At 35.5% G+C, this 144,179-nt stretch overlaps 1 protein-coding gene and 1 non-coding gene across 2 annotated transcripts; both read left to right on the top strand.

The window, feature by feature from the left end:
- Positions 1-9,236: 9,236 nt before the first annotated feature.
- TRNAY-GUA (transfer RNA tyrosine (anticodon GUA)) lies at positions 9,237-9,308 on the top strand. The gene has a single exon. It is a non-coding gene; the product is annotated as a tRNA-Tyr (tRNA).
- A 35,940-nt stretch (positions 9,309-45,248) lies between these two features.
- Positions 45,249-110,050, top strand: LOC138713645 (uncharacterized). Its single transcript, XM_069845900.1, has 9 exons — positions 45,249-45,776; positions 81,317-81,347; positions 83,318-83,583; positions 83,855-83,991; positions 86,817-87,004; positions 93,083-93,173; positions 97,151-97,328; positions 102,775-103,012; positions 107,256-110,050. The coding sequence occupies exons 1-9, from the start codon at positions 45,729-45,731 to the stop codon at positions 107,519-107,521; spliced, it is 1,443 nt and encodes a 480-aa protein (XP_069702001.1). The 5' UTR covers positions 45,249-45,728; the 3' UTR covers positions 107,522-110,050.
- Positions 110,051-144,179: the final 34,129 nt, after the last annotated feature.

The following is a 144,179-nucleotide window of genomic DNA, read 5'->3' as shown; positions in this document are numbered from 1 at the left end:
AGTTCAGACTGGATTTTAAAGGCCACGAATTAGTATGGTTTTGTCTGGAAAACAAGTAAGACAGCACGTCCCGTGTCGTAGATTTAAGAAAATAAAAATAACGTTGATCATGATAGAAGACACCCGCCAAAATTTGTCAGTTACTTTTCGCCCACAATGAGTTTTGACGTTGGATAAGTTCTGCAGCTGAAATTTCGCTAAATAAACTCCTACTCCTACACCTACCAAATGAATAAAATAATAATAATAATAATAATAATAATAATAATAATAATAATAATAATAATAATAATAATAATAATAATAATAATAATAATTTTATTTAACCTGGCAGAATTAAGGCCGTAGGGCAGCGGTGACCAAAGCGGGTGTCGTGACTACATCGTGTAATCACAGACATTCAAACGGGTACGAGGAGTTTCCTGTACATTGCTGTGTGTTTCATTCACGTACTGAAGGCAAGCAGTGGCGGTATCATGTCGCTCTACAAACTCTGTTTCTACAAGCAGTCAGTGGCGTATACTGGTTAAAGGTTTTGGGCTACCACTGACCCTATTATTACACAAAATATATTTTAAAAACCCTATAATAAAATTCCTTACTTATTTATGTGAATTCCAGACGTCTTGATTGGGACGAAAATACGTTGATGACTTCGTCCTTGAAATTACAGTTGGGCCACTTGCAAAGTTTCTGTAGAAATTACTTTTCAATGGATATTAGTGCCAAGCCGGATAAACGTTCTTGTGTATGAGTTGATCTACAGTAGGATTTTATTCTCTTCAACGCAGAAAATGTTCCTTCTACCGATGCTGACGTAGCTGGTATTGTCACAATTAATGTTGCCAATTTAAGGACTTCAGGAATAACTTGGTTCAGCTGGTTTTCATATATGGCAGATAATATTTCATGGATAGGTTTGTTCGAAAAATCAAAGACTTCTGCTGAATATATTACACTTAATTCATTTTTCAAACGTACTTGATCAAAGTGACTGTTATAGGACTGAAATAATTTGTTTAGTGCCTCATTCGGGAAGTTTTCTCTATAAGCAGAAAATTTTTGAGAATCTAGAAGATGTGTGAACTGAAGCTTTCCATAATCAGAAAATCTGTCAGTAATTTCCATGTGCATACGATCTAGTATGCTGTAGTACAGCTGCCTGTAATTCAATTCATCATCTCCTTTTCTTCGCTTTAATGGTGGTTCCATTGTATTGGCTGAAGAATTTTCATTTTCCATATTACTCATATGGACGGAAACCCACTACGTCTGAACTCGGATATAGTATTTTTTTTTAATTTGATACCTCTTGCAAATAGTATGCTATGTCTAGACTTTTTGTCTGAAGAATATTGTAGAGCACATCTGTATGTGCGAACACTCTAGCATAGACTTCAAGAAGAAATATATTCTGAAACTGTGTGAAAAAATTCAAATATCTTTGAGCCTGCACATTTACAGCATCATCCCAGTTTTCTTCAGAGTCATTACAAATGATATTTTTAAAGAAAGCAGTCCGTTTTTCTCTGTATTCCTTTACTGTATTCACAATTTATTTCTTTTATTTTAGTTGGTTATTTAACGACGCTGTATCAACTACTAGGTTATTTAGCGTCGATGAGATTGGTGATAGCGAGATGATATTTGGCGAGATGAGGCCGAGGATTCGCCATAGACTACCTTGCATTTACATTACGGTTGGGGAAAACCTCGGAAAACACCCAACCAGGTGATCAGCCCAAGCGGGGATCGAACCCGCGCCCGAACGCAACTTCAGACCGGCAGGCAAGCGCCTTAACCGACTGAGCCACGCCGGTGGCTCTGTATTTACAAGCCGAGATGTAAAATTCAATCTAGTTGGTGCTACTTTTGGGAGTTTCTTGTTCATAAATTCCTTGAGTTTTCTGATCTTTTAGGAGATGATGAGAAAAATGCAGTTAAACCCGACAGTGTTTTGAAAAAAATGCGGCATTCTGGAATGGATGAAGTAGTTTGTTGCAAAACTAAATTGAGAACATGGCTGTAACAATGGACAAATAATGCTTGAGGATACTTTTCTTGAACTTTTGTTTTTAAGCCATTAATATTTCCCGCCATAACTGAAGCACCATCGTATATCTGTGCAATTAACTTATTGCCGACATTGTATTCTGCTATAACACCTTCCACATGCTGAAACCAAGCAGCAGCAGTTTTGTCCGAACTGACATTTGTGAATCCTATAAACCGTTCTTGAACATTGGCAGTACTGTCGACGTATCTTAAAACAGTGGACAATTGACTCTGATTAGAGCAGTAACTTGTTTCATCAACAACAATAGCCACAAAAGGTTTTATGTTCTTTATCATAATCCCACTTATAGCAAATATTAAGTCATTCTGAGTTGCGGGAGAAGTACCACGAAATACTGTTGAACTCTCAAGATGATTGGCCAGTAAATGGTCAAATTCACTTAAGGAACTTAAATATTCAATATAATTTCCTATATTGCCTGATTCCACACTCTCGTTATGACCCCGAAAAGCCAATTCTTGTTTTCCTATAAAGCAGACTGCGTTAATAAGATGCAGTAAAATCTCCCGATTTTTTTTTACAAGAGCATTGTGTTGGTTGATGTGTAGAGCTTTTCGCTTATCTAGCTGTAAATCAATTCTTGTCTTCCCAAAGTTTGCAAAGTTCATGCTACTACAAATATGAGCTTTTGATTTGTCGTATTCTAGAACTGCCGTTCGAAGGGAGTTCATATTAGAAAACCCCTCTTTTGACCACACATTAGTTTCGCGGCTAAATAACAAACATGGCCAGCAAAATAGTTTAGACAGTTTAGAAGTACCACACAACCAATTCCACTTACCATATGATGTTGAAGTGAAATGGCGTGTGTACTCTCGCTGTTTTTCTTTTACGTCCATGGACAAATTTAACTCAGGAGTTGGTCTTTCCATTTTCACAATTTCAACTTTCTCGTTGTTATGTACGACGGTTAAAAGGCACTTTTAATAAACCTTCTATTACACAGTAATTTTCAACACAAACCTCTCCAGAAACTTGTTCTGCCATATTTTTCACAATATCACTTAATTGGGAAATTAAAAACTTAATAATTCACAATTAATATAACTCTTAGACACTCGAACAAATCACAGATTTAAAATAATGCACTGCAAGAACACAATCACATTCAATTGCTAGCGTACTAGGCGTATTGCTGCTTCGCGCTGCGAAGAAACCGATCACGAGAGCGGCAACTCGCCCGGCCTCCAGTGCACGATGGAAACATAAGGGAGCGGGGGGGGGGGGACGGGCAGTTGTGCGAAGGACAGCGTGAGCGAAACGGTCACAGGCTACCTCACGTAGCAAGCGGTTTCTCCAGCGATGCCGCCTTGACAACTTGTTTCTTTTCGAGAGCAGAGAGCGCATATAAATCTAACAATTACTTTAATTACTATGGTAAAACTAATAATACAAAATTATTACATTATGTTATATTATAAACTTTTTCTTTTGTAATTTCCTTGGGCTACCGCCGCACAGTGGTCAATTTCTCGATTTTAGGAGGACAAAATTATTTTTTGTTCTCTACTGGCAATAGCATCGGTTTTTTTTACTTTCCTGTTAGTAAATGACACTCTTAAGATTACAAGACGTAAAATTTAATAATAATAATAATAATAATAATAATAATAATAATAATAATAATAATAATAATAATACTATCAAAATACATGCGATACAACTAGAAGTTAACTTAACTAAATATCAACTTCATGTTGATAATGATAATGAAAATATAATATTTATTATTATTATTATTATTATTTATAATTTTTACGAACATGCCCTACTGTTACAAGATATTTAGATACAACTAATTTATAAACATTGTTAACTTCTACAAATATTATATAAATTACCCGATATTATTGTAAAATGAAGACGGTATTCTTTCCCATCAATCACAGGAAGAGACGGCCTTAATCACTATCCTCTTCTGAACTCCCATCCGTTGAACCATGGGCAATGCTGTCCAGTCTCGGTGTTTCCAACAAACCTAACACTTCACTGCCAAGGGAACTTTTCTTTCTTGGTAATTTCCTTTTGCTTGAAATAAGCGGGTCAGAAGAAATTAGAAGCATGTGCAAAAGGTCCTTGTTACAATTTATTCTTGAGATTTTTCGAGTGTTGTGTTCTCGGAAAAATCTATACTCTTTATGTCTGGCTTCTTGGGCATCTTCTGATAACTGTCCAATAGGCAATATCATGTTGTTCATAACATCTGCACCATGTATAAGTATTTTATGGACAGTGGCAGGCATGTAGTACCATCCATACAATTTCACATAGAGATCAACAGTGTCTAAGGCATACTTTTTTAATGCACCAATGTTCAGGCTATATCCACTTGACATAACGTCCAAAATTACGGAGAAACGATGGATAAGAGCTTCATCAACGCCAGTTATTTCAGACGATTTCTTTGAATTCTCGAAAAATCGGCGAGAAGTGTTGCCATCGTTCGTGGTACCACTACCTGGTTTCACAACATCAACTAAAAGGCCCATTTCAGTTCTAAATTTGTTAATAATTTCTTCTTTCCTTGCCTCATAAGCTACTTTCTTCCTTTGATCCCCGCGTACCTGCCACTTCTTTATTTCTATTCTGTACCCAATATGAAGCAAACACTCAAAAAATCTAATTCTTGCATGCAGTGTCGAAAGTCCAAATTCAAATGCACTTTTATTTATAGGTAATGACTGTATTTTTTTCAAATCATTCATGTCTTTCGGCTTAGCACTACATATGTAACACACTTGGGCTGAAGGATTATCCATGAGAGCGTTCGTATTTTGCCGTCGACCATAGTTGGATTTTGCCAGAGAACCGTTTTTCGCCCAGACTCTTCATCTTCGCCCAGGAGTTGTAAAGGCACTATTGAAGACAAAAGTATTTCAGAATCTGTAGCTCCTTCATACCCCGAAATATTTTGTTTGTAAAGGGAATGGCCTGAGCTCCCGTCACACCCCCATTTGTAAGTCATTTGAATTTTGTGAATTCAGTTTTCTTCGTTTTGAAAGGAATGTTCAAGAACTTCTTTTTGAACAATAGATAAACGCTCAACAGTGTGGTCAAGTAAACATTGTAATTTTACTTCTGCCAGTGAATCTGTAATTATTAGCGCTTCCTGACTGGGATAGCATTCTGATTTTGCATTTAGCAGTCTATAATATGGCGGGTAGATGTTTGCGCTTCTTTCTTTCGCACTTTTTTGTAATGCTACATATTGATGTTTTGTTAATTTTAAATCAACAAGCAAAGCTAGTGCCTCCTCTGTTGTATATGTATTACAATTAGGCTCAGTGGCTGGCTGTTGGCAAATTGTTTTTATTTTCCGGACTGATCTCGGACTTTTCGACACAGATTCTTGAATAATTGTTGCCACATTTCTTTTACCTTCATACGTAAGAGACATCTGTGTTGCCAGGGCAAGTTCTTGTGACGAACAAGATTTTGAAAGATTTTCCACTTTTCTTTTCTTTGTTTTTACACTACTCGAAGAAAACAGTTTCCTTGGGCGCCCTCTAATTGCACCCGAGGCTTCTCCTTGGCAAGATTCCTCAGTAGGTATTGGAACTGACAATTCTACATCAAGCCATTCTGAATATTTCTCTAAAAATCGCGACATTGTCCTATTACATGACCTCCACCTTCGTAACAGGTTACATGAAAAAATTCTAATTTTTTTTAAAAGTTCTGACTTAAGGTTTTCATCACAACCTTCAAATTTCAATTTTGACAATGCATATGAAAGTAACTGTTGTAACACTTGTGATGACCTTGCTTTCATTACACAGTTTGTGCTTTGGAGAAAAGTGAATAGATCGCGGCGCGTAACTGCAGTGGCACAATCTGCAAGAAAGTAGATATTTTGAAAAAACGGGCAAACCTCGGCAAATAAAATATATGCAGGCTTAGAGATTAAGGTCTAAGGAAATTGACTGCTAAGATTTTATCGTGACCCATCGTGAACCAATTTTTATATTCCAAGAGCAAGTTGCGAAATATATTTAAAATTATAATATTTTACGCGCGTAAGTGTTAAGCATGTACACCCAAACTATTAATGTTATAGACTTGGAATAAAATGTAAAACATACCTTCAACATTCTTCTCCATTCCTGCACAACAGATTTAACGAAACACTTCACCAGTAACACAGAACCACACAAGAAATGCGATCGCTCCACACTGCAGATAACGCACGACTGAGGGATATGCAAGAACCCATAACTTTGACCCTCTCTCAAGTTTAATACAAACATCGAAGCCATAAACTATATTCAGTTTAGAAAGCTTTGGTTCTTTGTTATCGCATTCCCATACAACAAAACATCATCAGGGAAACTCGAAATTTCGACTTTTGTCCTCCTAATATCGCGATATTGACCACTGTGCGCCGGTAGCCCCGGTAGTCCGCAAAATACGCCCCTGCAAGCAGTAAAGAATGAGAAAGAGAACTTCTTTGTTGTTCTGTCGGACAAAATTTAATATGTTCACTTTGTTCAATTAGGAGTATATAGAAATATTAATTGCCATGCTGAATAATGTATTATTATTATTATTATTATTATTATTATTATTGACCATTAAGTATGTGTTTCTATAATGCTTCTGTACGTGCATGAATATTGATATTTTTATATCTTCTCCCTAGAAGGATATAATTATTAGATTTTATCTAAATTTTAATCTTCTTAATCTTTAGAATAGGGTAACTATTTATTAGTTATTCATTTAATAATAATATTGTAGAAAAACTGATTCAATATTATGTGCCAACGAACTGTTAAACGCCAGGAATTAACATGTCTTAAATCATAGCCAGGAAGTGAAAGATGACATAAATAAATGTAAGGAAGTCAGCTACCTAATAAGGTTTGAAATATCTCGTGCTCTAAAGCCTTTTAATAGATCAGAATTCTCAAAAGAGTAATGATTAAAATAGCTTAAATAACTTGTCTATAAGAAGTTTTTAATTTTGAAAAACTACGAATTTCTCGACCATGTATCGAGAGAAGAATTTAGAAAATTCCTGAAAATTCAAGAGAAAGGTTGAAAAAAAGAAGCAAGAAAAATCGTATGTTATTCACTGGCTCTTGATGACAGCAGTGGCGTTACTGATGCAGCAAAGCTTGAGATTTTTATCCGCGGGATTGCTCAAGATGTTAGTACAGGAACCACCACTGGTTATAGTTTTCATGCCAAGTACCTTTCCTCCGTCTCCTTACTTCATAGGCTGTCTGTTGCATGTAATCACTGCAGTTCGAGTTTTGGTCACCGCTGCCGTATAGCTTTCTCTTACACTCAACCAGGATTACATAGTTCAACACACACTGAATCGGATTTAAGTAATTATATACAGATACAACTTATATAATGATATCAAAAGAGGCAGTTAAATAAAAATTTACCTAATGAAATAAAAATAAACACAGTAGAATACATAAATCCACAACAAATTACAATTAATAAGTTTTTTCAATTTATTATAAGGAAGATCTCTATTTCTATTCTTACACTTCTTATTTAAATGTACCGGTAACACAATTTTCACTACAGCAATTATTCAGAGTAAGTGTATTTGTTGCATGTGATTGATTTCGAATAAGATGGTGATTGAGAAATAGGCAGTTATAATGTATTTTCAGACACTATTCCGTATCTAACCCCGAAAGTAAAAAATGTGGAGTTTTGACTAGTCTGCTACTTTGCTGTCCATTTGACAAATAAGGTGTTTGTGAGAGGCATCAAATAACAATTCTTAGAGTAATGCAGTGAATTAAAAATGTAAATTTCTGAAATTGGTATGACATAGTTACTTTTTCAATCTGGTGGTTATAGCACCTAAATTTATGCCAGTTTAAATTGTAAAATTAGCAAAACAGCACTAACTCTACATCTTTCGGTTGATTTTTGTTCTAAGAAAGAAATTAAAACTACCATAATAGTGATTTAAAATTGTCTATTCCTTTTAATATTCGGTAAAATAAATCCAGCTAAATGCCAGCTAAAATATATCATTATCATTATCATTATTATTATTATTAAACCATAACTGTTTCCAAGAAATAATTTTCTTTTCATAAGACTTATTACATTCGGCTTTTATACTCCCACAACATAATGTTTTGGTGAAGATTTCACCATAAAAAACTTACGGAAATAAGCCAAGAGACATTTCGTGAATAACGGATTGAAGCTTCTAAGCATTGAAGAGGACAGAGTGTTGTTGGCACTTACAGATGCTGCTTTCTCATGACTCCTGCTTTGCAAATTCTATAAGTATTTTACCCTAAATTTACTCATGTGACTTGTTGCACATGGTATCAATTGTGTTGGTGAGAAAATCAGGCAAGGATTCCCCAAAGTTAACAAATTTATATAGACAATTAAGAAAGTGCTCATCAAGCATTGAAGAGGGCAGAGTGTTGTTGGCACTTACAGATGCTACTTTCTCACGACTCCTGCTTTGCAATTTCTATAAGTATTTTACCCTAAACTTATTGATGTGACTTGCTTTGCTCATGGTATCAATTGTGTTGATGAGAAAATCAGGCAAGGATTCCCCAAAATTAACAAATTTATATAGACAATTAAGAAAGTACTCATCAAGGCTCCAACCAGAGTTCAAACATTTCACTAGAAACTTCCAGAAATTCTTTTGCTTCCAGAACCGACGCCGACGCTTCAATACGTCTTTAAACGGCTGTATGCTATTGCGGCTATTGTATTATCGATATAAAGACATCAAACCGAACCTTTTCCGCCTCGGCTGTATCTTCATCCCTCAGAAACCTCATAACATGCTCAAAAATAAATTATCAAATAATCCCCACGAGACAGCCTGGTGACACGCGTACACGATTGAGTTTCCACTCACACAGAGTTAAGAAATTGCTCACACACTTGCGAAACACGCTTCTTCGTCTCATCAATCGCGGTCTCCTCATTTCTTTCTTGGCGTGCGGTTAAAACTGTACGCTTCTAACCTCTGGAACATAACTTTATCCCTGCTATATGATGAAGGATGGGTGGAGCGGAGAAAAATTTTCTCCGACACCGGGACTCGAACCCGTTTTCAGCTCTACATGCTGACGCTTTATCCATTAAGCTACACCGGATTCCAGTTCCGATTGAAACTGAGAAGTGGAACTTGAACTGAGAGGAATTGAAATCCGGTGTGGCTTAGTGGATAGAGCGTCAGCATGTAGAGCTGAAAACCCGGGTTCGAGTCCCGGTGCCGGAGAGAATTTTTCTATGTTCTATCCACCCTTCATCATATGGTAACGCAGAATTCCTGCACGGAAATATCATATGTACTTGGGTACATCACAATAATATTTATCCCTAATAGTTATCAGTGATTTAGTTGGAAAAAATTATTTACAGGAACTCACATTATCAATTTATTAATGCCAAACGGCGTTCGGGTGCGTTCCGATCCAACTAAACCGTTGCTAGTTGTAGATATTTTCAATTTATTACCACATGAATCCCAGTTTATTCTTCGATGAAAACACTGCTAAAATCAGCATGACAAAATTGCATTATCTTAGCATGATTCGGGAGAATAATGAGAAAGTAGCAATTTAATATTTACGACAAAATTGTTAACCGAAAACTAAGTGACATCAAAACTTGAACTTGTTTCCATGCGGCGTAAAGAATATCGTTCGTTGTCTTTACACTGGCCCGTATACACAATTTTAAATTGAGGGAAAGGTTTCTGGTATATCATAGGCTAGTTAAACTGAATTATGCTTTTTATTATTAATTTCCAGATAATACAATTTATTGGCCTACCATTTGGTTAATAATATATTGTGTAAACACTTAAACAACATTATGCATTTTTGCTCCATCTCTTTTACCTCAACTCCTCTCCTCATATGCGCGGCCTTGAGCAGACGTGTCTACGTTCAGTTTCATTTGTCCACATAAATATTTTGGGAAAACAATTTATTAACAGTAATCTCGCTAGAGGTTTTGATTTATCTAGAGAAAATCAAATCTCGAGTGGGATTTAATTGACTATTACACGATTAGAAGAAAGTATACAAAGATTAGAAGAAATAAAGCACTCCAATAGACTACAATATAATATTAATTGACTTACTGAAATTGTACGTATTTCACTGATGTTAGTTTCACCAAAAGGTTTGAACGGAGGCGCTATTTTCAGTTGACTATGCTGTAAACAAATGAAGATCGCAAAGCATGTTTTATAGTGCCGTAATGAATTTGCAGTTTGAAATGTTGGCAAACAAAGAAACAAATGATAGTGAGGTGATAAAAACAGAAGAAAGTGTATATAAAGATTAGAAGAAATAAAGTACTCTAATACAATAAAATAGATATTAACTGACTTGCTAAAATTCTATTTCACTAATGTTACATTCACCAAAATGTATGAACTCAGCCGCCATTTTCAATCGACTATCTATGCGGGAAACAAATTAAAATCGCAAAGCATGCTTTATAGTACCGTAAAGAATTTGCAGTTTGAAATGTTGGCAAACAAAGAAACAAATGCTAGAGTAGTGATAAAAACAAACAACTACTAGAGAAGCGATAAAATTAAACAAATGCTAGGGAAGCGATAAAATTGTGCGATAAGCAGCCATGATTGGTTGAAAGACGTCCTTTCGTACCGTTTTATTGGTCAAAAGTAGTATGACGTAGTAAAAGTTTAATAGTCGACATAATACTTCACTATTTGTTTGTATGCTAATACAAAAATACTGACAAAGAAATAAAGATCTGTGTACTTATTTCATGATAACACAGCACGATGACTGTGGATTCCGCTCATAATTCGAATAATTTAATTTGTCTCTGTTCTAACCAAAACTAATTCGTTAAATAAAGATTGATGCCGCCTGAAGAAAGCAACTCGAACTAGCCTATTTCTTATTAATATTACATATTAGCGATAGGCAGCTATTAGGGAAAACACGGGAATTTTACTTGAAGCAAGTAAAGAGATAGGTTTGGAAGTAAATCCCGAAAAGACAAAGTATATGATTATATCTCGTGACCAGAATATTGTATGAAATGGAAACATAAAAATTGGAGATTTATCCTTCGAAGAGGTGGAAAAATTCAAATATCTTGGAGCAACAACAACAAATGTAAATGACACTCGGGAGGAAATTAAACGCAGAATAAGTATGGAAAATACCTGTTATTATTCGGTTGAGAAAATTTTGTAATCTACTCTGCTGTCAAAAAATCTTAAAGTTAGAATTTATAAAACAGTTATATTACCGGTTGTTTTGTATGGTTGTGAAACTTGGACTCTCACTTTCAGAGAGGAACAGAGATTAAAGGGTTTGAGAATAAGGTGCTAAGAAAAATATTTGGGGCTAAGAGGGATGAAGTTACAGGAGAATGGAGAAAGTTACACAACGCAGAACTGCATGCATTGAATTATTCACCTGACATAATTAGGAACATTAAATCCAGGAGTTTGAGATGGGCAGGGCATGTAGCACGTATGGGCAAATCCAGAAATGCATATAGGGTGTTAGTTGAGAGGCAGGAGGGAATAAGACCTTTGCAGAGGCCGAGACGTAGATGGGAGGATAATATTAAAATGGATTTGAGAGAGGTGGGATATCATGCTAGGGACTGGCTTAATCTTGCTCGGGACAGGGACCGATGGCGGGCTTATGTGAGGGCGGCAATGAACCTCCGGTTTCCTTAAAAGTAATAAATAAGTAAGTAAACGATAGGCATGACTTCTATCACTGTTTCTAACATTTCTTTACGTTTGTAACAACTAATTAGACACGCATGTCTCTATAACTGAACTAAACGCTAGTAGGCACCAAACTCAAATTACTTATTTTTATGATCCACACAAAGGGAAGCTCAAATTAGTTGGTCGGAACGAATATTCCTCTGACTACAATTTTACATTGCAGTTCATTAAAATCATTACGACCTGTGCTTTATACAACAGCAGCGAAGTAAGCATACGTTCTGGCAGAACGGTAAAACAGTTACCTTACTGTTTCATATTACGAAACTTGTTAGGAAAGGCTTGAAATTAATGATCATGACGTCCCTGCGCTTCATATTGCCGTTGTATTTTCTTGCTTATGACAGTAATATAAACTGCCGCCTACTACCAACACTAAACACTTCCACTTTAGCGAACATCTGTCCTGTTGACCGCGGAAACATAACGCATCATTTGAGACAGGGTTGCCCACCTGGATATGAAATGCTAGTCAGCTATGTACGAAGTAAGCATGACGGAGTTCAGTTCCATCTGGCTAAACACTAGTGGAGTGCAAGACCCGTTACTCATTTCTGAATACTTCAAGATAGTGAAGAGCAATGTAATATTGAGAATGAACAAATATAGGTAAAATAATAGAGGAAGAGAAAGAGACAAATAGCTAAAAACATGCAAGGAGAAACATAGGAAGAAATAAAGAAAAACATTATTTAAAAGAAAAAAGGAGAAAAAATTCATTCACTCATTCAATCATTTAGTGTACTGCCCAAGGATAGGTCTTTCACTACAAACCAGCTTTCTCCAGTCTTTCCTATTTTCTACCTTCTTCTTTCGTCATATGATCCATATATCTTAATGTCGTCTATCTTCTGATATCTTCTTCTGCCGTGAACTCTTCTCCCGTTCACCATTCTTCTAGTGCATTCTTCAGTAGGCAGTTTCTTCTCAGCCAGTGACCCAACCAATTCCTTTTCCTCTTCCTAATCAGTTTCAGCATCATTCTTTCTTCACCCATTCTTTCCGATACAGCTTCATTTCTTATTCTGTCTTCCACTTCACAAGTTCCATTCTTCTCCATATCCACATTTCAAATGCTTCTATTCGCGTCTCTTCACTTCGTCGCAATGTCCATGTTTCTGCCCCATACAATGCCACACTCCATACAGAGCACTTCACTGGTCTCTTCCTTAGTTCTTTTTCCAGAGGTCCGCAGAAAATGCTCCTTTTTCTATTAAAAGCTTCCTTGGGCATTGCTATCCTCCTTTTGACCTCCTGGCAGCAGCTCATGTTACTGCTTATACTACACCTACACTCCAAATATTTGAAGCTGCCCACTTGCTCTACATCCTCATTTAGAATTCGCAAGATTATCTTCTGTATTTTTCTTCCAATGACCACAGCTGTGATTTAGCTTCAGTAGCATATCCTATAGTATCATTTGCTCTTCAAAGAAAGAATAAGTCGAAGAAAATTGAATACAAAGGAAGAAAAAAAAGAAAAGGAGAATGACATAATAAAGAGAAAGAGGAAGAAAGATGGTATAAGTAAACAAGTGAGAAAAGTATAATGAAGAGAGACAGAAAATGTGAATGAAAGTGAAAAATGAAAGTAAAAAGGGACAAAAAGAAAGGACAGAAGAAATAAGAATAGAAAGAAGGAAATAAAGAAAGAATTAAGGAAGAAACCGAAGGAAAAAATGAAAGAAAATACAAGAAAAATATGAGAAAAAGAATTAGTTAATTTAGAGAAAGGAAGATGAAAGAAAAAGAAAAGAACTCATAAGGAGGCCAATGGATGGTGAGAAAGACAATAGAAGAAAAATAAAGCGAGAGAGGGGAAAAAACAATAAAAATAGAAGAAAAAAGGTAAAATAAAATAGTAGGTAAGAAAGATGTTATTAGAAAGTCAGGAAAAAGAAACTTTGAATGTAGGTTTTCACGGCTGGCGTTATAGGGATCGATGTTATCAGGGCTAAAAGGGCCGTGGTCTGTTGAAGTGTTGCTACCATACGTTTCATCTGACTACTCTTGAAGACATCATCAGTGGTGTGGCACCCAGTCGTTCCCGGCACGCTAAGGAGATCTTTGCTCTTCCGTGTTCCACACCACTAATGATGTCTGCAGGAGTAGCAGACGAAAAGTATGGTAGCAACAGCTCCAACATACCACGGCCCTTTAGCCCGGATAACATCAATCCTCAGGAAAAAGAGTTAGAGGGAACAAGATAAGATGAAACAAAATCTATTAGAACATTAGATATTACCAAATTTAGGTTTTATGTTTCGAAGGTTGTATGCAACGTTCGTAATCACTTTATATAAAATGTTCAATTTGTTACAAGCTCTTTCTCTGAATAGTTTTGCTCAACAGAAATTCAAGCTGTAATCATTAACTCAGTGGTAATTCGTGTAGAAAATAATATAAGGACTATTTTGAAGTTTTTCTCGTTTATGGGAATTTTAAACATTACATACTACTGCTTTGTAAAATGACACTTGTAACAAACCATTTCCACTTCTTCTTTTTCTTCTGCTTCTTCTTCTTACTATTAAACCCCTCCTTTTACCGACTTACAGTCCAATGCAGTGTAGGGAAAGATGTCTCTGGACTAATACCAGGCTGTCTTACAACGCAAGCCTTCCTGAACGTGTGGCCATCACAGTTTACAAGACATCTGCGAAGTCGTCACAGTATAAGTAGAAGATTATTCCTTATCTTGTCCCGTGAATGGAGATAAATCTCCACTCAGCCTGGAATCGAACCACTGACCTCTTTGTTGGGAAGTGTAGGCCCTACGCGCTGTTCATTAAGCCATAGCGGTAGTCAACATCTTAAAATACCGGTGAAACACCACATTAACACACAGTACTCACATATTAATATTATAATTTGGATTCTGACTTAGCAGCTTCAGAATTTGTGCATCCTTGGTACGAGATTCGGCCGTCCACTGCGTCTTTCCTGCTGGCAGTGATAGATGTTATACACTCAGTGACAAACAAATAGAGACATGACATGACATTTTTGCTGCGTTCTCTCTCTGTGTGCCTAATCACATGCTTGTACTGGTACTATATTCTGTTAACACTCAAGACTGGTCCACAATAAAACGGGAACGAAAACGACATTGACAACGGAAAAATTGTTAAAGTACAGTTATTTAAATGTGAGTATTCACAATTAACGAGAACCTTGCCGGAGCCCGAGAATGGGAAAGTGAGAGTTGTCCAAATTTTAACTTTGCCGTTCTCGTTATCGATCACAGCCTACTAGATTCATTCTGTTGTCATCAAAAAGGCTATTTGATCGTATAATTTGTAGCAAGGAGGCCGTGACTTAATTTCTTCTTCATCTATTGCTTGTAACCCAGAAATTCAGTAGAATCACTTCCAATATATGCCACGAGTACATGTGCCCAGATTATCACGTGGATTGAAAGCTTAAATATAAGTCATGAATTTTGAAGTTGCTTTATGTTGGCTGGCTTGTACTCATGAGGGAAACCCATTGGTCAGTTATACACAAATAGCAACAGAATGCGTAATATCGACTTTATATTATAGGCTATCGTTACTAACATACATATCGATATGCATACCGTTTCCATTCTCGGTTTATTGTGAATCAAAAATTTTCACCTTCACGTCCTCTGCTTTCCGTTCTCGTTCTGATTTTCGTTCCCGGTTTATTGTGGACCAGACTTTATTAATTATAGGGTCTAAAAATCTAATCGAAAATCATTTTCTCTACACTGAATTAAGATGCAAGTTGTTTACCCAGACTACAAAATGCAAATTTCAGAATTATAGTTACATTGTTAGTAAAGAACACTGGTTCTCAATCATTTCTTGTTCACGGCACACTATCCAATGTAGAGTTTCCGCGGCACACTAACGTACTAGTTGGCAACAATGCAAAGCCTCGGTATAGCGCGCTCACAGCTTTCCTTCACAAGTGAGTTGTTTGTAGATTTGCAGTCGTAAAGCTATTTTGTCCATATTCTGGCATATTTTGTGGTTGATTTTTGATTTCACGGGTGTTATTTGCGTTATTTTGTTAATCTAACTTCAGTGTGGATAAGTTTTGATTAAAAGGAGAAAAGTTGAAGAAGAGTCAGAAGAGCAAGCGAGACTATTCTCTCTCAACGTTAGGAATTTTCAAGATATAGACTATCTTTATATGCTCTAGTACTGAAAAGGATCTCTCAACAGAGACACTAAACGCTAGGATCTGATTACCTCAGGAAGTATGTCTGCTAAGGCTGAGTTTATCAAGGACCTGTGCAATTCAACGATACTTCCTTTGTGCATATCTTGTTTCCTAAACATCACAGATAGCTCACTTTTCAACATAGGAAATTACTAGAAGTTACCATTACTCTCTATCAAATTTGGAAGTTCCCCTTCCGAAAGTTTTTTTGAAAATCTGAAAATGTCTGACATCTGAAAGGCGGAGGAATTGTAGCTCAAATATTTCACTGAATCTGTGGTTAATGTAGGCCTACTCAAGCGGACAGCGCCATTTTTAAAATGTGTTATAAACTCTCCAACACTGTAAATTAGGATGCAAAATTGAACTGCAAATAATTAAATCGGTGGAAGTAGTGTGATTTTTAATAATTGTTGTGATAAGTGCGTAAGAATAATGTTATTTTCTAGTTAAAAATAGAAAAAGATGTCTGTACGAAGCAACTAAGAAGTTTACAGCACATTTTTAGCTCATAATACTTGCCAATTAAGGAAATGATACTTCTGAGTGGTTCATTCTCTATTTGTATTATTTCTTTACCTTCAAACTAAAGAAAAAAACGTATTTACAAACAACTTTAAATTAGTGTAACTCTGAAAATATTGAGAATAGGAACTATGTTTATATGACATTTTTTGCTCAAAATGTCTTCAGAAATAAGCTCCGTAAAGGACGGTAAATTCTCGTGAATCACCCTGTATAATGATTTCCTATCTTCGCTTAAAACAATTTCTAGTTTTATTCTCTTTTTAGGAAGCAAGTCGTTTTCCGTATAACAGACGGCAATTTCAGTTTTACTTAAAATGGAATCGAAGTCTTCCCTGAGTCATGTAAGATGAACAGGGAAATTTTCGATGTTATGCATACAGAAGGTAGAGTAATATCAACAACTTTCTCTGAAGAGCTTAAAAGAGCGCATCGGAGTGGAAGAAAATTAAAGAGAATAGATATAAAACGGAAATTGAAATCGAAGTCCTACAATTTTGAAAGTAGGCCTAGATCTGCAATGACCCACTTGTCGGCAATTTAAGTCATGAACTTAAATTACTGTGTAGCCTGTTTCCTTTTTCTATTCACAACGTTTCAGGAGCCTGCTGTTACAGTTTCATCTTGTGGAAGCTAAACTGGGATATCGTTTTATCTAGTATTTCTGCCCTCTTTGTAAATTTGAAAAATAATGACCCAAAGTCTGTAAGAATGATAATGCTTTCTGCACTGCTTGATGTAACTGACAGATTATTGTAGAACCAAGTTCAATGCGTGGGCGTAGGAATGCACAAAAATTGCTCGGGGATATTTTCGCGCACCTGAACTTGAAGCTCGGTATGTTGTACTGCCATAATGGCTGCTGCCCCATCATAATTCTGTGCAACTAACTTTTTCTCACAATTAAACTCCACCAAGGCATTAAAAACATGCTGAGCTAGGGAATTCGCGGTACGGTCCTCACATAATGTCCCTAAAACCCCCGAATCTTTCCTCAATACAGTAGGCCTACTACCGTCGTCGTTCACATACCGATAAGTACGATCGACAGATGTGATTTTGTAGCAACACTGTCGTTTCATCTAAAATAATAGCAATATTTAAGTCCATATATTTAAAATTAACTGAAATTTATGTATTTAAAATTAGTTTTAAGGTCCATTCATCCCAAATAAGGTGAGAAATAATTAGAATTACTTTGCTTCCGTTATTAAGGGCTCTCTCAAACAACGGAGACCGGCCACTAGGCCTATTTTTTATTATGGAGGGAGTCGAAGGCCTGCACCGTAGACTGAGATTTACTGTGCTTACTTTCTTTGATAGGAATGATTGAAGCCTTTGAACTCCTTTCCGTCCTCCTGAGAGTTCTACAACCTTCTCTGATCGATGCTATCTGTATGCAAGACACGGTGCTACATTCTGCTGCATCCTATATTGACCTGAAGACCGCATTCCCGTACGTATCGTGATTCACTATTTGGTGTCATCAATCGATTCAGCTACGCTACACATCACCCAGTTCCGACGGAGTCCGCTACGAAAGTCCTTCCGTTCCTCTGGGACTTCTGCAGCTTCCTCAGATAGATACCATCTGTAGGCAAGTCACGATACATCTTGTTGAAATTAATGAAGGCGAAATCAGTCCAAGGTTCAACGCAGAAAGTTACCCAGCTTGATTGCGGAAAAAACCTCGGAAAAACGCCATCGAGGTAACTTGCCCACACAGAATTTGTATCAGAGTCCATTCGTTTTACAATCAGACATGCAACCCTTGTTCCAGAGCAGTGGACTACTAGGTCTATTTCTTGAATAATGATGGAAGTTTCTAAATGAGTAACGGCTACAATCCGTGTAATCACGTATGCTGTTACTGCACGCACTGACCTGCAGTTGCACAATGCACATAGCCATTACCCTTTGTACAAACGATTAGGGTAGCTTAGTTTAGGTTAGACCCTAGTTCAGTAGCAATGTTAGAGGTTTTAATGAGGCGATAGTTATCTCTTGTATGAACGATTAGATTAGCTGGACTTAGATTTGTCCCTAGTTCAGAGGATTTAATGAAGCGATATTATCCCTTGTACAAACGATTAGGTTATCTTGATTCAGCAGTCCCTAGTTCAGGGACAAGGTTACAGGACTTAGTTATTCCTTGTATAAACTATTAGATTAGCTTGGCTTGTCTTAGCTTAATTCCTAGTTCAGCGACAAGATTAAAAAGTTTAATGTGATTTGATTCATGGAATTAAAGGTATGGCTAGTAGATACTTATTTTAGGAAAGATTAGGTTAGCTTACAAGCAAACATTCTGATGGGGACAGATAAAGTTTCTTTTTCTTTCACCATGTTAATAATGTCAAAAGAAGTGCTTATACAAATTTGGCCACTCGACCGCAATTACGAGGGCAGTAAAAAATAAATTCTCCAGGGACCGTTAACAGAAAGAAAACACAATTTCATTGGAAAAATGTATTGGAAGGGACACAGCAATTGTTGAGCTATTTTTCAACATATTCCTCCACCGGAATTGAGACATTTATCATATCATGTGATCGACAGAGAGGTGCAGACGGCTGTCAAACGCTGGTTCCAATCCCAGTCGGCTGACTTCTAAGACACAAGGATACAAAAATTGATTCCATGGTATGACAAATGTCTCAATTCCAGTGGGGGATATGCTGACAAACAGCGCAACAATTGCTGTATCTGTTTCAATAAATCTTTCCATGAAATGGTGTTTTTTTCTGTAAACTGCCCCAGGGAAAATCACTTTCTGGACGGCTTCGTAATTGCGGCCGAGTGGCCAAAATTTATATAATCACTTCTTTTGACATTATTAACATGGTGGAAGGGACAAATTTAATTTTATCTTCCCCCATTAGAATGTGATAGGGTGGGATAAGTTATCCTTCAAATGCAAGAAGTTTGAATATAATAGTGGAAACATCTTTCATAAATGTTAAGTATCTGACTGTTGTACATATCATGAGTCATATTGGTTGAGTTAGACCAGATACCCTTTCAGATACTTCATCATTTCACGTAAGGGTTAAGACCATCTTCGACACAACAGTATCACATATTATATCCATCATTACGTCTCACCTAGGAAATAAGGTCATGGTAGCTGAACAATCTGAGCAACATTACGATTTGGAGATGAGACCTCAGTCTTGTAATCATTTAATTACATTTCTATGACAATACAACTAACCTTAATATGCACCAGTAATATCTTGTTTCTGCTGCAACTGCTGCAAGAAGCAGTCATTGTAGGTATTTGTCCTGTGTTCAATGTGTCATAAGCGACCACTTACTGTAGGGATATAATTGGTATGATTGTAATTCGTATGATTATACTTAATGTTTAGAGTGACACTATTAATACTGTAAATCTAAAATGTATTCCATCCTCGTAACTCGTGCAGACTTGACCTAGAGATTATAGTTTGACTCATTTATACTGGGGTTAATCATTAAAAGATTATCTGTCAAAGTCCAACGGCAGGTCATCGCACTGGCCACGGCGTGGGTACGCCATCGAATAGACGCGAATCACGAGGAATTCAAAGGTCATCGTAGAGTCATTGACGCGAGCCTATAAAACGGCGCGGCGATCGCTGGAGGATCATTATTATCATTATTATTATAATGTAGCTCTGCAGTCAGCAGAATTGTTGGGAGGGCGACGAGTAGCCCACGTGGCGACGAGTAATCATCATCATCATCATCATCATTTCATTTCATCACTTGTACTACGCCTTGTATTTCAAGATTGATTAATAAACTTAAGTATTGGCAGCCCTTGGTTGTTTAAAGGACTTAAATATTTTACCAACCCACCTACAATGCACTCCAATATAAGTTATTCCAACAAACTTAATCACAAATGCATGATGAGTCGTTTGTAACCACAAATCACACACAGAGTTTGTAACTGATATTTTCTCTCCTCTAATTTTTCTATTTTTAGCCAATAACAGCTTGACATGTCATCATTTTAACCTCCTACGTTAGCTATGACGTAATATAACTAATATAAGACAGTTCAGAGAGAATATGTGCACAGTCTAGTATGTACAGTAGTGGCAAAAAAAACCGGACCGACCCTTGAAGCTGATTTCAGAGCCTTGTTCACTCCAGAGCACGATAGACTGGTAACTAAGACTTTCGTGGTTCGAATCCTACCTGGGAATGAAACTCTTTTTTGTTCCTTATTCAAATTTATTTCCAATATTTTTCGATTGCTGGTAAAATTCATGTTCTGGGAATAATAATTTAATTAAGTAGTAAAATATCGCTGGTAACTAAGACTTTCGTGGTTCGAATCCTACCTGGGAATTAAACTCTTTTTTGTTCCTTATTCAAATTTATTTCCAATATTTTTCGATTACTGGTAAAATTCATGTTCTGGGAATAATAATTTAATTAAGTAGTAAAATATCGCTGCAATAGAAAAGTATTGGAAATAAATTTGAATATGGAACAAAAAAAAGTTCCTTCCCAGACAAAATTCGAACCACGAAAGTCTTAGTTACCAGTCTATCGTGCTCTGAGTGAACAAGGCTCTGAAATCAGCTACAAGAGTCGGTCCGGTTTTTTTTTGCCACTACTCTACATACACTCACGAAGCTTGGGGTGATTTTTTACATTTCTCGCGATACAATGCTCCAAGCGGTTAGCAACTGAGAGTACTAGAAACAATAGTCTGTGCGATAGTAGCGATCCTAATGACTAGCAATTAAAGTTCAACAGTCATTGGATGCATATTCCCTACGTACTGAGCTTCGTGACTGTATGTACTAGACTGTTATATGTGAATTTTATTTCTTGAACTGCTCTTGTAGCGGAGACAGCGTCTTGTTCTTATAAAGGAATACGTTATTTTTCATATAAGTAAACACGTCACTGAAAACGGATGTGGTTTATTTGTAAAAGTGACTAATGTAATAATAATATTTGTCATTCAATGCAATGTACACTGTCAACCTATGAAACACGTATTATTATTTTAATAGGTCTATTTTACGACGATTTCGATGGTTATCTAGCGTCTTAGTTAAATGAAGGTGATAATGCCAGCGAAATTTGTCCAAGGTTTAGCGCTGAAAGTTACCCAGCATTTGCTCATAATGGGTTGAGGGAAACCCACGGAAAAAACATCAGGTAACTTAGTAATTCTTCTTCATTAAACATTCCATATTCATCCTCTTTTACCATCTCAATTCCCCGAAAATGCAATGCTCTGCTCTTTCTCAGAAGATTAGGGCTTTGCCAGACAATAACTACTTTCAGGCACAGACAGTGATTTCGTACTGACGTAGTCAAATTGAAGTTATAATTATAATCATGATTGAGTTTAATCATTTCATTATATTTTAGTTATTATTATTATTATTATTATTATTATTATTATTAATATACTTTTTACTTGAAGCAAGTAAAGAAATAGAAGTAACTCACGAAAAGACAAAGCATATGATTATGTCTAGTGACGAGAATACTGTACGAAATGGAAATATAAAAATTAGAAATTTATCCTTTGAAGGGGTGGAAAAATTCAAATACCTGGGCGCAACAATAACAAATATAAATGATATTCGGGAGGAAATTAAATACAGAATAAATGCGGGAAATGCCTGTTATTATTCGGTTGAGAAGCTTTTATCATCTAGTCTGTTGTCAAAAAATCTGGAAGTTAGAATTCATAAATCAGGTATATTACCGGTTGTTCTATATGGTTGTGAAACTTTGACTCTCACTTTGAGAGAGGAACATAGGTTAAGGGTGTTTGAGAATAAGGTGCTTAGGAAAATATTTGGGGCTAAGTGGGATGAAGTTACAGGAGAATGGAGAAAGTTACACAACACAGAACTGCACGCATTGTATTCTTCACCTGACATAATTAGGAACATTAAATCCCGACGTTTGAGATGGGCAGGGCATGTAGCACGTATGAGCGAATCCAGAAATGCATATAGAGTGTTAGTTGGGAGGCCGAGAAGTAGATGGGAAGAAAATATTAAAATGGATTTGAGGGAGGTGGGATATGTTGATAGAGATTGGATTAATCTTCCACAGGATAGGGACCGATGGCGGGCTTATGTGAGGGCGGCAATGAACCTCCGGGTTCCTTAAAAGCCAGTAAGTAAGTATTCTACTTATGGCTTTTAAGGAATCCGAAGGTCATTGCCTCCCTCACGTAAGCCCACCATCGGTCTCTATCCTCAGCAAGATTAATCAAGTCTCTACCATCATATCCAACCTTCCCCAAATTTATTTTAATAATATCCTCCCATCTACGACTCGGCTTCCCCAAAGGTGTTTTTCCCTTCGGCTTCCCAACTAACACTCTATATGCATTCCTGGATTCTTGCTACTGTTATTATTATCTTCATCTTAATTATAACAATAACCATCATCATCAGCAACGCCATAAAAATTGCAAGACTTTCAAGTTAATAAAGATTCCTTTTTTTGCTGAATGAACTTATTAAAACTTTATCTATTGCTAGACAAGTGAAGAGAGACTAGTCAAGTAGTTGACATGGCGATCGAAAGAATGAACTACACATAAATAAGTACAAGAAAAGGAACATAGCCTACACTGTGCACAGAGTTAATATCAAAGGGAGAATTTTTTTTTCTTTCTGCCAGTTATCAAAGTTGATTCCACTGTAGTTATAGACGGAAATGCTATCACAGCGAGAACAGAATGTGATATAAAAGTAAAAATTTGAGAGCCCTATATGTGTTACATTTATCTAACAATATTAATGAGTTAATTTTAAAGCAATTCATTTTTTTACCTAACAATTATTTTAAGCCATTATTAAGAAATTTGTTTATAACACATTGTAAAATATGTTCAATATAACGTTTCCTCAATGCATTGTTGCACAAATAGCTTAATGAATGAAACTATTGCCCTCATGTTTAAGAAAGGAGCGGAGATATTCGATTATTGCTTAGGTAATACGACCTTCTTATCAAGAGATAAAAGTCTTTCATGGGAGAATACGTGTTACTTCCAAGAAACCCAAAAATTTTAGGAAAATAAACTTGAAACACAGACGTTTCTCGTTTCGTAATATTTACTAGTAATCGCACAAATATGAACCACATGTTCATGTGTCAAAAACCACAGAATTGTCGCTGTCGGTGGTCGAGCGGAACTCACACGTTCGACACGCCGACCACACGCCAACCACTCGCCGCCGACACCGTACCCTTGGAAACGACAGACGCTTTTACACAGTATCCTTGGAAACGATAGACGCTTTCTTGGCAAATAGCAAGCTTGCGGTGCGGTTGTCTGTTCGATATGGATTTCAAGCGACCACAAAAAAGAAGTCCGCGTGTGGTCGGTTCCGCCGACAGCACAACCACACACAAACTGCAACATAATCGCAAAGTTGTCGGCCGAGTGAGTTGAGTCTATCTACCAGGAAATAATGCTCAGTTCCATTAACACGTCAATACGTTGCTAATGCTGTCATAAAGGTGCGTTTTCATTGTACGAACCGAAGATGAGATTTTTTCTTTCTTCCTTTCTTAACTGTATGTTAGGTGTCTAATCTTCACTGTGGCATAAAATCGTTATGCTGATAAGCGTAATTATAGCATACGGTATGGACTTAAGTACAATGAGTAATCGCCAAGTAACGGAGTAATAACGCTAGTCAAGTCAGAGCCGAAGAAACTTTTATAATTATGACAGTGTTGGTATGTACTTTGTAATATATAAACTATAATTATTATTACAATTAGATTCTTGGGTATTCCATTGTGTCCTGGAACTTAACTTCTCCAACGTTTCGTTAACTACATACAAGTTCCATCATCATGGCAGATAGGCAAGACCAGAGAGGGTCGCCTATTCTACAGAGTGTAAGGGGTATAAGTGCCATTATTTTAACTGATGATTATTCATGTCATAAGGAAGAAAAAATGCCCTTACAATTTTTTCTAATTGCAATATTTAACCAATTATTAAAGTTTACAATATTAGACATTTTGCAACGTTGCTGGATGGGGAGGAGTGGGTTTATAAGTACACAGTACAGCTCAAGCGGATACAGACATACCGGTACAGATTCTCTGTTCTAATGCAGGAGTGGACCATGATAATACTATTGTTTACATAAAACGAGCAGCAAATACAAACTTTCAATCTCATTAGTTACAGGGGTTCCCAACCGGTGTGTCTCGGAGCCCTGTGGAATGTGTCGCGAAATTTTGGAATTTTATTGAAAAATACATTTTATGCCATACAGAAAGTCTCTTTACAACGCATTTTTTTTATTTACAACGAAGTCCTTGATATGATACATTTTATTTTGAGACTGACTTTACCAATGAAATGTGAACACCTACAACAATGCTCAGTTTAATTTTTCTACCTGGTGATAAGTCCAATGAAAATGAACACCTGCAACAATGCTTAGTAATTCGTTTAATCCTTCCACTTAGTAAGAAACAGAATTTAGAATCGTCAGAACGTATTGGTCAGTTTCGGTATAATATATACGTGTAAGCGTGGTGGGAATATAATGGTGTAGCAGACCTTTGACTCAAACTCGTTTTCTACTGCGCATGTCGTCACTTGGGAAGCAGCAGCGGCGCGCTAACTCGCGCCGCAGTGCTCGAGGAACAAAACAAACAGCTGTTGTGTGTACGTGCACGGTGTTAATTCTTTGTTTATATATATTATATTGAATGTTATTCTTGTATCAGTACTGCTATTAATGTGACACATGCTATTAGTATGCCTGGATGTGCAGTATCTGGTTGTTTTGAGTTACAATCGAAAAACAAAAGGAACTGACGTAAAATATTATAGGCTTCCGAAGAATGAAGACTTGGCAAGACAATGGTTGCATGCTTGTAGAAGGGAGGATGAAGTCAATTTACAGTACGATGAGTTTTCTCTCATGTTACTAAATTTTATTTGCTTCGCAACTCATTTGCAAAATATATTTTCATGTTAAACTCATTGTTTGACTTATTCCATAGATTGCTTTGAGGGAAAAGAAAGGGGGTAAAAATCTGAAGACTTAATGTTGTTTCAGCTCGAATATGTTCACTTCATTTTGAGGAGTCAAGTTACGAAGTACCTTTAAAGCAGAAACTCCTAAATTATGAACCAAAAAGCAGTCGTAATCTGAAAGTAGACGCGTACCCACAAAAGCTCTGGCGCAGTCTTGAAACGAAAATCAACAGATAATCTGAGATTGGACAGATGTGAAAAACGGAGAAGGAGAAAAGAAATTCATGACATTATTGCCAATAGTTCATGTACTCTTCAGGCCACTTCAAAACCAATTCAGACGAACATGTATCAGAGGATAGTGCATTAGACTTAAATAACGAAACGTGAGTAATTGCAGCATTATAATAACTATTAACTGGTATGTTCCTGTGTATCATATTGTTAACATTTTTCACATATGAGTCGCTCCGCAGAAGGGAATAATTTTCTCATAGTTCTTCAAAACTTTCCAAGCTAAAAGGACTTCATTACATGTCTCATAAAATGTTAAAGCTTTAGTATCTTTTAACAACTTCCAGATAGAAAAGGCTTCATTAAATGGAAGGATTCAATTGTCTCGAATGTCAATAGAGGAGCAAAAAAAGGCGTCAATCATTGGGCATAAAATAATTATTTTCTCGCTTAACCCTAGCATTATCACGGTTTGGAAAAAATTGCCCACCCTTTTTATTTTCTAATTTTTTTTTTAATTAATGAAATCTGACAGCTTTCACCTTTACTCTATTTGTCTCTAACATGATAAGTATGCACACATGTGTACTGTTTTAGATTTAAAATATAGCAGACTAATAATTTGAAGTATTTGTTAGTGGACTGATTTTACCCACCCTTGGCATTTCATATGACCTACACTTTTATAAACATTTCCTAGTTTGAATTCTGTGATTTTTGTCCATTGTTGTAACTGTTTGTAATGCCGTTAAAGTCGTTTACTGTTTCAATTCTCCACTTTACCATTTACTTGCAGTGTAGAAACTTGAGTTGGTAAATTTGTTCTTTCTTTATTGGTGTTTATTCAAATCTAGTTGTATTCAGGGATACAGAACATAGACATGAGTTGTTTTGTGGATAATAGCAGTCTTAATATTTTGGATGAAAGTGATATTTAATAATAATAATAATAATAATAATAATAATAATAATAATAATAATAATAATAGGTAATAATAATGTTTTATTCTCGCTGGCAGAGTTAAGGCCATAAGGCCTTCTCTCCCACTCAACCAGCCTTAATCAATACAATACATATTTAAATTACAAATATTTACACTACATTTAAAAATATTCTCCAGCAATATTCTTCAGTTTTAACGACTAGTAGACTTATAGTGCTATTGGAAATTGATTTACCGGCGGGGTTGAAGAAAGAAAGTGGTAGTGAGGAAGATAATACAGAAGTGGTTGGTAAGGGTGAATTAAGGTCTATTTCAAGTACTAGCTGCTAACAGGAAAGCCGTTCACATTACGAAAATTAATGTCAGATGTGGAAATTGTGGACTTCATTTGTGTAAAAAATATTCAGATATTAAAATTGTGTGCAGGAGCATTTTACTAAAAGAAATATGCAGAATCACTGGAATGAAAAACTGATGTGTGTTTTTTTAAGTAATGTAAAACTGTTGACGATGAAACTTTATTGAACGTATTTGAGGAGCTCGGAATCAAAACGCGTTAAGTCCACATTTGATCGAGAATGCGTTTTTTTTTTTTCGAATTTGCCTTCTTTTAGGGACACTTCATCATGCTACACTTGACATTTATTGCAATTCACATTTTCAGCCTCTTTAAAGCCAGCCTGAAATCGAAGGTCTGATTCAGAACGTATTCTGTCCATCACCCTGGATGGATCAAACCGAGTTGAGTCCATGAACTTAAGATATCTTCTAACGAAAGCAGTACACCAGAATGAACGTAATTAATTCGATACCTGCTTTTAACAAATGTTCATTATTGACTCTTTCCTAAAGTTTGCTTGTTGCTACCTTTAAGTTCATGCAGTAAGATTTAAAAGGACGGGTTTATTGCCTGGAATCTCTATTTAAATCTCCACGCGCAGACAGTGAATTGGTGGTGTGCGGTAAGTGGCATTTAAAGGCAGGTGGAGGTCGTTTGCAATAAACATGGGTCTTTTACTACAAATTGTGATATTATACTCATAATTTGGTTACAGTTTGAACAGTATGTTAAGTTTCGAAAGACTCCAGTACAAAACATTGTTTGCACTCCCACGTTGTTTCACTTCTTTCTTGTGAGATTTACAAACTTTGCAGGTTCTCGCTGGCATCTTTTTCTGTGGGTGGTAGGTATATGACGGGAGGGGGGGAAATAAGCCCAACAGCTTGTTTGTAATATTGTCGTCTAACTCCAGCATCCCCTCCCCTTTCACTAATATTTCAGTTAGACAATGTTAACCCTCTATAAAATGCCTGGTTCCAGGTCAAGTGTCCACACCTGTGGAGTAACGGTCAGCGCGTCTGGCTGCGAAACCAGGTGGCCCGGGTTCGAACCAGGTGGCAAGTTACCTGGTTGAGGTTTTTTCCGGGGTTTTCCCTCAACCCAATAGGAGCAAATGCTGGGTAACTTTCGGTGCTGGACCCCGGACTCATTTCACCGGCATTATCACCTTCATATCATTCAGACGCTAGATAACCTAGATGTTGATACAGCGTCGTAAAATAACCCAATAAAATAAATCCAGGTCAAGTCGAAGATTTGTACAGATCCTTTCATTCCTGGGTTTGTTCCCTTCACGGTCCTACATGCAATTACGCAGACATTGAAAAGCTCAAAAGTACCATAAAATTATATTGAAGAAACATTTCTGTAGTTTTTTTTACGTATTTTCCCATAATGGAGAAGGGATATAAGACTTCATTCTGACGCTGACCTGACAGTCAACCCACAACATAACGTTAATGTACTCTATTACGCCCTTCAGTTTCACCAGTGTTTATTCCCCTTCATTGTTACCCTTTTTCTTTTATGTTGACCATGTGAATGTTGTGCTTCGTAGACAGACCTTTTCTGTCATGTCACTTTATTGCCAATAACTCTTACAAGACCTCGATTCTGACTCCCTTTCTTAAACTTTGTCCATTCCACTTGGAATGCAGGGCAGAACTTCAATGCACTTTTATTCAAACAGTTAGAATTCTGGAAAACCGTTCGCGTATATTTAGAGGAAAATAACTCCTCTTCTTCACGAAAGATCGTTTTACAACATACAACAACCCTCTAAATAGACAGCTTGAAAAAACTGCATTTGATATCTTGAATGAAAACTGTCAATAAAAGTCGCAGGGTCACAAAGACGTCATGTCTAGACGGCTATGCTTTGGGAGCGCATCACGTTCCTGACAAGACGTTAGTAGGGAAGGGATTAGTTAATACAGCTTCTTGGTATTTATCATCAATTAACCTACCCCACTTCCAAAACCTTACGGAGCTGAGCTGAGCTGAGCTAAGCTAGCAAGCTGCGAGAGAGTCTGCAATGCTTCCCGCGTGACGTCATCACGTAGTAGCAGAACGGGCGAGGCTGCGCACTGCTTCACCATTATATTCCCACCACGCGTGTAAGCGGGTGATAGTGCGACTATTTTATCAAAAGTGATTTATTTAGATTATACTTACTTACTTAATGGCTTTTAAGGAACCCGGAGGTTCATTGCCGCCCTCACATAAGCCCGCCATTGGTCCCTATCCTGAGCAAGATTAATCCATTCTCTATCATCATATCCCATCTCCCTCAAATCCATTTTAATATTATCTTCCCATCTACGTCTCGGCCTTCCCAAAGGTCTTTTCCCATCTGGCCTCCCAACTAACACTCTATATGCATTTCTGGATTCGCCCATACGTGCTACATCCCCTGCCCATCTCAAACGTCTGGATTTAATGTTCCTAATCATGTCAGGTGAAGGATACAATTCGTGCAGCTCTGCGTTGTGTAACTTTCTCCATTCTCCTGTAACTTCATCCCTTTTAGCCCCAAATATTTTCCTAAGAACTTTATTCTCAAAAACCCTCAATCTCTGTTCCTCTCTCAAAGTGAGAGTCCAAGTTTCACAGCCATACAGAACAACCGGTAATATAACTGTTTTATAAATTCTAACTTTCAGATTTTTTGACAGCAGACTAGATGACAATAGCTTCTCAACCGAATAATAACACGCATTTCTCATATTTATTCTGCGTTTAATTTCCTCCCGAGTATCATTTATATTTGTTACTGTTGTTCCAAGATATTTGAATTTTTCTATCTCTTCGAAGTATAAATCTCCAACTTTTAAAGTTTTTAGATTAGTTAGTTATTTAGATTTTATCATGGACAAATGTTTAATTCGAGAAAGACAATCTGAATCAAGTTCTGGGTTAGATTACGGCAGTACTAATTCAAATAATGTGAGCGAAAATTCCCTTCAGGGTTCACAAAAATGTACTGCATTTCGTAAATATAGTGATGAATACTTGCAATATAGTTTTACGTGGCGTGGAGATGAATATAAACATAAATACCGAGTGCCTTTATATGCGGAAATGTTTTGTCAAATCAGTCGATGGTGCCGAATAAGACATATAGAACTGCCGTTTTCAACGTCATACTTTTGTGAATCAGCATTTCTTCCATGAAAATAGTGAAATCTAAACTAAAGAACAGACTGCTGCATCTTGAACATGAACCCAAGCGCTGACTCCACATTCATTTAAATAGGTGAATTTTCAAAAACTATAATAAAAATCCGTTATCGGACATCCAGCATAGATAGGTTTGGATTTTTGACACATCCCTTTCTTTTTTTCTAATTCCACTCGAGTTGCTGTTTGTTTGTTTTTTTTTTTTCGATTGCGTGTTAACATGAACCTATCTACAACACTAGATATCCGACACTACACAGAAGTTGTTACCAGTACTTTTTTCTGGCGGAACGCGCTGGGACAGCGTTCCGGCACATTTTTGTTGCATTTTTCATCATGGAACCAAATTTGTGTGAATAACACTATGTTTTTAATACCTTGAAAGTCTACGTAAAGGAGATTAAAAACTGCATAATTCCCGTGCAGTGAACAGTAATCACCCCCCCCCCCCGTCCTCTATAAAATATTCTACACAGAGTTCCACCACCTTTTTCTCCAGAAGAAAAGCGTATATTATTATTATTATTATTATTATTATTATTATTATTAAAAACAAGTGTTTCACGATAACGTGGGCGTTAAGTAAAGTGTGTCGCCAGTCAAAAAAGGTTGGGAACCACTGCATTAATAGAACATTATGGTAAATTTACATTTTATGTAACAATATTGCTCCATTTTTATTGTATGTCTAAAAAATAAACAATAATGATTTTCTGCACAAAATCACACGAATTTTTTTTCTAGTGCAAAATTTTTATCTCTTCCGCTTCCGTAAAGCAGTATCATTTTTATACAAATTTCTGGTTGTGAGGTTTTCGAAACGGAGTAAGAGACTCCTAGTTTCTAAAAATCGTCGAGAAACTACTACAAAAGTTCGCCGATTAGGTAACCTTCTTTAAGGAAAACATTGACGGTACATCTTTCTTGTCTCACTTTAATTACGACGACTTTCTCCATAAATTACTAATATATGATATTCCTAAACTGTAAGCTGTTCATCGAATACCCTGTACTGAACTGTCATCCGCTCGGCAGTAGACCTATGGACAGGGAGCTTGAACTCAACTGACTCGTACTTACGTCTGTGGAGAGTACTGCCTGCTGAACATGTTGCCACGTCTCTCACGCCAGAATATTAACAAATTTAAGCATGCATTTTTATTTAATTTCACGAAAACATAATAGAACACACAAATATTTATTTAAACTAATATTAACTCTTTGCTAGATATACCTACTGATGTAATTGTTTTTGTACTTTTACTAACGTTATAAGCAGTATAACGCAAATAAAGTAAGAAAATAAATATTTTTTCTGGGAAAACTATCTAGTTTTGACCCTATGTTGTATGGACATTTTTTAATCCTTTAGACGTCCCCGACGACTGTGAAAAGAACGGCACTTATACCCCTTGCACCCTGTAAGTGTTACCCCCTCACTTCATGTGATGTAGAAAGAACGTTTTCTATGCACAAGTTTATTTTTACGACAGAAGAAACAATTTGTATCCTGAAAACATGGCAAAGATTGTTACAAATAGGGAACGGATATTTAGTTCCGTACCTAATTTGTTTGTTACGTCCTAGATAATGTTATTCAGATATCTCTACGTTTCATGTACATAGAATCTCCCTATTAAAATTCTATAGGACCTAAAACGCCTAAATGGACTATAACCTCCTATATATGCCTAAAAACTAAGTTTGTGCCTGAAAAGCGCCTTTTTGATATCTTGCTTATATTTAAAATAAAAACACCGGTACTAAAATGCATAAATATAAACATATGTTATTTAAAATGTAAATATATATATATATTTTTTTTTTTTTTTTCAGACAAACACTGGTCTGGCAAGTTCGTTCCATATTGGCCTTAGAAAGGGAGGGAAGAAGGTTAACCTTTTTTTTTTCCTGGAACCGAGATTAATTTGGAAAAGTCCATCCTATCATAATAGGGGTGGCAGGTTGTTAAAGTTAGGCGAGAGCTTACAAATTGGTTTTCGCGTCAGTGCACCCTCGTTATGCGAAATGAAACTGACCAATCAACAATCAGTCTCTTTCACGGATCTAATTTGAGTCTTGATTTCAGCAGCACTCATTGTCAGCACCAGTTCTTTGTACATAAATTCTACTTAAAATAGAATATTTAATTAAAGTAAAATTATTAATTGTTAAATTTTATAAACCCCTAAAAGTCTTAAATTGCACTTTAAAAAACTCCTAAATATCTCTTTTTAGTACCTGTAAATCCGTTCCCTAGTCACAACGTTTTATAAAGGCACGAAAGAAAATGAATTGCCTACATCAAATTGGTTTTCATGAAATTAGTAATAGCCAATAAGGCACTAAACCAGACGTCTCCAAAAGCGTACTCGCGAGTAAGCCCCTGAACGGAACCGAAGCCAGTACGTAATGAGCGCGCTCCGCCTCACCCATCCCCACCTGTACTGTACTCAATGTTTATGCGCAAACGAAGAGCAGAGCTGGATTTAGAAAACAAAAATCGACAGAGAATGCTGCTTTTAGTTTGGTGGATGAAATACTAAATTCATTAAATTCGAAACTACATGTAGGTGGGATTTTTTGTGACTTGGCTAAAGCATTTGATTGAAGTTTTATGGTATTAAATATGAGATGTTGGGTTGGTTTACTTATCAAATAGAAAACAAAAAGTAGAAATAAATGTACCAAATAGTCATAAAGTTACTTATTCAGAATTTAGAAATATTAAACATGGTGTTCCGCAGGGGTCAGTTTTAGGTCCATTGTTGTTTCTAGTTTATATTAATGATTTAGCCTTGACCATAAACAATTCATCCCATGTAATTTTATTTGCAGATGATACAAGTGTAATTATTTCAAGCAAACAATACGATCATTTTATAAACACTTCTAATACAGTGATGAATCTAATGAATGAATGGTGCCATGCAAATAAACTAGCACTTAATGTTGATAAAACTAGTGCAGTCAAATTTAGTACACACAATAGTGCTCAGGTTTCCTACAGTATTCGATTAAATGGAACTCATCTCAAAGAATCTATAAGCACAAAGTTTCTTGGTTTAGAATTGGATAATCACTTGAACTGGAAAACGCATATAGAATGTATTACTCGTAAATTGAGCTCTGCCTGTTATGCATTAAGATCCTTATCTACTATTGGTGATATAAACTTACTTAAAATGTCATACTTTGCATATTTTCACTCTGTAATGAAATATTGATTAATATTCTGGGGTAACTCGTCTGAAGCTAAACACGTTTTTGTTTTACAAAAGAAAGCTCTAAGAATAATGGCCGGTGTGCATAAAAGGACCTCATGTAAAAATATTTTCCGAAACTTAGAAATCTTGACTTTACCTTGTGAATACATTCTTTCCCTAATGATGCTGTATATTAAGAACCAAGATAAATTCACTACTAATCAAGACATTCATCATTTTAATACAAGACATAAATCAGATCTTCATCTACCCTCTGTTAGTCTAAGCTGTTTTAAAAAAGGAGTTCGCTATTCATGTATAACAGTCTTCAATGCACTGCCTAATTATCTTAAAGATTTGAAGAACAACGAGAAAAGGTTCAGAAAAGAATTAACCAAATTTCTACATACTCATACCTTCTACACAATTGATGAATTGTTTATGCTTGTGAATTGAATTATTCTACTTAATTGACTTGTACAATTTTATATAGCTCAACTAAAATATGTTTTTATATTGACTTAATCTGTTTACTATGTATTGTATTTTTTGTTCAGCATAACTGATGAATTGTATGTACTGTAAATAGAATAGTATACTGTATAGGTCGACTGATGAATTGTTTAAGCTTATAAATTGAATTAATCTACTTCATATGAATTGTATAGCTTAACGAAAATAAGTTTGTAAATTGAACTAATTTGATTGTATATGTTTGTATAGTTTGGCTGATGAATTGTATATGTTCTTAAAATGATTATTAGTCTGTGTAGCTCTACTGATGAATTGTATATAGACCTACTGTAAATTGAATGGTAATATGTATAGCTCAACTGATGAATTGTATATGATTATAAATTGAATTAATCTACTTGATATTAATTGCACAAATTTGTATAGCTTAATGAAAGTATGCTACTTTGTATTGTATATATTTGTATAGTTTTGGCCGATGAAATGTATATGCTTTAAATTGAATAGTAATCTATATAGCTCTACTGATAAATTGTTTGTGTTTGTAATTTGAAGTAGTTTGCATGATATGTATTATCAATTTCTGTATATCACAACTGGTTGAATTGTTTATGCCTTAAATTTAATTAAATTGTTTTGTATTATAATATAGCTCAACTTATGAATGATCGTTTGCGTTTGTAAATTTAATAATCTGATTGGCTATGTATTGTATACTTTTAGTAGAGCCATCGATGTAGCTCAGTCGGCAGACTCGCTGGGCTGCTGATCCGGAGCTGCGTTCGGGCTTGGGTTGGATCCCCCCTTTGGACTTTGGTTTCCCCAGCCGTGGGACTGAAGCCGGATGGTCTATGGCGAGTCCTTGGCATCAACCCCTTTGATTTGATTACCCCCTTTGATTTGATTACCTGGTTGGGTTTTTCCGAGGTTTCCCCCACCGAAAAGGCAAATGCCGGGTAATATTTTGGCGAATCCTCGGACCTCATCTCATCTCACTACATCTCGCCAAAATGTAAAAAAATTGTACAAAATTGTAAAAATTGTAGAAAATTACTAAATTGTAAAACTATAAAAATTTGTAAAAACTGTAACTGTAATATTGTAAAATGTTGACATGTTCCACATCTTAAAGCTTCATTGCTCATGTAAGATCTATGGAATAAAATGAATGAATGAATGAATGAATGAATGAATGAATGAATGAATGAATGAATGAATGAATGAATGAATGAATGAATGGACGGCCATTATCATTGTGTTGGTCGGAGTGTTCCACCTTTTCACAATGTCTTCTAATCATGAACGTAGTATAGAAGCCACGTTCAATTAGTAGGCTAGCGGTGTCAAAGAGGACGGAAGCTTTGTAGTTTCAATAATATGTCGCGCTGTCCATTGTCGTCGTCAAGTCTTTTGAAGGCCGCTCCATTGTCGTCGTCAAGTCTTTTGAAGGCCGCTCCAATACTCCACGCGGAGTGTATAAACCAGAGTTGCAAATTTTAGCAAATCTTGCAAATCTTGTTCTAGTTCACAGTGAAAATTAATTATATTACAGTTCAGTGTATAATAAAAATGTGGAGGCCGTGGGAAGCGAGTGAAGTGTCGGAACCGATACCCATGAACGTCGATAACGACGATGGTAATAATAATAATAATAATAATAATAATAATAATATATCAGAGTTAAATAACAATTCAAATTCAAAAGCTAGACCAAAATTATGTAAGCAGTGTCAAACGTTTGTGTGCAATGCTCACACGTATGTTCTGAAAAACAATTTAAGTCAAGGAAATATTTCGAAGACATCTAAAATTCTTAAATTAAATAGAAATACTGTAAGTAAAATTGTAAAAAAAGGGACCTAAGACACCTAAAAATCGTGGACACAAAGTCACAAAATTTAATAAAGTAGATGGTTTTACGTGTGATTACATTCGCCGCGAAATATATAGTTCTTACAATAAGGGCCAATCCTTAACAATAAAAGAATTATTACAAAAAGTCAAACTTTCCGGTTTTCCTTATGGAGAAACAACCTTAATAGAATTGTTTTAAAAACTTGGATTTCGTTTTCGTATCCTGAAAAGGAAACAAGCTATTATGGAATCCGCAAGAATTGTGGCATGGCGTTATAATTATTTGCAACGCCTAAATAAATTGCGGTCTGAAGGATCCCAAATTGTATTTCTTGATGAAACATGGTACGATACGCACGATGTTGTTCGGAAAGGATGGGATGATGACACATGCAATTGTATTTTGAAATCTTCATCTTCAAGAGGGAAGCGTATCATGGTGCTTCATGCTGGGGGAAGAGAGGGATGGGTTCCCAATTGTCTTTATTTATCTGCAACAAACATACAAGATTCTAAAGCGGATAGTCACGATGAAATGACAGGTGAAGTTTTCGAAAATTTGTTCAAAACTAGATTACTCCAAAATTTACGAAGAGACAAAAAATGTGTTATTGTTATGGATAATGCGAGTTATCACTCCAGGCAAGCTATCAAATTTCCCACTCTTAGATCATCTGTAAAAGACATCATAATTTTATGCAATATCACAAAATTCCAGTGCCTCATCCCATTCCTATTAAAGCAGCCATGATGAAACAATTAGGAAAGCCAATATTAATAAAACATACATAGTTGACGAATTAGCTACCTCTTATGGACATGAAGTTCATCGTCTCCCCCCTTATCGTTGTGTTCTTAACCCGATGGAGCTAGTATGGGCTCGCCTTAAGTCCCATGTGAGGAAAAACAATACAACCCCAACCCTCAGTGCTAGTGTGTGTGAGCATTTCAGAGAAGGAGTTGAAAACATAAATTCTAACCTCTGGTCGTCCTGTGTTGACCACACAATCAAGGTCGGAGAGCGGTACTGGATACAAGACACAACAGGAGATGGGGAACGTTTCATTGTGGATTTAAGAGAAAGTGACACGGATGATGAATAGATATTAAAAAGTAAGTACGCCTATTTCAATTAATTAATTTTAATTAATTATTTACATTTAAAATCAAATTACATAATTTTTACTTATATTACTTTATTTTATTATTCATTTATTCTATTTAATTATTTCTTTAAATAATTCATTTAAAATAAATAATCTAAATAATATAAATAATCTTCAAATTAACTCATGCTTTGAGCAATTAAGCCTAGCCCACATCCATGTTATATTAATATAAAGCAGCAACAAACAAGACGTGATAACGTCGCATTTTCATTTTATTATCGGTGCATGCAATAAAGACCTACAAATCTTAAAAGGAATGCCGCTGCCTAATAATTAAACGAGGCAACTTTACATCCAAGGATGAATAGGAAGAGATATTTTTTTGAGTTAGTGGGGAGAATGTGAAATGCTTAATTTGTTCGAAAATTCTTAAGGCTGTGTTAAAATTCAACATGCGACGACACTACTCGACTCTTCACAAAGAATATCATGCAACTACAGGCATGTTGGACATGTGAAACTAATTTATTTTGGAGCTATCTGTATAACTGTTGGTTGTACATAATAATCAGTATATTACAAAACGTTTACACTCAGTTCCGCATGACAAACATATAGTTTTTCGTTTAATTTTAGGCGAAATGCGTAGACCTACAAATATTTTGGTAAATATAAAACAAGAAAATACAAACACAAATCACACACGTGTCCTCAGTCTTAAACAAAAAAAAAAGCTTTCTGCTGGCTATGTTTTAGCTTGGAATATTGGAAAATCAATGAAGCCCTTTATAGAAGCATCATTTGTAAAATCGTGCATACAGGACGTTACTAAAATACTGTGTCTAGAACAGTCAAAGTTTAAGAAAATTAAAATGTTTCCAATTACAGTTCAGAGAAGGAATTTCAAGATTGCAAATGTAATTGAATCTGAAGTCGAAACCAGAATTAACCAGTTTTTAGCTTATTCACTTGCATTAGCCGAAAGCACAGATACAAATGACAAAGCTCACCTAGCCATATTCATCCGAGGAGTTAATGAACATTTTACTGTGTCTGAATGTCTTCTAGATGGAATTACAAAATACAAATGGAGAAGATATTTTCCAGGCATTGAAAGGCACCATAGAACAGAAGAGGTTGAATTTGCAATGGCTTGTGCCCATAGCAACAGACGGGGCTCCAGCTTCATAGTATGTCAAAATAATATACAAACGTATGATATTTCTTATTCTTTTGATATTATTTGTAAACTTAAGCAGATCGTTGCCGCGATCCCCCACTGACCGCTCCCATCTGTTGAGGTACGAGCCTCTTCCCCTTCTCTAGCCTTACAGCACACTGTGTTCGGCGGGCAGCATCGAGAGAACGAATGACGATACGCTTTTTGGAGACCTCTGCACTAAACTAAGAAACTAAAGTGGCTGCTTTTTCTCTTCATTCTCAATAATTTCAATATTGTATATCCCATTATATTGTTAATGTTTTGTTTTTCGTAGGATCCTATACTTCGGTTAGTCTGTCGACTCTTCAGCTTCCAGTACATAGGCCTATATTTCGTCGTTGTTCCTGCAGTAACTCCTATGTAACATAATATTTACCGATTTTAAGACTTTTGCTCTAGTAAATAACTTAGATAGTGATACAGCAAATAAAATCTCCGATATGTAATTATATTTCTTTCCTTCGAAAATATAAGAATTCACAGTCTCCTATGTACGGCTGCCATAGGATGAATAAATGGGTTTTTTTTCTTCCTACTGAAAATTGTTATAGTTTGCACATAGGAGTTACTGGAGGAACAACGACAATTTGCATGCATATTTTAGGGTTTTAGTACATTTAATTCTAAATACTATTTATTAATGACCAATTGGTCATTTTGTTTCGTCATTATGTCTTATTTTTCAGTCGAATCAAGTATAAATCGGATAATACTTCTTTAATTTATGTATTCACTGTTCTACTTACTAATGAAGTTATAGTGTTAAGTTCAAAGGTAATAATTATTGTTTGTTTTGTAAGAAAGAAAAGCGTCCGGAAAACATGACAAAAGGACAACTTATTTATATGTGATCAATGTAAATGCACGCCATCCATAACTACAAAATAGGAACGATTGAATTGTTAATAATTAATGAACCGCTCCAGATAAATTTACACCCATCGTAATTCTTGATTAGAGTCAGTTAGATATTACGGTACATTGAACATAATGGCGATGAAGTTCACAACCAATGTTAACTGCACTCCAATACGAATGTAAGACGTTTACGAATGACAAAAACGCTCGCCGATTTTAAAATATCGTTCAAACGTTAGCAAGTAGACAAATTTCTTAAACATTACATTCTTAATCGTAATACATCTGTGTTTTTCTGGTATGATTCAGAGTTTAAAATCTGAATTCTAGATAAAAATAGTTGTAAAAATATTTTCCAAAATGTAGAAATCTTGACCTTACCTTATGAATACATTCTTTCCCTAAGGATGCTGTATATTAAGAACCAGATAAATTCAGTACTAATCAAGACATTCATCATTTTAATACAAGACATAAATCAGATCTTCATCTACCCTCTGTTAGTCTAAGCTGTTATAAAAAAGGAGTTCGCTATTCAAGTATTACAGTCTTCAATGCACTGCCTAATAATCTTAAAGATTTGAAGAATCATGAGAAAAGGTTTAGAAAAGAATTAACCATATTTCTACATACTCATACCTTCTACACAACTGAAGAATTGTTTATGTTTGTGAATTGAATTATTCTACTCGTGTACAATTTTATATAGCTCAACTAAAATATGTTTTTATATTGCCTTAATCTGTTTACTATGCATTGTATATTTTTGTTTAGCATAGCTGATGAATTGTATGTGCTGTAAATTGAATAGTAGACTGTATAGATCAACTGATGAATTGTTTAAGCTTATAAATTAAATTAATCTACTTCATATGAATTATACAATTTGAATTGTATATGCTTTTAAAATGAATAGTAGTCTGTAAAGCTCTACTGATGAATTGTATATGCTGTAAATTGAATAGTAGTCTGTATAGCTCAACTGATGAATTCTTTATGATTATAAATTGAATTAATATACTTGATATTAATTGTACTAATTTGTATAGCTTAATGAAAGTATGCTTGTAAATTGAATTAATCTGCATACTTTGTATTGTATATGTTTGTATAGTTTTGACTGATGAATCGTATATGCTTTAAATTGAATAGTAATCTGTATAGCTCTATTGATGAATTGTTTGTGTTTGTAATTTGAAGTAGTTTTCATGATATGTATTATCAGTTTCTGTATATCACAACTGATTGAATTGTTTATGCCTTAAATTGAAATGGCAAATGTCAGGTAATCTTTTGGCGAATCCTCAGACCTCACCTTATCTACTACATCTCGCCAAAATATTGTAAAAAATTGCAGAAAATTGTAAGAAATTGTAAAATACCGTAAAAATTGTAAAATACTGTAACAATTGTAATTATAATATTGTAAAATGTTGATTAGTTCCACATCTTAAAGTTTCATTGCTCATGTAAGATCTATGGAATGTAACAAATGAAATTAAAAATGAAATGAAATGTGTGTATAAGCTAATATGGATGGTGATAACTCTCAGGGAATCGTTTTCTTTTGATACAAAGTACACTGTCATTCGTCTCTTTATCCAAGTAATGCAGAAAATCACAAAGAAAAATCATTTGATATTTCTTGCAGTTGTTCGCCACAGTGCGTATTTTTATTTCAAATAAAAGCTCATTAATATTTTACTACAATTATTATATTTCATGTACACTACTCCTGATACCTACTTGAATATGAGAAAAATCCGCTCAGTAGTTCAGGAGCAATCGCTCTATTCAGACAGATGGCAAGCTTCAAAACACTTTTTCAGTTTGAGAGGTGTTGAAAATTTGTGTTTCCGTGAAAGTCTCCAAGTAGGCTATATTTCTCTTTACTTCTTATATTATAAGAAAGTACAATTATGCAGACATTGTTGTTTTTCAGATAAGTTACTAATAAATTAATTATGTTGGGTTATTGTTCAGTCTAAACTTATCACTTTTATACAATGAATGTATATCATTGAATGTAAATATATTTTATTTTATTATATGACGAGCGCTTTCGCCTTACGCCATCATCAGGTCTCATGAACATTATAAAACATCTGGTTAACAACATACAATATGCATGAATTATAACATTGCGATGAAGACTAGAAACTCTGGTAGCTTGGTAAAATTTCTGTCGGGTCATGCATATTCTGTACAGCTCAGTCGTAATTTTGCAGAGGTGAACGAACAACATATTAAGTAACTTTATATTAACTTTAACATTTAACAACTTTGAAATCAGTAAAAGTAAAGTTAAAACACATATTTCGTTTGCATTCAACTAAAGTAAAACTAAAACAATATATCTCGTTTCATACAATTCTATGCATCCTAACGATCTCCAACAAATATTACGACCACGTTATTACCCACCTGTATCTATCATTCCTGGACACAATTACAAAATACATATTCACTAGATCTCTGATAACGGATAGACCCTAACAATTTTCAGCATATATCACAGATGTAATTTTAACAACTAATCACAATTAATTTTTACTGCACGCATTGTATTCTTCACCTGACATAATTAGGAACATTAAATCCAGACGTTTGAGATGGGCAGGGCATGTAGCGCATATGGGCGAATCCAGAATTGCATATAGTGTTACTCGTAGTTGGGAGGCCGGAGGGAAAAAGACCTTTAGGGAGGCCGAGACGTAGATGGGAGGATAATATTAAAATGGATTTGAGGGAGGTGGGATATGATGATAGAGAATGGATTAATCTTGCTCAGGATAGGGACCAATGGCGGGCTTATGTGAAGGCGGCAATGAACCTCCGGGTTCCTTAAAAGCTAGTAAGTAAGTAAGTAAGTAAGTAACCACAATTAATTTATTCGACATATTGTTTTCCAACTGCTTTAATTGTGCAAATCTGGCTTTCAGGTAATAACTCTCTGTGAAGCAGACTTGAATAATTTCAAGGTAAAAATTGTTGCAGGGCCGGATCATACCTATTGTGCATAGTCTTGTATATTTCTGGTTCTTCTATATCGAACAATAATGTGCAAATACCTCATAAATCACATATGCATTCTGACATGCTCCTAAAAATCCACCAGAGTTTCTAGTCTTCATCGCATTGTTAGCCTATAATTCATGCATATTATATGTTGTTTACCAAATGTTTTATAATGTTATGCTCATGAGACCTGATGATGCCGTAAGGCAGTCATGTCAACTGATGCCCATAGGCGCAAGCGCGCGCTTTAGAGCTGAGGAGAGCCTGAGCGCTTTATAGCGGAAAGGAAAGAGACAGACGAGTGAGGTAGTATATACAGGGATGGCCACTACTGATTCAATGGATAAAGGGAAATGAACTCATTAAAACTGTATCCATGTTAATTTTTAGATTTGACTGAGAAGTATAAATGCATTATAAGAATGTAAGTTTTAATTTTAATTCTATTTTTTCAAAAGTTTGCTTTTTATTCAAACGGAATATTTTCTCAACTTTTTTTTTTACAGAAAAGTGAAATTTTCATATATGTTTATTTATTAGCCTTACAGGTACTAAAACAATGTTTACGTAAATCTATATCTGGTGTTGTGGAAGAGAAGGCCTGATGGCCTTAACTACACCAGAATAAATAAATAAATAAATAAATATCTCGTAAATACGTATTACTGAAGATAGTGTATTGAAAATTTTGAAAATATTCGCATGGAAAATGTTTGTAAAGAAATGAATTAACTAAGCAACTACTGTTACATCATAAGCAGAAGATATGTGGCCATGTGTTGGTAGAACGTCAACTCTATAGCTTCAGCAGAATTCGAGAAAATAATTTAATATTCTGATGATAGGAAGTTGCTCATCAATATCATCTTAAAAGCATAATGCGATGAGTTTTATTATGTAATATTAGTTACAGTTAAAACATATACCTAGATAACTTTGCTTTGTACTATAATATTGTTTTGATTAGTTTATTGAGTACTTTTATCAGGCTAAATATAATATCAAGATCAATTCCAACTTATCATGTCATACTCAATCTCTTTCTTTGGGATATCACTTTCTTTATGAGTGAAGTGTTTCATTCACTTAGTACAGTATAGTTGTACTACTATGGAATTTATGTGAATATTCCTTCTTAACTCTGTTATGTTATGAACATTTAAATCACAACTGCAATATTAAGAAATTGGTGTTAGTACTTTTGTTTTACAGACAATATATAATCTCAGACAGAAAGAAGCCTTATAAAAATAACGACATAACATTTCACGTTCCGTTTGAAGTTTGTACACCACTGTTTTCTTAATCCGGGCTGCTTATTCATATACGTAATCCTTCCTAGCGCCTGATGTCCGCGCAAACCTCAAGATCAGAAAAATGCGCTTGCTTTGACGTCACTGCCGTAAGGCGAAAGAGCTCGTCATATAATAAAATAAAATATAGTTACATTAAATGATATAATTCATTGTGTAAAAGTGGTAAGTTTAGGCTGAACAACAGTTCTGCTCATCGGAGTGACTACAACCGCGGAGGAATCGGAGATTACGAATAAAGCTCTCCACCGGTGATCTCCGATACTACCGTAGGTGGAACAGGGTACATACGGAGGGATGCGGGGGTTCGGAGCGAAGCGACAGTTAGCTCAAGGACGACCGGCGAGCACGGACTGACGGTAGTTGTGAATGGAATAAAATGGCACTAAATCGGATATCCGTCGCATGGAAATTCTTGAATTTAGTTGAAGGTAATAATAAAGTCGCACACTGTAAACTTTGTGGGCGAATTTACTCTAAGGGTGGTGGAACTTCCAATTTGTTAGACCATTTGAAGCGATCGCACAATCGCGAACTTGATGAAAACAATTACGCATAACATTTGATAAGATTTCTTTTTAAATTGTTTTAGTGCTATTGTTTCCAAAGGCTCACAGTCTATGAAAAAGTCTTGAAATTTCTCTAAAACATAACTTTCGAGGCAATAAAAAACAAATGAAATATTTACAAGAAGACTTGAGTTATATTTTACTGTTTAGACAACTTGAGTTATATTTTACTGTTTGGATTAAAATATTTCTGAATGAAACTAAAGAAACATCTGGTAATAATATAATTACAATTATCCTTAAGTGATATCAACTTATACTTTTATTGCAGAGCAAGAGTGGCGTGTTTTAGAAGAGGCAGTTCAAATAATGACACCCTTTAACACAATAATCACAATCCTGTCCGGTGAAGAATCTGAATAAATTATGTTGGACAGTAAACTTTATCCCATTGATAGCCCACGTTTCTTTTGTTTCATTCTGAAGCTCCCTTAATATATTTTACGTTAACTAAACCGATTAGAATAATAATTGACAAACCCTGTTTGCGATTAAATGAGAGTTTCTAGGAGAATTAAAGTATAAATGTTTACCATTAGCTACTGAAAAGCTTTACTTCTGCGTTAGTTTTGCAGTTAGATTGAATGTTATTAATTTGATCAATGACATAAAACTAATACGCCTTTCCACATATACTATGAATTTCAAAACTAGAAAAAAAAATCTGTCAGCTAACGTAGCACTTTAAGCAACACAAAAAAAAAGCCGAAGAAAGAGAGAGAGAGATTAACATAAAAGAGAGATTAAACAACAAAAAATTAGAACTTATTTTAAAAGATACGCGGACGTCAGCGGACTCGAATCACTACCTGATCCGATTGAAGGAATGCTCAGCGGAAAGTGTGTGTCTGCGCCACAGCACATATACAACCTGCGCGGCATCAATCGGAGGTAACCGGAGGTCTCCGATTGAAAGCGCACAAACAACCGCTCCGGAGAAAACCTAATCATAAGCAGCACTACTGAACAATAACCCAACATAATTAAAATTATGCAGGCTTATCGGAAACTGAACGAAGCCTTCGTCTAACCACAAAACAGAAGGACCTCCAGAGGTTGACATTACTTTATCAACGCCGATGTACTGCACGTAGTATTATTACCTCGCTCTAGCCTATGCAAACATTGATGTACACGTATAATCAATCAGCTAGCTGCTAGAATCTAGATGAATCGTATAAATACTATAAACGCAGAGAAATCTTTCGAATACAAGTAGAACTGTTATTAAGCATTAGAAGATGCAATTGCCAACAGATGTTTGCCTGATAAAAGTGCTTGCAATTTGTCACCCATTACTATCGAATTCACGATCATTAGCCTGAGCAGCGGGCTGGAGTAACAGTACCGGTATTAGCGGCAGAAGAAGCCTAGCGCGACGGCCCATGACGCCAGCCGTCCAGTGCCAGATCTCCTCACTCCTTCGTCAGCAACCGTGAGTGCGTACTTCCGCGAGCTGCGAAACAATCACAGCAGTGCACGGGCCCCATCAGCTGCCGGACCGAAACGTCTTGATGGACAGCGCTGAGACTCCACACATTCCATAGACTTTTATAAAGTGAATATCGTTTTAATAGTGCTGTGAATTAAGTGAAATTTAATGTGATATCCGCATAATTTCGACTTGCATTTATAATAAAATTATTGAATTTGATAGGAGTGAAAACTGTAACTGAACTAAACATCGTGTAGTTGAACTTTTGGATTTCACATGACTGAAAAGTGAACATAAATGTCTTAAATAATAAACTAAATATGTATATTTTTTTACTTTATCAACTGAAAATTTTAAACGAAGTGTGGAGAAATTTTAGCGTGATCGTGAATTCACGATAAATTTGTAAAATTAAGAACAATTTACCTACCTGCCGAAACAATATGTTCGCCAAGATAAGTGCAACTATCTTTGTCTACGCCTCGATTCAGGTAAGCTTTAATGTAGGCCTAGTTCAGTTTCTTTTTCTATGTGGTAAGAGCTTCAAACAGAAAGTAGAAAAAACCCCGTCCCCATGAGCCACTAATATAGGTCCATTGTGTTACCTCCAAATTTTTATGTGGGAAAGATATGGGCGGTAAATTTTTTTCTGGAGTCCTCTCATTCTAGTGCAGGATTCTTTTTTTTTTTTTTTTTGTAAACCTCCTACACTGTTACTTCTCTTCCGAAGGTAGCCATGCTAAAGATGTTTATCGTTCTCGGCCGGGTTTGAACCTTCGAATCTCGGATTAATGACAAACTGTTCGTTTATAACTGAAAACAGTCGAAATTAAAAGCCTAAAATTTCGTGCATCTTCTAATAACGCACAGTGTTAGTCTATTTTATTTTATAAATGAAGACTTTTTCTTTTTTGTTTAGTCAACTATCCGAAGACAGCTCTGAACCTCACAAGTGATACCAACAAGGCATCACTTATGAGGAAACTAGGCCAGGAGATAATGGTGTAGGGTGGCCAATTCTTTTCATATTTTCTAAATTCCAAGACCATGAAACAAGAGGAGTCCGAACTGTAGTGTCCAAGGCAAAACATTCTTTGTGGAAGCTGTAAGACGTTTGTAGAAAGATATGATACTATACCAGTTAATAAGATTGGTGGAACAAAAAGTAATCATCACCACCATTATTATTACTTCCATTGTCATCAGCATCATCTATTTGCACTACAATCACCACCATTACCAACTGCTTCAAATATTAACTCTGATGGTCTTTTCCATCCTACTTATTTGGTAACCATGAATCAAAAACAGATCCCTACGTGTAAAGTGACTTCTTGGTTATATGGTCTCCTATCTACCATGTGGAGTAACGGTTAGCATGCCTGAGCGGTCCTGGGTTCAAATCCTGGTTGAGGCATTTCCGGAGTTTTCCCTCAACCCATTAAGAGCAAATGCTGGGTAACTTACGGCGTTGTACCCTGGGCTCAATTCGTTGGAATTATCACTTTCATTTCTTTCACAAGCTAGACAATAATAACAGTTGATACAGCGTCGTAAAATAACCAATTAATACAATAATATTTATGTGATTCCCATGATGCAAAACCAAAGCTGAAAAATTACAACAAAAAGACAAGGTTCCCATATTGTCCCTTAAAGGAAGAAAGGAAAAACATTCACTTCCTTGCTGAGAATCAAATCCGGGCTCTGAGAGTGACACTATCCTCATACAATATTTCTTTTCACCAGAAGTGATAGACAGTCTATCGGAGATCGAATCCTCGCCTCTTTTATGGAAAATGTCAGCTAACTGGACTGCTCTGAGGATATACAAATAATGTTTCATTTTACTACTTGAGGTGATGATCAGTGAGGAAAATTCCAGTCTTAAAATTGTCACAAATGTCCATTTTGGTGTGTACACGATTGTGTATTCTCTCTCCGAGGTATGGAAGTACACCGCCGTTGCTGACCTCATGGTAGATTTTTTACTGGGTTATTTTACGACGCTTTATCTACATCTTAGGTTATTTAGCTTCTGAATGAGATGAAGGTGATAATCCCAGTGAAATGAGTCCGGAGTCCAGCACCGAAAGTTACCCAGCATTTGCTCATATTGGGTTGAGGGAAAACCCCGAGAAAAAAAACCTCAACCAGGTAACGTGCCCCTACCGGAAATCGAACCCGGGCCACCTGGTTTCGCGGCCAGACGCGCTAACCGTTACTCTATAGGTGTCGACCTCATGGTAGAAGACTGCAGGTGACCTCAGCAAGTTTTCTTAGTGTCATCTGTTAAATATGTGTTTAATGCATGTATGTTTTTTATTTTGCACTGTTCCATGAAGAAATTTTATTTTGGATTGATTCCCTACTATTCTCTACACGAAATCATCTGTTTGATAGAAATATTTCATAGTTAGAAATAATTTCGTGTTCTAACAATACGTTAAAATGAGGCAATGGTCTTATATTTAATACTAGCAGTACCCGTGCGCTCCGCTGCACCTGTTAGAAATAAATATAAAGTAATTACATAATTAAAATAGGACGTCTGATCCAGGGAACATTCGTATTTGATAGAAGGATAAATCGTTTAATATGTTACTTTATTTAAATTGTATTAAATAATTAAAGTGCGGTCATTTTTGTCCAGAGATCAATCATTTGGTGCAATGATAATTCCTTAAACATGTTTCGTAATTGTTATTACATTAACTTAATTTATATTATAATTTTCATATAAATCGGTTCAGCCATTATCGCGTGAAAAGGTAACAAACATCCAGGCAGACAGACAGACAAAAATTTCAAAAAAACTATTTTTGGTTTCAGGATGGTTAATTATACATGTGAACACCAATTATTTTTGGAAAATCGAAAATTACCAGAAAAAAATTTGGCTACAGATTTATTATTAGTATAGATATATAATTTAGTAAATTTTATTCTACGCATTACGTACTCAGTCAGTGTTACAAAATCCATTATGATTTTGAAAACCTGCTGATAAGCCGTGTTTTCTCAATATGGGCATATATAAACAAAATCACGTAAAATTATTATAGCAATGAGCAAATCACATTCAAATATCAAGTCAGCATACCGAATCGATTTATTATAGACTGTCGGAATGAGAGCAACTGAGCTATTTCCATTATTTCATGAGAGGACAGTCAGTGAATAATTGTGAAAGATCATTGTGGTATAGAAATCTACTTCCGTGTGAATTGGCTATAAAATGACGAAACGACAAGTAATTTACAATTTTAATAAACTGAGTGAGAAGAAAGATATTGTTTCATTCAATATATAAACAACACTACATGTTTGCGATATTATGGCGAAATGATCACTACATACGTTCTCCAATAACAGCCAATATCAATACCAACAATGGACGAAATCGTGGCTGGGATATCAATATAAATTCTCCCAGAACCACCGAGATTATAATATTAAATTTAAAGTTTACCGTATTCATAGACATTTTTAGCGCGGGCTTTCGGTGGATTATCAGCTTTTTTCGTATTCATAAACCAGTGTCAGCGATAGGATATGATTTGAATTCTGTACTAGTAACCAGTGGATAGCCGGGGCTAGCTTAGTACGCTCGTAGCGCGTGCTGCGAAATGTCTATGAATACGGCCCGTAAAGTTTTATATGGATCACACTGTACAAAGTGAAAGATGCTGAATTAAAAATTACAATTCATGGAAAATAGTTATTTATTATGTAAGTTCATAAAGGTTCTCTTTTTGGCACGGAGTGTAAAGTTTGTGAAACCAGGCGATGCCGAGTTTCATAAACACACGAGGGCCAAAATGATGACTTCACGAATGTGTATCATACAGTGTTTTCTCTACCGATAGCACAAATTTACATTAAATAAATGCTGGTATTTCAAGCTGAAGACGTTAATAAGCTCACGATGTCATGGCCGTCTAAATTTAGAACCATTAAGAAATAAGTGTCGATGGAATGAAAGCCTGTTTTATTCATGATCACGATTTCAAGGCCGTCCAAACCGGTCATAATCAACAAAGCTATTAGAAAAAGTTGACTTCAACATCTTTTAGCAATGAGTACTACATAATATGTAACTTCTGAATAATATGGGCTAAAATGTAGATAGTATGAATGTTAAAATTGTTACTTATTTGTGTTAAATGTAATATTTAAGTCATGAAGGATCGAGGTAATGCATTCATTTCTTACTGAATGAAGTTTGTATATTGAATATTGCATTTTCTTTGGCAGTGCATAAAGTTATTACTTTTTTTTAAGTACTTGTGTTTTAAATGCTCACGTTACACACTGATAACTAGAGAGCTGAATTTAGGCAAAAACCTATTTTTTTTCTTGATACATATACTGTAGGCTTGAGATTTAATATTTACATTTTTCATGGAAATATAGGTATAAAATGCCTATTTCGACGTTAGAGCCTATTTTTAAGTTTTTTAAAATTCTTGCATCATTTTTCGTAACTGTTTACTGTTTTTCTTAACATCCTGTACCGTTTACATTCCAAGACGGATAACAACAACTCCTTCCTAGCAGTGAACAACACAATAGAGAAGTACCTCCGGGCCACCTCTTCTCATTCTTACAATCTATCAATCCTAAAATTCAAACTTTCAGTCGGCCTGGGTAACATAGTTGGTATAGCGCTGGCCTTCTGTGCTCGAGATTGCGGGTTCGAGCCCGGCACAGGTCAATGGCATTTAAGTGTGCTTACTCATGTCAGTAGATTTACTGGCATGTAAAAGAACTCCTGCGGGAAAAATTATTATTATTATTATTATTATTATTATTATTATTATTATTATTATTATCATTATATCTTCCTCTGTCTGTCAGCAATTTAACACAAACTCGCTGGGTTGTACCCGAATAAGCATTGTCTTACATTCCAAGACAGATACCTAACATCTTCCTTTTTTCTCACCATTTGTAAGTACAGCACAATAGCCACAATAGGCGCTGATCATCTACTGTGAAGCAAACTATGGCAATATGATTGGTGAATGAAAAACAATAACTTAAAGACAAAATGTCTTCATTTTGTGTATGCATGTGTACCCTTGTAAAATGTGAAATGTGTGTAAGTTCCTTTAATCCTAGAATTTTGCATTAAATAAAACTATTTTTTATTTTATAGAGCCTAAATAAAGGAGTTTAAGAGCCTATTTTAGAAGCCGAAAATATCACTTTTTAGGGCCTAAAATTCCGCTCTCTACTGATAACAGTGGGTAAAATGCAACTTTACGTACTAACGTAGAAAAATACTTTTTCTTTTAATTCTACTTCAAAGGTATCAATAAAATTATATTTCTGTAAATTGGTGGACTGGAATAAAAATTAATTGCTTGGAAATGATTATCTGAAATTGTATGCGTATTTCGGTTCTAATAATCTTAATGAAACTTTATAATATATGAAAATGACTGAAAATATGCTGCGATAATGTCGTCCCCGACTGCCCAGCTCTAGCGGTTACCATGATGACAGTTGGCTCTGAGGCTTGGAAGGCAATAAACCCTTAGCGTGCATTCTTCTGGGAGGAAAGTAAATCTGGAAGATCGTTGTCGTGAATTTACAGTGTGTAAAATAATTCAGTGCCTAATCGAAGATTCCAGGCAAAATTCGTCTGCCATTTCAGTCCCAAGTTGAATTTTGACGCTGAAGAATCTCTGAATTGAAAGTGTCATTACATAAAATATTACCAATACTACTGCTGCTACTACCACTATTATTGTTAAGACATAACGTGTCTTACAGACACACATCTGGACAACAAATTAAGAGTATTCTTTCCCAGCTACACATACAATTTCTTCCAATTTGCTGCGGAAACGAAGTGTTAAATTATCACAGAAAGTCTGGAAGTAAATTCTAGAGCTTTCTAATACATTTCTGTTATAAGCTGATTTAATCGGCGCATTATTTAAGTACCATTCTGTGATTTAGAGAGATAAGTAAATGTTATAATATCGATACCACTACCACTACCACTACCACCACCACCACCACCACCACCACCACTACTACTACTACTACTAATAATAATAATAATAATAATAATAATAATAATAATAATAATAATAATAATAATAATATAGAACAGTGATAGGCAGGATCAGTGCTCTGTGACATCATACCTCAGAGCATTCGTGCTCTCTTTTAAGAGCATCGGCATCCAGAGCTCTGCAGCGACGTCCTAAACATCTGACTTAGCGCAAATGATTCGTACAGTACATTACCAGTAGTGCTGATAGCATGATAAGTTAAGATAGATATTTTAATTCTTCAGAATTATTAGATTATTAGATTATTATTATTATTATTATTATTATTATTATTATTATTATTATTATTATTATTATTATTATTATTGCTATGGACACAAAATGAAATTACTGTAGCAACTGCAATGCAGAGAAATACTCAACAAGTTGTCTTTCAATAATTTTATTACACCTGCCGATCATCTCCTTCACATTTTTGTCATATTCGTAGGCAGGATATTCTCAATAATGAAGCTTTAACTTTTTTACATTCTGGGGTACCTTACAACAAATTAAATAAATTTGTCATTGTCCCTATACTCCACAAATATAAATAAATGTTCAGATACTGATAATCTTCATAGAGGGTGAAAAGTAATCAAACCGACAAACTCCGGGAGGTTGTATGAGACACCAATACAAACATTTTTCTTTAATGTCATATTGTGCTGTGAGGCACTATTTCGCGAGGACACCAGATCTTAATGTAACACAAACCACTGTCATGATTTGATCCGTTCAGAGCAAAAGTGGTGTAAGTCAAAAATGGGTAATGGGAGTTAAAGTAAACATTCTGTAAAATACAGCGCAAAGCAGCAATTAATATTCAATTTATTTAAACTATTAGTAGTCAGTGGATAACAAGAAGGCCATATTAATTGCTACTTTGTGCTGTATTTTACAGAATTTTTACTTTAAACCTCATTACCCAACTTTGACTCACCACTTTTGCTCTGTACGGCTCATTTAATGCTCGAGTCTCTTATAAAATATTTACACATCAAAATCACTGCAAAAGATTTTCAAAAACATTAACACACCAAAATCACTGCAAAAGATGTTCAAAAATACCTCCATTGACATCTACACAAATATTACATCGGCGAGACATGGATTGTCTAACGCGGTGAAAGACTTCAGAATTATTATATTTTATTTCCCCCGCTGCAGCAAGTATCCGAGCAACCAGACCGGTTTAATAAAGCACTGCACTGAGTCATACGTAAAGCAAAATGTGAATTTATAGTCATGAACTGAAGAATGCATACGCCCTCTACCGGTTTAATAAAGCCTCTGAGGAAAATATGACATTAGAGAACACAGTTTGTTTTGGTGTTCCATACAACCTCCCGGAGTTTGTCGGTTTAATTACTTTTCATCCTGTATGTTAACGATTTTTCACTAGTACTTTCTTCTCCAAATTGTTTACACTGACTTCAATATGTAGAAAATTACCAGGTATAAATAAAATCAAAACTTAAACAATTCCTCCGTACTGCCTATTATACAACGCTGTATATTGGAGGTAAAGGCACTATGTCAAAAATATTGAATTTTACAGGAGAGCTAAATGAAAGTGATCTTTACCTCCATACCATATGGCACATAGGACAATTTTTAACTGACTTACTTACTTGCTTGCTTTTAAGGAACCCAGAGGTTCATTGCCGCCCTCACATAAGCCCGCCATTGGTCCCTATCCTGAGCAAGATTAATCCATTCTCTATCATCATATCCCACCTCCCTCAAATCCATTTTAATATCTTCCCATCTACGTCTCGGCCTCCCTAAAGGTCTTTTTCCCTCTGGCCTCCCAACTAATACTCTATATGCATTTCTGGATTTGCCCATACGTGCTATATGCCCTGCCCATCTCAAACGTCTGGATTTAATGTTCCTAATTATAATCAGGTGAAGAATACAATGCGTGCAGTTCTGTGTTGTGTAACTTTCTCCATTCTCCTGTAACTTCATCCCTCTTAGCCCCAAATATTTTCCTAAGCACCTTATTATCAAACACCCTTAATCTCTGTTCCTCTCTCAAAGTGAGAGTCCAAGTTTCACAACCATACAGAACAACCGGTAATATAACTGTTTTATAAATTCTAACTTTCAGATTTTTCGACAGCAGACTGGATGATAGAAGTTTCTCAACCGAATAATAACAGGCATTTCCCATATTTATTCTGTGTTTAATTTCCTCCCGAGTATCATTTATATTTGTTACTGTTGCTCCCAGATATTTGAACTTCTTCACCTCTTCAAAAGATAAATTTCCAATTTTTATATTTCCATTTCAATATGTAGAAAACTACCAGGTATAAATAAAATCAAAACTTAAACAATTCTTCCAAACTGCCTATTACCTTTTCAACTGTCTACATCGCGTATTATTACGCGTAGGAGTTACTGCTTTGTACCACTGAAAATAGCGCGAAAAATAAAATAAAAATACACAAACACTTCAATTTCGTAAAAAAAAAAAAAAAAATGGACTCTGTGTTCTTTACCTTCGATATAAGAACTCTACTAGCTTGTTGCTGCGCGATTGCTGTGCTCCTCTGGTCTGATCTTGTTCCGACGTCATAAATACACAACCTGTCGACTACTGATATAGAAGAAGAAACTTAAGAAATGAAACTCAATTTAAGTTCTGTGAGGTTATGGCGGTTCCCATGATAATGAAAACTGGACTCTAGAACGCATAAGAGGAAGTAGAAGCATCAGAGATGAGATTCCTGAAACCAACTGCGGGCCACACTCTTATGAATCAGAAAAGTAGTACAGAGATAAGAGAACAATAATTATTAAATATTTTCAAATTGATTAACAAAATAGAAATACAGAGACAAAATTGGTGAGAACATTTACTGAGAGTGACATGATAGAATTCCCAGCATACGTTTTAACTTTACACAAATAAGATCTAGACAAGGAAGACTAGTTAGTAGATTGAAGGAACAATTCTCTTTAAGTCAAAAGAGACCTGAGAGGTCTAACTTTAACTCAGACGATGGTGATGATGATGATGATGATGATGATGATGATGATGATGATGATGATGATGATGATGTGCTCTTAGCATTGGTATCATACCTTACATTCACCACAACATCTTAAAAGATTGGACAGCACTTAGGTACATACAAAAAGTAGAATGTACACATTACTATGACAGAGTATATTAGACCACAATGCCAATTCCATTGCAATTAATTATTACATTGTATCATGAATGAACAAAATCTATCTTTTCAAACTAGAAACAACAGTGAACATGTCAAGCTTGTTAATTGCTCATAATTTCATTTTTATTCTGCGAACCATTCATTATTCCTTCATGAGTGACGTCAAGGTTAGTCTAGCTTTTGTCTAGAAATGACGAAGAATGGACACCGGTAGGAGTAAATACATTACAATTAAGACAAATTATTATGCTAATTATCATTCATTCATTATAAAGTTTATAGCGTATTATTGGACAATTGATATGTCAAGTCGGTAAACAACTTAATTAAATTAAGAATATGGCACAATTAGATATTATTACAGCTTAACGTTTTTTGATATCGATTATGGAGAAAAATATAAGACTCGGGACATGAATTATAAAAATGTGTTACTGAAATATGAAATACACAGGTTATAAACAATATAAACTGCTAAAATTATATAGATAGTACATATCGATCTTACTTACTCACAAATGGCTTTTAAGGAACCCGCAGGTTCATTGCCGCCCTCACATAAATGAATAAAAGTCCATTAAGAGAAAGAAAATAACTAATATGAGTAATACTCAAAATCATTTATTTACTGTTATAGTAGGTAACATTTAGAAAGAATTAATGATAAAAATTACACTGCCATTATACAGAGTGTTCGCTTACATAATGTACGTCGACCGGGCGGCGCGCGACCGGCACGAAGGCCATGCAACACGCGGCAAACCGTCTCCCGCACGCTTGGCAGTCCAGTTCAGTTTCTTTGTAGGAGTGGTTATGTTGACGTTAAATTGCGTGTTATTCTTCTGGTTGTGTTAGTGAAGGGTTTAGATTTAACAGTGGTTGTGTTGACATTAGATTTCGCATCAAATGTTTGTTTACCTCAATAGTTTTTTTTATTTGGAATTCAGTATAACAACAGCGATGTCAAGGACGCATACACGTTGCTGTAGTACAGATGTTACTACGGTGACATGCCACCAGACTCATCGCTTCTGCTAGAAAGTTACTGTACTGCCTGTACCTACTATTCCTCTGGTAGAGTTGAAGTGGCCCTATCAGGGCTGCGAACTTCGGTACACTTCGTGACAAAACATAACGGAGGTCATAAATACTTATCCCTGCACTATTTTTGTAAGCTTTTCCACTCTGGGCGACAGCCCCTTCTTATAACACTCATACACTGTAGGTCGTAGTAAATAGCGAGTGAAATCATCTATGAGGGTGTAATGGAGAGGTTCCGTTAACGACTATACCTCAGCAATGAAGTACAGTATTTCAGTCTTGAGTAGAGAGAATTATTTCTATGTCACAATTTTGGAACTCTCGCAAAATGTTTGTTATACCAACAACTGCAACAGGGTTTGAAGCTTAAATCAAGCTAAACAATATAACACCACTGCGGTGGCTGAATGGCCAGACCTCCAGTCTGTCACGCAGACGGTCCGGGTTCGAGTTACGGTCAACCCTGGAATTTTTCATTGAAAAATCCATAGTGACACTTGTGACGAATGTTTCTCTCGGGGTTCTCCCGTTTCCCCATATTAGGCATCTACATCATTTCGTCAACATTTTTCCAATTCGTCATCATTCCATAACATTCCCCGAACACCGACTGGCGACGCACGCAAGGGGCTGACCTAGTGACGAGTGGAGTTGCCTGCTCGAAACCTGGGTACTCAGCGAACCCTATTTAGTCAGCCGGTGTGGGTTTGGGAATGCGCCTAGTTTGAGGGTTAACGCAATAGATCGTTAAAGAGCGCAGTGCTGGGTCATGGTGCACCCCTCCCGAAAATTCCATTCCATAAAGACTATAACAATAAACATAATACGGACTATGAAATCACTATTGTACTAGGACAATACTGAGGGTCGAAAGTTCCAACGTATAGAGAGTGAACCGTATGTAATGTCATCAGTTTCAGGGAGTTATTATTTGAGATATTTCAAACTAAAAAGTTTAATAATATTTTGTTCGTTTTTGCCTTCTTTTCGAGATAAAAATTGTTTTATGTGAAATATTTCATACCGTGTTTTGGGAAAGCAATTGATTTAATTCCCAATATGCTCAAACAATTTAAGAGAGCAGTATATTATGATAATAATTGATTGAAATAATTTTAGTTTTGTCCTTCAAATGTGCAGAAGTTTGATCTCAATAAATGTAACTTTTCGTTCTGAAAAGGAATGTCAAAATGTTACTTTTGTTAGGATCAAAATTCTGCACATTTGAAGGACAAAACTAAAATTCTTTCAAATCATTTATTATCATACTACACAGGTTTTTTAACTGACTGAGAATATTGGGAATTAAATCAATGGCTTTCCCAAAACACGCTATGAAATGTTTCACATAAAACATTTTTACTCGAAAACGAAGAAAAAAAAAAAAAAAGCAAAAATTTATCAAACTTTTTGTTTCAAATAACTCAAAGAATAACTCCCTGAAATTAATGACATTACATACGGTTCACCCTATATGAGGAATAACTTCCGAGAAAAAAAAGGCTAATATTTACTGGCGCTGAATAAAATATTATGGCTAATACTAATATTTTAAAGAATAATATGAACATCTTCGTTAAATAAAATATAGCCTAAACACTTCTCAATTTTATTACTATGTGCACTGACTGTATGAAATTTTGTAAAATAACTCATGGAACGAAACGAAGATCTTCTACAGAAGTGTTTTTCTGTAAGTAAAATAATAACATAAACGCAAACATAAATCCAAGATGGAAAATTGAACCATTGAACGAGTTCTTATGGTGCCCGAATTGTCGCCTGAATACGTAGATTGATATTTTTAACTCCATACATACATACATACATAAACCGCCAAGCGAGTGGTCCCGAGTTCAAATCCTGGTTGAGATAAGTACCTGGTTGAGTATTTTTTCGGTGTTTTCCCACAACCCATTAAGAGCGCTGGGTCCTGGACTAACTTCACTGGTATTATCATCTTCATTTCACGCGTACTTCATATAACCATTGCAGTTAATAAAGCGTCGTAAAATAAGCCAATTAAAAAGATTATTTCCGTACAAGCTCCAAGTATCAGTTTACTTAGCACATTCACACACATACAAACACACACGTGCTTTGCAGGGTCCTTTACCATATGCCTTCAGTTCTCTAGGACGTTCTTCATTTCGGCCATTCCAAAGTAACGGATGTGATATTTACACAGTTATTTTTTACAAAATATCGTTGTTAAAATAACATTATGAGAAAAAATATCATATAGGCCTAAACATAATATGTCCTATTCTCAATATTTTCTGGATTACACTAATCTTAAGTTGTTTGTAAAATACTATTATTCTTTATTTTTAAGAGTAAAAGAATGTTACAGATAAAGAATGAACTATTCAGGATTATCATTTCTTTACTAAGCTAGTATTCTGAAGCTAAAAATGTGTTTTGAATTCCGTAATTGCTTCGTATAGAATTTTATTTTTCGATTTTTAACTATATTACGTTTTTCTTACGCATTTATCACAACAATTGTTACAAATCACGCCACTCTTGTAAATTCTTTAAAAGTGCACATTAGGATGCAGAATTAAACTGTAAAGAATCACGTTCCTGGAGTCGTATGATTTGCAACAATTTTTGTAAGAATGATGTAATTTTTAGATAAAGATTGGAAAACAAAATCTGTACAAAGGAGTTAACGACACATTTTAGCTTCAAAACACTAGCCAATTAAGTTCTGACGTGAAACAGTGGTAGTGGAATCAGAAGAAAGTGATGGCGGTCCTAGTACGCCCTACTTCCACAAAACTACATCTAGTGTACTGTCGACCTGGTTGGCGCAGTTGGTATAGCGCTGGCCTTCTATGCCCGAGGTTGCGAATTCGGTCCCGGGCCAGTGTGCTTAAATGCGACAGGCTCATGTCAGTAGATTTACTGGCATGTAAAAACTCCTACGGGACAAAATTTCGGCACATCGACGCTGATATAACCTCGGCAGTTGTGAGCGTCGTTAAATAAAACACAACATTCTAACATTCTAGTATACTTGAATATAAGAGAAGGAAAAAATTATAGTATAGAAAAATTATGATAAACTATCCTTAAATTTCCATAAAGATTGGATGTGCGGTGATGAAATGAATGAAATGAACAGAGGAGGATACGAGAGACCAGCGAACTTCAAGGGCACAGATCATACAAGGGGTTAGCACAGTCTAGTAGGAGAGAGTCGGGTAGTATCGGACATCGGGTAGTATCGGACAGTGAGTTTCTTTCATCTACCACCATATGGTAGTACCTGAATGACATGGTTACGTTTCTCTATGCGACATCACAGAAACGTAACCATGTCAATCAGGTACTATCATCGTGTGGTAGATGAAAGAAACTCACTGTCCGATATTACCCGATGTCCGATACTACCCGACTCTCCCCTATATACAGTCACGAAGTCCAATACATAGGGAATACGCTTCCATAGATAGTTGCTAACCACTAGGATCGCTACTATCGCCTCATTACAGACAATGCGAAATAGTACCGGCACAGTCTATTGTTCCTAGTACCCTCAACAACTCAAGCGTCGTGACTATATATTAGAATGTGGGGTAAGTTCGAGTGAGCTGTGGATCCACTTCTACAAAGCAGGCTTCGGTGCTCGTCACGCTCGACAAACTTGAACCGAATATAGCGCTTGAAGTGCACGACACTTGTATGGATGATGATATGTGAATTGATGTTGGCGAAATGAGACCGAGGTCCAACGCCGAAAGTTGCCCAGCAATTCTGCTTCAATTGGTTGAGGGAAAACCCCGGAAAATCTCAACCAGGTAATTTGTCCCAACCAGGATTTGAACCCGGGCCCGCTCGTTTAACGGTTTAAATCGCTCCTTAAAATTCACCACCCTCAGCCGGCTTTGAACCCACGAACCTCAGTTGATAACCACTAATCACAGAGGACCACGTGCCTAATTCAGAGAGCGCTGGTTGATTGAGGACATATTTATGTTAAGAATAAACATATTTCACCTTAATTTTTTATAATAATTAATAAGGACACTTTTATTTTAAAATGCTAAAAGTCCCGTAAAATAATGAAAACCTTAAAATAGGGGGAATAAAAGTACTATATCCAGTAATACAAGTTAAATAAAGATAGGCCTAGGCTATTCTAATTTTTTTACGAGCTAGGGAATCACTTTATGCGGTTTTAAACTTCCGGTTACGTGAAATTGGAGTTCACTACTGTGAGACCATGTGGTCACTATTCTCTCACTGACCGGACCACGTGGGTACTCCAGATAAAACGCTTCACGCCCCGGTAATCCTGGAACAAGAGGTAATTGTGGATGTGTTTCAATAGAAGGCGTGGAAATGATTTCAAGGCCCTCTCAACATTCCTTCCTGAAGCGTTGTTCTAGTTAGCCAGAAGATACCAGACAAGCGGTCAGTATGACGGTAGGCAGTTCTGTTATTTGTAAGAGCGGCAACCAACGGTGACGAAGGCAAAAAATATACCGCAAATTTTGTTGTAGTATTTAATGCTCGTAACGGTGTAGAATTAAGTTTGTCTTCCACTACGTTGAACTTAAAGTTAAACATTATACAATTTAGAGATTGTAGATCTAAGTTGAACACTACGAAGTACCTAACACTAATTATACTAGCTAGAAGTGGTTAGTCAGTTTACATTTTAATCAAATATTGTTTCAGAGTTCTTGACTATAATTCGCAAGTGGGTCGACAGTTATTCAATAATTATAACTGGCGAATTAGTCTGAACATGAAGACCATCTCGTGTTCAATTTTCTTCCAAACTGAGATGAAAACGGTAAAATTTAATTTAGCAGAGTACTCTTAGCTACTGAAGTGGGGAACTTACTCCGTAATAGTAATATGCGTTACAAGAGCGGTATGTTGAAGTTTTCATGTTCGAGGAAAAGTTTGAAAAAGCGAAACGTGCCAACAAAAAATCAAATGAAGCGTATACAAAGTTCACTAATGTGGAGTAACAGTTAACACTCTAACCGTGGAACGAGCGGGCCTGGGTTCAAATCCTGATTGGGACAAGTTGCCTGATTGGGTTTTTTTCCAAGGTTTCCCTCAATCAATTGACGCATAATTGCTGGGTAACTTTCGGGTTGGACCTCGGACTCATTTCAGAATCATTAATTCACATATTATCATCATCATCATCATCATCATCACCCATACCATAGCTGGGATTAAGTTCACGATGCAACGTGCTGTACTTGTTCAAGAGCACGATTGTTCTGCTATCCAATCATTCACAGAACAGGAATGTTAAACACAACAAGCCTCAGGCAGTCTTCGAGTCTCTCCTCCTCAACAAAAAAAAAGAGAGAGAAAGAGAAGAGAGAAGTGGATATGTATTCATATATATACCGGGTGTCCCATTTATCTTGTGCACCTATTATAACTTCTTTGGTTGGATAGGTATTGGAATTTTTGTTTTTGAGCGTTATTTTAGAACGAGGGGCTAACATGAGTTTGGAGATTTGGTGCATGTAACTACATTATGGTACAAGATACATGTGACGTCATCAATTTTTCAAATAGCACTACATACTTTAATCATGTTACATTGATTACACACATTAAGACGAGTTCAAAAATGTATCACAATGTCACCTTCCTAATCAATATTCCTTCAGAATACTAGATAATTAAAGAAATGATACTCCTGAATAGTTCATTCTTTATCAGCTATAATATTCTTTTACCCTTAAAACTCAAGAATATTGGTATTTTACAAACAAATTCAAATTAGTGTAATTCTGAAAATATTGAGATTAGGACAAATGTTTATATAACATTTTTTGCTCAGAATGTCTTCGGAAATAATCTCCTTAAGAGACGGTAAATCCTCGTGATTCACTCTGTATATTAGTTAGTGGCGCAAACGCGTTGCAGCGCTACAACAAATGGCGCAAGAACATTATGGCGCTATCGTAAGTGACGCAATCATGGTGCACCGGTCCTACGTACCATCGTCTTTATCCGGAAATTCCCCTGGTACTTATTTTTATTAGAGGCTGAGTAGACCACAGGGCCATGGTGCGGCAGGAAGGATTAGATTAACCCATTAATGCCCAGCGTATGATTAAAAATACGGGGTGAGAAATATTTTTTCATTCATTTCCCTTTGACTTCAAGTTAACAATTTTTTTCATGTAGGCAGTACATGGATGTGGTTTAAGATTCAGGTATTGTTGAATGCTCTGTGATCGTTTCCCTTGTTGGTATGAGGTTTTGAGTTTGGATCTTAAAGAAAAGGAAACTTTGATTGGAGTAAAGGTACTTATTTTCAATATGAATTGTATCATGAATTATGAAACTAGTGCTAATATTACTTGTTAGTTATTCGTGAATAATTCAGGCCATTTGGCGTACATGTATCTTTGTATAGAAGCATAGCGATTTCAGTTTCTAAATATGGTATGATATATCATACGCTGAGCAGTAACGATATCATTTTCTGTATATTCTGTTAGATGAATTTTCCTTGGAGCATGTGTGAAATGGACGACAAAAAACTTACAAACTATATGCCTAGAGAGCATGATGAAAATTGTTCAGATTGTCAGTTAATATAGATAAATACAATATAATATTTGTTACTCAGTGAAATGACAAATCAATGTAAAATAATGACTTATATTATAAGGTCATTAAGTTTTATACACATAAATTACAAATTGCAAACGTTTTCGCCCATTCAGGCATCTTCAGGCACAATTATACAATATCTCAATATCAAACTATATAGTCATTACATTGGTGGTAGATGAACTGTTTAAAATTAATGATGTACAACATCTCCATAATTAAAAATGTAATATTACAGGTAATAAAATTAAATAATATTAAAGTTAGAAACAACGTAGTGTTATGATTTAAACTTCATAATATTCTGTGAAACTCTTGTTCAGTAGAAACATCATTAATTTTAAACAGTTCATCTAACACCAATGTAATGACTATACAGTTTGATATTGAGATATTGTATAATTGTGCCTGAAGATGCCTTAATGGGCGAAAACGTTTGCAATATGTAATTTATGTGTATAAAACTTAATGACCATATAATATAAGTCATTATTTTACATTGATTTGTCATTTGACTGAGTAACAAATATTATATTGTATTTATCTATATATGCCTAGAGTAGAGGTGTTCAAAAGTGGAGTTTTAACTCCAACCCCTGGAAAGAGGTGAAAGGGGTATAATACGAAATACTGACGTATTATCCCTTCCGCGCAGGGTGAGTGAGTAGGCTACTCGAGACAGTGGTGGCATTTAGCTTACTGTTGTTTATTACTCACACAATTCGAGAAACTGTAAAATATGCCGTAATGAATGATTATCCATATATCATAGGATCTATGGAAGACATGTATCAATACCTTGGCATTTTGCTTTTGTCTGGATATCTCTAATTGCCTTCGCAAAGAATGTACTGGGAGATTCGTCCTGATAGCCATAGCATTCTAGTTGCAAACTGTACCACCAGAAACAAATTTGATACAATTCATCATTTCCTTTATTTCACTCACAATAACACAATTGACAAGAATGATAAAATATACAAACTTAGACCCCTCTTCAATCGTCTAAATGAAATGTTCCAGAACATGGTTGACATTGTTCCAAATTCATATTCGGTTGACGAAGCAATGGAACCATATTTTTGTCATCATAGTATCAAGCAATTCATACGATGAAAAACAATCACATTTGGGTATAAGCTTCGTGCTTGACGATGCCTGCAGGGTACCTTATAAAGTTCGAACCGAATACAGGGAGAGTCGAACGAGGACCAGGGGTGACTCTAGGAAAAGTTATTACATAGATGCTTTGTGTTGGATTGCTACCTGACGACAGTAAACTGTTTATAGACAATTATTTCACTTCCTTTGGGTTATTGTAAAAATGTTCGACAGTAAATGTCACGTGCTTTGGAATTATAACAGCTGATAGAATTGAAAAGGCACCTCCAAAGAGGTACTTGCTATGCCATTAAAGACACACCTAATAATCTGACGATGGAATGACAATGCTCAGATCACTATAGCAACAAATGCAGCAAGACTAGATGTAGTTTCTTTAGGCTCATGCTCACGGTGGAGAACTAAGGATAAGTTAAATATCATTGTTCAACAACCGAAAGTTATAAAAATGTATAATGCGTGTATGGGTGGTGTGGAATGTTTGGTAAATTGAGAGGACTCTATCGACTTCGACTATGGTCCAAGAAATAGTGCTGGCCACTTATCAGATTTTATATCAACGGATCAGTAGTCAACTTGTGGATGCTTTACAGACAATATCAGAAGGCAGTGTCTTTACTGGAATTCACAAGACAAATTGTAAAGTCATTGCTTGCAACACCACTAATGGGCATTTCTAAGAGTGTAACACCTAAAGGGAGAAACCAAGTTCTCAATAAAATACGTTATTATAGACTTGATCACCTAGTTGTCGGCGCAGATGTGCTTACCGTGGGCAATGTGCTAAATTTTGTTGCGTCAAATGTAATGTTGATCTTCATCCTGATACTTGTTTTCTAAAATATCATATAAAATGAAGAAAACCGAAAAAAAAAAATGTTGTTGAAGTATCTAAAATAATAATTCAAGTGATTATACATGGATATATTGTTAAAATATTAGTTCAAAATTCCTTTCTTACATTGTAGGGGCCTATTAAGTATTTGTATGAAACTGATACTGTAACTGCCCAGTGTATGTTATATCATACAGGTCATATCTACTATACCGGAAGAGACAAAATTGTAATTTTTGTGTATTTGTACTCAGTAAGGTGTAACAATTATAATATTATAAAAATATATGATTATGAATTCCTTTTTTTATCTGGGCATTAATGGGTTAATGTAAAAATTCATGACCTCATCGGGAATCGAACCGCGACCTTCCGGCTTGGCTGCATTACATCTTGGCTGCAATATAGCACACTACTGTGTCAGAAAGTGCCGTGAATAGAACTCCTTTCCTTTTGATATAGATGAAAAATATCTTGAGCTGAAGTTATTAACTTATTTGTAATAAATCGCTATCGTCAATACCTTGTCATTATCATTACTACCTGCTATAATACACAGATTTGCTACACATGACGCGCCTGTACACTCTTTCCATATTCACGCCTTGCATCGCCAACGGGACTCTGTCGCCTTGTAATCAACATGACAGGAGCCACAACTTGAAACACCGGAGGGCGACTACACGACTACACAATAGACGCACCAGGCTGTGACTTCACTTTTCTCCTTATAAGTGAATCAAGTTCTCTCAGCCTTCAGTCATAAAAGCTCCCTTGTGACCCAGCGATTAAATTGTTAACTGTGTGTATTGAAAATGGTTTTCGTTTTCCTTTCATACTTTAACCCTAAAGGTGAGTGATTTTCAGAATTGCCATGAACAATTAATTGTAGGATTCCCGAGACGCAAAGTCAGCATAACCTTTTTACCGTTTGCTTTATGAAATATTTCTAAAAATGTATGCTTATAATAATTTTATTATTTTAATCTAGGTACGCCTCTGTCTTATAATAACACGTGTTTCCTTTGTTGTCACAAAATTATATTCGAATGTCATTAAGTACAGAATCAGTCGAGGAAGAAAGTTGTAATATACAGAGTGTTTCCGACCGAGGTGGTGTTACAAACTTTCAGGGATGATGGCGAAGGGCACATGTATCAATTTAAGATAAGGAACCCTGGTCCGGAAATGTCCGAGTCGAAAGTTATAAGCAAAAATAGTTGTGTGGAAATGGAATTGTAATTTCGCACCACGTGTCCTCCTTCCCTTAACTTTTGGAACAGTCGTGTAAAAATGATATGGGCCGGATGTCTCCTACGTGGGTACTTGTACCGATACAATCTATGAGCTTGTCTACTGTTCCCATTGGCTCATCCGTATTCGAAAATCAGGTCTGTTATTCCGTTCTCATGTACTCCTCCATTTCACTAGGACTGATCGACTGGACACTGCAACTTGTACACATACACTGCTGTCTATGGGCGTGCATATCAGGACCGACTATGTCCGTTACACATTACGCCATCTGCCTTGCTTTAGTGTAGTTTCCTGTTCCCATCCCTCAGACAGCGCATTGAATGGAATACTGTAAGTAGACAACGTAAACAACGTGAGATGAACACAGTATGTGTAAGATGTACAGATAAATACACATAAATAAGGTGTACAGAGGAATAAGATTATTTCATTTCCACAGAACTATTTTTGCTTGTAACTTTCGACTCGGTCATTTCCGGACCAGGGTTCCTTATCTGAAATTGATACATGTGCCCTTCCCCATCATCCCTGAAAGTTTGTAACACCACCTCGGAAACACTCTGTATAAGATGGGAACTACTGCATAAAAGCACAGTCTAGTATATAGTCACGAAGCTTGAGTTGTGAGGGTGCTAGGAACAATAGACTGTGCCGGTACTACTTCGCATTGTCTGTAATGAGGCGATAGTAGCGATGCTAGTGGTTAGCAACTATTTACTACGTATTGAGCTTCGTGACTGTATATACTAGACTGTGATAAAAGTATCAAACTGCTTTTAGTCAAAACATTTCAGTGAAGGTGATAGTAGTCTAACAGACAAATCTTGGTCGCAGTGGTCATCTGATGTCGATAATGGAGTCCTGCGAAATGCGTTGTAGGAACAACACACTATCAAACATCCGAGAGCTGTCAAGAACAAAATTGGTGTTTCGCAAGCAACTGTTTTCTGCCACTTTAGAAAATTTCAGGTCACAAGTACTAATCAGCGTTGACACGGATTCAGATCTACCATCAACTGCCCCAAAATCCGTAGATGAAGTTTGAATCTTTGATACCGAAATGTAGGCCTACTCTGAACTGTAATGAGTATACAAAATGGAAGTGAAATAATCCTGCAGGTTTCCGAAGCGAATATTGTTGTAGTCTACTTATGTAACAAAAAAGTTTAATACCCAGGAGCAGGTATTTATGGAGACTAATTTTATCATTTGTGTTTTTTAATATTGGTGTCGGCGGAGATTGTTGGAGATTGATTTGTACTCTTGGCGGAGATTAATGGAAATTTTGGAAAATACAATTATTTTGGAATTGGAGTATTAACTCAATATGAATATTACTTTCCACAGACAATACTTGTGGGATTGAGTCTGTATTTAACATACATTAATTAAAAACAGAGAAAAAACTTGCAGCCCTCAAATTAACACTTTCAAACTATTAGTGAAATGTTGAATTCTCCGTCTTTTGAGTTCATTAATGTAATCAGAACACCTGGAATATCATGTAAAGTAGCCTACTTGGATATATAACAAATTCAAGTGCAAAAAAAATCCCATAAAAAACTCAGAATATGAAATTCGCTGTAAAACGACGCAATAGTAATAATTCCCGAATGTGTTCATATTTCGCTATTAGAACTCTATTTCACGATTTGTCGTGATTGTTTTATCCGCATATTATTAATCAGAGTCACTTAATTCGTAAAAATAAGTAACAACATATTATATATCTATTATGTCGTGATTTTCGCAATCTCCATAAATACCATATTGGTGAAAAATACATAGTTTTCTCAGAAAAAAAAGTGTTTTTTTTTCTTTTCAAATGTTTACCATCCTCTTATTAGGTAACTATCGAGAGTAGAATCGTGATTTTTGTCCATATCGATAGAAAATCTAATAAAGAATCATTTATCCCTTTGGCATATTTCAGTAGCGTAGACGGTTTTCGTATAAACTTAATTTAAAAAGCACTGATTTCAATCTACTGAACGATGCGAGCAGATTGCAAAGTCGTAGCCAGAGAGGGAAGTGGAAAGCATTTCAGGGAGACAGACCTGAGTTCGTTGACCTCTTACATCTGTATTACGAGAAGAAAAAGTAATGTGTTAGCGGCGATGTTGCCAGAGTGCTGAAACTTCCAACTTAATTTTCTAATTAACCGTGCATTTAATCACAAAACGTAATATAGATTTTCTATTCACTTAAGTGCTCTAACGCTCCTTTCAATCTGCAGGATTACTTGTATAACATTTTGCGTAAATGCTATCCGTCTTTATTTTAACCAAAAACTAATTCCTTACCAGCGTTACAACGCTTCAGCTTATCGATTGTCAAGATTCAGGAACTGCAAGACATGAAGGTTTTACCGCTTCAGCTCAGAGCCCAGACATTGTACCTTCCAATTAGAGTTTATTCTGGTCAATGACTCATTTTGATGAAGTCCACACGGCATTACAAGACACGTTTGCTTTCATGTTCAATGGGCGGAGTTGCAGCAAAATTGAATTATTAGCAGAAATATGCCGAACTATCACTAAAATAACGCCAATCCAGTTCCATTCCTTTTTTGCAAGTTTTAACGACTGTAGAAGTCTTCAGAATCTTAACAATATTCATGTCAATAGGCATTTTTATTTCCTTAAGTAGAAAGAGTCTGCAGAGATACCTGTCTGCGAAATGGGAAACCTGACTTAGCAAATGGCTAATGATAACATGTCACTAGGAGTTCTCTCACTTGCTGTAAATCTATGAAATGGAAGCTCCATATTTGCTTCACTTCCGGAAGAAACTAGAATAAGGATTATTAACGCTCTTAAAAATCATTCATTGCACTAGGCCGGGTTTGAACCTGCAAAAAACTGGTCCAGCGGCAAGCATTGACAATGAGTCATTGAGGATGATTGAAGAAAGACATTTTTATGATACATGTGTGTATGTGTGTGTAATGCCTACCCACTTCACTTTGTGAGATTCTGGTTCCGCATACTGCGGATAGATGGCAGGACTGTGACCCATTTTCAAATTGCACACCACTTCGATGGGCCACGTTATGCATGATGTGTATCTGTGAAGAGTTATGTCGTGTATTAGGATGAGTGTATGTTAAGTGTTCGTATAAGTGTAGTATAGGGAATGGGTGAGGATGATGATGAAGGTGAGGAAGGGAGAAGGGGAAACCCGGTGCCGGCACATAGCCTACTCCTGTCGAATAGCACTAAGGGGCCGCCAGGCTTAACGTCCCCATCCGACGAACAAATCACTATTAACAGTGACATATGCCTTCTCTTCATATACACTGCGGAGAGATTTGGGATTTAACCCAAGCATATTGGTACATAACAGTCCCGAGGTAGAAATTTTACAAGAAAATTTTCTGACCCTCAGCTGTGCACAAATAGTGTAGTTTGTGTAACATTCAAGTTCCGATGATGTTGCCGAGACTACGTATTAGCTAAAATAGGCATATGAATTTAAATCATATCTTGATGTGCAGTGCCGTTTTATCGCATGGGTGAACCCAGCGGCCGCTGGGGCCTCGAATTATAAGGGAGCAATAATAATAATAATAATAATAATAATAATAATAATAATAATAATAATAATAATAAAAATTAAATTATTATAGTATTAAGTTTTGGAGCAAAACTTTATTCATTGAATATTAACGGTATTGTCTGTAATATTGGACTAGCTAGCATCTCTGTCGCTAAGTATCAGCCCTTATCAGATCACATAAAAGATTGATCAGCCTAATGGACTTTCAAGACAACAGCTTTTATCAATTTCACTATGCTACCATCTAGCAACTGCAAAAGAAGTCACGTTGTAACCCTTACGAAATGGCATGGAGTAATACGTAGGCCTATATTGTGGTAATAGCATAAACAAATGGTAATAGCTTCCAACTATTCTTCCATCTAGCGGTCGTTACTGAAAGATGACTTTCGACAATGAAGGATCTGGTGGTTGTTCTCTTCTTATGTTGCCATTTCATAACATGGGAATAGCCAATCAGCTAGGGCGTTACTATATAAACAAGTAATTCTAGGCTAGACAAGTCTGCGACCATTCAGTTCTCTCACATGCTCTTTTTCTCTCATCTTACATCCATTACAATAGACATAACAATGGAACCATTCAAATAACTTATATTTCAATAACAATTTTTAATATATTACATTATACCAGAGATGCCAGATGTCTATTAATTTATTGTAGGCTACTGTACATGTACATCACATTATTGTTATACAATATTATATTTAATAACATTTTATTGAAAAATTATTGTAACAATGGAATTTCACCGTCAAATGGTTTATACTACCCAACATCCGACAGTATGTATGGCTCATGTCTTGGGTTCATGCCCATTTGGCGAAACTCTTCGTAACAGCAGACATCACAAGGTCATGTCTGTAATCGCAACATGCCTTAAGTCCAATGGTTACACTATCTATGAAGAAGTCCATGGAATAGCGGATACCGGAAGTCTTCGGCGTATTGATATTATAACATTTAAACCTGGAGAGACAAAAGGTTATATTGTGGATCCGACCATTCGATTCGAGACGCATCAGAATCAACCAGAGGAAGTTAATCTAGAGAAAAGGACAATTTATGAATCAACTGTCCCCTATTACAAAATATCACATAAACTCAGGGATATAGAAGCCATCGGATTAATGGTGGGCTCTAGAGGGACCATAACAAAACAATCCGTGTCATTCTGTCATAAATTTGGAGTCCCAACAAAAGTTAAGGAAATTTCTATGTTAGTTTTGAAGGGTTCTCTGCAGATTTCAATTGAAATTACATTTGAATTTTCTCATTTTTTTTTTAATTTATTGAATATGCCCCAACGAGTATAACTCATATGTAGGGGCTATACAAGAACACATACATATGTTATACAATGTAATTGAAAAGGTCATAAAACTAGAGTCTGTGAAAAACAAACAATAGCACAAGAATTTATGAAAGAAAGGAAGCAAAATAAGAACAAATAGTAAGATAACATAAAGTTTTGGACAGAAAAAAGAAAAAGTTTGAAACCATGAAATAAATAAATCAACTGAGAATTAAAATAAATAATCTTCCCAAAAACGTATTTTTAAACAATTCTTAAAATACCGGCCATTTGGTAAAAGTCTATATTCTAAAGGAAGTTGGTTAAAAGTTGTTGTTAACAAATAGTTAAGTCCTTTTGTTCCATAAGGTACTGAGCTATGCTGAGAAAAAATATATCGTCTTTTTGTCTTGTTAAATAAGTATGTATATCTTTATTAAACTGAAATATAATATTAGTATGCATTAAACTGTAAACTGAACGTCATTTGTACTGTTTTGTCTTTGTTGATCTGGAGCTGGTTTTTTAACTGGGCAGACGAAAACCAGCTCCAGATCAACAAAGACAAAACAGTACAAATGACGTTCAGGAGGGGAGGTAGAAAGACGGACAACGACACCTCTACTACAAAAATGAACCACTAAAAGTCACCAACGCGTTTAAATATTTGGGAGTAACACTGCAAACAACGACAAAGTCCTTCCGGATCCATGTCAAAGAAAGGGCAACATCAGCAATCAAGGCAATGTTTGATATTAAGAATATAAGGCAGCTCAGCCTGGACACTGCTATTAGGCTCTTCGAGGCAAAAATTGTCCCGATAATAACCTACGGCATTGACATCGTATGGACCAACCTAAGTCTAAGAGATCTCAGAACTATGGAAAACGTCAAAGCGCGGTTCTTAAAAGCAGCTCTCGGGATCTCAAACACGCGCCATCGAGTATAGCCTACGAGTTGGCGAGGGAAAATTTCTTAATAGAAGACCTACAGAGCAGTGAAGACCTACGGTACAAACTGCCATCTACCGAGAATTCGACCAGACTGCTAGAAAAAAGGAGACAGAAAAGAGAAGAGATCTGGCTTGACTTCTATAGCACGAACGCGATGACCGACAGAACTTGGGCAGGACCCAACCATATAACGTCTTTGGACCCAACCATTTCAATTAAGAAATCATGGTACAACCATGCTTAAATAATTATGTTTGATGACTACTGGACGTGAAATTGGGCGAAAATTGATTTTGAAGACACAATTCACGATTCTGCCGGAAAGCACTTCTCTCTCTATTGACTAGTATTTAAGGGATGAGTGTCAGTACAATGTGTGACTGGGTGAAGTTCATCCTGTACTCAGTATGAAAGACACGAGTTGTTATTATTGCTACTATTATAGTCTTTGCTATTATTCATTTTTAATCAAGGGGTCCAATTATTGCATTCGCTGGGACCAATACCATTATTGATTCGTGTATGTTAATATGAATCATTCGTAAAAACATAGGCGGAGAGAGAAGAGTTTCCTTGGGGAGGGGGCAAAGCAAAATCATAGAATTCCCATATAACGCAGTTATGGTGTCATCATTTACGTCCTCCCCTCGTTGTAGCTTGACCGTGGTACAGTACAGTATATTAGAATATGATAATTTAATAGTATAGGGCTTGAACTGTAGGTCTACTATAAATTATAATAGGGCATAATTTAAAACAATCTCCCTCTTTTTTCTCTCTCGTACAGAAACACATATACATCAACAAAACTACGTAACAGTGTGAACATAAAATTGTTTATAGCCTATTAAGCTTTCCTGAAGATATCATAAAAAATGAAAAACTCTAATTTTGTGTTGTTTGGGTGAAAGGAGATAAGTCATAGAAATGAGTTTGGAGACAAATTAAAATTAAACTTGGAGTCCTTATTGCAAATAATTTTCTACACAAATAAAACACATCAACTGCTAGTATTCTTTTGATTTTTGCACACTCACTTCTATAATTTAACTTGTGTGTTCATCTGGGGAACAAAATTCCACCTGGACAAAAAAAATGGCATTTCCCTTTACCTGAACACCACAGAATTATTTTATTTAATCTCGTCTTTAAGTTTACACATTATATCGGGATCACTTTTCTTTTTTTCTGCATTGTTGTGCAGCATTTTATTCATATTTCTCCAAGTGGTGGCCTGAACACCTGCAGACTTCTAACACATAAGTGCAGCTGTTACAAAAGAAACATTACAGTGCTTCCATTCCTCAAATGAGGTGTAGAGATTCATATACATTCAAAAATTTAAAATAAATGTTATAGTCTAGACACATGATCTGAAGACATTAATTCGTAAATTTAAGCACAAAAACTTAATCATGAACAAAAGCAAATTCAATATTTTTTAACGTTAATAAAAGAAAAAGAGTTCAGTGCCCCCCCCCTCATAACTCCGTCTATGCTTAAAAGTCTTTAATCTCTTACAAAACAGATATTCTTAAGAAGCAGAATATATGAAAATCAAATAAGTGAGATGAGAGATAATACTTAATAGGAATGAAATGTAAAAGTGCTTAGACACGTCATATGCTGTATGAGTGTTCCACATTCGACCGACACACAGTCTGCACAGTAACGGACTCGACGTACCGTTCAGCCACCATTTTATCTCATCTCTTGTTCACACTGCTCTTCCGTGTACTTAAGGAAACAGCAAAACGCATGAACCTTTTAACGTCCCATTTTCTTACGGACATCCTTTTTACTTTCTCATTATATGAAGTAGCTAGCCTACAACGAGAAAGTATGACGATGCTGTAAAAAGTCGATTTCAAGGTTTTTGGAGAAATACAAGTTTTCAGCATAATTAATGTCGTTTGTACCTGACCCTCTGTGTACTAATATGTTATTTTTTCTAAGCATGGACACATTTAGTTCACATTCAGTATCTACGGGTGCTATTCATAGACATTTCGCTAGCCCGCGCTACGAGCGTGCTAAACTAGCCCCGGCTATCGACTGGTTACTTGTACGGGATTCATATCATATCATATCATATCGCTAACACTGGTTTATGAATACGAAAAACATTAGTTCGCTGATCATCCACTGGAAGCCCACGCTAAGAATGTCTATGAATACGGCCCTACGAGTTTATTTTTCGGAAATAGTGAATATGAAATACTGTATATTAATTTTAATGAAAGATTGGATCTAATAGGATTATTTGAAATTAAAGGCACAAATTTGCCATGAACTCGAATTAATCTTGTTCCTTGTGAGCAGGGCCTGATTTAGGCAGGAGCATATGGTGCCTCTGCTCAGGGCCTCATGATTCTGGGGGCCTCATAATCCAGGAAGAAGATTTTTTAAAATGAATTATGCAAAATAAATAGACAATAAATCTGCCAACTGAAAATCAGAATTGAGAAAATAAGTAATTATGTACTTAACTATTATGTTAGAAAACTCATCAAAAATCACTTTATTGTTTTAAGTTTAGAGCCATAAGTTGATTGCAGAGTTTAGTCAACCTGTAAAATTTGACTACCATGTACAGTTTATTCAAATTGTAACACTACGCCCATTTAAATGATTAATAATGAATTCAACAGCCAAAGTCAACAACATTGTCAGTTGTATTGAGTGTTAAACCAAGTGGCTAGTATCATCACCGCGGACTCATACTTAACATGCCAGCATCATACAATAACGTGCGGTGTGCTTTTAAAACATAATTTTGCCGACCGATTGTTGCTCTGTAGGTTTCACTCTAAGCGTCACGTTGTCACGTCTACTTCCTCGATAAGAATAAGCACTAGTTTGTTATATTGTTAAATTATTATTATTATTATTATTATTATTATTATTATTATTATTATTTCATATACGAGTACGTTGACATTCTTAACTCTTAATAATAACTCTTTAACAATAATTTTCAATCACATACCTTAATATTCGTCCTCAGCACAAGACATGGCAACCTCGGTTTTAATCCACGTGGATTAGACAAGTAGGTGTCATTTAATAATGGAAGCAGCTTATTGATTGCAACATTGAAATTGAGGCAAGTGATTGGAGCGGCGACATAAGAAATTGAAAACAATAATACAATTAAATTTCAAAGATTTGCCGAATGTTACTCACAAGGCCGTTCAAAGACCTGCCGAATGTTAAGCATGAGACAGCGGCGATTATACTTGTGCTCCTTGGAGCTTATCTAATTTTTGTTGCCATAGGATCATTGATCGGTGTGTAGTGGTAGTATTAAAGTTTTTATAGGAATGTCCATAATTAAAAATGGAATTCCCAAGCCAATTTGAGTTAGGAGCTAATAAAAGAAAACTGAAAACTATTGCAATTCAACAACAGAAAAAACAATGCTGATCACTGAGCAAGTATGTTCGTTCATATGTTACTAGTAGTAACTGCTTTATCTACAGAGACCTCCAGTTTCAAAAAGTTAAGAATGTTTTAACACAGACAAATGAAGATTTTGGCATACAGAAACAATCCACCATAGCTACTAAATTATGAAGAGCCAAGTCAAAATTTAGGAAAAAATGAACATTGCTTTCAAACTCCTGAATTACTGTACTAGAGGAAACGAGGGATAGTACCGGTATTACAACCAACGCAATCAGCTCTGAACTGTCTTGTGGCCACATATAATCACTGGTACCTTATGGGACCATTTTATTTTTAATCCTTCTCCTCAAAATAGAGAATTAATGAAAACCTCTGTGAAATAAATACATGGTGAAAGGAAATAGGTGACAGAACTTAAATAAAATAAGATAGGCCTAGTTATCATTCATGAAAAGAAGGGGCCTCATAAAGAAAATTAAGCTCCGGGCTTCTGAAATTGTAAATCAGGCCCTGACTGTGTGCGATCATTTTATGGATTGATGTATGGATGGATTGTTCATTGACTAATATATCAATTGAGAGATAGAAAGATGGATTTTTTTGCTTGATGGAGGGATTTACTGAGAACACTAGATAACAAAAATTGTTTATGTTCCTTTCTTAGTGTTTATTAAATAAAATTAACGTGCTGAACCTTCAGTTACAAGCCGAAGCATTGGTACGTTTGGCAACGCTGAGCGGAGGCAAAGGCGGAGGCGAAACAGAGCACGAGTTCGACGATAATTTGACATTATAGTGCTTTGGTTTCGTTGTCACATGTACATTTTCGACATTAAGTTATACAAAAGTAAGTGGATATGATCAAGACTTAGAGTATTGAGGTATGTAATTTATTACGTAATCCGAAATAGTATTTTATTTCAGTTTCAGAATACCGGTTAAGTACTTCATACAAAGACGGTTCCATTTAAAATAACTTAAACAAATTGAAAGCATATTATGTGTTCTTATTGATGGTACAAAGTTAAATAAATACATAAAGAAATGTTACCTGTATCAAAAATAAATAATTCAGTAATGCAATAACGGCGAACTTTCGCAGTACCCTATTCGCCTATTCCAATCAATTAACCAATATGTAGCAAATAAATTGACAATGTTTTACCGCTTTATGGTGTTTCTTCTCTAACGTGAAATGTCTAGCTAGGATATCATATACATTTTAATCTCATGCTATTATACAGGGTTATTGAAGAAGTTCTCTCCCGGTTCATGGAGGTGATTCCTGAGGCTATTTTGAACAAAAAAAATTATATAAATTAATGGGCTTACATTCATAATCACGGAGTTACAACACATTTTCGAAACGCGTCATAGTGAATAATATTTGGGGCTAAGAGGGATGACGTTACAGGCGAATGAAGAAAGTTACACAACACAGAGCTGCACGCATTGTATACTTCACCTGACATAATTATGACCATAAAATCCAGACGTTTGAGATGGGCAGGACATGTAGCACGTATGGGCGAATCCAGAAATGCATATATAGTGTTAGTTGGGAAGCCGGAGGGCAAAAGACCTTTGGGGAGGCCGAGACATAGATAGGAAGATAATATTAAAATGGATTTGAAGGAGGTAGGATATGATGGTAGTGACTGGATTAATCTTGCTCAGGATAGGGACCAATGGTGGGCTTATGTGAGGGCGGCAATGAACCTCCGGGTTCCTTAAAAGCCAGTAAGTAAGTAAGTCATAGTGAATGGAGCGCTAGGCATGTTTGTTGCCATAACTTAGAATGCTGCATCTGCGGGTGGATGAAAGACATCGTGTATCAGGTTAAGGTACAAACACGTGAAAAGTTGCTTGAACGCATTTTGGATGTCGTGGCGACAATAAGGAACAAACATGTGAAGCTGCGAAATGCTACACGTGCGGTTCACATCCGTGCGGACCGTTGACTTGAGATTCAGGGAGGCATTTCCGAAAATATGACCTATGCAATGCACCTACGCACACTTTAAATTTTATTCGAGGAATGTGGGATATGGTGGTAGAGACTGGATTAATCTTGCTCAGGATAGAGACCGATAGCAGGCTTATGTGAAGGCAACAATGAACCTCCGAGTTCCTAAAAAGTTATTTGTAAGTTAGTAAGTAAGAGACTTGTTGTTGTTTAGTCAACTGTCCGAAGACAGGTTGGAACCTCATAAGTGACGCCAATAAGGTGTCACTCATTAGGCAACCAAGGCAAGAGATAGGGTGGCCAGTTTCTTTCCCCCTCCATTGTATACATCGCTGAATAGTAACATATTTCACTAGTCAGGCTTAATCTCCTGCGTTCCGAGGTATTTGTTGTTTTATTTTTAAAGTTGAATATAATTCTACACTTAAAAAGGTCACTGAAATGAGGGAAAATTCCGCAGGTTACAGTTAGGGCACAAATGCAGGTATATTATATTATACTTCAGGTCTCTGCACATCTTATATCATGTATGAAATATGGTATAGTATAGACTACTATACTCTCAGGACTCGGGAGGTTAAGATGTATACAAACAATTGTTCTTCCTCTGACACATATCGTCAAGTGAGATGTACTGCGTGATATTAGGCCTAGGTGTACATATCAGCCATAAACTCAGTCAGAGGCATCTAAGAGAGGAGTACCTATTTGATAAATAAGAGCAACTACATGATTTATCAAAATTTGAAAAGTGTAAACATAAATAATATAAAATAAATTCCTTTTGAAACACTTCTAAATAAAATACAGAGGTCAAATGTAAAGGTTTTTTTACATGATTATTTAACGACGCTGTATCAAGTACTAGGTTATTTAGCATCGATGTAATTGGTGATAATGAGATGGTATTTGGCGAGATAAGATCGAGAATTTGACATAGATTACCTGACATTTACCTTATGGTTGGGGAAAACCTCGGTAAAACTCAATCGGGTAATAAGCCCAAGCGGGAATCGATCCCACGCCCGAACGTAACTCGAGATCGGCAGTCAAGCGCCTAAGCCGACTGAGCCAAGCCGGTGGCTAAAATGCAAACGTACATTACAAGATATTATTATTATTATTATTATTATTATTATTATTATTATTATTATTATTATTATTATTATTATTATTATTATTATTATTATTGGACTTAGATTTGTATAGGCACTCAGATTTATAAATACAAGTTTAGACAAAGCTGTAAGCAATGTATAGCAGACGTTGATTGTTTTTTGTTCAAAATGTAAATCAAAACAAGAAATGGTTAACACAAATTTATTATCGGTACGAAAATAATACATTAAAATTAACATAAAATTGTGAAAAATACATTAGCAAGGTTTTTAAGTCGATTGATTATATGTAGTAATTCGAGAATATATTAAAACAATTTAAAAACAATATTTACAATTCGTTTTGAGAAAATGTGGGCTATTTATCCATATGAGTGGTCTGATTCATATGATAATTTTACGAACAATTGAGGCGCTGACATGGGAAAGGTAGTAACTGCCAGAAACAAACTTTTTCAGGGGAAGCAAAAAACAAATTTATGAACACTTTCTCACTTACATTATTACAGAAACTGCTTTAAATGAAAGGCATACACTCATATTTGTGTAACATATGAAATTTGAAAAGTCTGGCACAGATTTATCTGTGAAATCCTATTTTATGAAAATACAACATTGAAATCACTTCTTAGCCAAACTGAGAATTAACGTTTTTTATACATTATGCACAAATTTTTCGGTAAAATGCATGATATTTTTCATCGAGGAAGTCTAACATAGATAACAAGTCTCTCTTTTTGGCATCAGGGACGACTGGTCTTCTTTCAAGGCGTTGCAAGCACTGCAAGTTAGTGATTGACGTTAATGACTGTCCTTTCTTAAAAATCCTGTGCTCTGTCCACATTTCAAGGTCATTAAATGACTGTCTTGTTTTTATTAGAGGAAAATCAGCTCTTGAGAGTCTAATCCAGTTGAGGGTGCTGATTTTGATAGGAGTTGTATTAAAAAACTTGTCACATTCTGCAGAAAAGTCGAAGAAATCCTCATCCTTCATCATTATTACATTATTAGGCCTTACCTCTTCTGGAACCATGGTCTTGCATCTATTTTTTCTTTTCTCTATGATGCCAAATTCCCTATCACATGGCATGTAGGAATGTTCTGAAACCAGGAATTTCAAGTCCACTGAATCAAAATGCTTCTTGGCAATAATGTAAATCAGGACCATTAGAATCATCAGATTCTTATTCTGCCCTGCACAGTTATCAGCCCATATTTGTCTAGACACCCTCTGATGTTGTAAAAGGAGTTACTACCTTCTCCGCGCCAACAGCTGTGCACATACAACTTACAACATCTAGTGACTACGTTTCCAACTTCGTTTCATTACATACGGACATACTACCTTCTCTGTGCCATTGGCATGGCCATTTACTACCTTCTCAATAAAAAAAACCTAAAAATTCGAATGTTTGGCAGTTACGACCTTTCCCATGTCAATGCCTCAATTATTACTAAACAAAAAAGATTGTTATTCCACATCGAATACGGATTGGCAGTTTGTGCAACGAACTCTGCCAAAGTTCTCTCGTGGCGGGTAATCATTAGCATAAGACCCTGCACACGTTGAAGATGATACGGATACAGAAGCTGCTCATGAAGTATCCCATGCGGTCATATGACACGTACGAAATGTTAGTCAATAAACTGGCTTTTTCTGATACCTGAATTTTCTGCAACACACTGTAGAATACTTTCTTCCATGTCAGGTGTACCAACAACTCTCATTCTTCCTTGATCCATTGTTTTTCGAGCTACTGTTCCTGTTTCGTCAACTCGACAATACACACAGACTCGAACCGGCTACTTTCTGGCTTGAGGTCTGATCAGGGGTGTATTTGAGGCCTAGCGTGCCCTGGTGGCGCCAACGTACTATTTTTCGAGGTCGAGCTGCGCCAGGGCACTTTTTTATTTTCATATTATCGTCATATTTCTCAATTATAATAAAAAGTCATAGGCCTATTTCATTCATATTTGAACAGTTTCATAATGAGTTCTGTTATACCTTATCTAGGTTCGAATCCATGTATTTTCGTTTGACATTCCACAAATATTCATGTGGAAGTGATGGTGATGGTGATGGTGATGGTGATGAAGACGACGAAGACGACTACTACCGGTACTACTGAAATCTTTTGTTTAGAAATACACCACTGGATCTGACGCGTTGTCCTTTACACCAGACTCTCACATCGATCGTTTTATTCTCAAATAGGTAGGCCTACAATAACGAAAATGAAAGAGAGTGAAACGAGCAGTGGCATGCAGTCTCATTATTTGCCGGCAATTTTACAGGTTGTATGAAGGCTAAATTTTGAAAACGTGGTTGATTAGTCCTTAACTCATCTAAAGTTTATGTGACTGCAACCTCTGTATATTTTTGTGTGACTTACTTTGTTTTGTAGTGTGATCTTTCTTTTTATTTCTATTATTGTATTTGTATTTCTGGTGGTGTGGAAAAGAAGGCCTGATGGCCTTAACACCAGGATAAATAAATAACTAAATAAATAAATAATAGTTGGGCTTCATGCAATCCCTCATAAGATCCGAAACCATCGCGTACCATTCCACAACTCTAATTCATTTTAATACTGGATTATGAAAATCAAATGTAAACAACTTTAACAACTGATAACTCGGATATTTTTCATCGGAGATCCTTAGTTCCTTATATCAAATTGTTTGTCTACAAACCACTCTATAACCAGATAAATTCCTTCGGTTGAATTCTGAAACACCCCGTGTAGATAATATTTATAGGTACGGTATATAAAAATATACTTATATATGTATTACTCGACCAAGGCCAGTTGAGTCCTGCAGCCCGGAGCCGTGGCGCTACTGCTCCTGCATTCGTAATACCGCATCGCGATAGTTCACATTACGCCCGCGGCTCCACTCGCCTTGGTCAAGTAATAGTATATTATGTATATACTGTTTATATTTATTATTTATTTTATTTATTATTTATTCATTTATCTACTTATTTATTTAAATATGTATTTATTTATTTAAATATTTATTTATCTATGTATCCATTTATCTAGTGTATATTTATCTATCTGTTCATCTATTTGTCTATTTATGTATTTATTATTTATTTATTTACCTAACCACCCAATCCACTTACCTACCTATCTATTTATGTATGCATATATGGTGTGTATGGATGTGCTCGCATTGATGTTAATTCATTTAACTTCTGTTCTCATTGTCCGAAATGTGTTTTATCATACGTGTTGTCTCCACTTCTAACGATTTCATGGTATCTTGTAGCATAGGACATATTTCGCACTAATCTTGTGTATTTAAATAGCATCGATATGATTGCATGCAGCACTATTGCGTTATTTAAGTCGCTTGTGAAAACGTGAAAAATGACGCTGATATCAAATAGAGTACAATGACGGAGAGGTTACAGATCTTCAGAAACCCTTTGTGACATATGTTGGCTCCCCACAAACTTTCCATTGGTAGCAATATATTCTGAAAATGATACTTATTTTATAGCTAATATACAACCTATTTGAGTAACGTTGTGTCCACTTAGCATATGTATAGTATTTTGTGACAAATTCTCAGCTTACTAAAATGTGACTAATTTCTTTTACTTCTAGGTGTCACTTATAGCAGGTCAAGACTATGATGGTAAGTTTTTAATAACGAAAATATATCCAATACATTTCTAGTATTATACTCGCTCAGTGACTAGTAGGTTTTGTAATACCGTAATATTGTTTAGTGAATGAAAAGAACATATTCAAAGAATTATTATTATGTAAGCAGTTCACTTTCATGTTCTTTTTTATTTATGTACTACTGTATATATATATATATATATATATATAATAAAATATTTGCAGTTGAAAGTTAATTACAAGAATAATATAGCTCTAATATTATTATATTTGACCCATTCTCTCAATACCGATATACAGGGTATTTCATAAGTAACGAGTCTATCGAAAAATTAACTGTTTTGGTTAATTTTTTCAAATGATGTTCATCCTCACGAGAAAGAACCCTTTCCAGTGCCGTACAGTCGATTTGGAAACAAACACCCCCTTTCCTCGACGCCAGAGCTATTAAACGAAAGAATTGTCAGTGTTTTAAACCTTTATTAAAACACAAATGTAAACACAGTTGTTGACAATTTATGGTGTACAATTTTCAAAATGTCTTCCGTTCTGCTGAATGTACGTGTCAACTCTTTATGGAGTCTGGTGAGGTTCGTGGCATTTTATCATTCCAGTCCATCATAACAATGTGTATAGGGATGGCCGTGTGTCATTATTCTTGGCGTATAGAAGGCCATGCGCTAGGTCATTTTAAGTCCTTGGCGTATAGAAGACCGTGCTCCAGGTCATTTTAATGAAATTGCCATCAAATGCACATTACACGTGGATAAGTGGCTTCTTCTGGCGGAGGGGGAGGAGGAGGTGTTTGTTTCTAAATCGACTATACGGCGCCGGGAAAGGTTCTTTCTCGTGAGGATGAACATCATTTCAAAAAATTATCCAAAATGGTTAATTTTTCGATAGACTCGTTACTTATGAAAGACACTGTACAGTATATCCACCTAGTAGGTGCTTCATTTATTAAATTACAGAAGAACTTCGATAATCAGAACTTCAATAATCCGAATGCACAACCAAATATACGTACTTCAGTTCAAGTAGAGTAATTTCATATGTTTAATAATCCGAACTACCGCCGGTTCCAATTAGTTCGGATTATCGAGGTTCTACTATACTGGGTGTTCATTTCAAAGTGTGTCATGACGTCACTGTTGTTGGGTCACCGATTTGAAGCGCGTTTCAGCTTATATGTCAGAGAAGTTGCCTATTATTTAAGGCGTTCTTCAATCTGAACTTGAGAACGTGTACGGTATGACTTGAACGTCGTAGCAACAGATGGCGGTCTGTACGGTCTATGTGCTACTATAACCTCTTTCGAACTGTGTTTTGCGCGGGCAAGTCGTACGCAGGTTATTTATCATCGGTTGTGTACGGCAACATTCCACAATACAAATCAAATGCTCCGTGTCCATGTTGACCGTCGAAGTTGATGTCAACAAATACGTAAGTAATCGTCTTAACCCTCTCCCCATATCCCGACAGTAAGAAAAAACTCACCTCAGTACATGTTTCGAAACAGTTCACATTCCTGCCACTACCGGAGTTACCGTACGTATCGGTAAGTACTCTTCTGAATGAACGCCGTACTTGCCAGGCAACTTCTCTGACATAAGTAATACACTTCTGCGGAAGTGTAGGAAGATTGAATTCTTTAGGCTCATCGACTAGCCATGTGACGGCATACAGCGAGCCATGACACACTTTGAACTGAACACCCAGTACTCATATACGAAAAGAAAAATATTTCTTGAACTAACTAATTCTACACAGTAGTTGTCACATACTACCACAATACATAATTGTAACTTTATACAGATAATATAAGATTTGAATAACAAGACACGAAAAGGATACAATTCAGACTGACGATCCTATAAAACATGACAGTATTACATTAACAAAGTCGAACAATATAACTTAATAAGATTCTGTAAAATTTATTTGCTGTCAGGACTTTACAACGATCTTAATTTTTCACAGTGTCGGATGTACAGTGCACATTTGGTAGCAACAATGGAATTGATACGCACAGACACCACGGTCTAGGTGCTGCGAAAGACACAATTGCAGCAAAACTTAGAAAGCCAGAAGGTTTCAAAGGATCTCCTATCTTTGCTGATGATCGTCAAGTGGATCCACTTACAGACGTTGCCTGCCAAATTCGACCTGATTTATCAGATTCAGAAGAACTTGCTTATGACCTCCTCATCACGGATTTCTCAAGATGTGGTGTCCTGAAGAGAAATGTAAGTTCAATGCGAAAATACAGTATTTCTTAAATGAAATTAAATAATAAATTTATCTTTTCTGAAACTATGGTAACAAAATTTCTAAGCAAGTTTCTAATATCGGATAACTTCAGGAACACCAACCACTTTTACCTTGACCGTTAACAACAACTACACTCTTATTGCTAACGTACTCTCAGTACTGGTACCTAGCTAAGTTATGTAATTTATGAATTACTATTATACCTGAAGCTGTTGGAAAATATTGATTAAAAGTTGTATGTTTCAGGGTTTTGTGCATGTTCGCATCTGGTTCCCGCAGTTCCCTGGCGTTGTAATGATGTCTGACCAGGAATTGATAATCATGTGCAAGCCACCAGAACCTACCATTATTGAGAACAAAGCTGCTGGATTTGCTGGTAGCTTGTAAGTAACACAAACATTTTATTAACTCTGAACATAGGCCTAACGCAACTCTTTAGCATGGAAGGGACAATACATGACCTTTGATGTTCTAAAACAGCGGTGACCAAAACTCGAACGGCAGTTATTACACGCGAGAGACATTCTATGAAGTAAAGAGACGGGGGAGAGGTACATGGCATGAAAACTACAACCAGTGGTGGTTCGTGCACTAACATTGAGTTCTTCATCAACCCAATAATAAAAATAGCAAGCTTTGCTGTATCAGTAATGCCACTACTGTCATCAAGAACCAATATATATATATATATATATATATACATAATTTTTCTTGCTTTTTTAATATTCCTCATGAACACAATCACAAATCTCCTGAATTCTCTTCTGGATATTTAGTCGAGAAAGCGGAGTTTTTCAAAATTAATTAACAGCTGCTTTCATTGGACAAATTATTTCAGCCACCTTGATCATTACGCTTTTAAAAAACTCTCCTCCGTTGGAAGGCTTAAGAGAACGAGCTATTTCGTTCGCCACTAGATAGCTGGCTTCCTTACATTTATTTATGTCATCTTTCTCTTCACGACGATGATTTATGGGTGATTTCAGTTCTTGGAGTTTTATTACTACACTAGCACGTAATATTCAATCAGTTTCTCTATATTATTATTACCTACTACTGTTGCTACTGGTAATGCTATCGGTATTGTTATTAGTATTACCATAATCATTATTATTATTATTATTATTATTATTATTATTATTACTACTATTAAATCAGTAACAACCACCACCACCACCACCACCACCACCACTACTGCTACTGCTACTCCTACTGCTGCTGCTGCTACTACTACTAAAAAATCAGTGACTAGTAAATAACTGATGATAGTCATCAAAAGATTAAAAAAAAATTAAAATGGAGATATAGCGTAGTCTAGTAATTATTATTTTAGACTTCAAGGGAAGATGTAGCACGTATATGAGAATTATGGTAACACTTGCTCAATAATGATAATAATAATAATAATAATAATAATAATAATAATAATAATTATAATAATAATGATGATAATAATAATAACAATAATAATAATAATAATACCTGTTATGTCTGTGTATTCAGCGTAATGCCCTGTAATGTCGCTTCTATATACTACTACTAATTGAACAGTTGAGCAAAGCAACATATTACATTTTCTCCGACAAAGCAGCGAATAAATTCCTCTTCCCATTCTGTACGAAACCTTCTGTTCCTGCTAGAGACAGAGAGTTTTTACAGCAACATGGTACCGACACTGCTTACCTTCAGTACGTGAGCGAGACAGAGAGCAATGTACAGGAAACTCCCCTTACTAGTATGAATGTCTTTGATTACACGATGCAATTACGATACCCAGTTTGGTCACAGCTGTTCTAAAAGAACAGCTCTCTCCCTTGAATTATTATTCTTTTTCTTCCTAGGCCTAACAGCAACTCTTTAGCATGGAAGTGACAATGCATGATCTTTGAGGCTCTAAAAAAATACTTCCCTCTTGAATAATTACACAGGCCCGTGGTGAAAAAAAAAACTTTTTTAAAAACTTCTAGTTCTCCTTTATGTATTTTTGTGTGCTGAAGCCAGAAATGACATAAAATGGCATATCACGTACCACTTTTATACGAAACTATATTTTATGTTTCATAGTATTAATATGCTGGTGTTTTCGCTGCACCCATAACCCAGTGTTCTAATGTAACATTTTGTATTAACCTATTGATGAACATCAAAAACATAATCTATAAGGTTGTGTGATGTAGAAAATGCAAGTCCTGAAGAGTTTACCAGTTTAAACTCAATGATTTAATAAGATATTTAGGATTACCCAAGAAAAAAATCTGAGCTCTTACGCTCCAGATTAAAAGAAACGAATTTGCTGGCACCAGGAGTACAGGAGTACAGGAGTAGAGAATAGGAATTTACTTCCTACTTTCCACAAGAGCATGCCATAGTGTACTGCAGTGATATTTATGGTTTGATATAAAAGTTTAATGTTCAGTACTAAGCGCATACTCAAAGCTCGATTAATCGATTAAATTCAAATCGTTAATCGATTAAATATTTTGATCGATCGACAGCACTAATAAAAATGTCAATGCATGTTGCGGAAAAATGGTAGGTGATGGATAAAATCTGAACCCAGTTTTGGATTCAGCATCCCAAGAAGCTATAAATATTCAGACTTGGCCCGTAGAACAAAATAGTCGGAAAATAAAAGTACAGTAGTGGCAAAAAAAAAACCGGACCGACCCTTGTAGCTGATTTCAGAGCCTTGTTCACTCCAGAGCACGATAGACTGGTAACTAAGACTTTCGTGGTTCGAATCCTGCCTGGGAAGGAAACATTTTTTTGTTCTTCATTCAAATTTATTCCCAATACTTTTCGATTGCCGGTAAAATTCATGTTCTGGGAATAATAAGTTAATAAAGTAGTAAAATATCGCTGCAATCGAAAAGTATTGGGAATAAATTTGAATAAGGAACAAAAAAAAAGTTTCCTCCCAAGACAGGATTCGAACCACGAAAAGTTACCAGTCTATCGTGCTCTGGAGAGAACAAGGCTCTGAAATCAGCTACAAGGGTCTATCCGGTTTTTCTTGCCACTACTGTAGATTAATCCTATTTCCTTACTTATTAAAATATTTTAGCTTTCCATTTTCTGAACAGAGTGCCCATGTATAGATCTAATTTAAATAGTGTCGTGATAAACTGCATCCTTGCCGGACACCAGTGTTAAATTTAAAACATTTTACCAATTTTTATATGTAGGATACCGTATGCTTCTTTTTCAGTCCAAACGGTGCTCGCGTGTCGGGAGTGGTGGAGGAAACACCTGGACGATTAGAGTATGAAGTGGCTCTGTACAAGGAAGCACCTCCCACGAGGGTGGGTAACAATAGTAACAGTGAGTTGCCTGTTGACCAAGCAGTTCCTATAGGAACAAAATTGCAGCTTCGAGCCAGGATTAATCCTGATTCAGGTACGTTAAAACTCCAAACATATTTACTAATAACAGTTAAAAATACTTTGAAGTTATACAAGTTCTTTTTTTAACTTGACTCTTGTATTATAAGAGCATTATAATACTAATTTTGGAAACATGATAATTAGAACTGAGTAGTAGGGGTGAGGTGTGACACTTTCTTGCCGTCACAACTCCGGGAAAAATCGCTGTGACAGATAATAGCGATTTTGTCACTGTGACTTTTGTGTTCGGATGATTCTTGGCGGTTGTGAATGTTGTAACGCCATGGCATTCACAGAGTCATTCATTAAATATGATGGCAATACAGGCCACATTCCTAAGGGGAATATCATCTGTTGTAATTTAGAAAAGCTTCTTGTTGCTGCAAGTCCCATATTCTCTGGGCACTTCAAGTCTTCAATTCGTGGCCATTTAAAAATAAAATCAGGAATATAGCTGTTCTTTGCAAGGGGAATGAATCCGAACATTACAATTAAAAGGCATAGTAAAGCCCGTAATGTACCGAACACAATCTTCGTTTTGAGACCCAACTATTACTTCTAACTGGTGACCAGTGATATGTTCAGTATTCTCTTTCACATATTCCATAACATTTGATGTCAGAGATTTTATAGAAATCAGTAATGATGGTTAAATTGTTAAATTCTTCTAAATTAATCATCTTTACCAATATGGAGTATAAATTAGCACTATATTTAACAAGTAGATAATATTGCAAAATAGGCAACATATTTGCAACCAAGACCTCTTCAAGTGATATCTCTATCCAGTGCTTTTGCTTCAGTAAGGTCTCATTTTATAAACCTATGGATAACTATCACCATTTAATACGAGAAAAATTCGTTCCGGCACCGGGAATCGAACCCGGGACCTCTCAGCTCTACACGCTGAGTGCTCTTTCCAACTGAGCTATGCCGGGACACGATCCACGGTGCCGGCCGAACTCCTCTCGTAATGTTTTACGGCCTTACTACCTGCACTTTAGACCATGTAAGTCATACATGCAGGAGCGCATATTTAAATGACTTTTATGGCCATATTCAACATCAGTTTGTGACAACTGCTAACAGTTAATACATCACATATTCATTATATATGAGGTCTCGCCTACCTCATTGAAAAAAAACACACACGCACGCACCCGCACACGCACACACACACACACACACTGGCTACTTCATAGTAGTCGTGTAATATTCAATGAGGTAGGCGAGAGCTCATATATAATGAATATGTGATCTATGGATCAACAGTTGACTCTCTTCTGATAAAGGAAAAATTTACAGTCCGTTCAAAACAAACCAAATGACCTGAAAATGTACAAAAACTTGCCCAGATATGTTCAAACAACTTTAACAAGAGCCAGAACAGGTCACATTGTCACACAATTGTACCTACACCGATTTAACCTTTCTGATACTCCTACTTGGCTGTGGTGTAATAATCATGATGAAGATCTGGAACATATTCTTCTATACTGTCCATCCATAAATCACAAAAGAAGTAAATTAAAATCATTAGTACCAGTTACAGAAGACACAGCCCTGCAGTATAGGCTTTGATGGTAACTACTTTTATCAGGATTACTATGCTGCCATCTAGTTATTACATAAAGAGTCACGTCATAACTCCCATTTGAATTGCATTAGCAACTGTACTGCCATCTCGTGTTCGTTTACTGCGGACGGGTGTCGATTCTGCTTGTATTTATATTAATCATAGTTAATCGTGTTATTTTAATTACTGTAGAAATAACTTTACCTCTGTCTGTGGTGTAATAATCATGATGAAGATCTGGAACACATTCTTCTATTATGTCCAACCATAAACCACAAAAGTAAATTAAAATCATCAGTACCAGTTGCAGAAGACACAGCTCTGCAGTATGCAGGGTGTTTCCGGGCTAGTGTTACAAACTGTCAGGGATGATGGGGAAGGGCACATTTATCAATTTGAGATAAGGAACCCTGGTCCGGAAATGACCGAGTCGAAAGTTACAAGCAAAAATAGTTCTGCGGAAATTAAATTTTTTTATTCCTCTGTACACCTTATTTATATGTATTTATCTGTACATCTTACACATATTGTATTCATCTGACGTTGTTTACGTTGTCTATTTACAGTATTCCATTCAGTGCGCTGTCTGAGGGGTGGGGACAGGAAACTACACTAAATCAATGCAGATGGCGTAATGTGTAACGGACATGGTCGGTCCTGATATGCACGTCTGTAGAGAGCAATGTATGTGTACAAGTTGCAGTGTCCAGTCGATCAGTCCTAGTGAAATGGAGGAGTACACGAGAGCGGAATATGCAGACCTGATTTTCGAATACGGATGAGCCAATGGGAACAGTAGACAAGCTCACAGATTGCATCTGGACAAGTACCCACGTAGGAGACATCCGGTCCATACCATCTTTCCACGATGTTCCAAAGGTTAAGGGAAGGAGGGCACGTGGTGCGAAATTACAATTCCAATTCCACACAACTATTTTTGCTTATAACTTTCGACTCAGTCATTTCCGGACCAGGGTTCCTTATCTCAAATTGATACATGTGCCCTTCCCCATCATCCCTGAAAGTTTGTAACACCAGCCCGGAAACACCCTGTATATTGACTACACCCCAACTCTGGCTACTAGCAACAGGCATCTATAATGAACACCGATCAAAATACCCCTCATTTCTCATGAAAAACAAGAACTGAAAAGACTACAGTAGACTATAGTGGACTTATGTTGTCAGAAACAGCTGGATACATTAAGAAGATTGATTGATTAATCAAGACATTTCAATGTCTCCCATCAAGAGCCAACAGATGTTTATGTTTATCGCGCTTCTGCGAATCAGCATACATGAACTACCAACAATAGTGATTAGATGGCAAGTAACAAACACGTGATGTTGTCATAATTTGTGGGCGCGTATATTTTCCCAAGAATGTTTATGAATGATTAATTGGATCACTTGTTGACGAATAAAGGGAGTGAATTCTGAGATATGTGGACGTATTTCTTTTATAGCTTGCGTATCAAAGAATTTCCGACGTTAATCTTTAGGCTCGGACGATAATTAATTTGACTTTTCCTTCAAATTCGTATGAATCTTCTGACTCGCAGCTGTCTGGACTGTCATATACGTAAATCAATCGCCGAAATCGCTATAAATCACATATCCGGCGTAGATGGCGATTTCTCGGAGCTGTGACTTTAGAACTAGTCACAGTCGGAAAAAAATCGCAGGTCTTCAAATCACACCACACCACTACTGAGCAACAGTACAGTAGTACATTCTCTTTGAAACAACTCTAATTTATTATTGTTGTTGTTGTCTATGACCTAGTCAGTACACACAATCATGAGCAAAAAATTTCCCATCTCATTTGGTTTGGAGTAATAAGTATTTCCACAAACTCAAGAAAAATATCAAACGTGTTCTTTTGCATAGCTTATATTGATTTTAATTTAATCACAGGTATTGTTGTACAGTACGTTTACTGAGTGCATATTAAAGACGTGTAGGCCTACGTCTGCTGACAACTAATTCAGTAAAATGAAATATTGTTGCTAAATAACTCTTATTCAAAATTGCCTGCCTTTTTAAGGAATAAAATTTACTTATTACCACTCTAGATCATATACAGGTGCTCAACTTAATATTCGGTCAGGCTTTAAATTGAATATTTAAAAAATTTAATAAACTATTTGAAGCGTAATAAATACATTAATGCGTATAAAACAAAAATATTTGTACTTCATACAAAGTAAACAATACAATACATTTTTCAAAATTGAATCTGACATTACAAAAATCAAACTATTTATTCTTTTATCAACATAAACAAAAATATCGCAGTCAATTTAATAGTCGGTCAAAAGTTAGAAAATCAAAAATATACTTCTTCATAACAGCAACAGAAAATTAATAATTTGTTGGGTACTCGTTCTGCTGGATAGCATGCTGCAATCGTCTGGGGATACTGGCTACGATCCTGCTTGTATATGCTCAATCAATACGACTCCATTCCTCTTCCAGTAGTCTCTTTAACTCTTCTTTTGAAGAAATTGGCACTTTTCTCACTCTTCTGTTCAGCTCATTCCATCTATTTTCTATGGGGTTGCTGTTGGGAGATTGGGGAGGCGTATCGATAACTTTTGGACAGTTATACAGTACCCAATTGCGCACAATATGCGACTTCTTATATTTGGGGTCGTTGTCTTGGTAAAATTTGAATGTATTACTTATTCCAAATTTTTCAGCACTCTTGTGTGAATTTTCTTTCAGGATTTGGAGATACTGTTCCTTGTTCATGTTACCGACAATGAAGACGAGCTCCCCTACTCCAGCAGCTGACATGCAGCCCCAAACCATATTCTTTCCACCACCATGCTTCACAGTTGCTTGCAAGTTGTCGATTTTCATGTCTTCTTTCACCTTATGCCGTACCATCACCCGACCAGCCTGACCAAAAACGTTAAATGGACTTTCGTCTACGAAAATGTCGTCATTCCACCATGCTTCATCCTTGTCAGTATTGTTGTTTGTAAACTAAAGTCTTTTCTTTGTGTTAACTTCAGATACCAGAGGTATTTTCCTAGCCACTCTTCCATGGTAACCACTCTTCCTTGACATTCTTCTAATTGTTTCAGGATGCACAGCCTTTGAAGGTTCTTTGGCTAGGTCTTTTGCTAGTTGGGGAGCACTTACTTATTCGAAGGTTCTTATTAACTTTCCTGATGATCGAACATATATCTGTCTGTTAACTTCCTTGGTTGCCCTCTCTGCGGCACATATTCAATCCTGCCTTAATTGTCATATCTTCTAATTATGTCCCCAACTGTACTCCTTCCCATATTCAACATTTCGGCGATCTATGTGTACGTCCCTTCGCATGGTGAAAAATAACAAGCTGTCGTTTTTCAAAACTAGTATTCTTGCCTTTATACTCCATTATTATAATGATCTTGCAAAATCGGACTACAGGTCTGCAAGTGTTAACAGCAAGAAGACAACTGAAGCATACCACTCCCCACCCTTCACTGTGCAATGCTTGCAGACGACATAGTAAACACAGTGAAAAGGGGACCGTTTCACACTGACCGAATATTAAATTGTATACAATTTCTTGCTTTTTATATTCAAAAGTACAAATTATATGGTATATATTATTTCTGTATCAATAAGTGTTTGCTCAATATTTTTCTATCGTGTGCTTCAATTTATTAATTATACTTTTTAAAGTTTTTTGCACTTACTGACTCAAGTTCGAAAATAATGAAATTTAAAGCGTGGCCGAATATTAAGGCGAGTACCTGTATGCCCAGATTGCTCGGCCTTATAGGCTTTGACGGTAACAACTTTTGTCAGGTTTACTATGCTGCCATCTAGTTGTTACATAAAGAGTCACGTCATAACTCCCATTTGAATTGCATTAGCGACTGTACTGCCATCTCGTGTTCGTTTACGGCGGACGGGTGGCGATCCTGGCGGTTGTTCTCTTCAAAGTGCTAGCGATTTTAACATAGGGATGATCTATCCATTATATATTTTTTATTTTAGTTGGTTATTTAACGACGCTGTATCAACTACTAGGTTCCTGTTATATATAATATGATCTCTAGGTTACCACCAATGGTGACTAGACCAATACTGTGATCAAGATATATGACACTTCTTTCAATATGAATAAAAACAGAGAATATTTTGAAACACGTTTTATTTACAGCTAGAGTTATCCAGCAAATCTTGTGCTTACAGGCCGTGGGTTCATATCCTGCTTGAATCGATTTTTGCTTGAGATTTTTCCGAGGATTTCGCTAGCTGCAAGACAAATATCAGATAATCCCATGGCGTATTCTCATGCCTACCTCGTCACGAATTCCATACTTGGTAATACTACAGTTGATAAGCGTCGTTAAATAACCAATTAAAAATTTACAAAACAAAATTTAATTATGTTACACTTTTTCACATACATATATTATTGTGTGTGTCACAAAGTGAACATACATACGTAAATATACATAAGTACTGTAATTTATTGAAATTCCTTTTCATTTGTCATTCTTACAGCATGGAAGTACGTTAAACTTATGGAGGTGACTGTCTCTCCCGATCCTGATGACCCTCATATGAGTGGCAGTGTTGCTCTTGTGAAGGATGGGTAAGTTATTCTAAAAACTGAATGGACAAACTTAAACGTTTGTGAGTGAATTCTGAGAGTATATTCACTAAAATGTAAGTTATATTATAAAATACGAGCGACCAAAAGACAAGGGTGAACAAAATTAACGTTCTAAAGTCAAGCTATAATAACTCTTTATACTGGGACATCATTTTATTTTTACTAACATTTCTAATATTAATCTGGCTATATCTTTGGATTAACGGTTGAGAACCGGAAACACTGTTTGCTACCCCCTTCCACGACCGGAGTTTGATGATACTGGCGTAAAATACAAACAAATTACTTTACTAGGTATAGGAGTGAAGAAAAGTAGTTAATTTACGTAAACTAAAAATATCACGATTTTGAGTTTGATATTTTCATTAGGTTTTTTAATCAAAATACGGTACTATATTAACAATAAGTGTTTTTACTCACGAACTGAGCTATCCATGCCGACGTATTCATTATGCAATGTATATTATACCGTCTATACAGCACATTAGCGTACAATATAGAGAGAATGAAGTTAAATTGAAAAATAATCACAATATGGATATTTAAACACATTTTTCAAAATGGTGGGCGTTCATTTCGATAGAGGCTTCAGTTCTTTTGTGTATATTATCGCACTGTAGACTATTGTACCTAATTCCAATTTCGTCCTTCGTACCATTAACCATTATGTTGAAATAAGTTGATTCTGTACCTACTCTATAAAAGAGTACCTTAAGCACTGTAAATTCAATCTTCACTTTCGCCCGACCCGAAAAGATAAAATTACTCAGACATGCTATCTACTGTCCGTCCAAGCGGTTATGTCGTAGGATCGTAGAAAGGGAGGAAATCACGTAACAGTTAATAACTTAACGAGGCCCTTATAATTTAAGTTATTTTAAACAGTTGTATAATATTACGTAGACGCTAATTCCTAACAGAAATTAAGGCTTTCTAAAAAGAGCTAAGACAGCCCAGCCACTAGCCTTTACAGAGGGGCGAGCAGAAGCGGGTGGGGAAAGCCCGGGATGCAATGTAACCAAACCGACGCACAGTATCTGTGCGAAAATATGACTCAATATTGAAAGCTCTTCTTCACTGGAAAATGCGACCACATTTCTGGAAATATATCACTAACTCAGTACTGTTTATTATGACCGTATGGCAACTTTGAATGCATATGCGGCCTTGGTTCTGTGTGGAGGACTGTTGAACTTCATTAGTAGACGGGGTGGGATTGAAGTACTACATTGAAAAACTTGGGTACAATAAAAATTAAAGTAAAAATAAAATTATGTCCCTATACTTTTGTTTACACATTTTAAATAAATGCAACACAATTATTTCACAACAGAAGATATTACATACGTTATTGTTATTGTTGTTGTTTTCTAATGCCAGGCGTTTGAAATAAAAGATGTTATATATGTACGATTTTGAATAACTAACAAAACTTTACTTGTAGCCTACATTACAACACGGAATGAATACCTAACTGCAAATAACAGCGTCTACGTTCACAAATTTCGAAACTGCTGGAGTATTACATCATTGTCGTCATAATAGCAATACTGTTGAGAAAATAGTTCTTTTAATATAACATCTCGCCAGAATCTCTTCTTCGATTTCTGCCTCAAACCAGCCAAATGACGTCTCGAAAAATGTTATTAAAGAAGTAAATCTAAGAGTAGAGCGCTTATGATCGAATAACTTGGCTTTGTTAGGTTCATGAAAACCTGCCGGTACGTATGTGCTGGTGAAAATTGTAATTTATCAATTTTCGCTGCAAATTTATGAATCCTCGAACGCAGTTCATAGCCTAGTTCAAGAAATTGTAAAAGCTAAAGAATTTCTCGTCATTGTACGTAAATTTCTGCAGTGCACTATGTCAAAGATGAATTAATTTTAGCTGCAGCTCTACAAGCAAATTTCCTGGATTTGCAGAATAGGGGTGACAGAAGAGCTCTAATTTGTGTTGAATCATTTCCATTTAGCTTCTCTGAATACTTGAGGATCTTATTTTCAAAACGTCTCTTGTCCATCTGATAACGTAAATGAGCTTCCTGTGTCCATGCATTCTTCAAATATAACTCTACATACAAGTGTCATTATTTGGCTTCAGAGCGCCCTCTAAACCACTAAAATATTGCGTTAAAAGTGACTATTGGAATCAAACTGACTCTTGTCCACAGCAAAATTGCGACAAAATATTAGTTCCAGAGACTCTGATGCTCCTATTTGAATCTAATTGCACCCAAACTCTTTAGATTCATATCTGTTACCTAGCTGGTAAGAAATTTTAGACCCAAAAACGTTTTTGTGATTTTATACAAAGTTAAGGGAATGGACAAGAATCGTTTTGGAAATAAGGTCCTCACTTCATTTCTTAATAATGCAATTTTTTTCACATAGTTAGGACAGTATATCTACTACTGCTATACATCGCTGTTCTACTTAACGAATGCGTGGACAACCTATACACCGCTACGTCTCTTTCGGTGCGTTCTTGTAGGAGAAGAAAATTAACCCGCGCGCAGAGCAATCTTCCCGCCGCGTGCTTCAGACCGTAGAGACTTGAATATGCACAGCTGTCCTAAGCTGTTGAATATGTGCTCATTTTACTCTTTTGTTCAAATTATAATAAGAACTGACACAATGCAATCTGAAACATTGCTTAATTTGCTGTGTTTTATTTTTATTTTTTTTATGTTAGTAGGTTATTTTACGACGCTTTATCAACATTTTAAATTATTTTGCGTCTGAATGAGATGAAGGTGATAATGCCGGTGAAATGAGTCCGGGGTCCAACACCGAAAGTTACCCAGCATTTTCTGATATTGGGTTGAGGGAAAACCCCGTAAAAAACCTCAACCAGGTAACTTGCCCCGACCAGGAATCGAAGTCGGGCCACTTGGTTTCGCGGCCAGACGCGCTAATCGTTACTCCACAGGTGTGGACTACAGTGTTTTATTTTGTATTCAGTAGGCCTACTACTCGAGTGTAGTTAAGATCAAAGAGATATAAAGTTATTTTATTATTTATCTTTTAACGCTAGACGCAAGAGTGTTAAAAATCGACTATTAACGGTGACGCACGAAAAGTACTTTTAACACTAGTGCAAAAAAGTATGTTAATACAGACTTTCAACCGACTGCGAGCTTTGTGAATTGTTTCGGACCAGATGTCACACGACGACATCGCAACTAATCAATAAATGGTTCAAACAATGTCAGGCCTACTTTTAAAAATGACTGTTTTTGGTTAAGAAACGTAGGCCCACACAAATTAAATAAGTCTCTTCAAGAACTATTTTACTTATATTGAGGCCTATAAATATTATGTTTTATTTAACGACACTCGCAACTGCCGAGGTTATATCAGCGTCGCTGGTGTGCCGGAATTTTGTCCCGCAGGAGTTCTTTTACATGCCAGTAAATCTACTGACATGAGCCTGTCGCATTTAAGCAACCTCGAGCATAGAAGGCCAGCGCTATACCAACTGTGCCAACAGGCCGACTTTAGGCCTATATGGAATAATTAAGAATTCGGTAAATGTAATTATAAAAAATTTGAGGCACCCGAATTTGAAACAGGAACCTGCAGTTCAATGTTCTACCACTGAGCTATACTACAGATTCCTTTTAAAGTGATAAAGATTCATTATTGTAATGAAGAGGAATACAGCAGTAGAGAAGTCGGGAGGAATTTTTTCTACGTAATACCAGCACGGACAAACAACTGTCTAAAAAAATGGTGTGCAACACAATGTTAAATTTGTTTTATTTTGATCGTATGATGGCTACACTTGGTCTGCGGCCCTGTTTCTCAAACGTGCTTACACACAAAATAAAATGTAATTTTTAGCACTTGTGTCGTAAAAATTATTTCAGGAAGTGCATTATTTTTGTACTTATAATGTTTCTTCAGTTGTTTTCTCTATTAGATATACTGTATACTAAACGAATTATAATGTACAGGTGCCGCAATCGGGACTTTGCATCCATTATTCCACATCAACCTGCCCGCTACAGAGAACGTCATAATGAGGTGTTTTTAGACTTCGAAGCCTTTCTCCTAAGCACTATGCGAGAGCGTTCCACATTATGGATACATTCACAAATCAAAGCATGCATGGATGCAGTGGACTGTCAACCAGTAAGTATAATATTAGAGTGCCGTTAGTAACATGGTCTAAATGTATCTTGTATTTGAAGAGTCCACTACAAGAATGATGGATGTCACTTTTTTGTCGAAAATGAACCAAGACTGCCAATGCATAGCTTAAGACATATAGAATGTACATAGAGAGTTACATGGCATTAACACTGATAGTCATTGTCCAGTCCTACTGATCGGAAAATCACAGTTAAGGTTTGAGCGCTAAGCATTTCAAACTTTCAATCGCTTCTCCTGCAAAATGTATTCCAAATGACATCCATCATTCTTGCAGTGGACTCTTCATTTAGAATACATTCCTCTGTTAATTTCCTTTACAATCATTTTATACCAACTGTCAATATACTTTTCATAATTTTAGTCTGCACTCTGAGTTTAGAGAACTCACAAAGTAAAAAGTCTTCCAATAAGAGTATCATATATTTAAAATGAAACAAATTGTATGAATGACGGTGGTTTATTTATTTTATTATTACTATTACTATTATTATTATTATTATTATTATTATTATTATTATTATTATTATTATTATTATTATTATTAATAATTTGAAGCACACTTATGGCCGGTTTGTCCAAGTATTGTTAGAAGACTTAACAACTGTTAAACCTTCAACAGTTTGTTAAATACAGTTTTTCCATTTGTTCAACACCAGTTTGGCTTAACAGATTCTTAACCGTTTGTTAACTTTAAATGTAGGATTTCAGGCCGTTAACTCATTTAACAAACAGTTAAACATGGCGGATAACACCACAGCTGTTCAGACAAAAGTTGTGAAAGTAACATGTTATGTTTCTCTTTGAGGAATGTTTAGAGTAAGTGACGGTTTCACCAAGCTTCAGTAAATCAGTCCAAATGAAACATTAACTAGTACTGAACATTGAAATATTTACACGATTACGTTTCTATGTGAGCTGTGTCCGTAGATATCAAGCCTAGCAGCTATATGTGCCTCGTCGCGCTGGTTACGTCATGGTACCCAGATGGAGTAGTCAGTAGCGTGTTGGCTTGCTATCCCAGGGGCCCGTGTTCGGTTCTCGGCGATAACTTTTTTTTTTAACGTAACTAATTTTTATACATGTTACCTTTCTTCATTTTTATAATTTTGTGTAGTGGAACTTATTATTTCACAACTCTGGCTCCACTAGGAGAATTTAAAAAACTCTTGGGAGATCAATTTTCTTCCCGAAATAAAACAAAGATAAACAAACAAATTAAAGAAAAATAAAAGAAATACACATGTGAATTTAATACATTGTCCACATGCCATCGGCGTCTATCACTGCCTGGCATTTTCGGGGCATTGAGTCCACCAGATCGCGGAAATAGTTCTGGTCCTTAGCGAAATCTTCCCAGGTAACCAGAACTTGATCCCAGAACTGATCTGGATTTTGAGGTGGGATGTCTCGATATTTGTCAATCCTCTTTTTCATGCTTTTCCGTGAACCGTCTTTGAACGTTTATGGCGGTGTGCGCGGGGTGATTATTCTGCTGGAAAATTAAATTTCCATCGGAAAGAAAACGATTATAAATTCCAAGAATCCAGCTCTTTCGCTTCTGTTTTAAAGCCAGTGCAAACATATCTTATCGCTAGCTATAATATAATTCTAATAAATGAAAGTTAATATACCAATTAAGTTTTGTTATGTTTGAATGCAAATTATGTATTAATTTACTAATATTTCTTAGGTACCGGTATGTAGTTATAATAATCACTTTCATGTTTTAAAATAAAACTCAGTTGTATGTTACCTAGTTGAAATAGGCCACTTGTTTCAATTCACTAGCTACTATTAACTCTAGATTCTATGTTACTAGCTCTTCAACTATAGCCGATGTCAATAGTGCTTCAAAATACGCAGTGAGTAAATAATAAAATGTTTCAGCAGCAATTGCTTCTTTAGGACGAAATTACATATAATTTATACATGAACCTAAATTAGAGAATTTTATATGATACGGAATTCTCCTCGGGGTTTTCTGTACAGTTTAGTACACACACATTCGTGTAATTATTGTCACCTGTGGTCATAATGCTGAGATTTTTCTAAACAGAAATTCATATTTAGCATTATAAAATGTAACCATACATAATAATTATTATTATTCAATAGCAGCCAATGCAACTTTCATTTATCAATTCTCTGTACTATATGAATCATGGCTACTGTAATAGGTTACGATTTTACACATGTTTCATGACTTACTCCATAGTACAGAATTTAAATAATAATATCAGCCAATAAGAAGTTGTCTTATATATGCAAAATCATTACCAACTGCTGTTGAGTAGTTAGAATAGTATTAACGACAGTTAAAGTTAAGTGTTGGTTATTTTAAACAAAATGATGTTGGAAAAATGGAAAATATCTTAACAAAACGTTAAAAATAAACCAGCTGTTAATTTAACATTTGTTAAGCCAAATTAAACATTACTTGGAAAAACTGGCCATTAATGTCATTACATATGGAAGAGAACGTCAGTTAAATGGCCGCCGCAGATTCGTTGGGGTTGTGAATATGGGTCTTCCAATTTTCAATGACGGACAAATATAAACCAGGCTCAAGTTCATGAATAATGCGCGTGATATTGTTCCTTAGGTCATTAACTGTTTCTGGCTTGTCGGTACAAACCCGTGATCTAACATAACCCCATAAAAAGTAATCCAGTGGCGTTAAATTATATGATCTCGGGAGTCAGTTATCATCATGCGAAATGATGAAGCCTCTGAACTTCTCCCTCAGACTGTTTCGTGAGCAGTATGACACGTGGCGTCATCTTGCTGCTGAAACCAAACGTTTCTGAGATCCCTACAAAACCAGATGCCTCAATTCTTTTTATCAAACGTCGAATTGTTCCCTCGCAATGATGATTACACACACCATACATGGAATGCTTGGTGAACGGATGACCCATTTTGATAATAAATCTTAACGATTTCTACGCATTGTGGAATGGTGTAATGTTCCATGATTATTTGTCAATGACATTATTGTAACCATGGGAAAAATATGACTGCTATAGCTTCATAAACATGGTAGCTGTTATACAAGTAGGACACTCTTATTGAGAGACTCTTTATAAAGTGTTTGGAGCTTATCTTGCAATAGTATTAATTACAATTGGAGAGTTCACTGCAAGAATGATGGATGTCACTTTCCTGTCGAAAATGAACCAAAATTGTCAATGCACAGCTTAAGACATATAGAATGTACATAGAGAGTTATATGGCATTAACACTGATAGTCATTGTCCAGTAATGATCGGAAAATCTCAGTTAAGCTTTGAGCGCTAAGCATTTCAAACTTTCAATTGCTTCTCCTGGAAAATGTATTCCAAATGACATCCATCATTCTTACAGTGGACTCTTCAATTATTATTATTGTTATTATTCATCCTTTCTAAAATAAATATTGCTTTTATATATCCCATTATGTTAAAAATGTTCTACTTTCTGACCTCTTAATCATGACCACGTCTAGCTCTGCCTGCCCTACTCGTAATAAAATGTTACTAATGTAACCGCCAATATGTTTACATGTTTGGTAATGCAAGAATTAAAAGATAGGGATTGAAAATGGGACGCTATAAGACAGTGCTTCACAGAGTGCATTGCACTTTGCACGTGCATTAACAAGACAATACTCGGGGGGTGACAGTGCAAACTGTATGCGTGACGGCGAAATAAATAAATGTAAGTTACATATTTATTTACAATTTTTGTTTTTATTAAGTAACATCTGACAGGAAGTGTATTGAGGTAACTTGAATTCTTTTTATTGATAGAAACATAACACTTAACATAAAATGTAGCCTATTGATGTTTCTTTCGTTGTTTTTTATACCAGTTATATCAGGATTAAGAGTACGACTGACAGAAATCCTGAGAATATGGTTTAAATTAGCATCTGAAATACTCGATCGCAATTATTTTGTTTTTGTACACTTGAGACCATAAAAAAGTGGTTCTCATATGCAAGTTGAGTAAAACTTAAAGTAAACAAAGTTAAACTCCGTTCAGTGTTGTATTTTATTGATTTACCGAAGTGTATGTGATATTTCCGTGCAGGAATTCTGCATTACCATATGATGAAGGCTGGGTGGAGCGGAAAAAAATTCTCTCCGGCATCGAGACCCGAACCCGGGCTTTCAGGGAAACTAAGAGATGGAACTTAAACTGAGAGGATTCAATCCGGCATCGGAACTGGAATTCGGTGTGGCTTAATGGATAAAGCGTCAGAACGTAGAGCTGAAAACCGGTTCCCGATGCCGGAGAGAATTTTTCTCCACTCCATCCATTCTTCATTTACTACATATTGTGTCAATCTAAGATTTTATTTATCTAATTTAGCCTAATCAAACATAACAAACGTATTTTTTATTTATCTAAACAACACTATTCTGAAGGTTAGAACAAAAAAAGTTCGATCGCTAAACTGCGTTACGTTTCGACTCAGGCTCCGCCGTCTAGTTCCGCCCCCTAGACTTAAGACCGGTTCACAATAAACCGGGAACTGAAACGACAACGATAACGGAAATAATGTTAAAATAAGTCTAATTAAATATGAGCGTTCACAATACTTAATTGCGAATGCTCACATTTAAATACACTTATTTTAAAAATATTTCCGTTATCGTTGTCGTTTCCGTTCCCGGTTTATTGTGAACCACTCTTTACTGCAACAATCGCGGAAGATGTATTTGGATACCTCACAGCAGTACTTTTTACCTCGATGCACCGTACATTGCAACGTTGCACGGCTATTTGCTCGCGTGCAATTTTGAGCATTTGTGAAGTCCTGCTATAAGATTATTCTATTACAAATTTAGATCTACAGTGTATTGTGACGTTTAACTGCATCATAGATTTAATTTATTTTGAAGACAATTTTTTTTATTAACAATAGTCTTACAAATTCAATGAAACTTTAAGTACCGTCAACGCGGGCTACTTTGACCCTTAAGGTGTTACTTGAACCCAGAAGAAAAAAATGTTTTCGTCGATGTGAAATAACAGTTTGGTGTCGAAAGTTGCAGTTTTTTTTCTCTGCAAACTTTCATCTGTACAAATATTTTCACCTAAGTTACTCCAATGGTAAGTAAACATTTTTTTCTTCTGGGTTCAAGTAACACCTTAAGGGTAAAAGTAGCCCGCGTTGACGGTACATCTAAAGTGTCTTCAGCAGGAGATCGTTTACTGTTAAAACAAATTTATTAACAGTGATGGAAATAGGACAAAACTAATTTAGGAATAATAAAATGGATAGAAATCATCTGCTGTTTCGTCAAACGTTACTTTATATTCTGTCTTTCTGATGTACAAAGAATATACACGTATTTTACTTGCATTACTCTTTTCGTCAAAGTTAATACAGAAGTAAAGTATTATAACAAATATATAATATTGTTTTTGTGTATTTCAGGAGTATTGTCTGGACTTGTTTGAACCAGCGGGCCATGGCCGCAGAAGACGACGGCACTCTTATTATGAAGCAACCACTGGAAATCAGTCTCATCTTCAAAATCGTGATGAAAGTCATCACAACTCTGGAGTTGTGGGCATTCCTCATGCCGAAGCAATGACAAACCGTTACAATTCAACCCCTACACAATTTACCAAATTTAATGAGAATATTGAATATACAGTTCTCATGCCCGGAGGTATGTTAAATACTGTACACCAGGGATATCAAAACACCTGCACTGTGTGCTCTCAAGAACCCGCAAATTTCCTTAGTAGCGATGATTGTATTTTATCTTGCTAAAAAGAGAACCTTGTTGGATTTGTATTGCTTGTAGTATGAGCATGTAATACAGGCGCTTTAACATCCCTGCTGTATACAAAGGGTCATTAAAAATACGCATGGAATTTTCATTCATCCTAACGATATTGACATTCTTTATTGTAAAAACATCGTAACTCACAAGGTTCTTCTCTTGTTTCAACAAATGTATGTTTAGTTGAATGAATATATTGGTTTTTTTTTCAGTCAATGACTTATCGCTTAATATTTAAGGATTTATTCCTTCATATTGCATTTAATGTTTTTATGAACATTTTTGTGTCTTTTGGTGTTCCAAATAACTACTTCAGTACGATCTTGGCATCTTTCAGTGCAGTCCCTACCCGGAGATCCGATTGAGGTACTATTTTACCTCCGGAGAACTTTACACTGAGGGACTCCATGAATCATAAGCAGTGAAAAATAGTGGGACTGCGTTGGTGTTAATGCAGCTTATTAAATATGTACCAAACCTATATGCTCATAGAATTATTCCAATTCAGAAACAACTAAGTAAACTAAAAGAACTCCAAAAGGAAATAACATTTCAATGGATATCTAATAATTGTAGTATACCTGGAACCGAGAAAGTCGATAATAATGCAAAACAGGCAACATATTTGCAACCAAGACCTCTTCAAGTGATATCTCTATCCAATGCTTTTGCTTCAGTAAAGTCTCATTTTACAAACCTATGGATCAACAATTGGCTCTCGTCTGACAAAGGAAAAATTTTAGTCTGTACAAAAGAAACCAAATGACCTGGAAATGTACAAAAGCTTGCCCAGACATGTTGAAACATTTTTAACAAGAGCCAGAACAGGTCACATTGTCACTCATTTGTACCTACACCGATTTCAGATTTCTGATAATCCTACTTGTTTGTGGTGTAATAATCATGATGAAGATCTGGAACACCTTCTATACTGTCCATCCATAAACCATAAAAGAAGTAAATTAAAATCATCAGTACCAGTTGCAGAAGACAAGCCCTGCAGTATATATTGACTACATCCCAACTCTGGCTACTAGCAACAGGCATCTATAATGAACACCGATCAAAATACCCCTCATTTCTCTTGAAAAACAAATGAATAGACTACAGTGGACTTTATGTTGTCAGCAAACAGCTGGATATATTAAGAAGATTGATTGATGAACATTTTCGTCACCCAGCGAGATCATCTGATAAAACATTATGAATAGGCAATGTTTTAACCTCAAATGTGTCAATACATATTATACAACAAGCATCAATTATCACTAAATAAAATAGATGAAACAATAAAATAAGAATAATGAGTTGAATTGAAATCTAGATAAAATATGTGAGAATACAAATATTTACAAAATATGTTACGGGTTTTCACTTACATTTTAAGAGTGTACGTATAATTGGTTAATATAAGTGAAAGCTCGCTTACAATGTGACCCATTTATATTTAAAATGGGTAAGGTTTATATCGTTGTTTACCCTAAGTGAAATTGTGGCATATTATTCTAAATAGAAGTCAATTGATCTATGTTTACACTGGATTGGATATACAACTTCAGTTCACAATTTAAGAATGTAAATTATGGTTTATTTAACGACGCTCGCAACTGCAGAGGTTATATCAGCGTCGCCTGTGTGCCGGAATTTTGTCCCGCAAGAGTTCTTTTACATGCCAGTAAATCTACTGACATGAGCTCATCACATTTAAACACACTTAAATGCCATCGACCTCGGCCGGGATCGAACCCGCAATCTCTAGCATAGAAGCTCAGCGCTATACCAACTACGCTACCGAGGGCGACTCAGTTTACAATTTATGTTCAATTAGGGTTATTACAATGATTTTGTAGTTTTCAAAATAAATGGTAAATTAGTAAATTTATAATATGTTGTATGTGTTCTGGTGTTAGTATTATAGGGGATATCGAGATATTTTATGGTTGAAATATATTAAACTGTGGCATAATTAATTTATAATTTAAAATTCATCTACTATTAGGTAGCAGTGTTACATGGATGATGCTTCGTAAATCCTTGATATTGTGAGGTTTAAATTTCGTGAGTAATTTGAATGTATGTAATCAGGCTTACGTTATTATACCCATGCTATGATCTCTGCTATTGTAGATTGCAAATCAGTGGTATCTAGAAAGAAGAATATATTAAAATATAGTTTATGATATTATACATTTTAAATATAATGGATCACATTGTAAGCGAGCTTTCACTTACATTAACCAATTATACGTACACTCTTAAAATGTAAGTGAAAATCCATGTTTCCATTGCATAAGTAACTACTGGGCGAATGAGTGTTCTACAGAGTGTTAAAAAAAAGTATCCAATATTTTAGGAGGTGATAGTATGCATCAAAACAAGAAAATAATGTCTAATAAACATGGGTCCTACAACGCATACTTTCTGAGCTCTGAACACTTGTTCATAAGAGGTGCTCAATGTGACGTGCATTCATGGCAATGCATTCCTCTGCCCTTCGGTATAAGGAATCACGCACTCTTTGAAATTTGTTAATAAGTTAATAAGAAAGTCCTGATAATGATACCCAGTTAATCTCTGTGGTAGCACGTATGGCCCTATTAATCCATCACCAAGAACACCCGCCCATAAGTTGATTGAGAAGCGGTGCTGATGCCTTGTTTCTTCAACTGCACGGAGATTTTCATCGCCTACACATGCTGATTACGAAAATTCACAACACCATCTCTGCTGAACCCCGCTCATATCCGCAACCAGACTTTTGTTTTCAGTATTCCTTGCGACGTATCATTATTCCATCCCAGGGGTGTCAACTATGGTATGATTATCTGGTAATCTGCTGTATTGTAGGACAGAGAAATGTATTGCCATGAATGGACGTCACATTGAGATCTCCTATGAACACGTGTTCAGATCTCTGAAGGTATGTGTTGTAGAACCCATGTTTAGTACACATTGTTTTCTTGTTTTGATGCATACTATCACCTCCTAAAATGTTCGATACTTTTTTAAAACCCTGTATATCAGCATCAGATACCAGACATAATTTAAAAGTGGACTAATCTGAAATCAAATCATTAAACAATTTCGGATGTTCGATTGTAAAGAGTCACAATGTTTTTGTAAATCACAACTTTTTTTTAACTTTTTTTTCTAACTTACACATTTTACACCACAATATATTTTCGTCCTTGATTGAAAAATAGTCATCTCCGAAGTCTTTTAAAAGCTCAGTCAAAGTTACAGATTCTATGGGCGGCATTTTAAAACACCTCCACTGAACTTCTTACGAAAGGTTTGCTTTTTAAACAGAACATTGGCATGTGTCGAAACAACCTATTGGAGTGCAAACAATACAAAATCCGCACCCATTAAATTTCAAATGAACAGAGCTCCCTTCACGCGGCATTTTTCATTTTGCATACGAACATGAAGGTGCAGCAGTAAAGTAAACAACTAACGTTATCCTATAGCCAGTGTTCCTTATACCTGTAGCCGCCTCTAGGTAATGTTTTTGTGTCCAGACTTCGTACCCTAATAATCACATATTAGGCCTATTGCTATATTTTGAGGAGATGTAAAATTAGACTGCCATGTTTATGTTTTCCTTTTTACATTTTTAAAGTTGAATAACGTCCCGCGCCGTGGCGTCGTGGTGTAAGGCATCCTGCCTAGGACTCGCGTTACGGAATGCGCGTTGGTTCGAGTCCTCATGGGGGAAGAAATTTTCTCATGAAATGTTGGCCAGTGTATGAGACCGGTGTCCACCCAGCATCGTGATGCACTTGGGGAGCTACGACAGGTAGCGAAATCCGGTTACGAAAACCAGCTATAAAGGCTGGGGGGCTCATCGTGCTAACCAAACGATACCTCCATTCTGGTTGGATGATCGTCCACCTCTGCTTCGGCATGTGGCCGTGAGGCCAGCAGCCGGCTGGTCGGTCGTGGCCCTTCGTGGGCTGTAGCGCCAGGATATTATTATTATTATTATTATTATTATTATTATTATTATTATTATTATTATTATTAAAGTTGAATAACTTTACATTGTCATAAAAGTATACGATTGTGAATTTAAAAGACTATGAGACTATTCAAGGAAATCTACTACCGATATTTTTGTTTTCAGATTTTTACCACAGTGCTCCTAACTCACTGGAAGGATCTTGCAGTACGTTCCTGGTAATAGCAGCCGTGCTGGGATGCTTGCTCTTTCTGTCGGCATTTATTATGTGCTATCTTGTATCTCGTCTTCATTCTGCACTTTCATCAACTCATCATGCACGCTCCATAGACCAACTAGTCCGAGACCATAAACGAAAATACTCCATTGCTCCAGGAGAAACTCCAGTTACAGATACAAGTGGTTATACTGGAAGAAATACGGTGCAATAAGTTATAAATATGAACAGCAAATGTGACTTTATTCCTTATTCGTACCTAAGTTACACGATTACTTTTACACAAGTACCGAAAGTGTCGAACTCCCGATGTGATAACGCCGAAGAAGATACGATATACAGTACATCTAGAACACAGTGCTAGTTTTAATTACATGGAGATGCAGCATGCAACAGGAAAACGGGGTATTATAAAAGTTCAACTTCATGCATAACAATATTTATTTACCAATTTAATTTAATAAATTAGGCCTACATAAGATTATATCAGAACATGATTTCGCCTAATTGGTCACCATTCCTCCTCGGGTGCTCCTAACATCTAAATCGTACACAGCATGTTTGTAGGAATGTCAGAACAATTTAATTTGAATATCTCAATGTCATGTGGTCACTTGGAATACACTCTGATCTTTGGACAGGGGTGTAGTCGTAAATAAAATAGTACCAGGGCGCATCGTGAAAAGTTTATTATTATTATTATTATTATTATTATTATTATTATTATTATTATTATTATTATTATTATTTATTACCAGGCTTAGGATCCGGGACACTTCAGCAACCAATGTACGCACAACATGACTATAGAGTTCCTTGAACATAGCAGACAGACATACTGTGAATATAAACAACGACGTCAATATGCTGCGTTATATTCTGCTATTATTCTAGTAGTACAATCTAGTGACGGTGGAAAATGAAGGATACTTACCTCTCAACTTTTCATGTCCCTCGGCGATGTTGAAAGCGTTAGCGTTACAATGAATAACCATGTACATACTTGCAACTAGTTCCAAATTAATGTTCATTATGGATTGAAAATGCACTGTGATGGCCTGAGTTCGTTGCGTAGAGAGAGACGGAAGAATACTGTACCTCTAATCACGAACCGGATTGTACACTAACGCACAGGTAAATAAAACTCAACGCGCCAACTCCATCTGTACTCCTTGGACTAAAACTTCACTTCATTCTTAAGTTGTCTCGGATCCTAAGCATGCTTATTAGTAATGCAGCTCTTATTATACATACTACTAATCTATACTTATAAAATACAAAGTTGAGTAAGGAGCAAGTAAGGCAATAATTATTTTAAAAAGTAAAGATTAAGAAACAGGGAGCTCCCAGTTGTATAAAAAAGTACCGGAGCGGCGCCCTGCTATGACTACACCCTGTTTCTACAAGAAAAATCACAAATGGTGAAATGTAGAATTCTGACGGGCCAAGAAATATCACCTGTGTTGAAGATCAAGTGATTTGAGAATAGTTTTTGTAAAGTATTCATTAAGTACCTGGCTATGTGGTCGGTAAGTCCATCGTGTTAAAACTATGTAACTTGCCACTGTTCACAAACTGAATGGACGTCACAGTCACTGCTTTTATTTCTTCATCTTAAAAAAGAAAAGGCCTATTATGCCATTAAAAGACCCCGCACATCACATTGTCACATTTCACTGTGTAATGGTAGCTGGTGTAATTCGTAGGGATTTTCACCAGACCTGGCCTACCTGAAGTTTTGAGCTGGAAGTGTACTTCATCCGACATATGCACTTGGTCAATGAATGCAACACATTCACTGACACAAACAAAATTTTTTTCAGATAATTCTCTAAAAATTTCGAGATCATGAAGCCTTAACTGGTGTAGGATCTATATTTTGTAGGAGTGAGATGGTACTGCTTGACGTAGTGCAGAAAGCAGGAGACTCCTAGCCACAGTATTTTCATCTGTATTGACGTTTTCCTGGAGGCTTTTCTTAAAGACGAACCTGTTTCCTCAAAGCTCGTGACCCATACTTTTACGGCGTAAGCTAGTAGTGTCAGAGTTGTAAGCTCCAAAACCGGTTGTGGAGCTATACTTGTATTTTTTTTTAAAGATGGGACATGACAGTTAAGCGGCCGAGCTTGGAACTACAGTGCTATGTTGCCAATATGGATTACCATGCTGCCAGCTGATGGAAGCTAGCAATTGACGTTAAGATGGCCGACGTTAAAACATTTATTGACAATTGACGCGAAGGCAAGAAAACAATACAAAAATCGATACAGAATCAAACACGAAACGTATCAATGCTAACATTATGTGCACAATAAATGTCGCCAAGAGAGCTATTAAGCACTCACCATGTGGGAATGGTAAGTTTGGCAACTCAACCGTTGTTACCATAGCAACAGGTCTACCACGCTATGTGACATTCAGTTGTTTTTCCGATCGCAACGCTCCTGTCATGTCCCATCTTTCAAAAAAACAAGTATAGAGACTGCAGTCGGAGCGTGAACTTGCGTATGTCTGTGGAAACCAAAGACGTTGTAGTTATATATCTAGACACACAATTGGCGCTGGTGTCGTGTACAAATTTGAAACCTCTCGCGCAGGTTCGCGCGACGCCATGTTTGGGGAGCACGAATGATTGTTTCTATAAAGCATTCGGAGTTTAGAAAATACCATTGGATATATAGGCGTTTTCTTAGTGGATTTCCTCTTTCACTGTAATATAACTAAACTTATTTATGTATTTTCTAACATACAATATAAAATAACAGAAGTAAATCTAAATATTGTAACCAAGCATTGTTTTAAATAAGAACGCCTTATATTGCTCATAAATATACTTATTAGGTTATTTCTAATTCCTAAGACCGGATACATGGAATATTTTTACTTATGTTATTTTATATACGTTAGGAAATACGTAAATAATTTATTTAAATTATATTACAAAGAGAGAGATGTCCGCTAAAAATGTATATATACCCAATGGTATTTTCCAAACATCTAACGCACTGTAATAATAATCCTGTCTTTTGAGAATCAGAGGCGATATGACTCTTCTACTGCAGACATTGATTGCAATTCCCTCATGCTTACATCATTCTCAATGACACAATATTGTCAAAATGTGATTGTATGCATTGCTGGCTTAGTTGTTAAATCGTTAAGAAAAATATGGTGTAATAAATATAAAGACTCAATTTATGGTACGTAGCCTACCAGCAATAAACAAAATCTCTTTTATTTTTATAACGAAAGAATAATGGGAGTCTTGTCATACCATCATCTGAGATTATAGAAATATGCCGCTTAAGTGAAAGAGCGATTATACAGATGTTGACAGTTCAATGGCATATTACCACCCACTCTTACATCGTGTGAAAACAATGTGCTCTAGAAATAGAACACTTGTACAATCTTTCTACACTTATAGGAACATATTTTAGAAAATGGATTCCAGATTCCTCCCGAGAATCATATTTTAAACTTGTTAAACTGACCATAAAAGTACATAAAGATCTACTGATCTAGCTCAGTGGGCTAAGGACTGTCGGTCCGGAGTCGCGCTCGGTCGCGGGTTCGATTCCCGCTGGTTCCCTGGTTGGGTTTTTTCTTATATCCCCAACCGTAAGGTGAATATCAGGTAATCTATGGCGGATCCTTGGCCTCGTCTCGCCAAATATCATCTCGCTATCATCAATACCATCCATGCTAAATAATCTAGTTGTTGATACAGCGTCATTAAATAACCAAACAAAAGAAAGTACTACATAAAGAGCAGATGTTAGCACACAGCTTAAGGTTACCAGTACAACACGACTTTACATAAAAATGTTGTAAGACAATATTTAACGAAGTCAATAATAATAATAATAATAATAATAATAACAATAATGATAATAATAATGAATCAATAGGCAAGATGTTCTGTACACCAGGCCTGAGTTCTATTATGTGAGTAATTGACTAATTCATGAATGTGACGTTTATTTCATACTGCAGCTGTGATAATAAGCTATTGCACGGTAGGCCTACTTATATTTCGAACTAAAACATTAGGTACGTGTTTCTATTTTACAGGTGTAGGCCTATATTATGCGATATGGAAGCGAATAAATAATAATTGTTCATTTCTCGTCCATATCAAAGCAAACATGTTTAGAGCCAGTGTTTTGTTAATAATAGTTAATACTAATAATTTTCTTTTCATCTGAACTATTACTACAGTATACATTTGTATTTCTGTTCGCTCTATATGTTGTCATATAACCATACTACATCTTTAGTTACGGTATCATAAGTGTTACAGTTTTCTTTCCTTTCATGTCAAACTAACGGTAACTAAGCTTGATTATGTCTTTAACGTGGTCGCTTTAAATGTTAATAAGATTTTTTTTCATTTATCCATTCAGATTGATTTATAAGACACACCAAACATATATATTAAACATTCAGCATTGCATAGTGCAGCCGTCTGCCAGCCGGTGCTTCTCCCAAAACATGGTGGCGGACGCAAGCTTCAATTTGTCCCTACTCTAAACTTCTGCGCAGCCTCGGCTGTGGGGGCTCGGTGGAAACACCAGAGCACGCAACGAGTCATAGTGGAGCGCTCCGCTCCGTGTAGTCTCTGTCTGACAACGCTGGCGTAAGCCAATGGAACAGGATCGTGGCGTCCTATACCGTATTAATTCTCAATTAAACACTCATCTAGCAGCTTCGTATTTGTCATTATTGTTCTAAAAGCCTCAACAGTGGCAGCACGTTGCTGGCAAGTTCATTACTTCATGGTAACTGAAAGGCACAGAAATGGCTACAAGACAACGGGTATAAAGTCACTCTCACCTATAACAGTACATGCACAATCAGAATTTTAAATTCGCTTACTTCTTTGTCGCACCCTGTATAAAAACATTTTTAGATAAGTAACATGGAGACATTCTTTTAATTCTAGTTCACGACCCGATAGCCTATAGATTTCAAATTTGCAACATACAGGCTTGTTGTTTGTCATTATTAAGTGTCATACTAAACAGAGTGAAAGTAATAGGCCTATAACTCTGCAGAGTAAAAGGGGAAAATCAATACATTAAAATAAATTAAATCCTATTATGCGTTTTGTAATTAAGTGAATGATTAATTAGAAAATTAGGCTGAAGGTCTGCATAGTTTCGCCATAGCGCATAGCCAGCTCATCTTAAGTGGCAATGATCTGAGTGTCGCTGACCAAGGGTGTAAAACTGTACTGTTCTCCAACCACGAGAAAGTCTTTGCGGAATGAAACGCAGCGGGGTAATGCTGTGAATGAATGTTGATGTCATAAGATGCCATAAGGTCACACACGTGGGTACTCGTATCTCTATTGGCTCGCTCTCACAGCACTAACAATAACATTGTTACACACATATTTATACTACCCTAGTTACAAAATTAGATCACTGTTAATCTCCTGGTCTTTTAATCCCTCCATATACTAGGAAATAACATATGCAGGGGAGCGCTTGGTTTTTAAACTGACGTTATAACGGTAATATCACAGTCTACTATATACAGTCGCGAAGCTCAATATGTAGTAAAAATGCAAACATGGGTAGTTGCCCACCACTAGGATCGCTACTATCGCCTCATCATCGCAGATCTCTCTCCTAGCAGACGACAAAATATGTTACACTTTCGTTGTCGTGTTCTTTTGGAAAAATTAACACCTTCCTTCCATTATTGAAATATTAAATGCATAAAGTTAATTTATTATTTTAATGAAGTATATTAAATTCCACCATAAACTCGAAGATACCTACAAGAAATAGGTTAATATTATTTTTGTTTGTGCAAAACGAACTGAAATTTACTATAATCGCTTCACTCATACAAGATTATAGCGATAATTAACTATGAAACCAATAAATATTAATTTGCATTTCCCTTTACAGCAATAATAATGGAAATATGAATTAATGGAGTAACTTACGTGTACCGGTACTTGTAGTGTAGGCTTACGTAGTTAACAAAGTGGGATGAGGTTAAGCAATAATAATCACACCAGAATTGGAAATAAAACGTGATCAATAAATTTTATTGTAACAGACTTTTTCTACTTCTCTAGTAAAGTAACAAATAAAAATAACAACAAAATTAACAGCTGTAATTAAAAACATATCCTTTGAAAAAAATAGGCCTAAGCAATAATAATCCCACCAGAATTGAAAATAAAACGTGATCAATAAATTTCATTAAAACAAACTTAATTTTTCTACGTCTCTAGTAAAATATTATTATTCCAATTATTGTATTTTAGCCATTAACATTTTCATTACAACCAATAACGAACATTCCACAAGCATCAATGTGAAATACGCAACGAGCTAGCACATCGAGGAAATACGACACAGTCCAAAGTCGACCGTGGACAGTCTATTGTTTCTAGTTGCTAACCGCTTGGAACGCTTTATCACGAGATTTGCAAAAAATCACCTCAAGCTTCGCGACTGTATATAGTAGACTGTGGTAATATTATCTATCTACTTCGCTCCAATAGATGATGCAATAGTAAGCACATTCCTTTCACGGTTAATCTCCTGGTTGGAGAACAGTTCTTGCACGTCACTAACCTTCACATTCGTGTATCTGAATTATTTATTTGATAATTTTAAGAAAATTGAACATTGAAAACGATCGAAATGTTTTGAATCTAATATTCATTAGACACAGCGGCATGAATTTTAAGACTCTTGGAAGTGTTCCGACTTATGTACCTTATTATATTATTAAGTGACATGACAAAAGTAGGCCTAGATTACAGGAAACTTGTACTGTTGAAGACTCTAATCTTGGAACCCGACAGGAATGCGACGCGACCCTACAGTTCGCGACAGTGACCCCTATTAGTAATGCTAGCTGCTACCAGTTGTCTTAAAATTGTGTTCTGTTCCTACCTCACAGCGGAAGCTGTTGAGCAAGTCATGTCATCATCACATTCTGGTGCAGTGTCACTGTTCTCACTACCACTACTGCCATCACCGTCATCAGAATTACTAATGTTATCACTATCACTACCACTGTCGTAAGCCCCCTTAAATTTATAATAATTAGGCTTGTAATGTTGGGGACCGATAGGGTGCGTTACAGTGGCTTCAAGTTGACTATCCGTTCACCAGTCAGTACTCTATCATACATAAACAATGTACCTGCTGCATACTCCGTTCGCCAGTCACCACCGTAGCATGCTAAGGCCTGTAACACACTTGAAGAGTTTTCGCTAGCGAGAAATGTGTTGCGAGAAAATTCAAAGATTGATAATATGGATTCAAACTGACGTCCACACACTGGAAGAGATTCTCGTTCGAGGCAAAAACCTCGCGCGAGTTTTCTTGACACATTTATCAAAGATGTTTGACAATTATACTCTTTATGACGATTGAATGTAGAAAAAGATATCACAGGTGGCGAAGAATTGTATTGTTTTTATTTGAAAATGAGGAAAGATGGCTGATAATTATTGCAGTCAGAAACTTATTGAACTTGTACGATGACACCCGTAAGCCTATTTATATGATACACGGGATGAAAACTATAAAAACACGAAACTTAGAGAAGAAATCTGGAGACAAATATCAGATTATCTGAAAATAAATAGAGCTATATTTTATTTTGATGACATTTAATATTATTAATAAAATTAAACATTTGAAATAATGTATCTATAATATGTCTTAGCAGTTTACATAATTTTAATCAGAACGTGGCAAAGAATCCTCTATCATATCATGAATGGCAAAAAACTGTGGTCCATTCAACCTGAAATAACGCCTAAACGTATCATCATTCAAATCGAAACCAGTGTCCAAAATTCGCCCTTATTTTCGAAAGATACAATGTAATTTTCAGATATTTCTGGCTTTAATTTTAGGCCTACTTTTTCTTTTCATTAACAAAATATGTTCATGTAACTCCATTTCATCATCATCATCATCATCATCATCATCATCATCATCATCATCATCATCTGAATACTCAGATTCAACATAGCATTCGTATGTAATTTGTAAAGTACGACAATATACTTACAGGTAATATATTTAAGTATGACAATATACGTAAATACATAACCTATAATATTTCCCCCAACGAGTCATTACTATAATCAGAAAAATGCTTTCTGCATGAAGGCAGTGCATAGATGATCATAGCGGGGTGTGATCTGTGATAGCGAGAACTCGCCAAGTGTGTGGAGGAAGGCTCTTCGCCTCTTTCTCGCTAGCGAAAACTCTTCAAGTGTGTTACGGGCTTAAACAGTGTACCTGTTGAATAATAATGCCGAATGTTGAAGGATCTCAGGCGCATAGTTTTGCAGCGGAATTTGCTGAGAGTTTTGAAGTGAATGACGGGAATACTATATGTAAATTATGCAATACAAATATACGAGGTTACAAGCGATATTATATACAGAGACATTGTAGCACAAGAAAATAAAGGAGGAAACTCAAACCCACGAATAATTCTATGATAGTTCTTCTGCACATAACGTAAAGAACGTAAAAATATATCTTTGAAATGCTATGCAGCGTATGTTTACTTTTAGAGTTGTTCACATGTGTTTATGTGCACCTTGTTTTTCGTGTAATCGATCGCAGAATCAAGTCAATGTCCTCGTACTAGCTCACGTCCCCGGCCTATATACCATACTGCAGTCTAATCGGTCCCCAACATTACAAGCCTAATAAATTTATTAATCATATACTTTATGATTGGAGTCCATGTTTTTCAGAGTGCCCTATTGTTTTTCTATATTTTCAATGTGTCAACAGAATTCTTCTCAGTTCGTGTGGACACTGACTCATTTTGCCAACATTTTCGAAATATATTGCTATTCTATATAAAAAAAACTGATAGTCCCTTGCTCCGGAATTCATTTATTTGCACCAGATATATCGATAGGTGAAATTATTTTCAGAACGTCTTGTAATATTGAACACGTGCAATGATTATCAAAGCTCGGAACTTGGGGACTTGTGTGTCGTACGCATGAGTAAGGTTACAGGTACAGCGTATACAAAGCTCACCCTGCAAGTGCTCAGGGACAGTCGTGTATAATAAGAAAGTGGTCACATCGAATGACAGGAAGACTGACGAGGAAACTGTGTCGTGTCGAAGCCAATGACATTTAGATAATTAATTAGAGATAAACGGTCTGTTTGAAAATAAGAAAATACGTATTATTCGAATGGGTGTTGTATACGTTTGAAAATATATTTCTTAAATTTTAGGTACAGAATTTCGTGGAGGAATTCTGAGGAGATACATTATTCTCTTCGAATGAAGAGTTTATATTTTGTAAGTTGTGCCACACATAAACTAGAGACTGGAAACGGGCATTAATTGAAAGACATTGCAGTCTCTTAAATCGGTGGAAAATTTGTCCATAGCCATGGATCAAGTCGTAGTGGAACCTTTCCTAGTAGTGACATAGAAATTGAAAACTATTTTCGAGAAAATTTTAGAATAATTATCTTTCTCAGATACGAGATCAGCTAGCAACTGCTGAAAATCGAACAGGAAACAGTGACAGTGAAAACATTCAGTATTTTAAGTTTGCTCCCGTCACTTCATGTGGCGTGGAAGTAAGTTTCTTTCGTTTCAAATCATGTTTAACTAACAGACGAAGAAGTTATGGGTTCGAAAATCTTCGAATCTATGTAGTCATATACTGTAATAAAATGTACAGAGCAGAACTGTAAATTTGATATATTTTGCATGTTTATATATATATATATATATATATATATATATATATATTCTTTAAAATTACGTGTTTCGAGCTACCATAATATTATCAATATGTTGCTCCGGCCAGGAACCACCTTTATAGCAGACCTGACAGTACCTCTGTGCTGGAAGCGGGAGTTTGTTGACATTGAAGTCCGGTCGCTTAGCCACGTTCAAAGACACAAGTCCCCAAGTTCCGAGCTTTGATGATTATACACAAGCCTCAGTACGTTATCTGTTGTTTTTTATTCTCCGCTTCGCCCCGCTTCCTCACCCCTCAAGTTCCAAGATTGGAGTCTTCAACAGTATAATGAAAGTTCGTAATACCATTTCGCGTGAAGCAAGCTTGGTCTGTAACCATGATATTTCCTACAAAATCTGGATCCTGGTTACACTGATTACGTAGGCATTCACAGAACAATCCACGTGGATGAAAATCATGTAGCGATAGACCCTACGCGCTGGATATAATACAGGCATGATGAGTGTTCTTAGAACAGTTCAATGCGATACTTCAACCTCACGACCAATATCATGGCTACTACGCCCTGGATTTTGTTCCACCAAATTCAACATTTCTTTCTAGATATTGAACATTCCATCAGGTAATTTATTACCGCAATTACAAAAGCCAGAACATTCCCAACTGGAAATCTTTCTTCATGCAGTCGTCGAGCGAAACGAGAATTATAACGTGATTCTGTTTAAATTAAAGTCATGTCGAGATATTCGTGGTCTGAAAATTTTGGCACACTAAATAATTTCGTAACAAAAGAAAGCATTGGCACTGGTTCGAAAATGAGATTAACTTCCACCTCTGAATAATGTAAATGCACACTCACCGGCCAGCCGTTGTACCTAATAGTGTTCCCTTCGAATAGGCTACACGCACGAACTGAGATCTCAGTAGCAGCATTCCGTCCCTTAGTAGTAGTACTGCAGCAGGGTTGTCAGACTTCCTAATGGGAGGAAATTATTATGCATGTTATAATCTTTTTATTTCATTTGCAAGAAACACGTCCATTTTATTTTAAAACTTCAAAAGGACAAATCATTCCTTCTCAATTTGTCTAACATAAGAGTAAAAATCAGAATCTTACGGATAGTATGAGTATATATAGAGCAAAAAGTGTTTACGATTAGGGAAAAATTATTATTTTTTTATAAAAGTATTCATTTGGTACTAATATGGTATTAGAATTTTTTGTTGTACTCTATCCAAGGAATAAGATGTTAATATCTGCACTGTTAGTTATATTACTTCTGCTTTCACTCATGTATATATAAATGAAATGAATAGCAATTTTTAAAGATATGTATATACACAGAATGAAAGGTATTCAATGACAGTAATTTCACAAATTTAATTCCTAAGAAAAAAATAACAACAACAATTTACTTTGCCATTTTGTGTTATTTATATTTATTTAACGAGAAACCTACTTTGCTTATAGAAAAAATTAAAACAATTAAAATGCATATACTAATACAGTTCAGTATGTCATGATAGTTTAAGACCTCCACAAAGTTTAGAATGAAAAGAAAATGTACTCTTTGATCTTATTATCTGCTTGCGCTCGATTCTGTAAAAGGAAAATGCGGTAACATGTGATGCCTAATTTATTTCAAACTTGAAATATTTTATTGAAACTTATAGTTCATTTTTTACAATATTATTTATTTATACTTACATAGAATTTAAGCTGTAACGTCTTATAATATTAAATCTTATAAGCTCTCTTTCAATGCACTTCGAAAAACTCATTAATTTATACTCGTTTACGGTAAATGGTAATTTATGGATAAAATCGATGGTGTTTGGGTAAAGGAAGATAAGACATAAAAATGAGTTTTGATATACCGGTAAATGAAAATTAAACTTCGGACCTTTATTGCAAATAATTTTCTACACAAAACACATTCGATGCTAATATTATTTTCTTTTTTGCACACCCACTTGTAGAATTTAACTTATGTATTCACTTGGGGAACAAAACTCCATTTGCACAAAAAATGACAATCCCGTTTACTCAAACACCGTCCATTAATATTAATACCGTAACACTCATGATCTTAAGATGGCTGTTTTCCCAGTCACATTTCACTCTCACAACTATGGCAACTCACAACTATGGCAACTTTGTTCTGTATAGATCCTGTGACTGTAGTTTATTCAGTTATAGAAATGAGACGTAATAAAATTATAGTATTGCACTATAAAATCTATAGTGCTCGGGAAAAGTGGCACAAGTCAAAAATGTTAATTTTACAAAAGAAGGAAAAAAACTGTCTCACACTGGTTTATATCGATTTGATTTTCTTCTGTATGAATTATTGTAATGGGAGAAATACTTATGTCTCTTTTCCCAGGCGAGCAGATGTTCCATAAGTTGTCAATAAATTAATAAAAAAATGTTTGTGGAAACTTACTTATGCCACTTTTCCCAAGCAATGCAGAAATCATCAGATAAAATATTAGGCCTACACAAGTCAGTAAAAATTTATTATAATGATGTGGCAATGATTAGCTATGCTAGAATAAATACATAATAACACTTAAATAATGACTGCAATTAAATTTGCAGCTATCGTGATTTAGGAAGAAAGCTTCCGCGAAAAAGAATCATAAGAACAACGTTCAGAATCATGTCAGCAAGTGAATCAACAATTTCAGAAGAGTTCAGTTCCTCAAATGACTAAGTAGGCTACCGTACTATTGGCCTGCTGTTAAACGTTGATGTGTTAATGAGAAAGATCAAACGGAAAGTCCTTAATTGATAACAGTGACATAAAAAGAATACTGTAGGCTACTACTATAAAGATATTATCCTCTATGATATATTGTCGTATTATGTTGATGTAATATTTTTATTATTGTGTAGCCTACCGGTATGCCACTATCAAATTTGCACTGTGAACACTTTCATTACAAATAAGATTAATCTATTAAATTATTACCAATCTAAACCAGAAAATTATTACTAAAACATTAAGAATTAAGTACTACCGGTATATTACCTACAAGAATGTCTCTTTTCTATTTTATTTTTAAACTGTTACATTTCATATTTTTATCTTAAAAGATAAAAAATGTATTAAAATATTCTAGGTCATGAAATTAAAATATTATACTTTTCATTTTAATACCTAAATAATTAGCCTACGATAAGCAATGCATGTTCACGAGACTATTATATTATTATTATTATTATTATTATTATTATTATTATTATTATTATTAGTATCATCATCCATCATCACCATCATCATCATCATCATCATCATCATCATCATGCTTCGTAGTACCTGTAGGCTATACTAAATTTAGTTTTGAACTCTCAGACTAATTCCAGAATTTTGATTACTGGTAACTGAAATATTAATATTTGCATTTTTTTATCTACGTTCAAGAAACTGACTGTAAAAATAGTTATTTATACAACTAGTGGGATGTGAGCATCATTACCGCTCGAATGTGTTTTGCAAGAACGAGGCGTAAGCAAAGTTGAGAGCGGTAATTATGCTCATCCCACTAGTTGCATCCGCGTTTATTCAATAATGCGTTTAATTCGTTCATGATACGATCGTTGACCGAGTGCGATATGGAAATGATTACCGCACTGAGTGCAATAATGAATGCCATTACTGCATTCAGTGCGGTAATCACTTGCATATCGCACTTAGTACGGTAATCATTTACATATCACACTCAATATGATAAAGAATGTCATTACCATGGTGATATGACGATGGATAACTATCCATTATCAAACCAACGCGGATAAAAATTACATACCACTATGCAACATTAGTGGTTTAATTTCTGTACGTTATTTACGGTACCGGTAGTAAAAGTAACTGCAATTATACTTAATTAGGAAATATAAACTAATAACATACAATATTACAAGTATCAGTGAGCTGTAGGCCTATTAGTTCAGGCCAAATATGTACAATATTAGAAAGAAAACTCAATCACAGGGAAGTTGAATAATTATTATCTAACATATGGTTTTATTAAGCAATCATGCTTCACGAGAAACTACATTCGTAACTTTCTTATCAATAATTATTTGAAACCAATCTTAACATCTTATCTCTCTTGTATGATGTCTATACAAATTACACAGAATTCGATTAATGAAATGTTTAAAGGAAAGAATAGAGATACTTCCCAGTTTATTCGTTGCAAATTAAAGTGGTTTTCGATTAAATTTCATAATTTCTCCCGAACCCGATTTTTATATATCGAGACAAAATTTGCGACTGTTCAAATATCCGGTATCATAATATGCATACTAAGTTTTGTCAAAATTAGTTCTGGCGTAGAAAACTAATTATTGACACCCTTATACTCATATGTAAGTACCAAAATACTAAAAGAAGTATCATAATGCTTACTTTTCGAAAATCATATTATGAGGATGTTGTATACCTCCATTTTGTGACACGAGTTTACAGTAATTTTTTTTTGTATTTTTTTGTTACCGGTATGTTTATATTCTGTGTTTCTAATACATACCGTACCATAACACAACATTTAGATTAATTTTTTAGTTATTCATTTCTCATCAATCTTGTCTGGACATGGCAGATTTGATGCATTTCATTTCAAATCCGTCATTTAGATTGTGTTGTATTGATTGGTGATATAGGTAATTAACATAGCTTCCATACACATAAGATATATTATATTGTCAGTATTTTACTATCTCTTATTAAATTGAAAACACATAAACAAACATTATTTTGAGAACATTTGCTTGCTTAAATATTTTATTTAAAACCTGAGGTCCATGAATATTGTTTCCGGAACAAAATTACAGAAAAGCAATTCTATTTATTTTACGAATTTCTATAATAAAAACAATCCAAAAAAAAGTTTAATGCATAAGACAATGTTATAATTATGTACTATATATTACACTTATTTAAATACCGTACCGGTAAAAGCTTTAACTGAGTATCAGTCATTATTGCACAGAAAGAATCTACAATTAACAGATATTAGCCAAATTAATTAAAAAAATTACCCTGAGAAATAGAAATACCGGTACGACTATATTCAGTACAAACTTGGGTTTCATTTCCGACATTTCTTATGGAATTCTGTTCAAAGGGACATGGATTAGTAGGCCTACGATATAAACGTTTATGTATCTAATATCTCATACATAGGCCTAAAGATATTTACTTAACTGGTATTATTTAAAAATAATTATTTTCTCATAATTTGTAAGCCTATAAGTACATAAAAATTTCTTTCACTTAGATTAATTGGTTTTTGGTATACTTTTCATCATGAAAGAAAGGAATAAGATTTGGGTATTTAAAGGTGAAGGTGGAAAGGTAAACCCGTCCTAGTGACTAAGTACCATATCTTGAAGTCATAAAGGAGGCATGGAGATAAAAAACTCCATGTATTCTTTTAATCCTGGTACTAGATGCTGGGTTTATGGTTATGGTAGGGGAAGAAATGTAGTATTTTATATCCTAAGCATGAATCATCGTAAGTTAAACTTGAAATATTATTACAGTCAGATCAAATTTACTTCACGATTGCCATTTTGGATGAGAAGTGCAGGACAGAAAGCATACAATGTGAAAGACTTGGCTATCTTAGCCAATGACAGAGGGAAAGAGACTTCCTGAGAATCGTAAATTCTGAAGAAGTTCTTTCGATATCGAGGAAGAAAGATTATGTCACCTGTACCGATTAATTGGTAATGTAGAATGACAGGGATATGATGGTAATCTGGCAATGAGATAATGCGATCCCCCCCCCCCCTCAGACTCTGAACTGTCAATCCTGAAGTAATTTTAACTGTGGTGTATGTACGACTTAAACAGGGGCAATTATTTAAGATAATTACAAATTATAAATCCTTCCATTAGAAGAAGGTAAAAGTGGAAATAAGAGGTAAATAATTTTATATTATTCTTGATGATATGAGTTCAGTATTAATGATTAGGTGGAATGCAAGAACAAACCTTTCCAAGTTCCAAAGATTATTTTAACTGCAAAATGCAGTTAATGATGTAATATGTAATTAGACCTATCTCAAAACTGTAGCAATGTTGGAGCTTACCACACAGGAATCTCAATTTTCTGAAATAATGTGTGGAAGATCATGTTACTGAAGATTTATTTGTAAATTATGTATTTCATGCTAACAAATAAAATTCTTACTTGTTAAGGAACACCATTATGTTTCTTAGTGAAATGATTAGTAACTAGAGTTCCTTTCAGGAAGGTGAAACTGAGATAGTTTCTGATAGCAAGACTGTCCAGCTGTTGCTGTGTTGCCCAGCCGCCAGCAGCATTAAACTTTTCAATGTAATTTTATGATCGGATGCTGGTAGAAAAGCCTGTTGTCTAAGCTACAAATGCAAAATAGCTACCATATTTGTTTTGAAATGAGAACCTGATGACGATGTTATGAGTCGTTTGTGTGTTTATGTTAGTTAATTAAGAAAATAAGAGAAAGTTTCTTCAGAACAACTAATGTTTCATTTATACTTGTTCTGATGAAATGTTTATTTATTATCTTAATTAAACTAAATACACAAAAAATATATAATTTGATCAACAAAACCACAAATTTCGTGCTCAAATGTTAGGCCGGGTGCACATAGAAACAAATGCAGCGCAATGCAACATTTTATCTGATGTTATAATGTGATGCAGTGTTCCACAACCAGTATGCCTCCACAAGGCGAAAGGTGTGACGCGAACTTTAACCTATTACTGTAAGAAATTAATTAAAATTAAATTCCTCTCTCTGCTGACACAATTAACCGCCCAGTTAGTGACATGTCCAGTGACATCCAAGACATTATGAAGGATAAAATAAAGAGCAGTCAGAAGTTCTCAGTTCAGATCTACGAGTCCACCGATATTAGACTAGACGGCATTTCGGAAGGCGGTCAGCTGCTATTTGTGCCGTAGCATATCTGGCATGTGACGTCACAAGCTTGTACAGTAGAACCAATCGGAATCAGTCTGAACCTAGTACTTCCTGAGTTCGTCTGTTCACGTGTGAGTGTTTCAATACATTGAACAAGTAAAACTAACATTTACTATGTGTGTGTAAGATAAATAAATGAAAGGAGAGACTGTAAAAAGATAAGTATTGCACAGGCAGGCGTGGAAAATAGTGTTTAAAATGTATAATTATTTTTAAAATGTTGACGAGCAGAATGCTGTCTGCCATCTTGATGCTGGCTGCAACGTTGCCAACGCGCAAGAAACGACTGCAGAAGCATGTGGTGTGGGATTGAGGACCGTGCAAAGAATATTGTTAGTGAAGGAAAGAGGGTCTGCGCTATTTGTATTGCAGTATGATGTGGCAATGTTGTACGCTGCCTTGCTCTCTCTATCTGTCTCTCTCGACGCAAACGCTAGCAGACTACCGCCTTCCGAATTGCCGTAGACTCTAGCGGTCAAGCACAACTTCTTTTCTACATTCGGTACATTGATGGGGACGTAATTGCAATTTTTTTTGTGCAAACTGGCCGAGCGAGCAACCGGTGAAGAAATGTTTCGTACAACTAATGAATATGTGATCCGTAATGAATTAACATGGGAGGATTATATTAGTGTTTTAGAGATGGAGCCGCTTCTATGACAGGCCGAGTGAAAGAATTCATGGCTAAAGTACGTGAGGTAGGCCTATATCATAACCATTGTCTCATTCACCGCGAAGTCATTGTTTTGCCATCTCCTCTGAACATTGTGATGGACGAAGTAGTAAAAGTCGTGAACTTCATCAAAACACGGTCCGTAAATATGCTGTTTTTTTTTCCTCCCTCCCCCCCCCCCCCAGGAAATGGTACACTACACTCCTCCTACATAAGAACATTGAAATTAGAACTTCTCGAAGTGTCGTTGGAAACATTTTGGTTGTCAATAAGAAATGAATACCCGGCTATCTCTGAGATGACAGTTAATATGTTATTGCCATTTTCAACTACATAATATATGTGTGAACTGGGCTTCTCGACGTTAACTGAAATTAAAACATTAAAGAGGGAGAGACTCAAATCCATCGATGAAGAAATTAGGCTTGCACTGTCAACGATTCCACCACGGATCAGCCACCTGTGTGCAGCTAAGCAGGCCCAAGTATCACATTGAAGGTGTGAATAAAGTTATTTACTTTAATCTTAGTAATAGAAATGTGTATTTTCTACAGTGAATTACAGTTCATAAATTGTTAATAAATGTAAGAGTCGATTTTCGTTTTCTAATAATAATAATAATAATAATAATAATAATAATAATAATAATAATAATAAATTTGATTATATTACGTAATTATATTAGGAGAGTCACATATATTTTTGAGGGGATTAACATTTTGGTGTACCGTGTTGAGTCTAGGGTGTGTCTGGAGTAGAAAGGTTGCGGAACACTGATGTGATGCACACAACCAGACGCGACAAGACAGTCGCGAGCAGACACGAGGCGACAACATATTTTGATGACTGCTTGAACTTGGTCATGAGCAGATGTTCTGATGAATGCAGCGTATTGTGCATGCGTGAGTAGCCATGTCCACAAACTCGACGTAGAATTTTTTTCAAGAAGATACACAATCATTAGAGATGATAGATTTTCGCAATCACAATAAATGCGAAATGTGCCCAAATGCTGTAAAAATAAGTAATTTTATGTTTAAAAGCATGTTAAACTTATTAATGTAGTTTTTTAATCCGCGATAAAATGCTCAACATTTTGCCGATATATTCTTCTCTTCTTCCAAAATAATGAAAATACACCATGACGTCATTTTCTAGGATAGGGTAGTTTTCCAGATCCACACAACCAGCAGATCAGTTGTCGCGAGCAGATAGTGTCAAGCTGTCGTGCGGCATTGAGACACTATAAAAAATGTCGAGCCGCGTCGTGAAGTGCCGCGCCGCGTGTAAATAATGCATGATTCTGTATGCATCCGGCCTTAAGCGTCACAGTCAGGCCAACAGGACCGCATCAGTTGTTCTCTGCTTCTTTGTTGCAAAATGCATCCTGCACTTCTATTAGGTATTTTGATGTGCTGTCGTTCCTTCCCGTTTTCTTACGAATCATACAAATCTACTGAGAACACTACTTCTTCTAGGGTGTAGACCTATATTATTATTATTATTATTGTTATTATTATTATTATCATTATTATTATTATCATTATTATTATTATTAGTATTAGTATTAATTTTTATTATTAGTATTAATTTTTTTTGGTAATTAACCATAGTACGCCATTGAGTCATATGCCGTTTTGTATTTACCTTATACAGTACATGTTCACTGTCTGAGTTTTCCGACATGCTTTTTTACCGAGTGCAGCTAAGCAGACCCAAGTATCACATTGAAAGTATGAGTAGAGTTATTTACTTCAATATTAGTAATAGAATCGTGTATTTTGTAGTGAATTAAAGTTCATAAATTGTTAATAAATGCACGAGTCGATTTGTTTTATAATAATGATAATAATAATAATAATAATAAATTTGATTACATTACGTAATTATATTAAAAGAGTCGCATAATTTGTTTTTGAGGGGATTACCATTTTGGTGTGCCGTGTTGAGTCTAGGCCCATCTAGGGTGTGCCGTGAGTAGAAAAAGGTGGCAGAACACAAAGCATTAGACGTAGGTATGTCTAGAATCAACTACTGCTGAATTTACATCACATTAAAATACGTTATTTTAAGGGTATTCTAAACATTGAAATTCTTTATGAGTAGGCCCTTCAAAATGTATTGTTATCTGAATGCTAACTTTTTTTTTTTTACTAAAAGGCAGTTCCAAATTAAGTTTTTACAAGATTCATGTAACTAAATTCTCGCTCACAATTTACAGTATGCAATGGAATTATATAAATCAATTAGAAGAAATTGTTCACTTAATTTACATGAATTGCACCACTCTTTGAAATTCATTCCCGAACATCTATTCCTCAATACCTTTTTGAAAATTGTCCATGCCATTAACATTTCATTTAAATTCAGATTAGTTGAAATACATCTCTGATTTCGTTTTCTCCATTACAATCTTCGTTCTGAAATCCAATGTGGTTGTCGCATATTTGCACAATTACGTTGAATGTTTGTTGTATTTTTAGAAGTCGAATAGCAAAATGCGACAAATGCGACTGTGGCTTAAACCCTGTTTTGAATATGTTTCATGATTTACAGTAGGTCTAATTAATTACCATACTACTCAACTATCTATAATTAATTTTGATGTACATAATGAATATATAATAACTTCCCAATTATGTTTACCATATTAATAATCCACCACTGTTCTAGCGGCGGTTTGGTTTTACGCAAATCGCGAGCTTGGTTTGACAAGGTTCTAACTGACAAAATCGGTGAAATTGAGATTATGTGCTCATAACCTTTCATTCAATCAGATCTTTATAGCAGGGGCGTATTTTGCGGGCTACCGGGGCTACCGGCGGTAGCCCAAGTAAATTACAAAAGAAAAAGTTTATAATATAACATAATGTAATAATTTTGTATTATTAGTTTTACCATAGTAATTAAAATTAAAGTAATTGTTAGATATATTTTGTGTAATAATAGGGTCAGCGGTAGCCCAAACCCTTTAACCAGTATACGCCACTGCAGGGAACTGACTTATTGTTATCTGTTGACAAACAAAGAAATTAGTATTGTGCCATAGTTCTATCTGCAATGAAATTGATTATTTTTTTTAATTTGACAAGGTTGTAACTACAAAACCATAGCTCATGCTTTTGTTCAGCAGTGCTGGCAGTTTAAAAGCGCATTCCTGTTACTGAAACGTTCTTGGTTATCTACTCATTGTTGGATACTCGTATAAATAATTTTTCCTGAAGTGACTATATTTATACAGTAATGAGTGAAAATAAATCCGAGCAAGATATTTTCTCGAACAGTGATTCAGATGATTTCGTCCCACCTACTTCTACCAAGACCAACCAGTAGTGATGAAAATACTAACTTACTAAGTAATAAATTGAATTATTTCTGTAACTACAGTGTATCCAAAAAATCGAACCAGTTAAAAATATTCGCAAGAATTAAATTTGTATGAGTGTCATAGTTATCCATTAGACATTGTTGTCACATACCACATTCTCGAATTAGTTTTCTTTTAGAGTAACCTTAATTATGAGCCCTTTTTACCATATCACATAATATTATAATGGTGTTATTTAAAATTTTGTATACACAGTGATCTCAATAAATTATTTTTATTACTATTTTCTGTTACTGTTATAAATGTGTTACTTCTTGACTAACAGGAACATAAAACTCAGAAAGTCTGTGGGCCTAATAAAGTAAGTAACTTATAATGTTGTTTTAAACATTAGAGGAAGAAAGTAAAAAAGACATCATGACGTAAAAAAAAAAAAAACAAAATTTCCTACATTATGTGAAGATCTATTCCTCAACCATCGAACGTGAATATTTATTGTGCGACAGCAACAGCAGAATATAAAGGTAATATTACAACAAACAGTTTCAAAACGGATGTTGATGAAAATGAAGTAGAAAAAAGGAGTACGGTTGGAATTGAAACTAATACAAATCGTGAACCACTTCAAAATACACAAAAAAAGAAGAATGTACGGAATGTTATTGCCAAACCAGTATCGTGTAAATGTAATATGCGGAAGAAAGCACATCAGGAAAGTAAAGTGTAGACTACGTGAATCGTAGAGGAGAGGAAAATCTGTTTCATAAGAAACTGTAAATATACCAAAAATGTCAGGCAATATACGTAGCCAAAAAATACTCACAAAGAACAAGTAGAGTTTCCTAGAACCTATTTTTTCTGCAGTCTGCTACTCTCCAATAGATCTAATGAGACTGTTAAAGCAGGTAAACCTTCGTAACTCTTTTCGGGTAATACAAATGAGAGCAGAAGATATCAAGGATTTTTCAGCAACTGTAAAGCTATTAAATTAAGGCCTACAAGACTATTCTATTCTCCCAACTAGCTCCTGTGAAGTTCACAAAAACATAGGCCTTATCATGAAATCAAATGCAAATTAACCCATGAGACAGATGAACAAAAGAAGTTGCTAATATCAATTTTAATGAATATAGAGGAGTGTTGAAGCCTGTTCCACAGCATCAATACGTATTTTGAATATCAAACCAAAAATCCAGAATAAGACGATTGAGCTCTCAGATTTGAAAAAGGACATCAAAGCAGCTATCCCTTTCATGGCTCTGCAAGACAAGTTAGTACTCAGCAACCCACTTAGTATAGACTAAATACATTTTTTTTTTAAATAGTGTCACAATCCAATATTATTTTATAGTTGATACCATAATGTTCTTTTTTCAACATAGATTTACGATGTTTTAATTTTTTTGTCCCTATAATCTGGAGTTGTAACTAACACATTTTTTTGAATAGTGATTAAAAAGTTAGTTTGACAAGGTTCTATGTGCACTTACACCTTTGTAACTTTCCTGAAGCGTCAAATTTAAAGTAACAAGGTTCTAACTGCATTTTCGCTACCTCAGATTCTACGATTTAAAAAGAAATTTTTTAAAGAGAACTCACTAAAACTACTTTCCATTGATATCTAAGAACGTATATAAAATTATTTCGAAAAATATTCATAAATAAAAAAGTTATAGTAATGAAACTTTAAACTCAATTTTCTCAGAATAATGGTTTTTGCAGTTAGAACCTTGTCAAACCAAGCTAGCGAAATAGGTACTGCTAATCCGCAAAATTCCATAGGCCTACTTTCTTTCCCGTAAAACGACGGATTGCAAATGCGCAAAATATTTCAAGCCCCTAAATTAATAGATCCTTAAATAAAATTAGTAAATGTATGATAACTGACCTTTAAAGCACACTGTCCAGTGATTGTCCCGGCATGCCGTTTGTCTACAGTACGATGGGCTGGAACCGAAGTGCAATTTTTTAACGTACTGTACTCCAGTAATAATTCACCACTTTGATATTTCCTCCATAGTTCAGTTGCAACACGATGATTATCTTGGTTACGTCCGTTTGTTTTCTGTTATAACGCGCTGTGTTGGAAGAAAGATAAGTTTCACTCTGCAGTTGCTTTAACACTTCCGTAAATTCATGGATAGAGGGATGAGATTTGTAAAATTGCCGTTTCAAATGGCGATGGAATGATTCCGCCCCATTGTTGTTCTGATTTCATCTGTTGGTACACTGGCCCACAATTTAAGAGAGAATTTAGCATCTTCACTTACATAGTTTTCAAGTACATAGTCTAGGAATCTCGTTAACTGATTATGAATAGGAGGAGCAATGCTATGCAACTCAACAAACGCATCCCCTACTGTGCATGGAGGTACATACTGCAAACCAAACATATGTTTCAGGAACTTTCCTACTTCGTAATTACGATTGGTATATTCAGAGCGAAGTCCCAGGTCGAGAATCTTCCTATACCCCGTCTGGCCTAAATGAAAACTGCAGCCATGGATAAATATATAATTATCCATGCTGCAGCCTTTAATAGTTATGTTACAGCGTTGCCAACCTGAACACGAGCGCGTCGGCTACAAACATCCCGAAATTCAGCTACAAAGACTGAAATTAAGCTACGCTCAAAACTTTAAGAATTTGCGTATATGTTTCATTGTTATTTTAAGTCGGAGTACGGTTATTTTTGCGGACTAGGCGACCCCTAATAAAAACTCTGCTGTGTGCCGGAAAGTTCACAAACAGAGGAACTGTCAGGTTACTGGTTTACTTTTGTTGGGTAGGCGACCCCTAATAAACCGCCTGACGGTTATCTGCAAATTCACAAGTACAGAAATTGTCTGTTAGGTTAATAGGCGCTATTCACATAATAGGAAAATAAAACTGAAAATAGTAATGCTATCCTTGCCATAAATGCGGGTCACATTGTTCAGAATTCAATCTGTGACACAAAGTTTCTACCGGTATGTTTTCATAACTTTAATGAGGAAGTGAGGAAATTCTGGTGGGTATTAGTATGAGAAAATAAATTTGTTAAAAGTGTTTACACATAAAATTTGAGTATTCACAGATGGTCGCTCGATCGAATCTCAATTCGGCTACATTTTAACATTCGGCTATGACCATTCTGCTACAAGCTACATGACTAAAAATCAAGCTACGTTTAGCCGAATTCGGCCACGGTTGGCAACGCTGTACGTTAGGAAACACTTTTCTGGCTACATTGTGAGCAGCAACTTCAAGATCCAAAATTATGGTTTCAGGATTAAAATCACCACTACACAAATCATGAATACGTTCCCACATGCATTCGTAAGCTGATACAGTTTTCGATAAGAGTAGCTACACAAAAAGCAACTTGGATGTACACCAATGTAGTATAGCCTATGCATGCATAGTATAAACCAACGAGTTAGAAAGAGAATTCTAACTCGTTGGTATAAACACAATCTAATATATACAGTGATGCGGTCGGACCTCGTTGGGGCGCCGAAATATGCAGCGGTCGTCTGTCGTCGTCGTCGTTGCCCACGACGCCTTTCCTTGCCCTCGGCTGCCAGCTCCGTCATATATGGAAAGTATCTCAAGGATGGCACGTCGATGTCAATAATTAACTATGTACACTGATTAATTTGGGCGCCAGCCTCCTTGAGATTACTCCGGTAGAGGATGAGGTTCCCAGGTCAGCTGCAAAACGGTCGGGACATGGGGTTTGGGAGACGTGCTCGTAGGTTGTAATGATGTAGGCGCACACCAGAAGTTGTTGGTAAGAACTATGAAAACGTTTATTATTATTATTAAGTGTTCGTTTCAGATTAGCAGAAATGCGCGTCCAAGTGTATAATATCTCGCTCTCACTTCCTACAAGTTGGTATACTAATTTCTGAGTTCACGTGATTATATATTTTGTACTATAAAACACCAGTAAGATAACGGACAGTTGATAACGTGATGAGAGGAAAGAATTCAGAGTTATAATAATAATGCAACACACGACTTCTTACTACACCCACTAAAAAATTCTAAGTCCGTAAATTGTTATACTTCCGAGTTAGGTTTGCCGAGAATATGTGGAGTGTGACCTCTCCGAACACTGTCTATCTGCCTTCTGTCTATCTGCGAAATCTACCCTCTATTTTCAACCACCAAACATAGAATTTTGCCCTCCTATCTATATATCACGTGTCTCTATTAAGAATCCTGATTGGCCATGATTACACTTACGTCACTTAAGACGCGTTCTTCAAAAATTGTTCGTTAACTAGAACATCTCCTACTTCCGGCGTCCTGACAATTCTCTGACATATACCAGATCATCTCTTTTGGAACCTGGCTTGGCGTCATCTTACTGACCACCCGCAGGCAAAGTCCATACATTCCCTCATCAGTCAACTCCACGCCTGGACACATGTTTCCTGTCCGCCTAGCTTCCTTCGGCCTTCCTGTCCACCTGTTACTTCCGTCTCAGATTCTGAAACTAACTTACACGTCCGCGCATCCTATACATATAAGAATATTAACACGAAATACTAATCTAATGAAAATCTCCTCATCCTATACGAGGAACCGTCTCAACAGTCAAGAAGCTTGAGTTGTGAGGGTGCTAGAAACAATAGACTGTGCTGGTACTATTTCGCATTGTCTGTAATGTGGCGATATTAGCGATCCTAGTGGTGAGCAACTATCTATGGATGCATATTTACTACGTATTGAGCTTCGTGACTGTATATACTAGACTGTGGTATAAACCTGATGAAAGTGTTTTGGTGAAACGTAGAACGTAATATATTACGTGCACTACTACAAAGAAACTGCAAATTTCGTTCACAAGTACAAATTACTGCCTTATTTTCCATGTCTACAAAACAGAACCTTTCGCCTCGACTTGTTAAAACATTTATAATGTTTTACTGTTCTAATGCCTTATTTACATTGCGAGGGTGAGAGGGCATCTGTTTCCTCCGGGCTCTGCACAATGCTGATCGAAGTTCGACTGTCTCCATTCTCTGAATATTAAAAGTATCTGACCTCGATAAATCTGTTCGTATTATTTTACTGGGTTGTAAAGTAATTTCTTCACACGCTTCTCTTTTACAATTTGCCCGCAAAATATATGATTCATTTTCATTTTCATGCAAGTCTCTTATCCCTATACACTATTTCACTAACTTCTACATTAGTCTGTCAAATTGCGGTACATTTCTTTTCCGTACATCTCCACGAAATATTTCCCGTACTCATTTTACACAGTTTTCTATATTTGAAAATTATCTTTAACAATGAATTCCACGCCACTATTTGTGACCGTCCTTATAAATGAAAGTTCACTTTAAATTCAATTCCTGTCACAGCCAGCACTTCCTTCCTACAGCAACACTTCCTTTCAACTGTGGTTATGGAGACATCGAACCAGCGAATAGGGATTATAAAGAATGGACACAGCGAATTTTCCTGTGTTTTGTTTCTCTGTGCGCCAGCGTATAGTTTCACTTTCAAGCACTAGAGGTTAGTGTAATCGAGCATACGCTAAGATAATAACTGAGAATAGAGTTGAGACACAGGATCCAAACATCGCCTACCTTATTGCATAATCCAGTAACGCTTTGCTTCAAATAAATTCAAGTTTACAGCTTTTCCTTATTTCTCAGTGACAAACTAGTTGTAATAATAATATTTTATATTTCAGATATCATAAATTATATTATAAAATAATATAATACATTATAATATTAAGTATCGAATTCGTTTAATATTTATATATAATATAATATAGGTATATGGTTTTACTTCTCGTAAGAGTTTTGTTTTTCCATTTTCAGTGCTATCAAATCATTACATATTTTAATTGTTGTTGGGGTCAACGTCTCAACTCTCATTATAAAGGAACTCTAGAGTCTAGACATTACAGTTAATGACGGATTTATTATTTTATGGATCCAATTTATTTTATTTGAGTACATAATGTGCCTAGATATATTAATTATATGTGTTATATTTCCGCTGTGTCGACTGCTAGCTGGTGTGATGTCAGCGCCAACTCAAGGGAGAAAGCAGAATCTCACGCTTTAGCTGGCTTGAAGATCATTGAAATCAGTCCGGCTACATCAAAGGTACCGACGCGAAGTGTCCATTCTTTATAATCCCTATTCGCTGATCGAACCCTCACCCCTGTTCAGCGCCATCTACACCGAATATCGAACACACATTCATCAGCGTCATCTTCACCAGTATAGAATGGGTTAGAATAAATGTGATGTTCCGTTATTAGATGAATTGTGCGGAATTGTAAATGTTGTTTTTGCGATATCGAAACAAAATGTTTGACTATAATTTTCGGTTATTTTGCGCATTAGCTATCCAGCCTATTCTAGTCACCGCACCTACTGCTACCCCTCTTTCAACCCTTCCTCAGGTACCGTACCCAACAGAGCTACTCAGATGAGTCGGCGCTATATTATGATTTTCGGCCGTCCATGCCCTAACCTAACCTATCTGTTATAGATTTATTTTACAGTAAGTGATACCAAGACTTTTCATTCCACCAAGAAATTCCTTTTGGTAATTTCCTATAAACTGTCGATGTTCCTTAGGTTGTTTTTGCACGTACCTTGTTCTGCTGTAGGTCTATTTCCGCCTTCCGTATCGCACACTCCCACGCTGCGCTGTACAAGTTGTCTGTTTGACAATAAACCTACAACTTCACTGCGTAATCTATACTGGTTTCCACCGTCTGCAGATATGTTTACTTCTTCCTCTGGGTTGTTCATAATGTCTTTTATTTGTCTATGATGTCTACTAAACCCTGAGAACGTAATGCATAGCTGACACTGTATATATTTCGTCTGAACGATTAGTGATATTAGTGCCCTCTTTTGTTTCACTTTTTAAATTTATACAAGAGAACGGAAACATAGGCTATAAGGTTTGTTTCACCACGGTTCAGAATCAATTCTGAACTGCCTATTCATGCGCAGTAGCCCAGTGTGCGTTCCAACAAGACTAGAACTGATTCCGAACCGATACTGAACTTTCTCAGTTACCTGCGCCAACGTGCTTTAGAACTCGTTCGGAACGAGTGAAATTGGTTCTCAATTAAGAGCAGGAACTGGGAATTCTGAACTGTTGACGCATGCACAGATGATTTAATCTGAAGTTATGGCTAAAATGCTTCGAGACTATAGGCACGTTAAAATAAAAAAAATAGGTGGTAGTAATATAGTTTATGACGAATTAAGTTCAGAAGATGAATATAATTTTAATATGAAAAGAAAATTCGAAGGCCGTGAAAGAACAGTTTAAGAAACGTTTCAACCAGAGTGCGAATTAAGATTTCTGATAAGGGGGGGGGGGGATAAAATCCTAGACAGAAAATATCATACATAAAATTGTTATCCTCATTCGATACGGCTCAACACTTTGTCGCACTGAGTTGCTTGTCTTGCATCTTGATCATAATAATAATAATTATATCCGTGAAAAGGCTTAAGATAAGATATGTAATTCCTAAGTTATTGATTATTGTCAGCCGGTGATGATAATAAAGAAATATTATTTTATGCTCGACCATGCCGAAATGTAGTAATTATACACCTGGTAGCAGCCCTTTAATGGACCTCATTAAAGTACACCTATTCATTAAAGTTCAGGTGTTCCACCAATCAGAAAATACCATTGTAGCAATATGAAAGCGCAAGTATCGATTATTCTCGGATATGCAATCGAAAGACAACTAGTTCTGTTACTATAATAATTAGCGTTAATTGTAAATAATATTCAAATAAATCCAATTTGTCATCTCGTTTTTCAATGTCTAATTCAATTTCAAGGTTATATCAAGATTAATGTTTATTTTACTCTCTAGATTATATCAAGGTCAATGTCGACATTTGTTTCTCGGAAAAAAATCAATACTTTCGCGTCTGCGCACATCTCACAATTTACGAGGTATTGCACAAGGTCAGTTCCGCTCCTCAGTCAGATAAGAATAACATGAATACTTATGAATAATTTCAAGTTAGAAATATGGTCGAGCATAAAAAGTCGTATGAAACTTGACTATAATGGTAATTAAGACGCTCGTATGAAAATTATGAAACTCGCGCTCGTTTCATAAACATACTCGCGTCTTAATTACTACCATTATAGGCTCGTTGCATAATGTACTATTCTTTGCTTACTTTGTACTTTATAAAGTACATATACTCGCATTAAAACAATTATATTTTGTGAGGGGGATAGAAGTTATCCCTGGCAGGCATGTTAATATGAATTTATGAGAGGGGGATAACTTTCCAACAGGGGGGAAATCCCCCCGTTAATTCGCACCCTGGTTCCAACGTAAAATCCCGAACTAGTTCTGAGACTGTGCACAATTGGCGCATGCATCGAAAGAAGTTCGGTATTAGTTCGGAACGCGTTCTGAATTGCTTGCTGAAACAAACCCATAGTAAAGGAAGTTAAAAAACTACAGCTGGGTCTACCAAACAGCTTCTCATAAAATATTCCACCTGACAGAAAAAAATCGTGACAATTTGTAGAACTGTCATGGCAATTTGTCAGATTTCTGTTTCTGTTTCATAAAAGGGTCCTTGGTTCTACGTACCAAGCACTCTAACCATTGAGCTACGCCGAAGTTCAATCCACAGCACTGGATTGAATCCCTCTCCTCCAGTGTTTTTCCCTTAGTGGCCTGACTCCAAGTTCGACATGTATGTTGACATTTTATACTAAGTGAACTGCCATTATATAAGGAGCGCACTCAATAGAGTAACCCGTCATATTACTGTGGAATCCCGGTCACCAAGTCTGATCCAACTGTAAATCTACTCCAGTCTTAATCGCCGACTGTCTCTGATTGGCTACGTACAAATGTGCGGGTATTGTAGCATTTCCAATGCGAGAAATTTTGACTTCTCTGATTAGTTGATATAAATATGCCGGTTACTAGAACATTTCAGATGGTTTTCAGTATTTACTGTTTATATAAAGATAGATGTGTCATAAAAAATAAAGATTACTGTTTTAAAAAATTGTGTAATGTTTATCTATCTTATCTAATTCTAATGTGAGTGAAGTAATAAATATTGCAATATCATAACCTTTTATTTGTTGTATTTTGTTTAGGGACGTCTTTGATGATTTTTGAGCATCTAATGACGTCCTTTTAAAATATCCTCTGATTGGTTCATAGTTCATTGTAAATTTTTCTTTGATGTCTATTGACAATAACTTCTCATTTTGTTTTCCTGGATAATTTACAGACTTAAAAAAAAAGTGTTGTTTTTCTCTCAAAATAAATAACCAGTTATTTTTATGTGTTAACCTCCTTCAGGCTAAATTAATTTCAAAATAACTGGTTAACCAAAAATCGTTTTTTTTTAATAACCTCCCATCCCTCCTGGAATTACCTCCTATTTGTTAATATTAAATTATTGAGATTCTTGTTTCATTATTGTGGCAAATTTAAATGTGTATGAGAGTATTTAATTTAATAAAGCCTAGAAATCATGCTAATCATTTTCTTATCATAACACTGTCCACAGCATTCAATGAAGTACCGGTACCACAAGACAAAATTGATAACTGCATCCAAAGCATACCAGAGAGGTGTCGAGCTGTTGTAAATGTTCTTGGAAATGCAACTCAGTACTAATGTTTTTTTTTTTTTTTAATATCACCAGGTTGTCATTTGACATTTCTGGTCTCTCTTGGCAATGGCTTATTTGTAACCCACTTCTGAGGTTGGGATGCTTGAAAGGCATAGTTACGCTGCCCCGATGATATTATGATAGGATGATTATGAAGTGCCAGGAGAGGTCTTAAACCTAAGCCTAACCTAATTTCCAGACCATGGACGAACACAGGAATATTTCCCTTTAAGGGCAGATTCCTGTGTTCTAACCGAAAATCGAACCCGGGACCTCATCAACTGTAGTCAGAAGCTCTGACCACTAGTTCATGAGGCTAGTCTCTCAGTACTAAAGTTACAAAAAAACTTTTTAGACAGTCGTTTCATAATGACGACTTTTCAATTCTCATTTTAGTATCGAAAAGTCATTGATTTCCACAGCCATAAATTAGCGTGCTTAAAAATAAATTTCCGTGCCTGAAAGTACTTTTAAGCGTCCTAATTAGAAATACTGAAAATATAAATTCCAACTATTTATTTATTCCTAACAACCAGCAAAACAATCACCATAGCCTACTACATATCCGAAGGCTGTGAAATCTATCTCTTTCCATACAAATGTAATACTTTTTCGCCTTTAACATCAGAAATTCGCTATTGCGAGAGAACGAATCAACAATTTTATTTTCTTTAAAATATAAATACATTAGGGATTCTCGAATGACTGTCTAAAAAATATTGTATGAAACATGTGCGAAACTAGCATTTTAAGCACTTGCTGTGTTGTCCAATGAAGGGGACTTCTCGTGCTTAAAATGCTATTATTTCGCAACTTGTTGCATAAATAAATATTTCAATCTTCTTCTTTGTGTAGTTAAATCTTATTTTTGTTTCTAGAATTTCTTTTCTTTCTGTTTGGTGGTATTACTTAAGAATATCCTAGAAAACACTCTAGAAAAATTACATAACTATGTTTAAGAATAAATAATGATTATGATTGCTTTTAATCGAAATATTCCTATTCATTTTTGAGTAATTTATTTATTGTTTATGTAATTCAATTTTACTTTGAATATTTCTAAATTTACGTGTGAATTACTCCAAGAAAATTTGAAAAACTTGTTCATAGTTAATAGAAGGGTAGGAATTAACACTTTCCTTCTTTGTCAACGCTGTAAGTTCTGGATCAGGAAATGCCACTGTCTGTTTCCATGTTCAGCACAATGAACATAATTTGGTGATCACTCATTGTGTGTTCATATGTAATGTATATGGTTGTTTCTTTCATAAAAGTGTATGGAGTGTGTCTTTATATTGTGACCCGACTTTTGGATATTGAATGTGTATTGAATGGATAAATAAAGATATAAATAAAATATTAAGCAAATAAAACTTTTTATTAATCAACCAACAAAATATTAACATTAAAGTATTACTAACAGGATACAAAGTAAGGGCAGATATTTTGATTGAAGTATTACATTACAATATTCTACCAACTAAATTTGGTCTCAGACTAGCCATGCAAAAGAAAAAGTACAAGATTTCATCCTTTTGTTCAAGCTTCTCTTTTTCTTCCACAAATTACACCATGTGTACTCTTAATTTAAAGAAAACTAAGGTATTGTATGTATGTATATATAATTTAGCAAAGCACTATCAAGCTAAATATATTTTTAGAGTGAGATTTCATATCTTCAACCAAACTAAGTACAAATTTCTTACAACTTTTAGATAAAGTTTACACTATCACTGCCAACTGTCAGGAAATAAATATTTTGCAAGTTTACATAACAGGTCACTTCATTTTTTTTATACAGATGTGAAGAGATATCACAAACAATGGGTTAAAGTTTGCAAAACCATAACTATTTTCCAACGATCACTGAACTATAACAAAGACCCACTGGCAATAATTTTCATTTATAATATAATTCACCCGCAAATGGTTGTACTGCTGTAATTGCTCCTACAGACTTGACTTAGCCATCTTCAGATTAACATTTGCCAGTTCCTCGAAATAAACCTCTTTCTCAAAGGCATTTTACTATAGATAAGGAAGTTTATCAGCCAATGATGTTAACGTAGTGGATTTTGGCACGAGCTTTTTCAGTAATTTTGTTGATAAACCAAACAATAATTGGGACAAGCATATCAATAAATTCAGACATTATGTGAAGATTATCATGATCATCTTCTTGGTGTACAATTAGTCATTCTCAGAAAGAACTAATTAATGGCATTTTTCAGAAAACCTTCGTAGTAATTTATTAATAACGTCTGAATCTAAAGAGAGAATAATGTAACAAGAATTACTTCATTTCTTTTGCTTATATACACATTTCTTAAGATTAATAAAAAAATCACACCAATTGTCAATTTGAGTCATTCACAAGCATTGAAACTACACTGATTGGGCCATAGGAACTGCTAGTGTCTCCAGATTTAACTTCTTTTTCTCAGGATGACGCAAAAAACACGTGAAGACCTTAAATGTATAATCATGCTTCAGCTGTCCAGTTTCTGCGCAACGAAATATGTCTTTAGGGGGACAGAATAATTTGTGTTCCTTACAAGCAAGTTCAATTTATTTACTCTGGTGTGATGCTTTCAAACCTAGTACAGTATTTAAAATGTTTAAAAATTCAGTATCACTAGAGTTACCAAATGTTCAGGTTTCCCTGGACATGCCCTAGTTTTTCATGCACCTGTGTATGTCTGGAGGATTTTACTAAATTGCCGGAATATGGTTTTAAGTAGTTTTGCATTTTAAAAAACTCATTTATACACTTTCGAAAGTAATTATAATCGATACAACAATAAAGATTATAATTTTTACAGTTGGAGAAGTAGGTGTCACTGAAATTCAGCAAATTTATTATCAAGGTACACAACGACCTCTGGTGTCGAATCTCGAATATCAATGGGATCTATATCTCACTGTTTGATAAGGTGGAGAATGTAAGTTAAGCCCGGTTTCCATGGTGCTTGTTTCTTTGCTGGCCAGCGAGATTGGGGCAGTGCTAGCTATGGCTGCTGGCTTTCATGTTTGCTTCAGTGATGGTTATCATTCATACGGAATGGGCTGTGTTGCATGATGGGACGTGAAATTTCGTAATATGAAAGGTATGATAGAAGAAAGAGTCAAGTTTCTTCCCTGTACAGTACTATCTTGATTCTTGGTCCATACATATCCATAATTCATTTTCGAACCCAAACTTTTCAATTGCTCTCTTCTGTTCAAATTGTAATATCGCCTGTTGTTCTCTCACTCCCAGAACAGTGTAGGCAACACTCATGAGAAATAAGAAATTAACCAAAGTGAAAAACAACTAAAGCAACTGAAGTCATATATTAACAATACTAAATATTGTAATAAAGTAACTAAATTAGAAGTGTAAAACAAATGAAGTTCTATATGTGATTGTTATATTCTCAGAAATTAAGAAATACCGAAAAAAAAAAAAAAAAAACAGATTTAGTTATGAAACAACTAACTTGGTAATATTGTCCCAGCATGCAAACACACACGAAAAAATAGCAAGGAATCTACCCTGGAAATCCAGCAAGTTAATTGCCAAAGCAGCCAACAGTGAGCACAATTTCCAGCTAGCAAGCACGCTGAACTGCCATCAGCACTATCCACATGCAATCAATCACAAAAAACTGACAGCAGATGTTCAAAATGTTCAATAGCTTTCATAAACTTTTAAAAACATTATTCATCCCATAATTGATTTTTAACAACTGAAAAGTTTTCACTGCTACAACTTAAAAATACTATTGCTATAACTGTATCCCAATCTGTGAATCAGTGATCTTCAAGATTATGTTAAAATAAATATAAAATCCCATTCTTCACAACAGAAACTATTTTAATTCAAATGTGACAATTTTTCTAACAACCTCTAATAAAACAACGTGGTAATGATGCAACGAAACAAGTTAAATATTCCTTTACATAAAATTGCAGTGACCCATTATGACCCAACAAAATAATATAAATATTAATATTCTTCCCGTAAATATAATATTCAAACTAATTTTTGCACATTTGTAATGCTCTGTGAAAATCGGTATTCTAGTAATTAACATTTAAAAATAAATACTGTTCAAAATATGCTAAAATACCTTTTACCCTGCGACAATAAATAAAAGAAACACGATTTTGTAACCATTCCTGGATTCTTTCCAGTAAAATTTTAACACAAAGTAAATTAATAATGGATGAAAACAGACTCCCAGATTTCAAGGGAAATACATGCTGAGAGAATTTCAGCAATTTAATCAATGGCGCATGCGTGCACATGCGTGTGCGCGCAAGTGTGTGTTTGTGTGAATATGTGAGTGGGAGACAGAGAAAAAGAGAGAGAAAGAGAAGGAAATGGAGAAACCAAATGGAATCTTAAAGTCATGTTAACTTAATCATTAATTAACCAAAATTCTTGTAAGTCGGTATAAAAACTTACTGCAATGTTCATAATAATTATTATTTTTTTGTGACTACCAATCAACTGTAAATGTATATTTTTTAAAGGATCTAAGTTTTTGATCATGATAATTTCACTACCAGTATATGCAAATGCCTAAAATTCAGTATTTGGCATTAAAATAACATTATTTAACTGTTACGAATTCAGTCAATGTAGATATTTTTCTGACCTGGTGCTTCACTAAAAGATAATAATTTACTAATGCAACGAAATTCTTGATAGTATTTAAGAGCAAAATAACGTTATGTATAACTCTCTAGAATTATAAAACAGAAGTCTCTCTTATGACCTATTTTTATGGGCCTAAAGTTTTTGGGTATGGTGGCTTTAATAGTAATGAAAAGCGTTATAAAAATAGCACTGGGTACATATTTAGGCATTGATTAGTAGAATTCAATTTTAGGGCTAACTTTAAGAAACCTATGTATTAACACTATAGCATTTAAGTAATTTGGGTATCAGTAATGTATTGATATAGTTGTAGGGTAAAGTTGCCTAATTTCGTGATAATTTTTTTTTACTGAATGTCACAGGATTGGGTATCTTGCTATGAAGTTCACCGATGTCTCAAAAGTAGGGGAAAGATGCACTCTTTCGAGAAAGATGTCTGGTGCTATGGTCGAATGGCAAAGCTTTGACTGACATTCAATTTTAAAAAAGTATCATGGGATTAGGGATATCACGAAATAGGCAACTTTACCCTACTCTGCTTTCCTAGTTTAACTAACTGTTGAAAAAATATGCTCGATATATGTTATAGACTATATTAAAAAAAGTTACGGAATGTTTTATAATTCGCCACAATGGTAACTTATATTTAAATCACGTTTCTAACAAGTAAACAGAAACATTATGTTCGTTTACTTCTGTTACTTCTGACACAAATGTCTGTTCAAAATACAATAGCGTCTTATAGTAATTAAGAATTCTCACCAATTTAAATATTCTTATAACATTGTTGAAAAGTTAAGGGTGTAAGAAATGTACTGTATCAAAGAGCAATAAATTTAAAGTATATGTCAGAAATGGATTAATAAATATTATTTATTCTGTTTAGAGAATAATAAAAATATTCGAACTTGCTAATTATCAGACATCTCCTAGCAATATTTTCAGATACAGTATCCAAAATCTGTAGGTAAGACAATGGTAATTAATAAAGAGTATCAATATTTGATTCAATACATCCAAATATATCTGGAATATAAAGAATTTTTAATTATAACTTACCAGAAACATTTAATGTTATTAAGAGCATACAAAACTGTGTTTCTTTTATATTACAATTCAGTACCTTACTACAAAAGGATGAGACTGAACTCTGACAAGCTGCATGGCTGTGTATACATAGAATGTGAGCATACAAGGAAAAACAAACTCAGGTCCCTTTCAGAAACTGCCCTTATATGACATATATTTAATAACAGTATAAAAACAAAAATAAAGAAAAAATAAAGTGGCCATTTGTTGCATAGTAACTCTGTATGACTAGTTGTTATAACTGTTTGCTTTATACTATGTGGAACTCACAATATACTTGTAGATAAAAATAAGCTTATTGTTAAGGACGATCCCAAATTATTGTGCAGAACCATGACTCTGCAAATCTTTTAAATAAATTCTATAAAATTAGTTTATTTACTACTATAACAAAAAGTAAGGGTTTTTTAAAATAGTTTTGTACACGTGTGGTAATAGTTATTTATCTTATACGTAGCTTACATTGACCATTATTTGTGAGTGAGATGTTTATGACATGAACACATGCTAGCCTTAGTGTCATAATTTCTCACAAACACAACCAATTTTGAGCCACGTGTAATATACAACGTTTTATCTTATCCTAGTAATTGTAATTAATTTTCTTCTTACATACATAATATGGATAATTCCATGTAAACTCAACCCAATTAAAAAAAAAGTGTTTCATGACTGACATCAAAATTATTTTATTTCATTATATTTTTTCGTGAAGAGGTCTTAATATCAGATGCATAATTCTGAAAGAAAAATCGTGAAATGT

Source organism: Periplaneta americana, chromosome 14 (assembly GCF_040183065.1).
Source record: "Periplaneta americana isolate PAMFEO1 chromosome 14, P.americana_PAMFEO1_priV1, whole genome shotgun sequence".
NCBI lineage: Eukaryota > Metazoa > Arthropoda > Insecta > Blattodea > Blattidae > Periplaneta > Periplaneta americana.
The sequence above is the reverse complement of the archived record's forward strand: the minus strand, read 5'-3'. Positions and strand labels throughout refer to the sequence as shown.

What these genes read in the sequence shown, in the direction of transcription:
- LOC138713645 (XM_069845900.1), top strand. Translation starts at nt 45,729, where the DNA reads ATGTTCGCCAAGATAAGTGCAACTATCTTTGTCTACGCCTCGATTCAG. An exon ending in AGCAGGTCAAGACTATGATG is followed by an intron (nt 81,348 to 83,317) that starts GTAAGTTTTTAA and finishes AATTTTTCACAG; the next exon opens with TGTCGGATGTACAGTGCACA. An exon ending in GTTGCTCTTGTGAAGGATGG is followed by an intron (nt 93,174 to 97,150) that starts GTAAGTTATTCT and finishes TATAATGTACAG; the next exon opens with GTGCCGCAATCGGGACTTTG.